Source organism: Leguminivora glycinivorella, chromosome 9 (genome assembly GCF_023078275.1).
Source record: "Leguminivora glycinivorella isolate SPB_JAAS2020 chromosome 9, LegGlyc_1.1, whole genome shotgun sequence".
In the NCBI taxonomy this organism is placed as follows: Eukaryota; Metazoa; Arthropoda; class Insecta; order Lepidoptera; family Tortricidae; genus Leguminivora; species Leguminivora glycinivorella.
In genome coordinates, this window is record NC_062979.1 from 13,712,464 (window position 1) to 13,856,642 (window position 144,179).

Here is a 144,179-nt window from a genome sequence, read left to right on the forward strand (position 1 = left end):
AAGGGGGTCTATCTTTTACTTACTAGGTATAAACATTTTTATGATAATACCGTAATAAGAATGTAGCCGCTGGTGATTATTAAGTAGCAATTAGCAATAAGTACACGTCCACAAATGGCATGTAAAATCCGCCTACTTGAAATAAATTTATGTATAAATGTTAAAAGTATTTCATTATTAATGACTAAAAAGTATAAAATAAATTAATAGTTTAAAAAACACTATAAAACACGCTTTTATAAATGCACGTAAAAGCCAAAAATAAATTATGGATCGTTCAAGTTGTCTCTATTTGTGAGCTGAAGTTTAAAAACTATGTGCTTTTAATTATAATATTTGATTGTAAAAGCGTGGGGCGCTGGAACAGGAAAGACTTTCTTGTAAACAAATACTAATCCGAACTTCCTGGCGAATGAAGTTGCATAAGAACATAACGTTTACATATGCCGCCTAAGGGTTACCAAAAAGAACCAAAGATATCTCGTCCACGAACAAGAACTCTGCATCCTGTCACTGTAGACACTTTCCCCTTTTGTACTTTGATTACCGGAAAAAAGCGGCGTTCTAAGTGTCGGTGACTGTCGACTCTCCTCGCTACTAGCGCATATTTTGTCTGAGTTCGACAAACTGGTACCTACTTTGAACACTGACTTTTAATTGATTTGACTGTTTAATGTAGAACCTACTAGTCATGCTGCAACTCCAGTTAGCGCGTCAATCTGTGTAACCTCCTTCCCGTAGCATAGCATAATTTGATTTATCAGCAAGTTATACAAAAAGTCTTTCCTGTTCCAGCGCCCCACGCTTTTACAATCAAATATTATAATTAAAAGCACATAGTTTTTAAACTTCAGCTCACAAATAGAGACAACTTGAACGATCCATAATTTATTTTTGGCTTTTACGTGCATTTATAAAAGCGTGTTTTATAGTGTTTTTTAAACTATTAATTTTTTGGTTTTAATGTTATGTCAATTTTTGGAATGCATTTATCAAGGAGATCTTTCAAAGTGTTTTCGAATGAATTATAATTATCATTTACGGTTTTATTTATATTAATAATTGTATCCCATTTAATTTGTTGAAGTTCGTTTTTAGGGTTCCGTAGTCATTAAAATTACTTATATTTTTATCATTAAATAATCTTTTCCGTATAACCCAAGGTTGTGTACTTAATGAAACTGTTGGTGTACTTATCAAGACACCCTTGTGGTCTGAGAAGCCTAATTCGTTTACATTCACTTTCCAGCCCGTAGTTTTAAAATTTGTAAACAATAAATCTATACAAGTAGAGCTTGAATGCGTTACCCTTGTGGGATCCTGAACTCTTTGGTGGAAATTATGCGATAGCATCAAGTTACATATTCTATGTTTTTCACTACTATCTGAAAGAAAATTTATATTTAGGTCACCTCCAATTATTACACGTTTTTTCTTGTCTTTACATGCAATTATACTTAATAATTGATTTAGGCGAGTAAAGAAAGTTTCTGTTTCCCGTTTACAATTTGGCCAGTAAATATTAATTATTAGCAGATTGTGTTTTGGCAATTCAACTGCACACACCTCGAAAATCATTTCTAAAGATAATGATGTAATATCAGGCCTCTCAAAATATTCAATACCACGCTTTAACATTATGAATACACCGCCGCCTTCATGATGTTCGCGGCAAAAGAACGAGCATATGTTATAGTTAGTAATGTTTACTAAGTCTTTTTTTATTTTATTTAACCATGACTCAGAAACACATATGACGTGGGTTTGTGGATAATCTTCTGTAAATGCCTCTAATATATGAATTTTATTCCATACGCTTTGCATATTTTGGTACAAAATGCCGAAGTTAGGCTCGAAAAAATGTTTTTCTTGTAGCGTCTTCATTTGGAGGTTGAGTTGTCGTACTTGACGTCGATGCCAGCGGAGCCGATGAGTGAGTAGGTATTGTCTGTAGCGACTGTAGCTCGGGTACTTTTTGTCGGTCGTTCATTTTGTGCACTTGTGAGCAGGTTACGGTGTCCTCGGCGGGTTGCTTCATGACGTGGGTGCTTCCGGTTTCTTCAATGTACGGTTTTCCATTTATAAATAAACGGTCATTTCTAATTGTTGCGTGACAGCCTTCTCTTCTTGCTTTTTGTAGGATTCGTCGTAGTTCCTGCTTTTTCTTCAGGTCCGCAGGGCTGAGGAATTCAGTTACGCTAAGGCCCGCTTCTTTGAAGGTTTCACTGTTTTCCAATATATATTTTTTTACCCTTTTACATATAAATTCAATTTTGACTGGTCTAGTTCTTCCTTTTTTGCCGATAAATGATATTGTATCTATATATCCCGCTACGTTAAAGTATAAGAGGTCGTAGCAAATGTTGGAAATTTTTTCTATGATGTCATTTTCGCTTTCCCAGTAGTTTTCTGCTAGGCCGTGTAAGACTAACACCTTTTCAGATGAGTTCATAGTTTTCTCATTACTTGTAATTTTGTTTAATTCCTGAATCTGGGTTCGTAGGGTTTCATTTTCAGTTTGTAGCGCATAACATTTTTGGTTCAGTGTTTCAATTTTAAAATTTATGTCGATTATATTTTGTTTAAGTTCTGTCTGTTCCGTAGATATCTTTTTAAAGTTCAACTCAAAGTTTGATTTTATATCAGATATGGCAATTTGCATTTGTGTTTGTATAGACGTCTGTAATATTGATACGAGGTGTTTATTGTTTTCCTCCATCATAAGTCTAAATTTTGTTAGTGATATTTGGTCATCAGGTTGCTTATCTTCGCTGGAGGGTGTCAATGTATATGAGTATTTGGAACCTTGTAGAGATTCCTGCCGGAATGTATGCCCCTGGGGGGACAGAGTAGAGTCACTGTCGCTTAGAGATTCTGGTTTATTTTGGGGGACCGGTCTTTTCCTTATAGTAACGTTAGAGTTATCTGCTATAGCAGGTTCGTCGGCGTATGTTGAAGAGAACTCGTTCTGCTGTAAGTTCATTCGCACTGGAGTATTTGCGTTATTTCCCTTAGGCTCCTTCGATCGGCATTGTGGACATTTCCAATTTCGTTTCCGTTCAGGAGACATGACGTTATCGAATAATTTAACTGGGACCCTGACACAGTCCAGATCATAGCACAAGCGACAAGATGAGCACGTTAGGTATCTCTTCTCTCCTATTTCCACACGACAACCTTCACATATTAGCGCCATCTTGCGGTTTTGTTCAGAACTAGGATGAGACTACTTGAGGTTAATGCGCTTACTTAGTTGTTGGTTCGTCACTATGATAACAGATGGCGCTGTTCTCAATACTCAGTATATCGATGAGTTGCAATTTTGATCTTAAAATATATTATTTATAGTTTGATGTTACACAGAGTTTGATAACTGGAGATATTGTTTTTATCACTAAATGGTTGATTTCACTATGATTCCGTACCACAAGATCACTTTTCACTAAGTTTTTGCCTCGTACGCGAATGATTATGAGTAGATTATGGGTAGATTTTTATTTATTGATATTCGCTTACGTAGTCCGAATCTTGAGCGGATACCACTTGTGCACGACAAACATAATTAATCTTTAATAGCACTTAGTTCGATTATTAGTAACACTTTCTTTTTTTAATTAAATATTCTTCACGGAGTCAATGTTTACTCGGCTACTACTAGCGCCCTCTCCCATTTTATTTTCCGTTAGGGATTTAGGTTAGGGATAGGGATACGGATAGGGATACGGATAGGGATACGGATAGGGATACGGATACGGATACGGATACGGATACGGATACGGATACGGATACGGATACGGATAGGGATAGGGATACGGATAGGGATAGGGATAGGGATAGGGATAGATATAGGGATAGGGATAGGGATAGGGATAGGGATAGGGATAGGGATAGGGATAGGGATAGGGATAGGGATAGGGATAGGGATAGGGATAGGGATAGGGATAGGGATAGGGATAGGGATAGGGATAGGGATAGGGATAGGGATAGGGATAGGGATAGGGATAGGGATAGGGATAGGGATAGGGATAGGGATAGGGATAGGGATTGGGATTGGGATTGGGATTGGGATTGGGATTGGGATTGGGATTGGGATTGGGTTGGGATTGGGATTGGGATTGGGATTGGGATTGGGATTGGGATTGGGATTGGGATTGGGATTGGGATTGGGATTGGGATTGGGATTGGGATTGGGATTGGGATAGGGATAGGGATTGGGATTGGGATTGGGATTGGGATTGGGATTGGGATTGGGATTGGGATTGAAATTGGGATTGGAATATGGATAGGGATAGGGATAGGGATAGGGATAGGGATAGGGATAGGGATAGGGATAGGGATAGGGATAGGGATAGGGATAGGGATAGGGATAGGGATAGGGATAGGGATAGGGATAGGGATAGGGATAGGGATAGGGATAGGGATAGGGATAGGGATAGGGATAGGGATAGGGATAGGGATAGGGAGGGATAGGGATAGGGATAGGGATAGGGATAGGGATAGGGATAGGGATTGGGATTGGGATTGGGATTGGGATTGGGATTGGGATTGGGATTGGGATTGGGATTGGGATTGGGATTGGGATTGGGATTGGGTTGGGATTGGGATTGGGATTGGGATTGGGATTAGGATTGGGATTGGGATTGGGTTGGGATTGGGTTGGGATTGGGATTGGGATTGGGATTGGGATTGGGATTGGGATTGGGATTGGGATTGGGATTGGGATTGGGATTGGGATTGGGATTGGGATTGGGATTGGGATTGGGATTGGGATTGGGATTGGGATTGGGATTGGGATTGGGATTGGGATTGGGATTGGGATAGGGATAGGGATAGGGATAGGGATAGGGGATGGGGACGGGGATAGGGATAGGGGAGAGACGGGGGCAGGGACGGGACGGGGACGGGGTTGGGGACTTGTAGTATAGGGTTGGGGTATAGAGCTATCTCTATAGGACCCCTCCCTATGGACGGGGATAAGAATAGGGATTGAGGTCGGAATAATCGGTCGGCAATCGATTTCTAGGCAGTGTAAAATGCAGGTGGCTCAGTGGGAAGGGATTAGTATTTAAGTAGGCATCGGCGAGTATCCTGCATCCGTAATAACTATTACATTCAATGTGCTGTAAGAAGATCGTTGTTTGCTTGCCTTTTATATGTTTACGTTTGCAATAAGTATAAGCAAAATTGAAAAAAATTGTAAGCGATAATGCAAGGAAGTACTTTTTACCCTACCGACCATAGCGTCGAGATACTGGTTATGTGGGTTGTATGAAGTTTCCCCAGTATAAATATTTATTATAGGTAAAATACATACATATTCGTACCTACTACCTACGCTGTGGTCGCTGTGTAACAATTCTAAAATCATTGCAAGAATTTCTTTTAAAACAATAGTAATATGTGTAAGGTACAGTCAGCCAAAAAGCAGTGTAAGGTTCTTGGCTGACCGTACAGCAAATAGATCAGTTACAATGGCCCCCCAGTCGAAAATTGCCCCGCTTTACCTTAATCGAAATAATCGCGGACAGATGTACCTACAAAGAAACCTACGGATCCAAATGAAAATCTTATTTTTGTAAACGTTTCAATCAATCAATCAATCAAAATATTCTTTATTCAAATAGGCTTACAATAAGCACTTTTAAATTGTCAACAGTGTACAATATTCATCTTATTCTAAATATCAGAGCAATTTATTGGTGCAATAAACAATATTGTTTTAAAACTACATTGATTTAATAAAATGATATCAATCTAAATTGTATAAAAAAATACTAGTATAAAAACTTCTAGAATAAATTCTAAATGTCAAAAAAATTGTATAAAAATACATTGAATTATCAATAATTATCATCATTAATAAGCTATATAATTAATGGTTTTCAACAATACTTGTATCCCACGGTGTTTCATCATTCATGTAGTCTTGTGTGCTGTAGTAGGCTTTAGAGATCAGCATACGCTTTACATAATGTTTAAATCGATTAAAAGACAGTTCAGTGATGGCATTAGGAAGTTTGTTATAAAATCTTACACAATTACCCATGAATGATTTTTTAATTTTATGGAGCCGAGTGAAGGGCACTGCAAGCTTATGCTTATTTCTAGTGTTTATATTATGTACATCACAGTTTTTCTTAAATTTATAAATGTTTTTATGTACATACACAATATTCTCATAAATATATTGACAATGCACTGTCATTATATTAATGTCCTTAAACTTATCTCTAAGTGAGTCTCTATGGTTCATTTTGTATATTGCTCGAATAGCCCTCTTCTGCAGAACAAATATGGTATTTATCTCTGAAGCACTGCCCCATAGTAAAATACCATATGACATAATGCTGTGAAAGTAACTAAAATAAACTAATCGAGCTGTTTCCACGTCTGTTAACTGACGGATCTTGCTCACTGCAAATGCTGCAGAGCTCAGTCTATTCGAGAGGGTAGCAATATGGGGACCCCACTGAAGTTTAGAATCTAAAGTTATGCCAAGAAAAACTGTACTATCTACCAGTTCCAATTCCTCATCCTTCACAACGACACTTGCTTGTTCATTTTTAGCATTACTCGTTACAAACTTAATACATTTAGTCTTTTTCTCATTTAACAATAAGTTATTAACACTAAACCAATTAACTACTTCGGAAATAGCATTGTTTACATTTTCACAAGTTTGTTGCTGACGTTTGACTTTGAAAATAAGGGAAGTATCATCTGCAAACAATACTATATCATGGTGGGTCTTTACAAGATATGGCAGGTCATTATGTAGATAAGGAACAGGAAAGGCCCCAATATTGATCCCTGCGGTACACCCATAGAGACTAGTGACCCCGGTGAGCGCTGTCCATTCACGTCGACCCTTTGTATTCTATCGTGTAAGTAAGATTTGACTAAATTCAGTGCCGATCCTCGCACTCCATAGTAGTGCAATTTCCTGATCAGTGTTTCATGACAGACGCAATCGAAAGCCTTAGATAAATCACAGAAGATACCCAAGGCATCCTGTGACTCCTCCCAGGCATCGAAAATCTGTTTGATTAGCTCAACACCAGCGTCGGTTGTTGAGCGACCCCGTGTAAAACCAAATTGTTTATTGTGCATTAGATTATTGATGTTAAAATGTTGCAATAGCTGAAATAACACTAACTTTTCAAAAATTTTGCTGAATGTCGGTAACACTGATATCGGTCTAAAATTAGTGGGGTCGGATGTGCTACCAGATTTAAATAATGGAATGACTTTACTGTGTTTCATAAGATCAGGAAACTCACCACAATCAACACTGTTATTAAAGATAACTACCAAGTCAGGCGCTACAATTTCTATTAAAGATTTAACACCATGGACAGAGACTCCCCAGAGGTCACAAGTTTTTTTAACATTAATTGATTGAAATGCCTTAATTATATCTGAGGTACTAACATGTTCAAATACAAGGTCTCTACTACATTCTGTGACATTATCTTCTAACAATGTAACGGCAGATGAGGGTGATGAATTTAAGTGCCTAGTTGTGGAAACTGGTATATCAGTGAAGAACTTTTCAAATTCTGTTGCTACTTCTAAATTGGAATCTACAATTTTGCCATCAATTTTTAATTTCAGTTCATTTGTTCTTTGCTTTGACCGACCAGTCTCCACGTTAATTACTTTCCACGTTGCTTTAATTATATCGGAACTACTTTTAATTTTCTTGCTTAAATAATTACGTTTAGCGGTATGACAATCTAATTTAAACTGTTTCGAAAATTGTTTGACATGTTCTTTAAATTCATCACTCGTATTAAACCGCCGTTCCTCATACAAGGCATACAATGCACGTCTTCGTTGATGTAACTCTGCAGTTGCCCACTCACTAAAAACTGATGCATCACTAACCGTGACCGTTTTTGTTGTAAATATCGTATTATAATTTTCCATATATGTGTGAAAGAATGAATTATACATATCATTAGGACTCATGTTTGGAGACAGAACGGGTAGCGCCTGAACTAAACTCTGTTTCATTCTTTCCACGCGGTCCGAGGTTACTGGTACAAAAGTTATCTGTTTTTTCAAGGTATTTTTCCTAGCAGCTTCAAATACCATTAATTGACCTAAATGGTCGGACTCTAAATTGCTGATTACATTTTTTGTAATAGGAAAAATATCTGTGAAAATATTATCTATACAGGTTGCACTAGTAGCAGTCACTCTAGTAGGCTCCATAAAAATGTGGTTCAGATTACATGATTTGAAAACATTCAACAGCCTACAACTTAATGTCGAATTTTCTAAAATATTTACATTAAAGTCGCCGCAAATAAGTAATTTCTTGCTGGAAGGCGATATTTTCAGTAGCACAGATTCCATTATGCTTTCAAATAATTCAAAATTACTTAATGGCGGCCTATACACGCACACAACAATAAATTGCTCCAATTCTACTGCACTTAGTTCTATAGTCCGTTCAACAGACATGGACACAATATCCTTGCGTTCCTTAAATTTTAACTGATTATTTATTATAATTAACGACCCACCATGTATGGAACTATGCCTGGTGAACGAACTTCCTACCTGGTGATTAATAAATTGAGGCATTAATTCATTATTTTTTAACCAGTGTTCAGTAATACATAAAATATCTATATAAAAATCCTTCATAAAAAGTTCAATTTGTAAATCTTTACCTCTAATACATTGAATATTTTGATGCACCAGGTGGATATACTTCCCTTGCTTACAGTTTTTTTCCTTATATTTACTTAAGTCTAGATTGCCAGAGACAGAATCTTTTGTCTTAAAAGCTAGTTTAAATCATTGGTTATGACTGGAACCAATTCCAAGTTCATACTTTGCTGCTCAATAGGAGCAGAATTGTCTGCCAAATTTTTGGCAGAAATGTCAAGTAAATAGGATAGCGATAATGCTATTTGTCTTTTGTAATAATTTGAAAGGTAACAATTACCTTTAGTCAAAAATACCATAGGCATATGGTATTTACTAACAAATTTGTTAGTGTCAATTATGCTAACCTTACTACTATATGTACAAAGATTATATAAAGCTATATTTAACTTATGTCTAGTGTTATTTTCTGCCTCTGACATTTGGGAACAGTAGGGGAATGTGAAAAATAATTTTATGCACTGCCATTGAGTTTAACTGTTCAAAGTATTTGACCAAATTATTTTTGTTCACATTGCCCCTATTTCCCATAAAGATAAGCAGTGTCGTCTGAGAATGAATATCACTGTCATTTAAAATTTGTTTTAAAATATTTTCAAAACTACTATGAGGCAAACAATGGTTGATTGTACTAAGTCCCTTTAAGTAAAAGTTTAGAAATGAGCTCATATCGCTTCCAATTTCATCACAGTACATAATAACACCTCCTCTTCCCCCCGGACCGCCATACGGTGTAAACGTGCCTACAAATCTGTATAACATTTATTTAAAAATTAAAATAAAATTTAGCTACATTTAAATCGATTGAAATATTCGGAGAGCATAAACACGAAGGAGTAAAGCCGCTACCACGCCGGGAACGAGCTGCGCCTCGTACTTCATTCATCAAGAACGGAACTACTACGCGCGAGTCGCACGACGCGTATACGCCGCCGACGTCAGCGCTCATTCACTAGCCGCAGGTACGTGCTAGACAGAGACCGCGCTACTCCGTGAGCTCCGCTCCACTGTGACGTACGACACTCGCGCGCGCGCAGAACCAGTTAACGACTAACCTTCGCTTCGCTTCTGCTACCCTAGTACCATGGCGACGCCGACACCGCGCATCGGATTAGACCCAGAGATGTCGTTCGAGGAAACGACACTTGATACTGAAACGCCGCCAAACTACGAGTATGTAAACACAGATCGTTTGCTAAGACATACGAGTACTATCCAAACAAATATTCAGCCTATGACGATAACGAGCGAGCAATTCAACGAGTTCAAGGACGAAATGAGAAAACTAATTACTTACTTTAATGTTTCTCAACAAAGAGAAATAGCCGGCATTAAAACGACTTTAAGCCAGATTCAGCAGTCCAATCAAAATATAGAAAGCTCTATTAATTCGCTGCAAATACAAAATGAGGAGTTTAGAAACCAAATTTCACAGTTAGAAAGTCACATGAAAGATGATAGAGAGTACATTCTGTTTCTAGAAAATAAATTAGAGGAGATGCAGACAGGATGCCGAAAAACGAATTTTGAGATCAAAAATGTACCTAAAAAAGATAACGAAACAAAACAGGACCTAATTGAAATGGTAACTTGCCTGTCTGAGACTATCGACTGTAAAATTAGCAAGTCAGATATTAAAGATATATACAGGGTGCGCGGAAAAAGGACCGAAGTTAAAAATACGCCCATTGTTATTGAAACAAACTCTGTGTTGATTAAGTCTGACTTTTGCAAGATGGCAAAGTCTTATAATATTAAAAATAAAACGAAACTATGCGCGAAACATCTGGGATTCAAAACACAAGAAGACACTCCCGTATTCTTATCGGAACACCTGACACCAAAAGCCTCGCGCCTACACTTTCTGGCTCGGGACCTAGCCAGATCGAAGCACTACAAGTTCTGCTGGACCTCATACGGCAAGGTCTACGTGCGGAAAGACGAACAAGCTCCAGTCATATTGATTAGAAGCGAAGAGCAGGTTCACCGGCTCCTACAGGAAGACTGACTAGAGATAAGTAATGAGAATTGTTTTATATACTTAGCCGGAATAGAATCACTCTCGGAAATATTATATTTTGTAGCATGTATACATTTTATAATAATTATGTTTAACAATTTACAAATAATAACTAAACTTGTTAAATATGCTTCGAATATCCCTCACACAAGTAAAAATACACACATAACTAACCTCATACTCTTATCCTCTTTTTACACACCACTCATACACATACTCACATTGACTCACATAAACTCTAATATTATTAATTACTATACAATCGATCGCCGGTGTAGCCGCAATAAAAATAATCACATCTCAACAAAAAACACGCGACCCTCTATCATTATGACGCGCTACCGTCCAGGACATTATGGATAGCACACTTCAAACCGTGAACGAAATAGACAGCTTGGAGATAGCGCGCTCTTTACAATGTGATATAGGAGATCTAAATAAATACTTTAAAATTAAAAATAGTGACTTTACGATGGTATCTCAAAATATTAGGAGTATATACACAAATTTTGATGACTTTATGGCTACATTATGTGTTCTGCCCTTTGATACTGATGTTATAATCTTGACAGAATGCAGACTTAATGTAAACAAACCTATACCGCAACTGCCAAACTATAACTCGTATCACACGGAGTGTCAATTAAACCAAAATGACGGAGTGGTTATTTACGTGAAAAATAATATAAAACATAAAATTAAGGAAATAAATCTGTCACAAGGATCATGTTTACAGCTAGACATCTTAAATAACATTATTTTAGGCATATATAGATCTCCGTCTCAGCAAAATGCAGAAAGTTTTGTAAACTCACTTGGTGCTCACTTGGACACACTTAAAATGATAAATTCTAATAATAAAACTATAATAATAACAGGTGATATCAATATTAATATAGCGCTAAAGCCCTTTGAGCCGTCAACGGAACGAAAGAATCGAACTCACTATCTAAATACATTATCATCATATGGTATATTATCAGGTCATACAATACCTACTAGGGAGAAAAACTGTCTTGACCACTTCATGTTACAGTTAAATAAGACAAAACTGACAGCCTCGATAGCCATACTTAACACGTCCGTAACTGATCATCTCACAACATTTTTATGTATCTCAAAGCTAAAAATTAACACTTTTATAAATAAGACAAAGACAGTTATTAATTTCGATGAAGCACTAGAAAGTCTTAAATCTAAAAGTACTGAAGAACTGATGTTTTGTGATGATCCTAACATTATTATTGAAACACTTATAAGTAAGCTGACTCATTCAATAGAAGAAAATACTGTGACCACAAATATATCAAAAAGACACCGCATTATTAAGCCATGGATAACACAAGGCATGCTTCGCTGCATTAACAATCGAAATAGATTACAAAAACAAGTTAAAACTGATCCTTACAATGAAATAAAGAAAATAACATATATTAGATATAGAAATTATTGTAACAAGCTTTTAAAGAAACTAAAAAGAAATTACGAAAAGGAGTTGATTGCCAAAAATACGAAAAACAAAAAAGAATTATGGAAAAACATTAAAAATATCACATATTCTAACAAAAGTAACACTTCAAATTCAAAATTGTTTAACTTAAAATCATCACAAATATCCTCTGCAGATTTTATTAACGACTATTTCGTAAACATTGGTATGGAACTTGCTGAACAGACTCATCCTTTAGACGGTGAACAAAACACTTACTTGCAAAACTTACCATCTCAGCCGAACTCATTTGTTCTACTTGATGTTGACTATAAAGAAGTATATAGCACACTTATGAATCTAAAATCTGATAGTGCTCCTGGGTGGGACAATATCCCTACAAAGTTCTTAAAAATGGCAAATGCAGAAATAGTACCTGTGTTAACGCATTTTATTAACCTTTGTTTCGAGAAAGGAATATTTCCTGCTCCACTTAAACAAGCAGTTATCACACCAGTTTACAAGGGAGGGAACAGAGACGATATTAGTAATTATAGACCAATATCGGTGCTCCCTGCAATCTCCAAAATCGTTGAAAAATTGCTTAATTCCAGACTAGTAGCTTACCTAAACCATTTAAATATATTATCAGACTCTCAATTTGGTTTTAGGCAAAATAAATCAACCGAAGATGCGGTAGCAACGTTAACTTCACTAGTAGTAGAGCAATTAGATAACCGGCAAAAATGTATGTCTGTATTCCTAGACTTGAAAAAAGCTTTCGATACCGTCTCTGTTCCCATCCTTGTACACAAACTAGAAAAAATTGGAATAAGAGGAACACCGCTTCTTTTACTAAAAGACTACCTATCTCACAGGAAACAAAATGTAAAACTGGGAAAATGTATAGGGGGGCTTAAGGAAATCACTCACGGTGTACCGCAGGGAAGCGTTCTTGGCCCTACCTTATTTCTGGTTTACATAAATGACCTCTGCGATATGAAAATTACAAACGCTAAAATCTTCTCATATGCCGACGATACTGCAGTCGTTTTTACAGGAGCGACCTGGGATAAAGTTAAAATTCACGCTGAGGAAGGATTAAGACAAATACAGAAATGGTTGCATAATAACATACTTACCCTTAACACTACTAAAACAAGCTATGTTTGCTTTAGTATTTCCAACAACACACAACCCAGCAGTGATTATAATATTAAAATACACGTTTGTGATGATACACCGACCCCAGATGTTTATACTCGTAGCTGTAGCTGCCCAAATATTAAAAAAGTTGAACAAGCTAAATATCTCGGGGTTCTCATGGATCAGCGATTGTCTTGGTACCCACAACTTGAATATGTATCCTCACGAATAAGGAAATTAATCTGGATTTTTAAAACTCTAAGACACGTGGTGCCAGGACGAGTAGATGCAGCCAGTGGTCCCGCGAAAGATCTTCTAAAAGAAATATATATTGCTTTGGTACAATCTGTCATAATTTACTGTATATCTATTTGGGGAGGCGCGGCAAAAACACGTTTCTTGCAACTAGAACGTGCACAGCGCAGCCTTCTAAAGGTCATGTATTTTAAGAAAATAAGATTTCCAACTGAAAGACTATATAGTATGACAAATCTTCTTTCCATAAGAAGACTGTTTATTCTTCACATAGTCCTAAAAAAACATAAGCACTTACCATATAATGACTCATGTACACATAGAAGACTAACGTATAAAGTTGCTACTGTACCTCAATATAAAAGTAAATTTGCAAAACGACACTATGAAGCACTCTCTTCTAACTTATATAATGTATTAAACAAAAACCTAAATATATATAGTAAACACTACTATGAGTGTAAAAATATTATACCGGCTTGGCTTATGACACAAACATATGAGGAAACTGAAGAATTACTTACCCTACTAACATATCCAGTTTAAAATATACACACACACACACACACACACACACACACACACACACACACACACACACACACACACACACACACACACACACACACACACACGAGGGATTTTGCCTGATTTTATATTGACCTGCTTTGAAGTATGGATTTTGAATGCTCTTGTATATTTCTGGCTCAGTAATTCTAAGTACCTAGTTTTAAATTTCATAGTTTAGAAACATTGTTTAAGAGGCTATTACATTTAAATACTTTAGTAGCACAATATTTGATAACAATCTTTAGAAATGGAAGAGCGGTACCTCCTGGCACAAGCTATAATAAAGCTTAAAAGGAGGTTCCAATCACTAGCTTTAAGATGAACATTGTGAAAGAAAATAAATATTTTTTGATTTTTGATTTTTTGATTTTGTGTGGTGGTATCATTGGCTAAATCTGTAGTGACCAAAGGGATTTCAATTGCTGCGGTAACCAACTGGGAGTCAGGCCGGACCAGTTCCTCGAACAAGGTCTGAGTGTGTGCCGCAGCTGCTTGGTTTTGGGCCTCCCGTAGCTCGTAGATTTGTTCGTGGGCGTCGTGCAGTGCTCTCTCCAATGAGTCGATGTCTTTCAGGGCCTGTTCATATGCAGCGTTGCACTCCATAAACCTGTCAACCGTCTCCTGAAGCCGGGCCCGCTCTGAATTTACATTATTGTAATCACTCTCTAATGTACACAGTTCCTTTTTCAACTTATCGTTCCTATCAATTACTAATAAAAGCTCTTTCTCACTGTCTTCTCTTTCACTGAGCAATTGAGCACTAAATTCCTTGGATTGTTTTAATTCCAGCAAGGTAAGTTGGAGCTTATCACACTTTTCAGGCTCCTGCTGGAGAGCCGCTGCTGCGGCTGCTGCAGCTGCTCTGCGTGTTTGCATTGTAGATGGGTTTTTAATGTACTAAACACTAAATAAAGCAAGAAATTGCTTACTCAAGCTCAGCGGTTGCAGGTAGGTACTTACATGAAATAATGACGCTTAACTATGTCTACACTTGTTCTAGCCTTGTACACACGTTAACACTGAATTGAAAAACACAATTAACAATAACTAGTGACAATACGACCTAGAAAGTGTACAAAGGCGAACAGATATTTCAAATTTATAACCTATAACGGCTACAAACCTGAGACATCAAAGACACTGGTAAACGTCACTAAAACACTTCACTTATTATATTTATACAAAACTTAATGTTAAATCTACTTAGTTTACACTTAAAATAGTAATTATTACACAAAATATCCTTAAAAAATAATTATTTTAAAGGGACCTAGCAAAATCAGCTGCTTATCGTTTGACAGCCGGGGTTGCCATCCAATAAGAATACTTTTATTACGCGGGCGAAGCCGCGGGTAAAAGCTAGTACATTTATATAAAAAAAGCGCAAAAGTGAATAATCAAGAACAAATGCGGGTAGTTCGAGAAACTCGCGCGGCTAGAAGATGTTGATGCAATTCCTCGCCAGTCTACCCGTAACCACGAACATAATGTGATGTTCGAAACGTCGGGCCAAATATAAATGTAAGTGTTTACGCGATTAAGTCCCGTTTTGTTCTAAAATTATGAGTGCAAATCGTGTTAGTCTAAATCAATATATATTTTTTTCGGTTTGTTAGGCAGTAATTAATCATATAAGACATACTTTAAAAAAGGGTCAAGTAGCCTATTAAGACTTAATAATAATAAGATGGACTAGCTCATTTGGAAACTGCATGCAACGTTAGTCGATGGTTATGGGTTCGAATCTCAGTAGGTAACCGCATTGATTTGTGAGATGAGTGCAGATATTTGTTTGAGTTATGGATATATTAGATATTTTCTATTTATTTGAAAATGTCCTTATTAATACTTACCCGACTACGGCAAAGCAAAAGTATTAGCTATATTAGATATTATAATTATGTTATGTATATCCTCGTAAGTACCCGAGTATGTATGTATGTAAACACTTTATTGTACATAAGACAAGTTAGGACATAGAAATACAGTATACTTAGTCATGGTGTACAAAGGCGAACTTATATAATATATATAGATATACATACACACACACACACATATATATATATACAGAGTGGGGCCTGTAACAAAGGCGAAGAATTGATCTGTAGGCTATTCTCCTTATACTGATCAACATTTGTTCAGTGACTTTTAAAAATTATGAAGTCTTTAAATTTTTAATTTTTCATACAAAATAAATATTAGCTTCAATGTACGCCATTATTGTTGTCATTGACGTTGTCTGTCACACTTTAGACTTAACAGAATTCGCAATACATTACCTCTTAGAAAAAACTTTCAAGGGTGATAAAAATCAAAATACAAGTTATTTTTAAAAGTCGCCGAACAAATGTTGATCAGTATAAGGAGAATAGCCTAGAGTTCAATTCTTCGCCTTTGTTACAGGCCCCACTCTGTATATATTATAAGTTCGCCGTTGTACACCATAACTATACTGTATTTCCAGTACACAAGTCATTGGATAGCCATAACTTATGCAAATTCCTCTTGAGTGATGCTACCGAGTATGTTTATCCATTCCCTCATAACGTTAACACTTTCGCTACCAAGAACCCGACTGTCGGGTACACCGCTCGTAGAAGCGTAGCCGATTACATGGGTTTCCTCGTATGTAGCGAAAATGTCGTAGCGCCGCGTAGAGCCCGGTTTCGAAAGTGTTAAGAGGGGTGCAGCGACGTACGCGGTCTAAAGGCGGGCGCTTGCGGACCAGTGAGGGGTACACCCGGCATCATACTTCATACTTAAAGGGCATACCTGCGCCTATGACCTTCGATTTGAATCCATTGATATTATGGTAATTTCTAAAATATTAACAGCATCGTCTTTAAGCAAAATAGTATCTCATACTTACATCACAGCTTCCAGGCCCAAAAACTGGTGTTTTGGCCATAACTTTTTTTTTAATTACTTTAAAATTATAATCTCTCTTGAAGTTTTAGGAAAGTCAAAGGTAGATTCAAACATGTCGATTTCATGCTTGTAAGACCCTTCACTAAAATCAAACTAAGAAAAAAGGCAAAGAGTTCATTTAAATTGTTTATATGTACCTATTATAGAAAAACTTTCTTTAAAATTCTTTAGTAAAAGTTGCGCAGTGCAGACTCGTGACAAGTGCGTAAAATTCAAACATTTACACTGCGAGTAGGAGCTTTTAAGGGCTCTTTCACGTGTCAAAACTTACCAAATATAATAGGTATTTCCGATTAATCATTATGGATACATGAGGAACCGAATAATTATAGCCAGGCATTTCTGAGGTCAAAAGAAAGTAATATACAATACATATATGGGGAAAGTTGGCAAAGAACAATTTTTAAACCCTCCCGGAAGTGAATATTAAGACACTGCACCTACTTAATATTTCTGGTTTAGCCCATTGGTTGACTGGTAGAGATTGCCTTGAGGCATTAAGTCCGCCATTTGTACCTTATTTTGTTGTACAATAAAGTATAAATAAATAAATAATATTTGAGATTTATCCGGAAAATATTATTAAAAACATTTTTAATGGAGTTATACTCACTGGGTAAAATACTTTCGATAATTCAGTTTAAAATGTTATATTATCAAAATATTTACAAAATAATCGCTTAGTTGTATTTAATTACACCCAGTATATATTATTTAACCATTTGCCAGGCCGCACTTTGTGAAAAGTTTAGCCAAGAAATCCTTACGATACTGAAATAAGTCGCCTTTCTCGGAAGTTCAATTTAATTGGAATTTTAATTCAGCTTAGGTTGAAATTCTTTAGTATGTCAATCGCAACAACTACGAGGACTTGCATCATTATAAATATATTCCGATTCACAACAACTTCCCCGTATTGTAACATAAACGAGCTGGCCCAGAAAAATCAAGCACTCGACCGTCCTTTTAATCTCGACTAGTCGGCAAAACGAAAGAGAAAAGCAGGGGGCCTACCGCGAAACACTTTCGGCATCTTGCTTCCCTGTATTACTTGAGTACGTTTTTATTAATATGACAGAGAGGCTCCCGTTTGAACATGGTTCGCGGTAGGCCTTCAGGCTATTCTTCCGGCAAACGGAATGCAACCGCTTTAGGTTCGGGAAATTCGAAATTAACATAAGTGGTTTTCGTTCCATTGCGGCGTTGACCGGGACCCGCGTCACCCTTAATTAAATTAAAACATCGCTGATGAGACTACTATTTTTCGCGCAGTTGAAATTTGTCACTGTTTTTGTTGACTGACCGGAAAGAAAAGAGTATTGACTTTGAAAACATATTTTTGACACTATATTAAAAAATATATTATAAAGACTAGTTATAATGTAACCTCTACAGCTGGGCATTGGGCACTGGCCCCCTGAGAGGGGCATGGATTATTATTCCTTGCTGCGGCTCAATGCGGATTTCAGGACATCTTTGAATTTCTTCACATGTTTCCTCACGATGTTTTCCTTCATCGAAACTATCAAAATCTATTTTCGCAGATGTATGCAGATCTACTCAAGATGTTTTCCTTCATATTTCGTACAGGGTAATAAAATACTGACTTTGTCTATGGAAGCATATATATGGTAGGGTTTGCTTTTGAGCAAATAATGATTATCGCCAGGGAGGCGTTCGATTTCCGAACAGGGGCTGTCGCACCGTACGGTCCCTTGGCGGTACCTGTTTCAGAAACTTGGTAGTCTATAATGAGAATTTAAACAGTTTTAGACTCTAGAGATTTAATTTGAGATTAGTCATACTAGTGAGACAAGACGATTCCATTGAATATTCGTTTAAGTACATTATTTACCCTAGGCTAGGCCACTGTAGAACTATGTCATAGTGACGTTATAAATCTGATTGTAAGAAAATCTCTTACTGCTTGTCATTTTGACATGGTTGTGGAGTGAACTAGAGCTCCAATTGGTTGAATGTACGGTCAACCAATTTGAATCCTAGGCCACTCTAGAACCATGTCTCATTTAAACCATGTTCTATTTGCCATAAGAAGTCACATTGACGTTTACTGTGCAAAGGTTCTACAGTGGCCTAGGATTCAAATTGGTTGACTGTACTTATACTTAAAGTGAAGAGATGGTGTTCAAGAAGAAGAAATAAAATATTAATCCGCGGAAGTGCATAATCTTTTTCTATTAATTTTATACTTACTTAAGTGTTTTAAATGCGTATTTAGTTTATCCGATAGGCTCTGTTCTGTTCTGAGGTATAAATCTATCTCTTGTCTGCCTCTAATCAATAAGTAGTTATTCTTTAAAAGTTGTATAATATACAAATATTATTTTTAAAGTATATCTATAATTTTATTTCAAGTAGAGAATGTTAAGGCGTAGGTAAAAATAAAAAGTTATATAAAAAACCTACGAATTTATTTATCGTACTAAATAACTTATATACACTTTAAAGTATTAGCGTCTTAAGGTACATTTTGTAGTCTTATTTCATTATTCCTCTTTTTCTTCACTTGTTGCATTCTTCTGGGGTTGTTCTATGACCACCGTTTTAACCCTCCTCCTGGCGTGGCGACCACCTCTGAATCTAGCCGGTTCTTCATCGCCCTCTTGTGATACCTATAATAAAATGTAACAAAAGTACGGGTTCAAATCCCGGTAACAAAATTAGGGCATTATCGCGAAAAAAGATTCAAAAACTTAGTATGTAAAATAGGTAAATTTAATGTTTTTCCTGCACACAATCACGAGCCCTTTCTAACCGACTATGCAGAAAAAAGGGTCCCACATTATTTTTTCTACTTTGTTATCATTTTTCAAACACTTTGTGCAGCGGTTACAAAGTGAAAAGTATGCAAAATAATAGAAAATTGTGTCTGTCTTAGATCGGAAGGGCTCGTTATTCTGAGTAGGAAAAACGTAAAATTACCCTAACTACCTTAGAAAAAATATGAAAAAAATGATCATTAATTTTTTGTTTCGTCTCGCATTGTAACACCGTGTAGGTATGATTCGCACTGGTACGTCATACAAATTATTAGCTATGTACAAAATACTACAACAACAGATAAGATTGATTACATTGATTTTTGACGACCCTAAATGGACGAAAGGATTATTGCCATGTATGAGAAAGGGACAACACGATTCGACCTATCACGGCTGTCAAACTTCGGTTTTCTAAGAAGTGTCTTTTCTGATATTATTACTATGACTGAATTCTGTAACTCCATTGATAGCATGCGTTCAATGACGCATTTATTGCACAAACCAATCGCGTTTTTGACACTTTTGAGTTTACTTTTAAGGTATCTACCAACGCAGCTGAATTAAGGCTGAATAAAGTGTTAGATGTGGTTAAAGGTATAAAATAATTGATAACCATATTTTCGCATGAATTTCATTAATGCATCATTCATAGGTTAGTGTGTTAGCGTCAACGCTCGAAAATCAACGTAAATAATTTCCGAATTTTCTGGACAGCGAGCCCTACTCTATATATGTCTGTCACCGCATGTGCATAATATAGGGTTATCACCACAGTTGATAATTGCCGAAATTGGTATTTTTCATTTACCTTTTATTTATGGTTTTAATTCTAAACTTTACTAGGGAAGTAGGCTGAATGAACGCATCAGTGATCGACAGCCCGCCTGTATCCGGCCAGGGTGCGTATCAGAATGGCACAAACGCTCACGAAACGAAACGCTCGTAGATATCTATCTCTATCGCTCTTACGCATTGGCGCGACAGAGCCAGACTACCTTTCGCGGCGTTTTGTTTTCGTTTCGCGTCGTAGAAATGCCAGGCGTCCCTACACTACATCTACATCTACATCTACAACCTTTACTAAAATACTAATCTACTCTGTACCATTAGACTTATATTGACCATGATTATACGCCAGGATTATAATATACTAGCTTTTGCCCGCGGCTTCGCTCGCGTTAGAAAGAGACAAAAAGTAGCCTATGTCACTCTCCGTCACTTAAACTATCTTCACGTCAATTCGTTAACACACACACTTTCCCATTTATATTATTAGTATGGATAGACACAGACCATAATGTGAGTGTCAGTGATATGATGCTGATTAGGAACTCGACAAAAATCTAATTAAGTCTAATTTAACTAACCGTAAATGAGTCTTACCTTACCCTGTATCACTCATATAAAACTATATTTCCGGGAAAAGGAAGTCGTTTTGATCCCTCATCCGTCCAGTGTTATTACGGTTGTAATTTTTAAACTGAGTATTTCTTTCAAATTTGGTAACCTATCGATGTTTCGAAAATCCTTTGTCCGATTATCACTTGTCCGAAAACGGTTGACAGAATTTTTATAATCCAAATACATTGTTTACCATATTTTTAAAATGTCGCTAGTTTGCTATGCCACATTATCGTTTTCCCGAAACTCTATAACCAGAAAAACGGTTGCCAACTTTATTATTTGACAATCAATTTGTTAATCACCTTTTCATAAATCCGATGCTACGTGACATCGAAATGTCATTTTCCCTAATATCATTTTATAGAAACTCAATAACCAGAAGAACGGTTGCCAATTTTATCATTTGACAACCGTTTCGTTAACCACCTTTTCATAAATCCGATGCTACGCGACATCGAAATGTCATTTTCCCTAATATAATTTTATAGAAACTTAAAAAAAAAATTGGTTAGGTTAGAAATGCGACCCCCACGGAAACAAACTTGCTATGAAAAGTGGGTTAGGTTGGATTAGAACTGTGACCATACAGAAACAAACCCTTACCATAAGAGTGGGTTAGGTTAGGTTAGAACTGCGACCATACAGAAACAAACTTGTGCTAGAGAAGTGGGTTAGGTTAGGTTAGAACTGCGACCCTCACAAAAACAAACATTAGCAAGAAAAGTGGGTTAGGTTAGGTTAGAACTGCGACCATTCAGACACAAACTTGTGCTAGAAAAGTGGGTTATGTTAGGTTAGAACTGCGACCATACAGAAATAAACTTGTGCTAGAAAAGTGGGTTAGGTTAGGTTAGAACTGCGACCATACAGAAGCAAACATTTGCTAAAAAAGTGGGTTAGGTTAGAACTGCGATCCTCACGGAAACGACATTTGCAAGAAAAGTGGGTTAGGTTAGGTTAGAACTGCGACCTTACAGAAACAAACTTGTGCTAGAAAAGTGGGTTAGGTTAGAACTGCGACCATCACAGAAACCAACATTTGTAAGAAAGTGGGTTAAGTTAGGTTAGAACTGCGACCCTACAGAAACAAACCTTTGCCACAAACTCTTATGGCAAGGACTCATAGGTCAAGTAAGAACTGCGACCGTGAGGGTCGGTCGAGAACAAACTTTTGTTAGAAAATTAAGGATTTATTGAACTTTTGATATAGCGGCTTAATAATATTTCGAATTATAAAACTATACGCCATACAAAATTGCTGTCAAATGATACTTAGGAATTTTAATAAGTGTTAATTCGAATTTCGAACTTTTGATATCTTAGCGGATAATAATATTTCGGAATAAAACTTTACGCGACAAAAAGTAGTTGTCAAATGATTCTTAGGAATTTTAATAAGTGTTGATTCGAATCATAAGCGAAACAAAATTACAGCGAAATAAGAATCGGGAAAATAATAATAGGGGAAAAGTACTTTCGGGCAAACAAAACTTAGGCCAATTAATAAAATGGGAAGCGTTTTCGGGCTACTAATAATCGACATTACAATTTTCGACTTTTTGATAGGTAACCTTCAAATTTTGATAAGAGAAAGCGATTCGAAAGTGCGTAAAAATAAAAGGGATAGACGCTAGACCGTGTGGATCACGCCACCTGCGCCAGAGTGCCTAGGAATCTGAGTTAGCCTAGACTTTATAGGACGTCATTTAAAACGGACAAAAACAATTTAAGGGTTAAGTCTAATTTAACTAACCGTAAATGAGTCTTACCCTGTATCACTCATATAAAACTATATTTCCGGGAAAAGGAAGTCGTTTTGATCCCTCATCCGTCCAGTGTTATTCCTATTTATCATCCATCCATTTAGTAGTAGTATAATTAAAAAAAAACTCTAGCTTTTTATAATATGAATGTTTTCGTTACCTGAACCTTTTTTCTAGCCGGAACATTGTTTTCCAGGAACTTGTTGACAGCGCCCAGCGTGTTTATGGGTATCTATAAAAACATTGGACATTATAAAATGTTTGTGAGAAAGTTTTTCAAATGCTCAGTACTTTAATAGCTAGTTATTCATTAATACATTATAATATATGTCAGTACTGAAAAGGATCGGAGGTCGCGGGTTCGAACCCCGGCTCGTACCTGGCTAGTCGATACCCTTTTAATTTTTTCTCCTATTTGTGCAATTTCCAGGTTTCCACTGATAAGGAGGTGTCTACCTACATTTATTATAATTATTAGGAATGTTGGTTTGTAAACTCGACTGTACTTTCACTTTACTTGATGGGTTTCATATGTTAAATCTTAATTACAACGTTTAATAATCATACCTTTTCATTAATGCTGAAATAATTAGATCCAATTTACTCATTGATGTTTATTAATTTGCGAACTCGTACATCTGCCATTGGAGTCAGTTACAAAACAAATTGGAGTAAGATAAACTGTGAGAAGTTTATAAGAAGATGATATTCTTAATGAATTATTTTGGAAGAAAATCATTTATTTATAGTATTTTATGCAACTGGCGTTTAAGTGAGGTCAAAAAAGACGAGTGGCGAAGTAATAAAGACGCCACGAGCATTTTTTTACTCAGTTATTGCATATAATACTTTAATCGATGGAATCAGGCGTTACTTTGCGGAAATCCATGTTAATCGTAAACTAGAACTTTCCTTTGCTAATCCGCGAATAGATAACGTGCAAGTCAATCAGTGCTAACCTGTTATAATTACTTGTCAGTTGCGGGACTTCGGACCGTCAACATCAGCTCCTGAGGATGCCTCGTAGAGAGGCGAAACACGTGTCGAGTTTTGTATTTTTGGTGGTGGGTTGTTATATTTATTTGCGTATTTATTTTTATTTTTGCGGTGGGAGGGTGGGAAAATTAATTGCATGTAAAAAATACGCAAGTAATTATAACAGGTTAGCACTGATTGACTTGCACGTTATCTATTCGCGGATTAGCAAAGGAAAGTTCTAGTTTACGATATAATACTTTTTCTACGACCATGCACTTAGTTTTTAATAGTTCTCTAGAATAACCTTCGTGATATTCGCATTGTTTCCTGTATTTTGACTTGTCGGCCTCCTGGGAGTAGATAAAGAGTAAATTATTAATTTAAAGGTTCCTGGATTTTACGTAAAATAACCCCATCTCTGTTCGTGCGAAAGTTACTACTTATTTAATGTTTGACATCAACTAATTTTATAGATTAAAATAGCTAACGTATTGATATTATGTAGTTAGTTTATTCTATAGATAAAGCGGATTCATACTTACAGTACTTACATTGTCATCCAATACGTAACAGCACTATCAGCAACCTATCCCGTTAATAAAGGCAGTTACATAATCAGAATATATTGCCGGTTACATAAGTATCAACCTGTATTTCCGCTAAATACCGCAACCAGGGACCCCAAAACACACCGTAGCAGATGTCCTGGATTCATGTACCAACACCAACACTCAAAGTAAACCACTAACTATCTCTACTCTAAAGTTTTAGTTCCAAGAACAATCAATTCCAAAACTACCTCCTTGTCAAAGACATACACGCTGTAATATGAGGAAACAGAATAATTTTAACAGCGTATTCCTCATCATATTAGATTTCGCCTACTTTCAGAGTTTTAAGCATTTAATAAAATCAATTACTTGTTATTTCTCAGAACAAAACGCCATTTTGATGGCGATGATGTCGTTATCGGACATAACCTAACTATCCTCGTTGATAGATATCAAAAACTAACTATAATAGTGACTCATTGCGAAATAGTCCATTACGATACTAGTGCGTAAAAAAGGAAGTTCGAAACGAGTGGTGATAAATTAAAACACGACCGAATAGTGTTTTAAATCGACACGAGTTACGAATTTCCTTTTTGCACGTGTATCGTACGACGTTTTTCTTTCGTCTGTGTCGAGAGATGGCCGTCTATGAATTGTGACTACACATTTTACTTTGACAAAAATTCTGGAGTATTATTGTTACTGTCGAAGTAAAATGTGTAATTACAGTGCATAGACTGCCATCTCTTGACACAGGCTTAAAACTTTTGAACCTAAGTTTTGACAATTTGGCCCATATTGTTAAAATGTCAAATATTAATATTAGCTCCATCAAATACTTATGTAACTCCGTATAGACAGATAAAGTCTAAGAAAAAAACGTACCTCAAAACCATACAGAAAAAGGTACGGTGAGCTAGATGGCGATACACCTTTGGGGTACGCTCGGCTAGATGGCGCTAATATTAATATTTGACATTTTAACACATATCAAGCTAAGAATATGGGCCAAATTGTCAAAGCAGAGGTTCAAAAGTTCTAAGCCTGTGTCGAGAGATGGCAGTCTACGCACTGTGATTACACATTTTACTTTGACAGTGATTCTCTTAATACTCGATCCTCTTTGGCTCCATCTAGCTGAGCGTACCCCAAAGGTGGCATTACGCCATCAAGGCAACCGTACCTTTTTCTGTATGGTGCTGAGATACGTTTTTTTCTTAGACTTTGTCTATACGGAGTTATATATGTCTTTAATGGATACTATAAGGTCATCACTAGTCGCGTCCCATCCCTACGCATCGCTGTCAAAGATGGCGTCAGATGGACTCATAGCGACACTATATATAGAATGTCACTAAGCTTGTATTTAGAGATTCCGTTCAATAAACTGTATAATTAATAGTGGTATCCTGGTGTTTTTACTCTAATAATACTTACTAATAATAGTACTAACTCTATTCTGAGTGCTATAGCTGACAGGCTTGACTGTCCCATAATATTCGGACTAGTCAAACTTGTCAAGACTATTTTAGAATATAAGTTTTAATTTAATGTACCTGTATTTTTAGATTTTACTAACAGCTAATTATAAGACTGTATTTTTACTAACAAAATATGGGTCTTTTGTAATCTGATAAATGAATTGAATATACTCGATTCTCTTTGCTCTTTATGTACTTTACCACTTCGCCACAGAGCGAGTAGATACTTAACGAATGAAGTGAATGCAAATTTGATTTATTTTATTTGTTAGCCTGTGTCTCAAGTCAAAACAAGTCTTACGAAAGACGGCAAGATCGTGTCGCCATCTCCTTTGAAGTCTGCCGCCGCGCCATACTACGAATGCCAGTCCAAAAGAAAAGCAAAATAACGTGAAGCAAACATCTTTTTCAAACCTCATAATTTGCAGTAATATTTTTTTTACTGAAATATGATTTTTCTGTCCTGCAGCCGGCATTGTTTTATACTACGTCGGTGGCAGACAAGCATACGGTCCGCCTGATGGAAAGCGGTCACCGTAACCTATGGACGCCTGTAACTCAAGGAGTGTCACAATTCCAGGCCGGTGCGCTAAACGAAGTTACCACTTCCGGCTCCGTCGAACAGAAAAACTATAGTTGTACCTATAGACACTTTAACCAATAAATCAGAATGCCTCAGATCACATGTTTCTTGACTTTGGCCGACATGTAGGTACAGTCAACCAATTGGCACCCTAGGCCACTCTACAACCATGTCAAAATGACAAACAATAAGAGATTTATAATTTTAGAACAAAACGGGACTTAATCGCGTAAACACTTACATTTATATTAGGCCCGACGTAAAAACCGCCAAATTAATAAGTCTGCGGTAGCTGAACATCTGCTACAGTCGGGACCAAACCACTGGATCGAGCTCCATAGTCCCAAAATTCTATCAACGGAACGTCTGTTCTACAGCAGAAAAGTACGTGAAGCGATTGAAATTAGGAAGCATCGAAATTTCAACCAAAATGAGGGACAGGGAATTTCTTCTTCGTGGAATCCAGTGATTAGCAAATGTAAGCGTGAAAAAACACCGAGGGACACACCGGCTGATGTCGTGAGTGTTGTGTGTAGGCAAAGTGACAACCCTAGCGCAAAAGTGAATAATCAAGAACAAGTGCGGGTAGTTCGAGAAACTCGCGCGGCTAGAAGATGTTGATGCAATTCCTCGCCAGTCTACCCGTGACCACGAACATAATGTGATGTTCGAAACGTCGGGCCTAATATAAATGTAAGTGTTTACGCGATTAAGTCCCGTTTTGTTCTAAAATTATGAGTGCAAATCGTGTTAGTCTAAATCAATATATAATAAGAGATTTCTTCTTACAATCTGATTTATAACGTCACTATGACATAGTTCTACAGTGGCCTAGGGTTCCAATTGGTTGACTGTACATTGGATCTGACACATTTCTTACTTTACTGGGATGGTATGTAATCTACTTTTACTCCGAAGGGGAATGGATGAAAATCTCAAAAGTGCCTGATTATTTTTATGGTGAAAGGAATATATAACCACCATTTTCAGTTACAGATTCATCGATCGCGCCAAACATTTTATAAATAACCACAAAAGTAAAATTTTGAACAAAAAACCCCCCACCGCGATAATAGTGGACCGATTTTCATGAAACATAGCTAAGAACACTCCCGACTAATTCAGCTTTCAAACAAAAAAAAAACGAAATCTAAATCGGTTCATCCGTTCGGGAGCTGCGATGCTATAGACAGACACGCACACAAACAGACAGACACGTCAAACTCATAACACCCCGTCGTTTTTGCGTCGGGGGTTAAAAATAAAAGCATTTTGTTTTAAAGCACTTTACGGCCTACGCCGGCTGTTAACACATTTCGGGGCAACTGGCCCTCAACCACATTTGACAGACACATCATCGTCACGCAGCAGAAGACGTCAATGGATCATCCCATACAATAAAATTTAACGATTGCTTTAGCGGTGACAGACGGTTTGATGCAACCGGCTCTTAGTCTCAATAATTTAAGGCTTCTTAAATCTGTGCCGTGATGTCATGTCATCATGGCTGCCATGAAACATGTTTTTATTTTTATAAAATGTATGACGCGACTAAAAAGTCTGTAACTTTTTTCTGAAAGTAGATATCAGACCAGGGAATACTGAAATCAAATAATTTTCATGAAACATTTTTTGACTTGTTTTTCCCGGCTTTGCCGCCAGTGGGCTTGTCGATCGCTTTTTAACCGCCTTCCAAATCTCAAAGGAAGGGGTTTTCAATTCGTCTGTTTTTTTTTAATGTTTGTTCCTCGATATCTCCGTCGTTACTGGACCGATTTTGAATTTTTTTTTATTGAATGTATATGCATACAGATTGGTCCCATTTTTCTCAGAACCCAGTTCTGATGATGGGATCCTGGAGAAATCGAAGGAACTCCTCAAATTTGAAAGGCATACATATGGTGATTTTTGTGTTTTTAAAGTAACAGCATGCATTTACGTACGGAACAGTGACATTTGGTGCAGTGGAACTCCTGATGATGGTCAGAATGGAACTCCTCAAATCTGAACGGCACACTTATAGTGACTTTAGTTTTTTTATAAGTACAACATGCACTTACGTCCAGAACAGTGACATTTGGTGCAGTGGAACTGCTGATGATGGTCAGAACGGAACTCCTCAAATCTGAACGGCACACTTATAGTGGCTTTGGTATTTTTATAAGAACAGCATGCACTTACGTCCAGAACAGTGACATTTGGTGCAGTGGAACTACTGATGAAGAGTGAGCCACCCCTGGTTAGAGTTCCATTCTGATAATCATTCTCATCTGTAAGTACTTCAGAATCATCCAGATTTCAAAATTGGTTCAGAAATGACGGAGATATCGAATAACAAACATTAAAAAATATACAGACGAATTGATAACATAATCCAACATTTGAAAGTATTTATCACCAGAACCCCAAAAGGAAGGCGGTTTTTTTTTCTTAAAAAATATTGTTAGTGCATTGTATCTTTTTCAGTTTATAGAATACTAGCTTTACGATGTATTATGCACTTGAAAATATAATTGTAAGGAGAATACTGGTAGTTGATGCGCTGATTTCTAAAGAGACTAAATTATTAGCGAAATAATGAAATTATAAGCCAAACAAGATGCATGCAGGAACTTCAAACAGAATCGTCGACCGCTCCAACTTAACACTACGATGGTTCGGAAATCTAATTTGCAAGGCGTTTATTTAAGCTGTCCGTGGACGACACAGTCGAAAGACGTCTATAGACGCCGTATACGCAACAAACGCCAACAGACCAACGCTAAAAAAAACCACACTAACCACACCAGTACAAAAAAAAAACAAGTAATGACATAATTTATTATGTAGATAACTAATTGTTTTTTTTTTATATAATAATAGTAGTTATGCAAGCTTCAATTTTGTTCTCTGTGTTGTAGGGTCTCTCACACTAATTCATTCATTTATTATGTATGAAAACGATGTAATTTTTTTTTTGAGAATTTAACTAGAAGTGATATACAGGGTGGTTCCTGACAACGAACCTACCGACATGTCGAATTTAACGGGAAAAAAAAGGTGTATAATACAAAACTAATGCATTTTGCATTGAACGAAACAATAATTATTTGTGCTTTTCTATAGTTTTACTTGGTTCTACTAATTGTGTACCTATAAACATAGTATAGGTACTATAGGCAAAGTATCACATTATCCATAGGAGTAACATTACCTATGCAATAAACACATTGAGCATAAGGTACGTCGGGGCAAATCTCGACTGTGGGGCAAATGTAACTGTCCATTTTTTCCATGTTTTACATTGTTTGCATTATTAAATAGAGTGCCCACCGGTTATAAATGGTAGGCGTGTTCAGTGGATTCATGTAAAACTGAACATCATAGTGTCCTCCTCCTTGCGTTATCCCGGCATTTGCCACGGCTCATGGGAGCCCGGGATCCGCTTTGACAACCAATCCCAAGATCTGGCGTAGGCACCAGTTTTTACGAAAGCGACTGCCATCTGACCTTCCAACCCGAAGGGTAAACTGAACATCATAGTGTAATAATGAAAAAAATGGATTAGTTACAATTGCCCCCCCCCCCCTTCCAGATTTGTCCCGCTGTACCTTACTCATCCAATGTAAAATAATATCACCCCTTTGATGCTTATAACTCCGTATGAGGGTTTAATTATTGAAATTGTTTATGCAATTATACCAGTATTAATTGATACCTGTACGATATTACTTTTTCATTTACGCTATCTAATTAAAATGTAAACAAATAAATGGCGAAGGACAAAGAATTTTACCACCCCAATTCCTCCCGTGGGTGTTGTAGAAGTCGACTGTTATGTGGAATTTCGGTTCAATCATGGTGTGGACGATGGGATAGCAACCTGTCACTAAAATATCATAATTTCGTTTTTTTTTTTTTCAATTCTTCCAACCTTATTTGAGCAGTTTTATGTCTTCTACCTATCCTTTCTGGAAAAAAGAGCCGTGAATTTATGTATATATGCGATTAAAATGTAAGTAAGTAATAATATCTACGCAAAGTGAGAAAGCGGCAAACGTGCAAGTTAGTAACGTGTGAAAGGAAAATGAATGATAGTGAACTTACAGCGAAGATATCGTCAATGAATTTGGATGCGTCCGGTGTCTGTATGGACACTTGGGTCTGTTTAGATGAATCTGATGAAAGACCGTCATGCTTCGGTGACTCTGGGGAAATTAATATTAGAGTCAGTTATGAAAGAATAAAATAATTTACATTCAATGTAAATTGAAATAGATATCGTACACGAAAGAAAAAACGACGAGTCCCACCGGTGGGCTTTGTCGTTTTTTCTTTCGTGTACGATATCTATTTCAATTTATAATTTATATATAGTGGTGTGACTACTTGAAAAGAACAAATCAAAAAATATTCAATAAAATAATTTGATTTGTTCCCTAGTTGTACGAGTACATTCAATGTACCTAAAAATACGATACATGATGGCCAAAAATACGTTGACATTTTTTTTTAGTTTTACAAAATAGCAAAGTTATCAATCATTAAATAAAAAAAAGTTTTTGTAGCAACTACTTGTAGTATAATTAATATTGGCACGTATTTAACCGGGCGACTAAATAACCATAGAAATGGGTATCAAAAATAATAGTTTGGCGACTAAAATGGGGCCTCATAATATTTCAATATGAGGTAGCATTTTAATGTCATTATGGCTACGGTTTATTCAGACGCGAGTACCAACTATTTATTTGGCAACTGAATTATTATATTGGAAACAATTTAAGATATACAGTTTAATAGGAAAACGGCTGTCTATTAATATAAAATATACAGTTCTTTTAAAATATTTATATAGCAAATTAACATAAAAAGTTCATTTAAAATGTATACATCGGCACTCATCGCCTGAGCTGTCATTTTAATAAAAAAAAGGATTCTTATAAAATAGAACGGTCGACAAAATATTATACTTATGGGTAAGAAATTAGGTGTTTGGGGGTGCTGGCAACTTCGAATACAATTAATTTAAATTTTCGTGACGTTTACTCTATCGAATCTAAGGCTGGCCTTACGCAGTCTTAACATCACTCTGAAAGATTATTTTTTGGCAGGAAAACCTTACTCAGAATATGCTTTGGCATAAATCGTTCCGCAGATTTTATAATATCGAATCTTATGCTGGCATAATGTTCATGAGCAAAATAATCTTCTAAATTAAGAGTACTTCTGTAATTTTAGGCGGTAAAAAGTTGTCCATCTTCTTCCTATTTCTGTTTTGAGTGTGTTGCGAGTCATGTGTGTTAGGGGTGCATGCCTCTGGGACTGTATTTCATTTCCTTTGTGCTATCGTTGTTTTGTTCATACAAAGTACCTAAGAATTACGCCATATTTAGAAAATTTGGTAGGACTTATATTCTACCTCTACTAAAAATAATTCTGCTCTTGTAATATTATACTATACGATTATCATGGCATTTTTTTTGAATACCACGTCAGTGGCAAACGAGCATACGATCGGCCTGATGGAAAGCGGTCACCGTAACCTATGGACGCTTGCAACTTAAAGGGTTTCACATGCACGTTACCAACCCATTAGAAGCTTATACACTCCTTTTTGCTGTGTACTTATTATAAAATGATTTGATACGCCTTCCCTCACTTGCAACTCGCTCGAAAATAGATGTGAGATATTTAAATACTACCCGTGGTTTACGGGTCGCAAATACGATGTTTGAATAGAATAAACATTTATTCGTGAACACAGGCAAGACAAAATACACATAATAACCACAAGACAGAAAGAAATGAAGTGCCACGAAATGGCCTTACCTCAGCGTGTTGCTGGTGACTTCCAGCGCTGATCTTCCGATGAGACCATCGTTTCCATAAAGAAACGATTTTATATGTGTTTTAAAAAAAAAACTACTTCCCAATATTTTTTTTAGTTGCCTCCGCAATTTAAATACTACTTTAAACGGTGAGCTAAGTATAATTATTTAGGTGCTAACATCTATATGACTACAAATATTAAAAATCTTACGCTTTACAATACTAGGTGCCAATTATTATTTTAGTCGCCAAAGTATTGTCTAATGTTCCTCGGCAATATTTTTGTCGCTTGAAATTTGCTGCCGTTTTTTCAATAATAATGATGATTTGAGGCTCATATATTTTTTTTGTCGCCAGAATATTAAAACACAGCCAAATTATATTATTGTATGCCCGACATAACTTCCCGTTTAATATTTTAGTTGCCCGGTTAATTATATGCCATTAATATTTGGATTGATACAAATATTGCACATGATAATTATCAACTATAATAAAATTGTGAACCGTTAAACATGTTTTGTCGACGTATTCTTACGCTTTTTTATAAGATGTTAACAAATTAGTCAAGGTGAATATTACAATATTTTTTTTGTTGTATGAAAAGAAAAAAAAAATCATATGAAAAGTTGTTTTTTTCTAGTGGAACTTAATTGTTTTAATGTTAATTAACGTCCCATAAAATATCCGTGACTAATTTATTAACACCTTATAATTATGTAGGTGTATGAAGTATCTAGAAATAAACATATTAATTACAGAAAACAAACATTAAAGAAAGTAAATATTTTTTATCCTGCCCATTTATTTGGCCGAAGATAACTCCCATAAATACCATCTGATATTAAGAGAATATCATTTATCATCTTAAGAAGTCAGTTAAATCCATGCCGGTTTCCGTCCCAGGGATTACTCGTAAAAAATAACCCGCAATAAATGCTGTAAGATAAAAATATCATCAAAATTACGAGCGGAAAGAGCCGCTGGGGATTCTTGCTCTGCCCCTTATATTGCCTTATCGTGGACAAGATGCTGCTATAAATACTTTTTACTAAAAATTTGAAAACGATAAGCTTCTTGCTTCAATTTAAACAAAAATCCATGAAAAAAATTAAACATGCCAAATCATGTAACTCACGTAAAATTGTCGAAGGTCTGCGTCGGGATACCAGCGGCATCGCGCGTGCTCAATGAAAATGCTCCTCGTTACGGAGCGAAACATGTCGAGTGACCTTCAGCAATTTTACGTGAGTTACCCGATTTTACATATTTAATCTGTCAGTGTCTCACGGTAGTTTTATTATTGAAATTGCTAATCCGTGAAAAATCATTGTCAGCAGAATTTCATCACATTTTAAATATTAAAATATAAAAAACGCTTTACATTTTACATTTGCTGCATAGTATTTTTCTCTTTGGCAGCGTGCAAATCGAGGTCATATTTAAACAGGCTATTGTTGACATTTATTTCAAAATCCAATTAAAAATTGTGAATATTCTGATAATTCAAATAAATGGTCGATTGCCAATTCAACTAAGAACCTTCTGGGCGGCGTACCTAAGGCATAAATAATGTGAGAACACTATTTTCTATCCTTTATTACCTTAGCTTTTCTAAAAAATACATATAAAAATACACTGATTATATTCAATAGTAACCCGCACCTGCGCCGCCTTGCACCGACGCGGACTTTTGTACGGACACGCTGGTACTCCCGGCCGTGTTACCCAGGAAATTCCCCACCGCTTTCAAAGTTGAAATTGGAATCTGTAAACATTAATTTGACTAGTTAAAACACAAAAATACACATATAATAAGTTTTTTTGCAAAAATTTCATTTTTGGGACAAGCTTTTATCGCCGACTGTACCTTTCTTTCAACAGTCATCTGCTGCTTTCTGAGGCGTTTCTAAAAACCCCTTGATGGGGATACGACGTTTCATAATAGAGTTCCTATGACTACCTTTCTGCTCCATCATCAGATCAGCTCCATGATACCATAATATTGCGTTGTCACATGATTTACATATGTGTGCAGATCAATCAGAAACCGGGAAGTGGGTAAAATTTAGCTTCTACGTTTTGACCCAAACTAACATACTAACAAGGCAAGTTAAATAAAAGCTTGTGAAAAGAAAGATCCCCGAAAGCAGAGATACATTCTGTAATTAATAATACCTATGTTCCTTTTGTTACGACAATTTCCTTAAACGGGAGCTAAAAGGACATGTTACACTTAACCAAAATTGTACGTCCTACTAAGCACATATAAAGGACCTTTTTCGGATATGTCGGAGTAATGAAGCGAGAAGGGATTAGGTATGTAATCTGTTTGCTCATTATACTCGATTTACCGTGAATGTACTGGCCCGTTTTTGTTAATATGAAAAAATTATAATTTCCTAAATGTTCATGACTTCATGTCATTAAAAGATAACGACGTGATCATGTAGCTAATTAGAGGTTTCTCTTAAACGTTGCAGAAATAAATTAAGGTTGAAGAAAAGTATGACTTACATTGAATATGTCAGCAAAGAATTGTGGATTCCTTTGGAAATTGACTTGTTTGGTGTAGGAGACTTGTTGACCGCCGTGGGCAGTGGCATCAGCAGCAGCACTGGCATAGTTGTCTACTCCAACGTCAACCCTCTTCTCAATCGCAGGAGGAGGCACCGCAGCGCCACCTATGTATCCGTGGACGAACACCTTGTTATGAAAACGATGAGGCTTCTTGTGGTAGATACGCTTTTCTACAATCACCGGTTGTTCATGGTAAACATGCTTCTCAACTACTACTGGAGGCTGCTCAACGTGTACCTGTAAACAATCTCCATTCAAATTACGTCAGTCTATTTTTATAATCATTTTAGTGGTTTCGACAAATATTACATGTTTGATTGTCCGTGTCAATAATATAATATTTGAGCATTTGAAGTATCTTAACAAACCCGCTGTGGATAGTCAAACAAGCGGTTCCACTTTAATTATGAAAAGTATTGTTAGCACAGTCGGTGTTTCTAATGGAATTATTATTTAACGTGAATTTGTTTTTCTTTCTACTTCATTTTGTAGAAGTAGAAAATAGTAATGAAAATGATCGTGTTCGGAGTTCAAGCTGTCTGGAAGCTTCTGGTGCAATTATCTTTCATCCTTTATAAAAAACAAACCTGAGGCATTTGCATAAAACCAGACTGTTGCGGAAAGTGAAAGACGGGCTGTCTGAACTCTGGAACTCTAAACAAAGATCTGAACATTCCATTAAAATTAAATATTGATCTAGCATTACTGCGGTAGAAATCTGGTTCTCCGAAGTTACTCACTTCCTTGACTTTGGTATTGGATTTTACAATGGTATTGGTTAAAGGTACAACGGGCGACGCGGCGTTGAAATCGTATTCCGCGTGCACTTTTTTGTCGACTTGATTGACGGGTTGTTCCACAGCTCCGGACAGGCCGAATGACTTGCTGCTTGAGTAGGTAAAGCCTGATGATCCAGCAGCACCGGATTCACCGCCCTGTAATGTAAAATATGACAAATTAACAGGCTAGTTTTTATTAGAAATTACATTTAAACAAGTAAGCTAACGATTCTAATAAAGTAAAAGTACCAGTGCTTGACAGTGTCCCAGTAGTCCGTGTCAATAAATGTGATAAAAGGATATCATCTATGGGGTATTAGCGTGTCGAGTACTAATACTATTGCCTTATTAATATATAATCTGAAATAAACACTTCATAAAGTGTGCCCTAAGACCTCTAATTTTGTATTCGCTATTGGCAATTAGAGTGCCAAAAAATAAAAATTTGATTTCTCAACAATGTTACGGCTAACTATCTCTAGTATCCGGTAATAACTCTTACCATGACCAATATGGGCTTGTTTATATGTTCTTGTAATGACGTGTAAGGAGTGCTTACCAAGCCCGCAGCAGCGTTTCGATTTCCCGCAGAGGCTCCAGCGAAACCAACGCCTCCAGATCTCTCTGCATCAGCGCCCCCGGCCAGTCCCGCGGCCGCTTTCACGTTGCCACCGGCGGTAGCACCCGCGAATAATCCACCTGTATTTAGTTACACGTTATTATCCAGTGGTAGGCAAACTTTTGTCATTGGGGGCCAAAACATACAATACAGGAATAAACTCCTTTTACCAAAAACTAATTTAGAAATGTGTAAAAATAGTCCCCAATATAAATGCATTTTGATATTTAATAAAATTCCTAATACAATCAAATTAGAACCTAGAAATGAATTATTTAAAAGCAAATTTAAAAAATTACTAATTGATAAATGCTATTACTCGATTAAGGATTTCCTTAATGACAATAGTTTGGATAGCATACCATAATCTTTCAAATAATATTAGAATATTAAATGAATTGCATTTATTGAATGTAATCAAATTAAATCATTAAATTAATTGTTATTATATGTATAAAAATACCTAAAATTTAGCTTTTAGTCTAGTTTTAAGTTTCTGTTGCATGCCCTTCCAGGGTGTCATGGCCTTACTTGTACCTTATTATGTAACATCCTAATTTTATTGTACATGACTACAACAAATAAATGAAATGAACATAAAGGAATTTTTAGAGGCGAGCCAGATTAACACCAGAAATGCATTTTTACTAAATACAGTGCTGGCCATATGACACACTATTTTCATGGACTAGTGGCGGGTCGAATACAATTATAATCCGGCCGGACATAAAAAAACACGTAAAAATGTTGCCATCGAAGTCTATATAAATATTATGTTTTTTGAAGCACATCAGCCGGCCTAGTCGAAATGACAATCGTTGACTCTAGATCTAGACGCCGATCAAAACGCAGTCTGGCTCTGTCGCGCCAATTCGGAAGAGTGAAAGAGATACTTACTAGCTATCTCTACGATATCGATATTATCGTACGCGTTTGTACATTGATAGGTACGTACCATGTTGACAGCACATAATTGGCTGAGGGGAGGCTAAAGGTGATTTGACAAAGGGTCTATTTAGACAGCAAGCGAACTCGTATGCGATTTAAGTTACATTGCGGGCTGTAGACGTTACATAAAATTATGTACCTACGCAATGTAGTGAAACATGTATAATGGCCGTAATGGGCCATAATGATTCAACAATTAGAGCCTGTGACAGTACAAGATTGATCTAGGATACAGTTAATGTAAGCCATGTAAGATTAGAAGCCACTTCAGGTTGGCCTTGGCCTTCATGATAAAGTCATTTTATATGAATTATTTTAATTACTAACATACACATAACTATTCTAAAATTATAACATTGATAACAATCATTGCATTATGTCAAAAATATTTTTTTTTGTTGAAATGTACCGAAACTTTATCAAGTAAAATTTGGCCTCAGAAATCTTCTTCTTCTTCTTTTTCTGGCCTCAGAAATGCGTGGTACCTAAAAATATTCCTTATTTCACACCGTGTATGTTTACATCCCGACACAAGTAAATTGCTTACAAGTGGTTACCCGTAACGTAATCACATTAAAAGTCTGCGTTTTTATTCCCGCCATTATTACCGAGGTGACTCTTAATTATGTCGCTAGTACCTAACGCTATTGTCTTAGATTCTAGGTCAGTAATTGAAATTGCTTTGATACTATTTATTCTTTTCTCTAAAAAACTGTTTATTTTTCTTAGATATGTGCAGTTTTGAAGAATTTTGCTTGCTAAATATTTTTTTGCCATAGCTTGTGAAGACTCAACATATTTTAGAAAGAGTGTCGAGGAAATTGTATTTTATCTTCGAGAACTATTTATAAAGTAACTTGATAAAAATGTATTTTTGATTCCTCGTGTATTTTATTTTAAACTAGCTTTTGCTCGCGGCTTCGTTTGCGTCAAATTCGAAAATTGCGGAATGCTCCATACAAACTCCCCCCCCTCATTTTAGGGAAGTGGGGGGTTAGAAAGAGACAAAAAGTAGCCTATGTCACTCCCTATCCCTTCAACTATCTCCACTTAAAAAATCACGTCAATTCGTCGCTCCGTTTTGGCGTGAAAGACGGACAAACAAACAGACACACACACTTTCTCATTTATAATATTAGTATGGATTCCTTTAAGTGCTACTTTTTATTTGATTTGCATTAACAGTAGGTAAATCTTTTCCTCAACCAATTAAAAAGTTTTATGCGATGCTTTCAATGCAAAAGAAATCTAAACAAGTTATGATTCATGGTCTTTTCGCTTCAAATGCAAATTTTATTCGTATTCTAAATATGGCACTAATAATGAATTTTGTTTTTTTTTCCACCTATTTATTAACCTACATTTTGCAATGTGTTTTTTGTCACTCTTTGAATCTGTCAACAAATATAGATTAAAATTACTCATAACGGACATCTAAAAACATGTGCCTACTTTTTAAGAAATGGTTTTTTTTATGATTCCTGTCTTTATAAAAAAAGTTAAATAGGAATGAATACAGTGTAATTGAATAGTGATTTAGTATCCATGTTATTACAGACTTTAATAATTTATTTATTTAATCGTATGGCAAATTATATCTAAAAGCAATCAGGGTGTAGCCTTGAGGTTTCTAAGCCAGGCAACCAGGTCCGGTGTCACGATATTCAGATCTTCAGCAGGCCCGGGTTATAAGTGGGCAGCGTTGGAAGATGTGTTCAGCCGGTCTATCATGCTTACAATTTTATCACTTATCCACGCGGATAAGACAACTGTCACTCTTACACTGACATACTTGCCAAAGCGTGACGGATGCTTTATCCACGTGGATAAGTGATAAAATTGGAAGCATGATATGGCGGCAGTAGTCTGTTCTTCCTCTCCGCATTCGCAGAGTGGTGAAGCCGTCCAACACTATTTGTGTGTAGCTGATTTGCAGCGGCCAATTTAATAATAAATACACTTTTGGTATTAGGTCCCTATTGTATTCACCTGCTAAACAAATAGGTAAGCGAAGCACATAATTTATGAGAACCGGATTGCGAAGTATAAATGTTCATTAATAAATCTCTGCAATTAATCTAAGCGGTGCACGTTCATTTGTAAACGGCATTCACTTCCCATTAGCTTAAATACCTAGGGTATTTTCTAGACTATCTTTATTTATAATATTTTTATAAGCACTTTTCATTATGGTTTTTAGACGTCACGCGAACTCGCATCTCGCATGCGATTTTATAGATTTACATGTTTTACATCATATATGTGAAACATGGAAAATATTTTTATTACTTGAAATTGTCCTGGTATACCGTAACATTAATCTGATGTACATTTGAATAGAGTGTACCAGTGTAGAGACCTAGAGACCAGAGTAGAGTGATTAAGTAGAATAGGTATCTTGTAAGAGAAAATCAAAAGTTAGTAAATACTTAATACCAACGAAAGTCTTAAAGATCGTTGAGGTGACTATTGCTTAAAAATAGAATATTTTTATTTTTCTGCCTTATGTTGACTTTTCTTGGAATAAGTTCATTCACTTATTAGATCCACTTTGGAGAAAATATGTAATTCATTTCGCGGACTTAACATCAAATCGAAGTGACAATTTAATCTTAGTAGACGAGGTAATATAAAGTAATTTTGGTACAGGGATTTATATTCAACTGCTCTTATTGGGCTTGCAGCGAGGCGAGGCATGCGGCGTACAGCCAACCAATTGGAACCCTAGGCCACTGTAGAACTATGTCATAGTGACGTTATAAATCAGATTGTAAGAACTCTCTTACTGCTTTTCATTTTGACATGGTTGTAGAGTGGCCTAGGGTTCCAATTGGTTGACTGTACAATGTCAAACAGTTGAAGATCATTACAAGCGTCCTGAGTCGAAGCTGAATAGGGTGAACGCACGCTCGTCCGCCCCGCGGGACGCCCCGCCTAACGGCTCAGCCACGACAATGGTCTAAGCGCGACAGCGGCGAGCGGCGGCCATACAATGGAGCGAGACACAGCGATGGGACTTTTCATTCGCACGTATGGCTGCCGCTCACCGATGCCGCGCTTAGACCAATGTCGTGGCTGGGCCATAACGCTCCACTCCGAGCGCTCACTCAGGCCTTACAGGCTTAGGTACTTCTTATTAAAACTCAATACGGGAATTTATCGCGAGATAATTTAGAACTAACTTTTGATGTTTCGAGGAGTGCGTTGTCCCCGTGGTCTCAAAGAAGTATGACTAAAGTTGACATTAATTATTCTCATTGACAACGGGGACAACGTCGTCCTCAAAACGTTGTAGGTTAGTGTCAAAACGTAATTTTCTGGGGTTAAGTTGCATATCACAGGTAATGTGTAAAATACGTGAAAGGTTAAAACAGCACCGGTAGCATGGTCGCGCGATAAACGATAAAACATCAGGCCGTCCATATCGCACTTATGTACAAATACTGCGAAATGGACGGCCTGATTGTTGAAGTTACAAATCAACACTAATAGGCATAGTATAATTAGTAAACACTAATTACATCGCTCATCTATTCTTACATAAACAGAACAGATTAAACCAAATTTAGTTCAAATTAGTTCCACAAATTCCTGATTCCAACTTTAATACAGGTCAACAATTAGCTCTGGATACGATATGTCGCGGGTTCATATACGAGTAGGTTAGTTTCTCCTATTTTGAGCTAACTTCATTCGTATATCAAAATTCGAATCGAATCCTCTATAATTAGAAACAAATCATTATTTTGTTAATCTAAACACGCGATGCTATTTCGCAAATGCCATTTCCCATCCCCATGGCGCCCTCTATTACTTTATTGTGATTGTCAGGCGAGTATGTGAGCAGTGACATTTACACTAATTAAAGACACCCTGCAGCTTAAACAAAGGATACTATAGACTAGACAGCCAAATAATAATACCACTACCGGACGAGATGGTCACATACAAATTATAATAAGAGTGACAGAGAGCAAAATGTTATTTTTTGTCTTTGTCATAGTTTCACTTTTCCGCCGTTGCCACAAACGAGTTTGTGGCAAACAATAAGGACGTGACTTGTCAAGCTTATTATCCGCCCAAATTACCTAGGTAGTGTATGGTAAACTGTCAGCCATTTTTAAAGTGATTCTTAAATTCGCTCCATTATTCTATATCTGTCCCTTACGGGTGTACCCTTGTGTCAAGTCTATAGTATCCTTCGTCTGAGCCCTGCAGGCATGATGCTTGCAATTTTATCACTTATCAACGTGGATAAGACACTTGTCACTCTCACACTTACATGATATCATTTATCACACACTTTATCCACGTAGATAAGTGATAAAATTGCAAGCATCATGCCTGCAGGGCTCAGACGAAGGATACTATAGACTTGACACAAGGGTACACCCGTAAGGGACAGATATAGAATAATGGAGCGAATTTAAGAATCACTTTAAAAATGGCTGACAGTTTACCATACACAACCTAGGTAATTTGGGCGGATAATAAGCTTGACAAGTCACGTCCTTATTGTTTGCCACAAACTCGTTTGTGGCAACGGCGGAAAAGTGAAACTATGACAAAGACAAAAAATAACATTTTGCTCTCTGTCACTCTTATTATAATTTGTATGTGACCATCTCGTCCGGTAGTGGTATTATTATTTGGCTGTCTAGTCTATAGTATCCTTTGTTTAAGCTGCAGGGTGTCTTTAATTAGTGTAAATGTCACTGCTCACATACTCGCCTGACAATCACAATAAAGTAATAGAGGGCGCCATGGGGATGGGAAATGGCATTTGCGAAATAGCATCGCGTGTTTAGATTAACAAAATAATGATTTGTTTCTAATTATAGAGGATTCGATTCGAATTTTGATATACGAATGAAGTTAGCTCAAAATAGGAGAAACTAACCTACTCGTATATGAACCCGCGACATATCGTATCCAGAGCTAATTGTTGACCTGTATTAAAGTTGGAATCAGGAATTTGTGGAACTAATTTGAACTAAATTTGGTTTAATCAGTTCTGTTTATGTAAGAATAGATGAGCGATGTAATTAGTGTTTACTAATTATACTATGCCTATTAGTGTTGATTTGTAATTTTGACGTTAATTTTAATAAAGTTTTGTAATGATAATGATATTCAATTAAGACTTCATGATATTTACCCTATCACTACATTTTATAAAACGAGTAAGAATGTGATAACTTTGAATTTATTTTGGAGAAACTTAATGTTAAAATAACATGCTATAAAATATAACCTCAAAAAAAACTTTATGTCACTCTCTGTTACTTAAGAACTTTTTTTGTTTTTACTATCGATTATTGAATCAATCAATATATACTTGGCTGACTGTAAAACTGTATTTCCTGTGCAAAACTCAATTCTCAAGATGATTTTTGAAATTCGAACTTTTGAATTTTAGTATAATTATGGTAAGTACTTTCAGATAATTATATTTTTAACATATATTATTTTTAATTTTTTCCAAAGTTCCACCCCACTTTTTTTTGGATTTGGATTTTTTTATGTGGTTTCCACTCATCGCGAGCTCTTTCAATCCTAACAGGAGAAAAAAATTCTCCTAAGGTTTTTTTCCCATTTTGTTACGCCGTGTCTTGCGTGGGCGACGGTCGCGCGACCGTTGCCGTCGCGTCTCATACTTCCATATCGATAAGGTTTGATTTCGTATGCGTCGCATCCCCGTCGCGCGACCATCGCGCGACCGTCGCCCACGCAAGCCACGGCGTTACCATTTTTTCATACATTTTGTATGGCGGTAACGGAAAGAAAGGTTTGAAAATCTATGGAAATCTTGGGACATTTTTTCTCTCCTATCATATCATGATCGAAAGACCTCGCGATTCTGAGTATGCACGTATGAATCGCGTAAAAAAATACCCATGTTAGAAAAAAAGTGGGGTGGTCAACTTTGAAAAACGTGGTCCACAAAATGCTTTGTATTGTATTGTATAAAAACGTATTTATCTGAAGTCATACTCTGTGGTGTGTTGGTATGATGATGTTACATTACCTCCACTTCCACCCTCGCTGGCTCCACCGCCGAGCCCCGCGACCGCCGCTTGCCCGTGAGGAGTGCCAGCTTCAGCAAAAAGCCCGCCAGCACCACCGTTACCTAAAAAAAAAAAAATTACTTATTTTATGATATAGGCAGCAAACGAGCAGACAAGCCTCCTGTCTACGTATCCGAATGCAAAAACGCTCACGAAACGCTCACGATAATATCTCTTTCGTAGCTCTCTATCTCTATTGCTCTTGCGTATTGGCGCGACAGAGCCAGACTACATTTCTGCGGCGTTTCAGTGGCGTTGCGCGTCGCAGAAATGCCATTCGGCTACGGGGTCTGATGGCAAGCAGTCATCGCCGCCCATTGACATAAGCAACAGCAGGGGAGCCACTTATGCGTTGCTTTTCTATAAGAACCCTAAATACCTGCTACTTGAATAATCTAACTACATACCTAAGAAGGTAGCTCATTCCACAACTTGTTGATTCGGAGCAAAAAACGAGCGAGAGGCCCGTTAAACTAAAAACTTGTGACAGACTTAAAAAACGAAAACTAACCCTATCCAAAAAATAAAAGTAAGCCTACCTGAAAGTCCTAAAACCCACTCTCTAAGCCCTGGCCCCTGGGCAAGGTGCCCATCACGCAGGCCGCATTGCCGCGCTGTATTGCAAGAGCAATTCCTTGCACGAAACAGAGGGTTTGCCTTCCTTAAAGACCGTTTCCCCAACTCTCTGAGAAGCCCACGTGCTCCTTTACCCCACCCCCAATGCCCCCCCAGGGCCACGGGCCCATTTCTTGAAGCTACAAGTTACAGTTTACAAGTGGTAGTGTGTCTAATTTAAATGACAAGTTGGAAATCTGTATACACACCTTAATGTACAGGAAATAAAGTTTTGTATACATATCTTTGTCACTTTGTCTGTATTCACAGCTGTGCTGTTGACTGTAACTTGTAATTTTCAGTTTTGAGAAATGGGCCCCAGATACAATGATACATATATAAACCCTGGGCTAAATTCCCCGAAGGAGCACAGACCACATAAAACTGATCAAATATTTATTAGTACCATTTTAGGGTAACTAAAACAACATTTTTATTATTTTCCGTTCCCTTTTATACCTTTGGAATTCTTGAAATAGTGAAATAGTACATTACGATACAAGTGCGTAAAAAAGGAAATTCGAAACAAGTGGCGATAAATTAAAACACGACCGGAAGGAGTGTTTTAAATCGACACGAGTTAGGAATTTCCTTTTCGCACGTGTATCGTACGACGTTTTTCAGTACAGATGGCCCTCCGAAGTTTCGACCTGGCATATAATGAACCACTCCTCGCACTAGTGCGTAAAAAAAACTCCATCTGTACTGAAAAACATATTTCGTTCCTATGAAAAGTGTAAAGAAAAACAAACAAAAATGATACTACAGTAATTTAATAAATCGAACATCGTTCATAAAAATATTATCAATATTAAAAGTTAGCGGTTTTATTACGTGCTAAGGAGTCGTTTAAAACTATTTCTACGGCTGTCTATAATTCGTTTTCATGGAAAATAAAGTCGCTAACCGTTTTATAGTTTAATCACCGAAACCTTCTAAAATGTAGTTATTATAGACTAAATTAAATTTTATATTATAAAGTGTAATCTAAATTATATAAATAATTTCTAATAAAACCAATTTTAGGTGAAATTTTATATTTTTGCGGTTCTTATTATTTAATTTAATGTAGGAATTTAGAGGGTTTTACTAATAAAATTTATAATTTCTAGGTTTACACTCATTTGAAACGGCGAAATAATTTAAATGGATTTGCATCGCAAGAATTTGTGTATTTTGCCCAATTAACCTACTTGCTTTCACATAATAGATCTTCCGTCTCACATTAAACATTTCATTGAAAAATTCTGTTCCTCGAGAAGTTTTTCCATCCCATTTGACTTTCTCATCTCTCATTTAAGTACTTTAAGATTAGCTGGAAGATATCCTTTATAGGGACAAGTTCGCCTATGTACCTACCTCTATTCCTGTTGTTCACAATAGAGTGATTACTACAACTACTGAGTTGGCATGCAAATGACAATTATTTATCATATTCAAAATAATGAAACACATTAAGTACGATACAATAACGGAAAAAAACAAAACCCGAAACGACTGCGAAAACACGACCGAAGGGAGTGATTTAAACAGACACGAGTTACGAATTTCTTTTGCACGTGTATTGTACAAAGTTTTAAAGTACGGCTACAATTTTAAAGGCTTTTAGAAGTTTCGATATAGACAAACTACTTTTTGCCCGCAGCTTCGCTCGTTTTAGAAAGAGACACAATACATAGTAGCCTATGTCAATCTCCATCCCTTCAACAATCTCCACTTAAAAAAATCACGTCAATTCGTCGCTCCGTTTTGCCGTGAAAAACGGACAAACAAACAGACACACACACTTTCCCATTTATAATTTTAAGTAAGTATGGATAAAGTAGGCCTACTACCTTGAAAAAAAAAGCGGCATGTAACATTATTTCAAAATAACTCCATATTTGGAGAATTATTCTTCAAACAATTATGGCGCGCTATCAAAGCATGAGCGCGCTTTTACCTTATTCGTGCTGAGTAAGAAGAATTGATCAAAACGCGACACGAACGACCGACGACCTTAATTTGAACTCTTGATAAGGTTTATGAATAATCAATATTCGTGATCCTAATAACAGGTACACAGCGATTGTAAAAATAAGATGCCAACATAATATACGAATAGGTAGGTACTTAGGTAGGTTTCGGCATTATAAAAAAACATTTATAAACGAACATGTTATCAGCATGGCTATTATAGGTTGCTTCTTGAAGGGGATAAATATATAAAAGAAGAAACTGACTGACTGACTGACAATATACGTACCACCAAGAAATTTTCTCTACATACTTAAATCTTAACACTGTAATATTTACTACATCGACACCAACGGACATTTTAGGCTCACGTAAATATTTGTTTAAACAAGGTTTCAATTCGGCTTAATTTGAGGAGTCATCATCATGATCAACATCATCATGTCATCCCTTTATAATTAGTTTTTTAGTTTTAGGAGTTTATTATTTAAACTAAAATGTATGTAAAAACATATTGCCTTCATTTATCTTTTGTCCGTAGCCCGCATGAATGCGAAGTGCGCTCAATAACAGAGCTAATTCAAGTGCCCAAGTTTACATGATTAAGAGAAGTAATTACGTACCTAATAGTCCTCCCAGGCCAGCTGCCGCGTGGTAACCGCCGAAGTTCACTCCCACTTTCCCATCTTTGAATGTAATGAATTGGGGAGCCTGCAAAGAAACAATGAGGTGTGTATAACATAGTATAGTATAGACATACAGTTAGGTTTGAATGCCACATTTTATGGACAGTCTTAATACAGTTGTCTACGAAAACGTACATGTAAGTATTTCATTTAATCGGCTCCACATAACATGGCGACCGTGACAGGACCTTTGAGTAGAGAAAGTTTGATGTTGAGGTGAATGTTTACGGTTATAGGTTTATAGGTTTATAGGTTTGAATGCCACATTTTATGGACAGTCTTAATACAGTCGTCTACGAAAACGTACATGTAAGTATTTCATTTAATCGGCTCCACATAACATGGCGGCCGTAACAGGACCTTTGAGTAGAGAAAGTTTGATGTTGAGGTGAATGTTTACGGTTATAGGTTTATAGGTTTATAGGTTTGAATGCCACATTTTATGGACAGTCTTAATACAGTCGTCTACGAAAACGTACATGTAAGTATTTCATTTAATCGGCTCCACATAACATGGCGGCCGTAACAGGACCTTTGAGTAGAGAAAGTTTGATGTTGAGGTGAATGTTTACGGGCGTGATAAATACTGTGTGATATAGATTGTGTCACAAGGGAGCAAAATATCATATTTACGTCAAGATCGCAGGCACGAATTCTGAACGAAGCAAAGGATTCTACAATAGAATCCAGATCTTAGTGAAGGATTCAAGTGTAAACGATTAAGGAGGAAATAATGTATCACACACTGCATTTACTGCTTTTCACATCACCTATGAGGATATGTAGTGTACAACATTATTACGACATAAGTAGGTATATTTTTAAACCAAAAAAATATATGCAAAAATGTAAGAACATATGTTACTATACTAGCTTTTGCCCGCGACTTCGCTCGCGTTAAATTCTAAAATTGCAGGGTACTCCATACAAACTTCTACCCCCCATTATAAGGAAGTGGGGGATTAGAAAGAGATAAAAATTAGCCTATGTCACTCTTTATCTTTTCAACTATCTCCACATAAAAAAATCACGTCAATTCGTCGCTCCGTTTTGCCGTGAAAGACGAACAAACAAACAGACACACACACACGTTCCCATTTATAATATTAGAAGGGATTTACTTGAAAAGTGTTATTTTGCTATTTCATAGCAGTGAGAAACGCCACATTGCTCCCTCCAAGCGGGGCCCAATATTTCATTCGAGTCGGAAAGTTTGGTGTTGAGACGAAAAGGAACTTGACAAATATTAGTGTAATAAAATATAATAGTTAGATGTTTGACATCGATGTGTTAATTTCAAATTTTGATTGTTTAGCGAAGTGTGTCTAATGTGCTAATATAATTTCTACTTCTGGTCTAGAGCTAAATAAAGAATCAAATATTTGTTTAAGAAATAAACTTGATTGACAACTATTGTAGATATTTACATTAAAATGCGCTGGAGACATAAATACATAGCTCTTTGTACGTGTGTACGGATTTCAATCTAGAAATCGAAGATTCAAACCCCGGCTTGCTATTGATTTTTTCGGAACGAATTTACGACATCTTTTGTTATTAGCATAGTAACGGTCTATGGGATGCAAGGTCAGATTTCATAACAAATGACTACGTATTTATGAAAATTCTTGAAATATGTTTCTGAGCGGACCCAACCACCCATGATCCGTGGCAGTAAGCCAAGACCGCATAAAATATTATTTATTCGTAAATTAAAATATGCATAGCGACTGCTCCCAAATGTCATCAAAACATGTCGATTAACCACAGTTAGCTAAAACGAGCCATAGACACAATTCAGGTTCATTACCGGTTGAAATGGTAACTGCACCATTGAAATGACTCACTGGACGGGCACGCGGTACGTGGCATAATTAGCTTTTGATTTAGAAGCGCAATTGAATTGAACGATGCGAGTGAAATACGTCTATGGACTGCTAGCTTTGTATAGGCTAGAATGTAATTAGAAATTACGTATGTGGTAACAACCCACGAATTTTACAGTTAAATCAGGGTTTTAAAATACTGCATGAGGTACCTATCCTATAGGTACTTTCAAAGGGTTTGTATGGCTTCAAAGGATTGCATTCTCCAGCCCCTAGAATACAAGAATACACAATACGCTAGCGGTTAGGTACGGATCCAAGTACACAAACGATTACGATAATATCGTTTTCGTAATTCGTATTGGCGCGAGTCTGACTGCATTTGAGCAGTTCCCGAATACTTTGTACATAGCCACGTCAGCAAATTTTATTTGATCAATCAATCAATCAATTATTTATTCGTGATAACTACAAAATGATCCTATTTTGTTACCAATATTTAGTAATATAAGTCGACTTTCGTAAGATATGTACAGAATAATTGTCATAATTAAGAAAATATCGATACTCGAGAACCTTAATGACGAAATAAAACTTACTAAAATCTCAATTCAGAAAAAAAATCATGGTAACAAAATAGGAATAATAAAAACAAATTTAACTTTTTCCTTAATTTTTGTACAAACTTTTCCAGAACTGCTGATTTGGATTTTGGATCGGCATCAAGCGTCAACGAATGTCATTTCGGGCCCATTTCTCGAAGCTACACGTTACAATTTACAAGACGAGGTCAATGTCTAATATGTCTGACAAAAGGAAAGGCATGGAAAGATTTGCGAAGTCCGGCGTGGCTTCCGTAGCTCAATTGGTAAGAGCATTGCACGGATTGCAAAAATGGTGCGGGTTCAAGTCCCGCCGGAAGCGTAAATTTTTCAATTTTTTCCTTTAATATAAAAATGTTTAGAATCGTTAGCAGACGTTTCTGCTTAATAAAAATTAATTTAGTATGGGTTAGCACATTGTTACTGGTGAATTCTCAATATAACTTGAGACTCCAGTGCCGTTACAAGATGTAATAGTCTGTCGGTAGATGGCGCTAGACGTCACCCCAAGACGTGTGTACAAAAGGAAAGGCATGGAAAGATTTGCGAAGTCCGGCGTGGCTTCCGTAGCTCAATTGGTAAGAGCATTGCACGGATTGCAAAAATGGTGCGGGTTCAAGTCCCGCCGGAAGCGTAAATTTTTCCATTTTTTCCTTTAATATAAAAATGTCTAATATGACAAATTGAAAAGAGACTTCCACTTGTAACTTTGGTCGTCAAGTAGCGTCAAACATTGCCATTTCGGCTAGGTATAAGCATTACACGTTGTGTATTAAATTATAAGAACCCTAGAAAATTATGACTTTAAACTTTCAGCTGTCTACGTAGTTACAATATTTACAACTGTTGTAAAATAATGTTCTTTTAACTAGTTTAAATCACAAAATTTTCAACAAGAACGTCATATTGTTCAAAGTTCAGAGACGTTCACTGAACTTTGGGGATACACAACGAATTTTTATCAACTGCAGAAGGTGCAAAACCGTTTTTATACTAGTAATGTAAATATTCGTTATTTCAAATTGAAAATAGTGACAGTATAGCAAAGAGAGCAGATTACCTTTAACAAAATCTTATAGTCAGCGTTAAGTATACAATTGGCACGCTGACAAAATATATAACATCAGGAAGTAATAATAGTCAATGGTCATGATACACAGTTCTTAACAATTATATTTATTTTTTAATAACTCAATAGTAATCGACTAGAATTAAGACTATAGTTTTTTAGAGAACTCAACTTTAATGAACCTGAACATTCTGAATAACCTCCCCTTCGAATTAACGGAAATGAAATACAACGCGGCCCATAATATACTATGTACCCATAATACTTAACATGAAAAATGATAATTTTGATCCGAAAATACCTTTCTTTTGATGAACAATAGATAATATTTATATTCTAGACGTGACCCAATTAAATACTGTAACAATTCAAGTCTTCCGTGAACGCTGGGGTCAGTAATTTACAATACAGCGAAGGAACTCTGTTGTGCACAATATAACTTTAGCGTTTTACGGCTCAGCCACGACATTGGTCTAAGCGCGACAGCGGTGAGCGGCGGCCATACATTGGAGCGAGACACAGCGATGGGACTTTTCAGTCGCACGTATGGCTGCCGCTCACCGCTGTCGCGCTTAGACCAATGTCGTGGCTGGGCCGTTACAGCTAGGAAGTCAGGCGTTTCTGAGTCACAGTTTGACGGGATGAAGGACACGTTCGTTTTAAAGCGATTAGCAGTAGCGGATTTGGCTGCGATAAAAGTTTAGTTTAGTTAAAAATAGCCAAATGCATTTACGATAACATCGTTATCGTGGCTAGTTACTTCTATCGCTCTTCCGTATTGGCGCGACAGAGCCAGACCACAGTATAATATAGAGTACTATCGTGGCCAGACCATAGATTTAGAATTATTAAACTAGATTGTGGAATCACATTTTTTGCCATACTAAATTGAATCTTATCACTGAGACAAAGGTAATCGTATCAGACTAGCGAAAACGGTCCACATGAGAGGGCATTGTTTGGGCTGGTGTCCCTCTCGCACGTGTGGCCAGTGTTAATGAGGTTACCATAGTAGTAGTATTTTTATCTGTATATTATCTGACTTTATAACTTCTTATATTATTTTAGTGTTATATTCAAACTAGGGTTTCGATATATTTCAAAGAATTGGAAAATAATTATAATGTAATTATGTTGATGCCAATAAATCAAAGATTTGTATAATTAAAAAATATGTTTAAATGGGTATTAGTAGATTTGGTAGTAACTTTGAAAATTGACTGGTATCCCCAATGTATGACAGTGATGACGTCACTGAATAATGTTGACATTGTCAGTAAGTGCGAGAGGGACACCAGCCCAAACAATGACCTCTCATGTAGACACACTTTTTGACCTAACTACTCATTCTGGTTTAACTGTAATTCTGTGGGCCAGACTGCATTTCGATCGGCGTCATGGCGTCAACGATTGTCAGGACAGCAGGGTGCGCCAGCCTACTTATGAGAATCGCGAGACGTCAGCAGGCAGGCAATTATGGTCGCGCGATAAATGATAAAACATCGGGCCGTCCCTATTGCACTTACAATAGTGTGATAGAGACGGCCAGGACTATGGCTATATACACACTAAGTGCTAATGCATCATTCACCATCACAATTATGAAATAAAACCATCGCAATTTTGCTTACTATCAACACAATACAGCAATTAACATAAATCTTTAATGGTTGTGAGAGCCCTTTGATAATGAAACAAATATGTCACACTTGATAAAGATGCAACTTTTCAAAAGTAACTGTGAATTATTTTTCATTCATAATTCCAATATTTCTCATAATATTTTATTCAATGCCTAACACGCAACCACGATTTATAATTACTCGCAGTTTATTCCTTGATATCACATGACAGTGGGTGATAATACTGATAATTACGTAATGACTTGCAAGTTTCTAGCTACTCCGTTGAATATTAATAATTGTCTGATGTCAAAGTGACTAAGAGCAATAAGGGCGATTTATGACAAAAGGCTATTATTACATATACTCTGTCAAACAAGTCTGTCAGTAAATAAGAATAAATAAAACTATATGCATCCTTTTCTTTATGGTGCTAGAGAAAAGGATACCTACAGTTTTCTTTATTCTTATTTACTGACAAACTTGTTTGACAGAGTATATTACACGTGCATGCGGTCAATTCCGCGTATAGTTTTGACGAGATTGTACACAAGTTACTGTTTCCTACATTTTGTTCTTTACGCGCAGATTCGTTCGTCTTTATCTCAATCTCAAAGGTGACAGCGGCCATTTTATGATGGAGTGAGACACAGCCATCGGATCTTCCGTTCGCACCTCAGCAATTCCCGTCAACTTTGTACAATGCCACGTCAGCAAATTTTAATTGATCCTATTTTGTTACCAACATTTAGTAATATAATTCGACTTTCGTAAGATATATACAGGATAATTGTTATAATTAAGAAAATATAGATACTAGAACCTTAATGACGAAATAAAACTTAATAAAATCTCAATTCATCAACAAAATCTTGGTAACAAAATAGGAATTAATAAAAACAAATTTAACTTTTCCCTTAATTTTTGTACAAAGTTGACGGGAATTGCTGACCTATGGCTGCCGGTTCCTATATAGACTAATATCGTCAATCACCGCACACTGCCTCGTAGTGCCCGCGCACTACGAGTGCCCGCGATTAACACTTTCGCTACCAAGAACCCGACTGTCGGGCACACCGCTCGTAGAAGCGTAGCCGATTACATGGGTTTCCCCGTATGTAGCGAAAATGTCGTAGCGCCGCGTAGAGCCCGGTTTCGAAAGTGTTAAAACCCTCGCTGCGTCGGGAGGCCCCAAGGGAGTCCTCCCACGCACTGCCATGACATCCGGCGAAATCTTATAAAAAAAAACAGGCCAGCATGAAAATTGATACATTTTAAATTCCCGGTACATCACACAATCAAGTCTTATAATTGTGAATCATGAGTAAAACCCAGGAAATACAAATTAATCTATACTAATTAAATAAATGTATGTGAGACTTTGAATTGCGGTAAACATAATTATGTGAGTGTGTTTAGTAAAACGTCCCAATTTGTCGGTGACCATTAAGGCGAGATTTACTTGTATCTTTATAAAAAATTAACTGACAAAGCGGCTTTATAGCAATCAACAAAGTGGGACGTTTTCCCGTGCACACTCACATATTTTTTCACATATATATAATACGTATTTACTTACGTTAGGTACGGTAACTCTGTCAAAGTAAAGCACGTCTGATATTAACAAAATAAATTTATGTTACTTTGTACTGTTTTGCATAGCAGAGTGTCTACTAATTATATACAATAACAGGTTAAAAAAATATTGTCGCAAGTCGTTTAAGTTTTTTCATCATCGTACAAGTTCATTATAAGCCAGTGGCGACTAAGAGCCAATTTACACGGCGCGCGAATTCGCTTGCGATTATAATTACATTGTTGGCTTTGTTGGCGGATTGTTGAGGTTACATACAATCAACGCACCAAACAAATACCGCAATGTAATGAAATTCGGATGCTATGTAGTTCTCGCACCGTGTAAAGCAGCCTTAACTGTAGGCTTCGGGCGAACTCGGTTCCGACCAGCAATGCTCCGAAGTTATTAGAGTTGACACAACTAGATGTGCCTTTACGTGGTTGTTCACGTAGATAAGACATAGATAAGATTTACCTACTTGAATTCGTAAAAGCGGTAGTGTCAAACAAAAAAAGAAAGAACATGATTCATACTTTAATCGCTGTCAAATATTACTATTTAGGCGAATGCTGACAAGATACCCCTCAAGATTGAACAAAATGGTGTACTCGTGTGTCGGCCAAGACTCATTTTGGGTCAACGCGCTAACAAAGTAGGTACCTACTTAAGTATTTTATTCTTTCGTATAGCTATAGCCTTACTTCAAAGTCAACTCTAGTACTTACTGGAGGCGATTACAAACGATTGCATTATAAAGACGCGTTGTCTAATGATCATTATCTTGATGCCTTTGTTCAAGTAACGTGCAAAAAATATACGTTCATATTCTCTCTGGCAACACTTAAACCTAGTCATTAGCTGAAATTACGAGATTCGACGGCTGAGCGTAAAAAACGTGCTAATGATTAAGAATCCTTAAACGATCGGATTTCAAAATTTTAGAAAATGTCGATGAGTGATTATCTCAGCACGGATTTGAGCGATGGATGTTGTAACTACTAAGGAGCATTAGCACGTTCCAGGGTCAACGAACCCCTGGGTTAAAAGGTAAAACCTGTGTTAACTTAAGTCCGGTTTTAGGGTTAACTCCGCGTTAGTTGTCTAACCCGCCAGGGTTAACACATGCCAATGTGTAAATTGTGTAAGTGGTCCAACCAAAAATGGACACACTCTCAAAATCTTGTTAAAAATGTTTTGTTTCTTGTTTGCAAATAAGAATTTTGTTGAAAATTAAATACCTAAGGTTTTCCTCTGATCGCCGCGGGTGTCAATCACACACTATTTTTTTAATAAAATTGTAAATGTAAATTATTCAAATATTTTTTTTTGATAAAATTAAATGCTAATTATGAACGGAAACAAAACCGCAAATAAACTGAATGAAATCGTTGAAATTCGAGCTTATAAATGCCCAATGACAATGCAGTGGTGAAGGAAATATTTTTAATACTTACTCATCATCAATTAAAACGATTCAACTTATATGGATTTTTGTAACTCGAATAGATTCCTGCATAGCTTACTATTTATAGTTTTATAAAAAAACCAGTGTATTTACCAAGGATGATTTATATAGGATTTATAAGCTTCACACTAAGAATCGTACGTCATTTTTTTAGCTCCACCTATTAAATACTATCATAATACTCGTACAATGATGATGCCTACAAATTTATGTGTAAAATGTGTATTGTCATGCTATCATGATATTAAAATAAAGAAATATGTATTTTTTTTCTTATAAAAAACAAAAACACGCAAAAATATTTGGGGCAAATATGATTTTGGCCACTTCTAGGCTGCAAAACAGCGCCATCTAGTTTTAAGCCTAAAAGGCCCATACATTTTAGGGTACGCTTTATTTTGTGGGTTTTGTCAGTCCCGTATTAAATCGTCGTTGGTGTTTAATAAATGATTGCATGTCACAGCATCCTATATTTTGCCTTTCTGTTATTACCACGTTATTTCGGTAATGTCATGGCCTGGTGGCATTCATAATCTTTCATGCATACACAAAATAATTACTTACACGAAGGTCTCGCTCGTTACACAAAGGGATATTGCCTAAGTAATTATAATGTTTCCTGTATAATCGGATGTCCGAATATTAACCAGTCATAGACTAATAATAGTAAGTATTTTATGCAACCGGTGTTTAAGAGAAGTCAAAAAAGTTACTAGTCTATACAAAAAAAGACGAGTGACGTAGGTAACATTTTGTGGCGAAGCGGAAAATTGTTTATTTACAAAGACGTCACGAATATTTTTTGATTCAGTTAAACAACGATGCATAAAATAATATTATTATCTTGCCCAGCGCATCGGCATTGCTGTTCAGCGCGGCAATGCCGCTAGCCTTCTGGGCACCCTACCGGCCGGCTCCGACTTAGGTACTATTTTTTATTTACAGCGTTTTATTTTATATGTAGATTCAGTTTAGGTATAGTTTAATTTATTCGTTCATGTTTTTTTTGTTAGTTTAATTGATAAACTTGTTACTAATTGTCTTGACACCTATAAGGCAGGGTTTTAAAGATCTGTGCACGACGCTGTAAATGTCAAATAAATGCAAGTATATTCTCCACAATTACATTCTTAAATAATAAATATTATAATTAATATCTTATCCAGAGTTAATTTCTGATGTATTAAAGTTTGAATCGAGCCGTATAGCATTAAATGGTCCAATTAATGCCAATAGTATATAAATCTTACAATTCTTACACGTTAAATATACCTTAGTGTTCTTATACTACATAATTAATTTTATGGCTATGACGCATTTCCCGTTCTAGTAGCTACTATAATGCAACAAGCCTCTTTAACTCATATTACAATGCTGTTAAAGTCAGATTTGGTAGAAACCATCGGTTGCCGGAAGTCACATCTGAATTAGTTATACATTGCATTATTTAGATAAAGCTTCTATCTTAGTTGCGGGAAAACCGTATGCAAGTCGCTAGAATTATTTATAGAAGAAGAGAATTAAAAATAAATCAATACGATTCATATAAAGACTGGTCCGGTCAATTCGGTGACCGTATATTTGAGTGACCCTGCCTGCTAAGTGCGTTTTCACATTATCCAATCCGATATCGGATGTAGGAAGGATTTCAAAAATCAAACATGGCAGCTTAAATATATGGGATTTCGGTCCTACATCCGATATCGGATCGGATATTGTGAAAACGGACCGCCTAAGTCTGCTAAGGCATTTACATGTTTGATGAACATAGATATTTTTTCCTGAGTCATGGGTGTTTTCTCTGCATTTAAGTAGGTATGCATAGAGCAGCAACGCTCAATTTCCACTTCAAGACTATTAAAAAGTATTTAGAGTACGTAATTTGACAGTTCTAAAGACAAGCGAATACAGAGTGATTTAGGATTAAGCCTACGCATTTAGTAAGGTTTCTAAGCAACTACTTAAAAATATCAACATGTGATCACTAGGTATACTATGCACAGTATGCACGCAGCATACGGCTTAAACCGTAGCGTACACTAATCGTGACTAATCTTAATATTTGAGGAAAAATTGTGAGCATGTTAATTTGTTTTTTTTTTTTGTTTTTTTTTTCAATGTTTGCCTGAATTTGACAGGTGACATGTAAACCTAAAAATAATTAAAACGTAAGCACGTACCCAATTATTGTTCTGTCCGTTTGAATATTGATAGCTGTCTCATTTACATTGCTTGTTGTTAACAATGGTAAATTATTGATTCGTTCAGTCGTTTAGACCTTTTAAATAGGTTACAAATAAACTGTGATGTGAAAAGATATGTAAATGGCAAAGAACTTACTCTATTATTTCAGTGTAACAGCAGTGTAACGCTAACGGAAAGGGTATAATTATTATGTATCGGTCAAATTTATATTTCCTAAATTTTTTTAGTCGTTAGATTTTTTATGTTTTAGACTGGTAATGTGTTAGCTGAAATACCTATGCCAAAAAATCGAAGGGGCAATAAGGGCATAATTTTATTTTGTTGTCGATTTCACTTTTTATTTCTGGAATTTTTTGCACTTTTTCTACTCAGAATCATGAGCTCTTTCGATTCTACTAGGAGATAAAAAAATGTCCCAAAATTTCCATACATTTTTATGTCTTCCTCTGAGTTACGATCAAACAAGTTGTATGAGAAATTGTAACTCAGTTTAAAAAAAAAATGTGAGACTTTTTTTCTCCTGTAGAATTGAAAGAGCTCATAATTCTGAGTAGAAAAAGTACTAAAATTCCCACATTTGGAAGAAAAAGTAAAACAGATAAGAAATTTAAAATATGCCCATAAAGAATGATTGTCAAAATAAAATGTGTAGCTGCAGTCCATATAGATCTAGGACACACTGTTAAAACATTTGAACCTTAAATTTTTTTTATAATTATGTGTTAGGAATGTAATTTTTTTTATTTATTTGTTCAATAATAAATTAATTACGAGTAAATACATTTATACTAATGCCATCTAACCGAGCATCAACCTAAAGTGTGTGTGGCACCATCGAAACAAGCATTTTTTTTTCTTGATGACGTGGTCGAGGTACTTTTTTTCTTAGACTTAAGTACTTATCATAAAGAGTTATAGAATGTCTTTGCGTAGGTACTACTTATGCCAACGACCGATTTTATGACGTTATGTCCCTGCGTACATTAAAATGTTAACTCACGATGAATATAATAATGTTTAAATTCTAAACATGAATGACATTGTAAACATGGAGTACCAAAACACATTATGCATTATTCATTTTTATTGAGTGGCTATGGCTATTACGAACAAGATGGCTCGTCATTACTTTTTGACAAGGAAAAAATATGTATATCCGTATCCGCCAAAAAAATTTGTTTTTTACTAGTGATTTTCAAAGACTAGTTACGTTTTGTGCCAGTCTTGTCATACGATTAGTCTGTAGTTATATTATATATTGGTATTGGTCCGAAACATGATAAAAAAAACCGGCCAAGTGCGAGTCGGACTCGCCCACCGAGGGTTCCGTACCTACAAAACTATTAGGTACTTTTACGTTACTCACATAAGTCTAAAGACTGGGCTAGGCTAGAAGTATAGGTTCTCTAATGAGCATAATTGTGTTTAGCGCCACCTCTCGACGAATTCGCGAACTAATTAGCACAGCTTGCGTGAGGTCTTTTATAATGTTAACCAAATTCAACATTTTTTATTTTATTTTAAAGTAGGTGTTTTATGTAAAATTTCGTAGCTATAAATTTTAACACCTTTATTCATAAACGTACACTAAAGTTATCCAGCCGATAAAGTTCGTTTATCCCTTTCTATCACACCAATACGTCGGAAAGGGACAACCGAACTTTATCGGCTTGATAACTTAGTGTACGTTTATGAATAACGGGGTGAGTATTACCGTACTGTAAAAATGTAATGTATAGTTGTATACGGATTAATGAATTTAATATAGATAGGTAATTATTGATATGTGGCAAAACGAAGAAAATTGTTTACACCTTCGCAATAAGTATCTAATGATATTTTTTTAATTTACCATGTTACTTCACGTACCTACTTAGGTACTATAAATAAATATACTCGTGTTATTAACATATTTATAGCATAATACAAAGGCATAATATTTAACATAAATAACCATTTAAATGAAATAAAATAAAAATTAAATTAACTTAAATAAAAATAAAGTTAAACTAAAGTAAATCTAAAAACGGCCCCTGTGGCATAGTACCGAAGACGCTGGCAGCATTTCCTCGCTGGATTGACAAGCTAATACGCTGAGCGAGGAAGCTGCCAGCTCTTCGGTCGCCGGTGGCGTCTCTTAGTCTCTTCGATAAGTCCTTGAAGAGACTCAGAGCGCCAGGGCCCCACGGACCAAGGGTCTCGACGCCGAATGGAATAAAAATATATTCGGCGCCGAGACCGCTGTATTTTCCTACCTTTATTTTCTCGGCCGCCTCTGCTGCTGCCGCTGCCCTCACAGAGGTTCGGTGGAGATGAGACGGGGCCAGTGTGTCAACGCAAGTTGCGTCCCAAACCAGCACCCGTCCCATATTCCACGGAACCAACGACATCCCATCCGGTCTCTTACCGTCCGTCCTAGATATGCCGGTCGGCTCTAAAAGGGCCGGCACATTGACTGACGCAAGAGACCGGCGGATCACATCGTTGAGGGCAGCATGCCTCGAGAAGCGGCCAGCGCTTCGTTGGCAGGAAAGGTACTTATTTTAAAAACTCTGAAAATGTCTATTGAGTTTCTGTCGCAGACCACCATGTGGCTTCTGCATATTCTGCGCTGTGATAGAGTTGCCATAGTAGGTATGTATACCTATATTGTATAATAGGCAATAAGAGGCAAAAAACATATTGTGCTAAAATATTTAAAATACCTACAGTCATTTCCGAAACGTGTGAATTCATGTCAATACTTTCTTTTATCAGTATTACACGGAGTAGGTAAACGTTTCGTGGCAGCGGCAGCGCACACTGCAGAGAGCGCACGTGGACACCGGCGCGGCGCCACAGAATATATAATAGCACAAGTAAAGAAGGCCCACTGCTTTGATGTTTCCGAAATGCCGCCTTTTTAAATACCTACAACATTCTTACAAAGAAACGAGCCGCACGTGCGCGGCGTCCGGTGATAGGGTTATATACCAATGGATCCAAACGAATTAATACTCACATTAAATGTTATATTATTATATTCAAGTCTTGAGTACTTTCTAGGTATATACGCTGTATTTATATATTTTTGTTCAAGGTTCCAACATCACAAGCCTTATTGAACTTTTCCGTGGGACTTAATCAGTAGTAGATCTGTATAAGAATATCTTTTGGTATTTATTTTATTCAATATGTCTATTTAATTAAGTATTATTAGCCATTCCAACCTCGCGACGTAAAGTAACAATAGAAAGTGCGAACGTGCATTCCGTGAGAATGTGCGCCACCCCTGAGTAGGCCGCGAACTCGCGGCCACAGCTCGCGGCCGCCAGGATATACTTGTAGCGCGGCGATAGGATAGCGGACTGAGCCGTCCCTGGCGGCGCCAGCGGACGCGTCTGTGTGCGTGAGCTAGGTATGCATACAACTACAACTGCTGTAGGCACCGCCCCCCCTCAGCGCGTCCTCTGCGGCGCGGCGATAATCACCTAGCCCTAAGGCCCTGGTTTCTCTGGCCCGTCACACGCGCCCGGCGGTGTTTGGAATGTTTGGATGTGAGCCGCATGTGCCGCTGTGCCACACGCTGTCGGTCGCGGGTGCGTGGGTTTTCTGACCCTTGGTCACCCGTCGTCGGCGACGGAACTCAGAAGCTCTGGTAGACTGATTTTTGAACTGTTGTGTTGTGCTCTGATCAAAATGAATGCAAAAATACTTACATTGTAATTCTTAGAGGAAGAAGATTATACGCGACTTAATCCGTTACCATATAAATATTGATATTACCCAAAAAAGAGACAGTCAAACGATATTTTTGTATGAAACCGGCAAAAAGAAAGTGAAATTTTTAACTTGGTACTCAAACACTTTCATTGTAGTAAAGAAAAATTTACATCATATATTCGATTAAGTATATCGAAAACAGTTCACAGAAGTACAATTCATCCATTGAATTACTATGTACTAACATACTAGAAATTACACCCCAAACAAAGTCTGTGCTCCGGCCGGCAGCGCGCGGCGCATGCGTGGGGAGGTACCGTGTCATAGAGTAAGACTTGACCAATGACCACCTAGACGCGACACTCTTAGTGTAGACCTTTTTTTATACTTTTTGTAAAATACGTCCCTTATTCATAAACGCACACTAAAGTTATCAAGCCGATAAAGTTCGTTTGTCCCTTTTCGGCGTATTGGTGTGATAGAAAGGGACAAACGAACTTTATCGGCTTGATAACTTTAATGAACGTTTATGAATAAGGGGGTAAGTAGTTTAATTTTAGCACTATCATACATTGTGCTATGTTTAAGTTCTACTAAGTGAAACAAAAATACATTATTGATTTTTTTCATATACCTACTTTAATTGCCCTTGAAGAAAATCATAGGTTATTATTGTATGAAAATATCGATTACAACTCGTGTTAGAACTGTGTAGTATTCATAAGTATAACGTGAAATAAATTTAACATTTCTCTTTTATATATTACAAACAGAATATAATCACAATTACTATACTTCATTACCTACATGTCAAGTCTGTGCGATTATGATGCGATTAATCTATGATTTCGTTCAACAAAATGGCAGCGATAGCTTCGCGTTTGAGGAGCGCGTCCCTTCATTGAAATAATTACTTAAATAAAGATCGATTAACATAGCGTGTAACCGATGAAATGTGACACGTCAGTTTTATTCGATTTTCTCGTAGAGTCATTCGGGGTAACGGAACGCAGTGGGTAAACGTACGCAGTAGCCCGATCTCCGACAGCGGGGAAGGGGAGCGAGGCGTATGTTGGCAAAATTAGGTGGCGCTTGTGTCGCCGTTCAGGAGCCACGTGCCACTCCGGCACAAAATGAGTACTCGGTGCGACAGGTCGCCGAACGTCTGTGGTGCAATAATTTCGTTCCATATTTGTTACCGGGAAAAGTGTGTTGTAGTTGAATGGATAATTATCTGGAAGTAAGTTTACTTTCTTTCTATTGTATATTTATTGTACTTATTATGAGATCATATATATTTTCTTTAATGTAATTAACCCGTGTGGTGTGTCAGTTGATTTTAGAAAGTTCCCGATTGGGGTAAGAGTGCGACTTTAAAAGTACGCATGTGTACTTTAACTCACGACGCGTACTCGTGCCCCAACGCGTAGGATAATAACAAAAAGTTGTTTAGTTTTTTTTATTATTTCAGAAAAGAGGAGAGGTGAAGTTTGACACTAAGCCTGGAGCATTAGGAACCAACAAAAAATGCAATGCAACTATTAAAAAGAAACAAAATAAAAAGATTATGAATAAAAAGAGTAAGTTAATAAAATGCCCCATTTGTGACGAAAATATTCAACTAAAGATAATAAATAATTCATGTTCAAAGTTAGTTATTAGTAAATGTTCTAGAGGCGTAAAATAAAAATTATTTTAAAATTTAATGAGGCTGTTGAATTAAAAATAATTATTTTGATCTCTGTTCTAGTACAGTTAAACTTCGACGAACATAGTAATTCATCAATCAGCTTTCTTAATGCTATTAATGCGTAAGATGTTGAATAGTATGTTCAGTTGTTCACAACAAATGATAATAAATGTTGATTATTGCCAACCTTTATTTTATTCGAGTACCCACCTCTCTAGAAACCTGAATGCGTACGTTTACCCCTTGCGCGTAGTTTTACCCTAATGCGTGCGTAATTTTACCCACATATCGGGTCAAGAGGACGCATTGGGTCTTTTTTGCTTTAAACGTATGTACCGAGCAAGCTAATGAACATTGATGGTAAATTTGCCTAATTAATGAAAATGTACTTATATCCGACCAATTTTATACTTAAATAAGTCAAATATCTTATTTGGTATAGATTTTAGGGGCCATCAAAAATAAAGTGCGTGCTCTTGACCCGAATGACTCTATGGCTTAAACAGCATCTTGTTGCGCAGGAAGGCATTTTTACATTTTATTTGTGTGCAGGCAGAAACATAAGTCCAATGGACTTATGTTTGTAGCGCAAACGTTTTGCTCGCAGTGTCCTCTCTAGTATTACTTCAATGAGTTCATCATTATCTTTAGTGAAGTCAGTCATTTTCCATATCAAGACGCCACCCGCCGTCCGTTGCTATTGTACAAAACGAATACAGACCGTCGCGTGCGGCGTGTGACCTTCCCCGTCTTGCCCGTCGAACCACCCGCCACCGGCGACGTTTCAAAGAAACCACCCTCAAACATTTCCAAACAAAACATTCGAACGTCGTCAGTCGCGGACCCGCGTAAAAAACCACAACACGTTCTATGAACATTGGTCAAGTGCGAGTCGGTTTTCGACTTTTCCATACAAAGAACTCATGAGCGCCTGAACGACTGTGATGGCAAAGTTAACTTTTCGCACTTTCAAGACTTTACGTATATATCTCGGAAACGATAAGAGATAGAGCAAAATGGACTTCAGATTTGGGCTGTCGTTGCCACAAATTCTATGTTTTCGTCAACAGTGACCTTTTTTTGGACCGATTTAAACAAAATTTTGCTCAGTCCACTTACAAACGGTCTTAAGCGCCTCCTTTTTAGTAGGAACTTAAGTCATTTTGGCAAATGAAAAAAAAAATTTAACAATTTCTAGAAAGAAAAAGACAGAAATGAATTTCTTTCTACCTGTCCATCACGCTTACAAAATTTTTAGACGTTTAGTAACTGCTTGCAGCGTCAGTGAGTGAAAATCTTAATTTGAGTTTTTTTCTCGTAAGTCCGACTTACGCTTGACTGTAGATTTCTAATAGGTTTTCCTGTAATCTACAGGTAGAGGGCTATCTCGTGTATTTTTTTGAAAATTTTACGCTAAGTAGTTTCGGAGATAAGGGGGGGGGGAATGGTCATTTTTTGTCTATTTTCTTAAATTACTTCTAAAGTACCAAAATTAAAAATTAAAAAAAAAATATATTTCAAATGCTCATAAAATGCTCTTTCATTTGATATGTAACACAATATAGTTTTAATAACTTTGATTTTTAATTTTCAAGTTTACCCCCCAAAAGTGACCCCTATGATTAAATTTCATTTAATTAAATTACATGTCCGTCTTTGGACCACAGGTTTACATATGTGTACCAAATTTCAAGTAAATCGATCCAGTAGTTTTGGAGAAATCGGCTGTAACAGAGGGACAGACAGACACACGAGTGATCCTATAAGGGTTCCGTTTTTCCTCTTTGAGGTACGGAACCCTAAAAATCAAACAATAATGGTTAAGTAGGTAAGTTTTGTTTTTAAAAACGTTGTACTACACGCTTAATATTGTTTTATGTGGATGCATGAACAAATTTTTATAAAGATGTTTCAGAACTAAATTATTAATGTTAATGTATTCATTATGAGATGTAATAGCATTGGGGTCATCAATGTCCTCAAACAATTCATTGAACTGGCTCAAAGTTTTTTTCTCCAACTGCTTTAAATTATATCTCTTAAAGGAATTTCGAACTTTTAAATCCCTTAAATACTTTTTCAAGTTAGTGAAGTTGAAAATCTAAAATTGGAATCTTCGAAAGAATTTTCTTGTTTCAAATAGCTTTCGATACCAAGGAAGTCGGTTAAAAAAACTTTTATGGTTCTGTTTAAACTTACTCTCATCTTGATACTTAAGGAAATATCGAGAGAGGTAAGAGCGTGCGACTTTCAATCCGAAGGTCGCGGGTTCGAACCCCGGCTCGTACCAATGAGTTTTTCGGAACATATGTGCGAAATGTCATTTGATATTTGCCAGTCGCTTTTCGGTGAAGGAAAACATCGTGAGGAAACCGGACTAATTCCAATAAGGCCTAGTTACCCTTTGAGTTGGAAGGTCAGATGGCAGTCGTTTTCGTAAAACTAGTGCCTACGCCAAATCTTGGGATTAGTTGTCAAAGAGGACCCCAGGCTCGCGTGAGCCGTGGCAAATGCCGGGATAACGCAAGGATGACGACGACTTAAGGAAATGTCTAAATTATCTATTAACCTTGCAATCTTATCGTTTGACAGTCGAGTAGGATTCGCCTTCAAACTTTTCACTGAGGATGATTTATTTTAGAAGAAGATGCTCATTGTTGTTGCTGGCTAAGAGCTAAGCCTGCAGACACACTACATGTTAATATTTAATTAAGTTGATTAATATGTCTAATTATGTGTAATAATATTGAAGTAATTATAATTATTGCCTGTTTTGCAACATTTAGTTAAACACAAATTTAATTATTTACAATCTTGGACACCCCACACCATTTCATAACCTTTGTATCATAACGAATTTGATTATGAAAAAAAACAAAATGTCAGAATTGCATAAGTTACGATTATTAAATGTCAACCAAAATTTGCCAACAGTTTACCGAATGTGCAGGATTAATTCTGGTCACGTATCCCTAATCACTCTGTAAGCAACTATATATATGGAATTATTGTAGTTTCAAAGAGTGTGGTACTTAAGTAGTTCTAGAAAACATTATGTAACCACACCTGGGGTGGCGCATCCTTTTCCCAGGGAGATGTAGTACCTACCCGGGCCACAGAATACACAGACTTTATGAAGCGATTACAAAGAGCGCGTTACCAAACATATGTAGGGGATACCGAGGCGAGTTGTAACAGTGGCGAGTTGTGACAACGTCGATTTTTTGGAACTTCTTAATTAAATCATCAAGTTTGTGCTTGCTTCGCTAAAACTTAAACAAACTTGAACTAAAACACCGGCACTGTCCGGTCTGGCCTAGCGCGTAGTGACCCTGTCTGCTACGCCGCGGTCCTGGGTTCGAATCCCGGTAAGGGCATTTATTTGTGCGATGAACGCAGATATTTGTTTCTGAGTCATGGATGTTTTCTATGTGTATTTGTATATTATATATATCGTTGTCTGAGTACCTGCAACACCAGCCTTCTTGAGCTTACCGTGGGACTCAGTCTATTTGTGTAAGAATGTCCTATACTTAATATTTTATTTATTTATTGTATGTAGTCAGTGAGCTTGTTAGTAGTTAATAAAATATAGTTCTCAATAATCGACGTTGTTTTAAGTCTCCTCTGTCTCAACTTACCTTGGTATCTCCTACATTTTTACTGATAAAATAAAATATCACGATTCGAGCAACGCATTACGCATCGAGTAGCATAGACACCATTACACACATGACATACTGTTGTGTGAAAATTTTGGAATATTAAATAAATGCGTGCTATCAGGGTGGAACCTCGGCTTCTATACTATGTGTGTAATGGTGTGTCTATGCTACTCGATGCGTAATGCGTTGCTCGAATCGTGATATTTTATTTTATCAGTAAAAATGTAGGAGATACCAAGGTAAGTTGAGACAGAGGAGACTTAAAACAATGTGTCCAAGTTACTCCAGTTACTGGTTCAAGCGGGCGCGTTTCCATACAAAATGATTACGGTAAAACACAATTATTTATGATGAAGTTCAGTTAGCTGAATGTTCCGTCTAGTAGTTGAGGTAATCTGTGTACCCAAAGCACCTATGCAATCATATAACGTCTTTAAACATGAGTTACGGGTGTTGCAGAAACATGAAAATATTACTCAATATAAGGCAACGTTCGATGCAGTGAATGCATCATTTTCCGAGCATGTAAAATTTGTTTGGCTAACGCCTCTCGCAAAGTGCATTTTAAATACGGTAAATAATATACGCAGAGTCGAAATTCAGAAAAGTTTAAAATATATTTATGAGTTTATAAGAGCTACTTATAAGTTACTACTACTTACTAGTTTATAAGAGCTTACTATAAGAGCCTGCTCCACCCATAATACTATGTATAGCCATACCGATATCTTTCATCAAAAGTATACTAGTTATTTTGTCCTCCATAGATTCCTCACTTCAGGCAACTCTCTCCAAAACTCTCAACATCCATCTTGATACAAGGTCGTGGGCCCAAGCGGTTCTTCCTGTAAGGCTTGGTGGTCTGGGTGTCCGCACTTCGACCAGTTCGGCTCTACCCGCTTTCCTGGCTTCTGTATACGGCTCGCTGTCTCTCGTCGGTATTATTTTAAACCGTACTCAGATACCTGATGATGAGATAGCGAGTCTGAAGGAGGCCAGGGAGGCCTGGGTGGCTAGCCGAATGGCACAATCGCTCACGAAACGCTCACGAAACGAAGCGCTAGTAGATATCTATCTCTATCGCGCTTGCGTATTGGCGCGACAGAGCCAGCGGCGTATCGCTTTCGTTTGGCGTCGGAGAAATGCCATTCGGCTACGGGGCCTGGTGTGAATCATGTCCAAGTGCGGACATCCCGGTCGCCCGTCACAGCCAGCGGGCTTGGGACTCTCCCCTCCTAAAAGCAGCCCATGATACACTACTGGTTGAGAGTCCGGACGATTTTGAACGTGCCCGAATCCTCGCCGTCTCAGTTCCCGAGTCCGGCCACTGGCTTCGGGCACTTCCATCGCGACAGATTGGCACTGTTTTGGACCCAAGTAGCTTGAGAATAGCTATATGCTTAAGGCTTGGGTCCAAAATATGTATCCCTCACAAGTGCTCCTGCGGCAAAAATGTCGATGAGCTGGGCCGACATGGACTTTCATGCAGCAAAAGCGCCGGTCGCCTGTTTCGCCATGGCACCATTAATGATTTGGTCCGTCGCTCGCTTGCCACTGCCTCTGTGCCTGCAGTTCTCGAACCCACAGGTATGGTAAGGGACGATGGCAAGCGTCCCGACGGGGCCACTTTGGTGCCGTGGAAACTAGGCAGAGCCCTGGTATGGGACGCTACTTGCGTAGATACCTTCGCGCAGTCCCATATCCAGGCGACCCGCACTCAGGCCTGTGGTGCGGCTGACCAGGCCCAGATTCTCAAGCGCCGCAAATACTCGTCCTTGCTTAAGGACTACGAGTTTGCGGCGCTTGCTATGGAGACACTGGGTCCTTGGTCGGCCGACATGAAAGCCTTTGTGGGAGCTCTGTCGGCTCGGCTTATCGACTCTACTGGAGACCCTAGAGCTGGCGCGTATTTCTCGCAACGTATCGCACTGGCGATACAGCGAGGAAATGCCGCCAGCATAATGGGCACCATGCCGCAGGCGGATTTGTTAGATGTTTTTTCTTTTTATAATTGGGTTCTTTTATTTTTATTATTATTTTCTAATTATTTCTTTAGTATTATTTATTATAAGCTTATTTTTAAGTAGTGATTTAGTTATAATTTAGTTTTATTTTATTTGTAAGATTTTAATTTAAGTGTTTTTATAAGTATGTTTTAATGGTTATTAATAAAGATTATTGTTATGTAAACACGATTAGAAGTACTTTATAATTAAGTTTTTGCATGCATTTGTATCAAAAAATAATAATTTTGTAACGTTTTGTACTAAAGTAACTTATGTTACACTAAGCTTAAATTTATAACTTTGTACATACTTTTACACATAAGTGTTACCTATTAGTGAAAACTTCATTGGCTTATGATCCACCTAAATGTACGATTTACAATGTATTATATAATGCTGTTTGTTTTCCTTAATAAAGAAAAAAAAAATAAAAAAATAAAAATAGCGATACATCCGATCATCAATGGTCATGATGAAAATATTTACACTGTGACAAAAGCTAGAAAATTAGAACAATTTTTTTTTCCCCGATATAAACGAAATTGGCTGCTGACGTTGTTTTACGTTTAGTAGTATTTATAATAATGAAAATATCCAATCATAGTAAGTACTCGTATTTTAATGCGTATAGTAGGGAAAATCAGGTTGTCTCCCTTTTTTCTCTCTCAATTCTTCATTTAAGTTCATAACACAATGCCATCCCGTCACAAGCAACCCGTACCTAAATCACCAATCCAGTGCAGTGCAAACACAAATTTAATCTCAATACATCATTTAGCATATTGGAAAGTCAAACAGATATTTTGTGCTAATATTCGGCAGGCGTTGCGAGAACTCCAGCTGGCTTACTAAGTATTTTGAACGTATCGCAGCTGGTATTTTCGCGACGCGTTTTCATTCAAACGTAACTCTATAGATATATAATTATCTAAAAATATGTATAACTTGGCAGGTAATGGTATACAAAATTATGACTTACCGTTAAAACTTGTGAAGCTATTGACAGCAGCAAAATTGTTGTTCTTGAGAACGCCATCTTGCCTGTAATAAAAAAAATACATTTTGTGATTTAAATAAGCAGGTAAAAACTTAGGTCTTTATAAAACTCAGTTCATAAATTAAACCTCAGCTTCGATGAAATTATAAGTATTATGATGTTTACTTAACCCGTACCACCCCGTATCACCCCGTATCATGGAACACACGCAGAGGCAACAGCCGCCAGGGTGTAAAGACTATTTGAGAGTTAATGGAATCTAAAATGAACTGGGCTATTGGATGAAAGTGATGGACTAAATACAGAGCTATGGGATAAAAAACCGGACGCCTGCCTAATAAAACGGTATCCTAATTATAGATAGTAAAATTTGACGAAGTTCATTTCTGGCCATCAAATTATGTCATCTCTGTTATGACACCGTATTTAGTTAAGTACACTTGATTACAACATCGTAACGTGACGTCACTGTCACTTTCACTGGTCTTGATGTCGCTTGCATCATTTTATCTGTGCCATAAACTTACAATTTACTAGACTGTAATATATCATACAGTCATATTCATCTACGCATTCTATTTTAAAGCAGGTGGTTCTTTTTTTTTCTAGGGAAAATGACAATCATCTTATCATCAAAATAGGCCAATTCTACCAGCCAGCTTCGGGCAGTTAGTTAAAATTTATATGAAACTAGCTTTTGCCCGCGGCTTTTCTCGCGTTAGAAGGAGACAAAAATTAGCCTATGTAACTCTCCATCCCTTCAACTATCTCAACTTAAAAAATCACGTCAATTCGTTGCTCCGTTTTGCCGTGAAAAACGGACAAACAAACAGACACATGCACTTTCTCATGATGGATTTCTTTGCCCTCTTGTGGAATAAATGCAACTTTACTTTGTTAACATTCATTCATATTACCTTGTAAAGTAATATTACATGAGATAATCTTTTATTAACACTATCATTATTTGAAAAATTCAAAATTTATAGTAGGTAGATTTCGATGTAGTTATTGACCTAGACACTCTAGACAGCCTCTATTTTATATTATCCCCAGTTATAGACCACACTCTGTATATCCGTATTGACACTATCGATGTAAAAAACTTGTGGCAGTGCTTACATTTCTAAATGTACAAACAATTTAAATCCTAGTCCACTATAGAACCTTTTCACAGTAAACTGACTTCTGTGACAAATAAGCCACGGCGTCAATAAGATAGGGTTCTAGAGTTGTCTAGGATTCCAAATAGTTGACCGAAATAATTCGACTAGGGTTGTTCACCGATTACGCATTTTGTTATTTTTCTAAACAAGTAGATATACAGGATGTTTCAATGAACGTAATACAAAATAAGTGATTCCGGCTCTATTAACGACGAAGAATATTATGCACGTATTCAGGTCTTAAAATTCTACGTAATTAAATTTTGCTAATTTTCTAAGAAAATAAATAAATCCAATTCTTGAAGTGTGGTCACTCATTGTGACGTCATGGCATGTCTTGCTATACGTCAGTTATCAAGTTGTTGATTATTGATACAGGTAACATGTCAGAATGCATTTTATTCATAAAATGTCAGTCTAGATAAACAAAAAGATGAGTTTATACTACAAAACTAGGTTCGAACTGACCAAAATAACAGGATTTAGGAAAACAATGATATTAATGATTATTAACTAGTTTAACAACACGCGACCTACCATAGTGTTTTAGCAATAGGAAGACGAATTTGAAAAACATGTTTTGTATTACGTTCATTGAAACACCCTGTATAGATAGTATCTTTATTCTCCCCCACAAAATACATGGCTTTATACAAAAGACATAAGTAGAGTTGACAAAAAAGAAGTAGGTACTACCGTCAAACTGAATAAATGATACGACGGGTAGGCGGAGGGCGTCTCCTGAATTACGTACTCAATTTCACGTGGCATCTACTGCGTATTGTGCTCGATTTAACTTGTCATTTATTTGAGTCATAAATAACTTGGATGTGGAAGAAAACGCGGTAATAGCTAAAAATAAGATATTAGGTAAGGTGGTACATGCCTACTTACCTGCATGCATCCTTGTACTAGCAAGTTGAGATCCCCCCCCCCCCCCCTCCCTCTAAAAAATTAAATTCAAATGTTTGATGGCTGCACATCTTAAATACATGCTTGGGAGTCTTGGGACCAAGGACCAATCCTGCTAAAGGAAATCTCTTGTTACCTCACGCGCGTGCATTTTATCCACAATAGAGCAAAGACATTTCATACAAAATTTTAACTTGATGCTGAACGCTGGGTTGACGTTTAAATGATGATCTTTAATCATAAATATCAAAAAATATGAATTTAATTTGGTGAGTTCATGTTTTACAGTTACTATATTTCTCGTGTTGGTTGGTGGTGAAAATTTTGTGTTCCCCTTGAAATTTGTTAAAGGATTCGCTACGCTGGCGTTTCAATGTTGGAACCTTTCGTTTACTCTGGTATCGCACGTGCGTTTAGTCAACAACTTTGACAGATTGTAAACACATAACTATTCTCTCTTCTTTGAGTTTTTATTTGAATACATTTATAATTTATAACCCCACTCATAATTAAAATTTAAATAATTTACATGGTACAACTCACAAATGAATTAGCTCTGAAATACCTCTTATATATATAAGAATATTTTAATTAGCACGAACAATATTCATAAGCCTACTTTAGCATGCAAACAAGTTTGTATGGCTAATTTTAGACCAACATTCTGTAAAAGTAGGTAAGGAACATGAACCTTTATTCAGGATCGTCAAACCTGTCTTTATTGGTAAAAAACTGAAGAAAAATGCTTTCTACATATACTTGGAGCTAAGTATGATCTGATGCAAGTTTTCATTTGTTTCCTTGTATGCTGGCTGATAGAAATTAATCGCGTATTACTATGTATGTTTTAAATAACCTCCGACGTTTCACGACAGCATTGTCCCTGTGGTCTCGGGACAGACGATTAGGATGTTTGCAATTTTACATATGTGTAAAAATCGTGAAAGTAATAATCAGTGATAGAAATTAGTTTTAAATTATGATTTTGCATGATATCGAATCTATGTACTTAGTACCTATTGTTAGTATTAACTTAGTCTCTTAAAATAGCCTGTGTAAAAGCCTATGTATAAAATAGGTAATGAAATTAAAGTTTATTTATAGTTATACTAGTTTTGCACTTGAAGTTTTTGCACACAACCGCTCTGACATTAAGAGCAAACCCAGAAGCAATGTAAAACCGGTCTAACCAGGGGCCCCTCTACATATTTCACTAAAGTGTATAAAACTCCACTTATCCAGCATGAATTAAGTTTAAGAGTTTAGTAGCGAAAATACTAAAATGGAAAGGAGCCCCCCTTTCAACTTGGAAATTTTAATTAAATATACAAGTGATATTAACTAGATTTGTCGAAAAAATAATGTCCATTAAGAACAACTCAGTCAAAAGATATTTCAAAAAAATCTTTAAAATCGAGGTGCCGCTCTCGACTCTTTCCTCCTTCAAAACTTGATTAAGTTTTGAAGGAGGAAAGAGTCGAGAGCGGCGATTGATTAATCGGAACGAAATTTGAGAATCTGAATAACAATGAAATAATCTATGTCGGACCGTTTAGCTTTTTTGGTTAATTGTTACCTACCAATCTTAAGTATCACACCATTAAAAAGCAGAATATCAAAAAAATCAAAACGGTCCGACACAGATAAAAATGATAACAATCTGTGTTGAAAAAATCATTGCTCTATCTTCAAAAACCAGGAAGGAAATAGTCGAGAGCGTTTGTATGGAGAATTGACCCCTACCGTATCGTCTTAAATATAGCCTCTCTGAGTTTAAGACGTTTTAGAATCACGTTACTACGTAAGGGCATTTTCAAAAATTGGGACCCAAAATTAGTGAAAGTTGTTAACAAAAATTAACACGATGTTAGTTTTGTGACGACAATTAAGCATAAAATTTCAATAAACATATTGCTTTTGTGTTAATTACATAAAATATTGTTGTGTTAGAACATGAAAAAAGTTGGTTATACAAATTTTATTCTTAATTGCCGTCACAAAACTGACATCGAGTTAATTTTTGACATTTTTGTTAACAACTGTCACTAATTTTAGGTCCCAATTTCTGAAAATGCTTGTATACGTACATAAATGTGCATAAACATACATAAACTTAAAAGAAATATAAAACGGTACAAGTGCTGAAAAAAGGTAAATTTGAACGTATAACTTACGACTAATACACGCACATGGCCCTTTGAAGTAGAGAATTCCTTCTGGCATTAAGTTCGCCTTTTGTACATTTTTTTACTGTGCAATAAAGTTTCAATAAATAAAAGGTAGATACGATACATATAATATCACATTTTCCTGTTTACCTGTTCCAAATTACACCTTTCGAAGATAAACGCAATTTACCTTAATCACATAAAAGTAAATATAGGTATGCGGATTATGTGGGATTTAAATCGGAAGAGATTAAGCTAAATATAGACTGCTATTTATGTTTTTACCCAAAGGAAACATTTCTACCCTTCTAATGATACTAATGAACCCTGTTCAAACATAATATTAATATGTATATACGGGATGATTCAGGAGATGTGATCAAACCTGCGCACTTAAGACGAAACAGGTGGGGTCAATTCTCCTTACAAAACCCTCTCGACTATTTCCTCCCTGGTTTTTGAAGATAGAGCAATGATTCTTTCAACAAAGATTATTATTATTTTTATCTGTGTTATTATTTTTTTGATATTCTTATTTTTTAAAATTTCCAAAAACGGCCTTATTGATTATGACGCAAAAAAAAGGTGTGGTATTAAAAATTGGTAACAATTCGCCAAAAAACTAAACGGTCCAACACAGATTATTTCATTGTAATTCAGATTCTTAAATTTCGCTACGCTTGATTAAGTTTTGAAGGAGGATTTTGTCGAGAGCGGAACCCCGATTTTAAAGATTTTTTAAATTTAATGCTAAGTGTCCATAATTATAGATGATGAAATTTGTCCTTAAAAAAGGATAAAACAAACTAGTTAGATGCGCGATTAATTTGTAGAAATATATTTTTTTATAGAAAGTTTTTTCTGATCAGAACCGGCTTAAAAAAAACCGGTATTTTTGATATAGAAAAACGTTTAGAATTATTATAGTCTCTATGTAGGAATCATGTATCATCGTACTGCCCCGTTAAAAAAAAATAAACCAAAGAACGAGAACGAACGTTAAAATACTGGTTTTATTAATATGGATTTAAGTAAATACCGGTAGTCTAGAGGTAGACTCTTCCAGTTAGTTCTATTGAGTTATCCTTTATTTTTAACTCATAAAAAAGTCGTTTGAGTTATTTATTCACAACCGTAATTATTTATGTGATATTCTTTAGGTCGGCAATTTAAAAAAAAATGTACAAAAATTAAGGAAAAAGTTAAATTTGTTTTTTTATTCCTATTTTGTTACCAAATTTTTTTGATGAATTGAGATTTTAGTAACTTTTATTTCGTCATTATTTTCTTCTAGTATCTATATTTTCTTAACTATAACAAGTATCCTGTATATATATCTTACCAAAGTCGACTGATATTACTAAATGTTGGTAACAAAATAGCATCGATTAAAATTTGCTGACGTGGCTATGTAGAAACTTTTTGAGAACTGCTGAGGTATCTCCTCAATGTTCTTCGTTAAAATATATGTATCTGCTATTTTCAGTCAAAGGGGTAGGTACTACATATTAACGGTTGTCAATAAGATGCGATTTCCATCATAGCAGCTTAGATATTAAGCCAATGTGACCAAAAACCGATGTGGTCCCTTTAGATATTTAAGGTCAGACATCAGAATGTATGTGTACGTTTTTACAAATTGTTTAAGTATAACTAATTTATTTCAATTTTGTTTCTTAAAAAAGCTGTTCAATATTCATGAATTTCCTTACACATGTAGGTAAGAAAATGCATATTATAATCTAAGTGAAGAGGTGTGCACTGTACAGGAATCTGTTCTCCGTATGCACCCACAAAGCTAAATAATAAGATCCAGGTTATGTGCAGAACGGCTTTGAATATTAATTTGCTATCATTACCTAGTAGCTATTGTCAAGGCAGTGAAGTAACAATACATTTAGGTTTAATTACAGAATGCCATCAGGTTACGTATTACGTAGCCAAATGCGGAAACGCTCAGGATAATATATCTGTTTCGTAGCTACTCCATCATTATTAATTCATGACTTCCATTTTGTATATTTTTTAATTTTGACGACTAGTATTAATAACGTTTTGACAGTTGCATTTTTTTTTGTATCGTACTATAATAAGTGGATGCCTTTTTATTATGTAAAAAACCCACCAACCATAATTTGTTTTAATTTATAAGTTTTGTATTACTGTTGTAATGTGTGTTTGACTGAATGATACTGATACTTTAAAAACCTGTTATCATACGTATTCTGGCAAATAAAGACATATATTGATTTAAACTAACACGATCTTCACTAATATAATTAAATTAAAACGGGACTTAATCGCGTAAAACTTACGTTTTATATAAAACGTAAGTTTTACGCGATTAAGTCCCGTTTTAATTTAATAATATAAATAAAGACATTCTATTCTATTCTATTCTATTCTATTCTGTTCTGTTCTGTTCTGTTCTGTTCTGTTCTGTTCTGTTCTGTTCTGTTCTGTTCTGTTCTGTTCTGTTCTGTTCTGTTCTGTTCTGTTCTGTTCTGTTCTGTTCTGTTCTGTTCTGTTCTGTTCTATTCTATTCTATTCTATTCTATTCCATTCCATTATATTATATTATATTATATTCTATTCTATTCTATTCTATTCTATTCTATTCTATTCTATTCTATTCTATTCTATTCTATTCTATTCTATTCTATCGCTCTAGCGTATTGGCGACAGAGCCAGACTGCATTTCTGTCGGCGGCTGGCGTTGACGATTGACATTCGGCTACGCCGGCAGTACTGAAATACCACAAATTTTTCATAGAACTTTCCCAAATCGACATTTACCGACCATCGTGATAAGATTTAGGTTTTACCAAAGCAATATCGGTAAAAGCTCGAATTAAACTACACATATTTTCTCACTTCGGGCTTTTACCAATCAGCGTCAGTAAAACCTAGGATTTACCGGTAAAACTTCGGGCTTTTACAGTGACATATACATAAGAAACATCCGTGACTCAGAAACAAACATCTGTGCTTATCACAAAAATAAATAGCCTTACCGGGCTTCAGACCCACGGTCGTGTCTTAGCAAGCAGGGTTACTAGGTACCCTACAGGTAGTGTCATAGATCCGTTTCTCGAAAGGTACAAGCCTTGTATTACAAGTGCGCGGACTGTCCAATCGTATGGGTTCTCATGGTAACACACTTATAATACAAGGCTTGTACCTTTCGTGAAACGGGCCACAGGGGACCGATTTTTGAATTTCTAACGCACGAATTCGCTGTTCGGCAGTCTGTGGAAAACGGCGTAAAGTAATTTTTGAAAAATGGTGGCTATGACCACTCGTTTTCGCTTCTGTTAGTAGAATTTAAATCGCTAGTAGTGGCGATATTATTGACCGAAATTCACGAAATCGAATGATCGACATTCAAAAATCGGCCCTCTGATCGGTCATCAAAGGTAACCTACATACATATATAACGTAATTAATACTGCAGAAGTTACTGGCTGCGTAGCGAAAGCGATATAGTATTGCTTCATGAAATGTAATGTAATATATTATGATGGTATTTCGCATAGTATAATGTTTACTATATGCAAGGATAATTTATATAGAATTTACAATATACTAAAAATCGTAACTAAACTGATGACGCCTACAATTTTTTTTTAAATGTGTATTGACGTGATATAATATTAAAATAAAAAAGCATGTCATTTGTTCTTATAAAAAAATAAAAATACGCAGAAAAATTTGGAGAAAATATAATTTTGGCCACTTCTAGCCTTTTAGTTTTAGTTTTAAGCCTCAAAGGCCCGTAGATTTCTGGGGTACGCTTTTTTGTATGGGCTGTCGGAAATCACCAAACCGCACCACAATTAGTAATTAAATACATGTCTAATTAATTAATTGAGTAATGAGTAATTAAGTTCCAGATAATAACAATAAGGATGCTTATTTTTAACCCCCGACGCAAAAACGACGGGGTGATATAAATTTGACGTGTCTGTCTGTCTTTCTGATTGTCTGTCTATGTGTGTGTCTGTCTGTGGCATCATAGCTCCCGAACGGATGAACCGATTTTCATTTAGTTTTTTTTAATTTGAAAGCTGAATTAATCGGGAGTGTGCTTAGCCATGTTTCATGAAAATCGGTCCACCATGTCGGGGATTTTTTTTCCAAAATTTTAATTTGTGGTTTGGTTATAGTAATTGTGCGACATGGGGCGGACGAGAGTAAATTTAGTCGCGACGACTTACCGGCGTGATTTAGTCTCGAGTTTGTAATATTCTTACGTTCCGCGTAACACAAAATGTTTTTCATCACACTTGCAAAAAAAAAATATGTTAATCACGGTAATCGAAATTTCATACCTCCCTAGGAAGAACGGTTTTCTACAACTCTCGCTCTGACTGCGTGAAATTGCACATTTAGGGCCGGTTGCATCAAACTGTCTGTCACCGATAAAGCGTTCGTTAAATTTTATTGTATCGGAAGTTCCATAGACGTCTGCTGTGTAACGATAGATGTGTCTTATAAATTTAAATAGATATCATACACGAAAGAAAATATAGATAGAAAATATGGATAGATGTGTCTGTCAAATGTGGTTGATGCAACTGTCCCCTTATGGTGGGAGTGTTAGCCAATTTGGCTACAGATGCAAAAAGAACATGTAATTGTACATATTTAGAAGCTCTGTAAGTGTTTAAGCTTCAGATTGAAAAGTAGAAACATATGCACGATCATATAAGTAAATTCTAAGTAAAATTAAGTATTAAATACCTAGCAATTTTCTTAAACTGAGCGTATAAAGGTAATGTTTATTTAATCACCAAACATGTACTCTCTATTATTTTAAATTGTAGTGAATTAATTTTGATACCCACATGTATTAAAACCAATCTGCCGTGTCACGCCTATCTCATGTAACTCGAAAAACATAGTTTTGAGTAAAATCAGTTTAAAGTTTTTTTTGGTAATTCGATCTGCATTCAATACTGGTGTGGAAATATAAAGAAAAAACTACACAGTTACATTGTAGTAAGTGTAATGCTGATGTAGATGCACAAAAAAAAACATATTTTTTGGATATATTTAAAATTATAGGCTATATAGTAGTTAGGCACGACAGGCTCCCCATACAAAGTCTGTTTTGCGACGTCTTGTAACTCAAGTTACAGTAGTTGGGCACGACACGTTAACTAAAATATTTTTCTCAGTTGGCTTAGATACAAGTTTATTGTTGTAGTAATGTTGTAATTCAATCAATTAATAATTATACATCGTGTTTTTTTCGTTTCCCGTTAAATTCAACACATAGTTAGGCCCATTAACAGAAAACACGCAGTATATAAAAAATAAATTCTTTTTCGTTTTCATACATAATAAATTAATTAATTCGTGTTAATTGTCTGACGGCACATGTCAAAACAAATAACATTAGAAAGTGGTAAATGTTGAACCACTCGTGTTCAGTAATTTAATTATTTTTTGTGAATAAGAGTTAACACAGCAGTTTCTTAAAAAATGTATTTGACCTAATAAACAAACCTTCCCTTAAAGTTGTCGGAATTCAATAAAAGCACGTTGTATATAGTATTTGAATGATAACTATATAGGTATGTAATCTAGATCACATCTAGATCTAGCCTTTATATGATGTTAAATTTATATTTATTACGTTCTTATAAATTACGGCATAAACTTAACAAAGGATTGTACTACTGACCTAAATTGTAGATAAACAATGCACCTTTTTTGTTAGCAGGTTGACCCAAATCTTTTGTTATCTATCCGTACTATTGTTTAGCGAAATATGGGTCAGTGACCTCCTTATTACTACTGGCCTAGTAACCCACATTCAACAATACAATGGGATGGATAGATAATAAAGAAAGGAGCAATGACTCGTAAGCTGTTGCGTTATCTGTTAAACAAAAGCCTTTGTTTCTATTATTCACGTGGCTAAGTCCCTTTTAAACGGCACGCGCTAAAGTCTCAGTGTAGTTAAAAAACAACTACCGTATAGCAATAAGGTTCAAATTTATGGAACAGTTCGCAGTATGCAGGTAACTTTTTTCGAAGATGATGACAAAACGTGTTATCTCCGAAATGACTTTTTATGGATTTGAACCTTATTACTATCATGATAGTTGCTTTTTTACCCCCGACGCAAAAATAATGTATGTCTGTCTGTCTGTCTGTCTGTCTGTCTGTCTGTCTGTCTGTCTGTCTGTCTGTCTGTTTGTCTCTGTGTGTGTGTGTCTGTCTGTGGCATCGTAGCGCTCGAACGGATGAACCGATTTTGATTTAGTTTTTTTTTGTCTGAAAGCTGAGTTAGTCGGGAGTGTTCTTAGCCATGTTTCATGAAAATCGGTCCACTAGGTCGCGGTCGGGGGTTTTTTCAAAATTTTAATTTTGTGGTTAGGTTATTAACTACACTGAGACTAAAACCGCGTGCCGTTTACGGTAGCTAGCTTCTTATCATATCGATAATATATTTGTCAATATTTAATTTTTTCAATCACTTTATTTTGCCACAAAAACTTCTATGTCTGCCTATAATATAAGGCAAAGTCTTCTATGACTGCCTATAATATAAGACTAAGTCTATCGTGCCTAAGTACTGTAACTGAGTTCCAAATTGCTCGATGCGTAAAAGGCGTGTCGTGGCTATCTACTGTAACTGTTAGTTACGGGAGATAGCCACAGCTCACTAGGGCAAAAACAGAGTTACACGAGTTTAGTGACAAGCTCGTATGAGGAATTGGTAAGAGATTTATGATTTTTTTTTCACTTGGTAGGTAAAGACTTTCATAAAAACACGAATTAAACTTGTTACGCGTATATCATGTAACTCAAGTTACATGACATAGGTATGACACGGCAGCAATACATTTCTTTATACTTAAAACTAAAACTTATAATTTATGTAACTTCTTACCTTCTTGATTCAAACACTATTCACTTAACACAATATACACACAATTTTTTTTTAAACAAAGGCAGTTCGATCGTCGCGTGCGTCAAGGTGGGGTTTGCGGATAAAACTACTTGTGTGCGCGCGAGTAGCCAGTCCCGTTCACTCCGGTCAGGCTTTGTCCAATGTTCATCAGAGCCTGTACTATGAATCTAAAGTTTTAGAATACGTTACTCGCTAGCGAAAACGTCACGGAAAATGACCCTCATTGTATGGAAAATAACCTAACCACAAAATTAAAATTTTGAAAAAACCCCTGACCGCGACATAGTAGACCGATTTTCATGAAACATGGCTAAGAACACTCCCGACTAACTCAGCTTTAAAAAAAAAACTAAATCGAAATCGGTTCATCCGTTCGGGAGCTACGATGGCACAGACAGACACGTCAAACTTATAACACCCCGTCGTTTTTGCGTCGGGGGTTAAAAAAAGTGCCATCAAACGATAACTTACCAAAAATACAGATAAGGTAGTACCTGCGTCTATGATGGCCCTTCGTTTTTTTTTGTTTTCTCATATTCTAATTATAAACTTTTTTTCTCATGTTTTGATATCTAACGAACATGGACATTGGGCACATAATTTAAGCAAAGTATGAATATTTGAAAGTCGGAAAGCCGAACCGGGCAATCTGAAGAGCCAATGCCTTATTTTCCGTGACTACTATCGAGAAACGTAGTCGTATTTTAAAAGTCGAAAACCAATAGTAGAGGGTTCGAAAGACCGGTTGCTTTCGCACTAATATTGGTATTAATTAATATTAAAATTCGACGAAAATATTCTACGTGTCCTAGTTTTAAGAGGAAAGTCCGCGACTATTTATAATTTTGATTACTTTTGGGTTACGCATCTAACGCAATCTATAGGAAACACGCGAGCAAGCTAGTCATACTATACAGAATAGATGTAGTGCGAAAAGATTTGCCTTCGTAATTGTTACGGAAATGTACGAACGTCTGATTTAAACTTTTCACGTTTTTTTTAGTCCCGTTTGCAATTTTAAATTCGTACGAACGTGTCATGCTATTTCAGTCAGTCTCTGTACAAGATGTACTGACATTGACTGAACTAGCATGACAAATATGAACGTTTCTGGAAAAATACGAAGGAAACCCGTTCCGCACTACATCTGTAAATCGTTTATGATCCTTATACTAGTAGTATGTATAAACAAATCGTCACTACTTTGAAAAATCTCATATCTCTCGCTGCTCCTCAAAGTTAAAATGCAGTAAGTCTATATGTATTCTATAAATACTTACTACAATTTTCTTTACATTGACAGACGAAGATACAAGTTTTTTTTAAATTAGTGACGAAATGTTTCCAACTTGGGGTTTACACAGGTTTAACAGCCTATATTTTTCTAATCGATGTTGTACTTATTACACTTAAATACTTACTTAGCGATCGATCAAATCCTGGCACTAGAACAAGGCGGCAAATTTGAAATACGGAACCCTAAAATGTAGGGTTATCCGGCCATGTCTTCATACAACGAAAGCCATCCTAAAATTCCTAAACGGTGATGTTGGAGGAATTGTCGGCACAAATACTTAGGTACCACTGTTTGACGTCACACTTTATAAAAATATCTTTAGGTACCTATCCAGTTACAAGGTCCGTATAATATAGGTACAGTTAATTTGGTTGGAAGGAAAATCCCGCTATTAAGGCCTCCTTTAACCGGTTTATTTTCAGACAAAAAGCCGTGTGTTATTAAAGTTATTATTAAATGACATGGGTTGTGGATATGAGTCTTTTTAACCGACTTCAAAAAAGGAGGAGGTTCTCAATTCGACTGAATGTGTTTTTTTTTTTTATTATTTTTTTTTTGTATGTATGTTACTCGATATCTCCGAGAATCGTGGACCGATTTTCAAAATTTTTTTTTTGATCGAACGGGTATAACCCCGTGATGGTCCCATTGGCACCAAGTCGGGGTCTGATGATGGGATCTTGGAGAAATCGAGGGAACTCTTCAAATGTTATAGGCACATGTAATGTTTTTAGTGTATTTTTCAAAGGTACACCATTATTTACGCCTGATGGTAATAATTTTATGTGGCTGAGCTGATGATGGAAGGTCAACTCCTCAATGGTTAGGAGTTAAAGGATAATTCTTTCACTACTGTACGTATATTCGGACTGATACATATAATATCACTAGGAACCACTAAAAATCAACAAATAAATTAACTTTTTAACAAAAAATAAAACCGCCTTCAAAAAAAGCCTGTTACAAAACACGGAGACACTAAAAAGCCAAAAATAATAAACCTTCGAATTCAGATTTCTTATCGGATTGCAATAATCTAAACATCCAAATTATAAACAAATCAATTATTTTTGGAGTCAGGGCCAGCCTGCGTATGGTTGGGTGGGGCAAACAGGAAATAGCAAGGCGACGAACAGGTCTGGTACCGACTACAAAAATAATTGATTTGTTTATAATTTGGATGTTTAGATTATTGCAATCCGATAAGAAATCTGAATTCGAAGGTTTATTATTTTTGGCTTTTTAGTTTCTCCGTGTTTTGTAACAGGCTTTTTTTGTTAGAAAGGGTACTGACGTAATTGTTGGCAAAAAAATGGTTCTTGTTTGTTGTAAGACTTTGAGAAGACTATGTATTTTTATATTCACACTATATTTAACTGCGCTGAATGTAAAAAATGTATATGAGTAGTTATTAATTAGGTACCCTGTATTAAAGGAAAAAAGATTAATTATTTTTACAAATCAAAATACAGTAAATGATCAAATAATTGCTAAAATATATGTACTAAATAGAGATCTAACATACTTGTTTAGTGTTTATCGATAATACTTAAATTTTGAAACGTAAAAGATCCCAGGCCCCGTAGCCGAATGGCATTTCTCCGACGCCAAACGAAAGCGATACGCCGCTGGCTCTGTCGCGCCAATACGCAAGCGCGATAGAGATAGATATCTACTAGCGCTTCGTTTCGTGAGCGATTGTGCCATTCGGCTAGCCACCCTGGGCACGTAGACGAATGGCACAAACGCTCACGAAACGAAACGCTCGTAGATATCTATCTCTCGTGCATATTTATTGGCGCGACAGAGCCATACCTACCTTTCGCGGCGTTTCGTTCTCGTTTCGCGTCGCAGAAATGCCACGGGGCCTGGTGCCATAGCCGAATGGCATTTATGCGACGCGAAACGAAGACGAAACGCCGCGAAAGGTAGTCTGGCTCTGTCGCACCAATACGCAAGAGCGATAGAGATAGTTATCCACGAGCGTTTCGTTTCGGGAGCGTTTCGTGAGCGTTTGTTATGATGAAGTGGTGTATCGGAAAAACACACGTTCTCTTACTTAATTGTTTCTGACCTTCGTAGAATGTTCCATTATTATATGATACCTTCATTTACCTTTTATTTATACCGACAATTATTTAGTTTTTACAACATAACAACTTAACAATTATACGGTACGTACTTACCTATTTATCCTCATAAAAACATATCATGCGTATCTCTTTTTAGGGTTCCACACCTAAAAGGTACAAAAGGAACCCTTATGGTGCCGCTCCGTCTGTCACATTACTAAATATCTCGAGAGTTCTCTTATCTCTCTTATGCTATCGATTTTTTGTTGGTCACTTATATAATCTTAAGCTTATGCCCGCGACTTCACTCGCATTAAATTAAAAGTGGGGAATGTTACATACATACTTCTCCCCCCCCCCCCCCCATTTTAGGAAAGTGGGGGGTTATAAAGAGACAAAAAGTAGCCTATGTCGCTCTCCACCCCTTCAACTATCTCCACTTAAAAAATCACGTCAATTCGTCGCTTCGTTTTGCCGTGAAAGACGGACAAACAAACAGACACACACTTTCCCATTTATAATATTAGTATGGATTCTGTCATCAGCAGATATAATAGAGGTATAGTCGAAGTTAACTACTGATGTAAGTTATGGTGGATATTCCAGAACTACTACTTATCATACAAACTCAAGTTAGAGATACTTTCGATGCCAAGCTTTTGGCATCATTTTGCGTAAGTATAATCATCACCTAATCTTACAACTCGTCACTACTTTAAAAAAAACTTGTATCTTCGTCTGTCAATGAAAAGAAAATTGTAGTAAGTATGTATGGAATGCATATAGACTTACTGCGTTTTAACTTTGAGGAACACCGTGAGATACGAGATTTTTTAAAAGTAGTGACGAACTGCTGCGATCGATCCTAAACATTCGCTCGAGCATGTCGCCAGTGTGCGCGCGGAATATTTTATAATTCGTTTACGTAAATAAAGTACCGTACCGGGATTTCCGCGCCTTAATCGAGATTTGATGTTACGGTGTAATATTAGGAAATTGATACTTATTGGAACGTTTACTTTTATCACTATAGATATTAAGGAAAATCCTTATTTCTGAAATCTAGTTTTGATGAGCAACCATTATGATGCCAATTATTCTTACCTGTCTGTTTATTACCTAAAGTTCAGTTAGTCGAGACTGATTAAGGGCCGGTTGCATCAAACCGTCTGTCACCGTGAAAGCGTTCGTTAAATTTTATTGTACAGGAAGTTCTATAGACGTCTGCTGCGTAACGATGATGTGTCTGTCAAATGTGGTTGATGCAACTGGCCCTAATTAATAAGACTGAGCACACGCTCATACTTATTCGGGGGGCGGGTCGTGTATGTCAAACAATTGAAGCTCATAGAAGTGTCCTGAGTCGACGGATGCATAGAATAGACGCACGCTCGCCCGCCCCGACCAAAGTTCCGCTCCAAGCGTCCACTCAGGCCCTTCATTAAGAATCAAATTTCAAAGACTCAATAGACGGTATAAAATCTAGCATGTGACTTTCATTACATTGTGGACTTTTATGGGCCGGCTAAATTTCTGTAACCTCAATAAAACGCAATTCTGGAATGTTTTTTTTTTTTTTTTTTATGGGATAGGAGGCAAACGAGCAGACAGGTCGCCTGATGTAACTAAAATCGCATGCGATTTTGTGGCTAGTAATTGTTCCCTTAGATATGTCTTACGCATGTCGCATGGCAAATGGCTTGTGGTCAAAACAACTGTATGTAGCGTTTGAAAGTGTGAATTACATACCTAATTATAAACAATAAGAAGTCGCTATACAATGCAACCATCAGTCTGCCGTAGACCTCATACGTCATACCTCACAATATAAAAGAAGAACCTGAATGACTGACTGACTGACTGGCAAATTTGGCACGTAGGTTCCTTAGAAGGTGAAGAGGATCACTAAGGCACTGGTCCCACCGCAAGCTAGTAAACTATGAGCTATCGGCTAGAAAAACGAACAAAAGATAAGCACTCCCGTGCAAATAAAAGAGACACGGCGATATTTATAGCTAACCGTTGGGCGAGTAACTATAAACATCGCCGTGTCTCTTTTATTTACACGGTAGTGATTATCTTTTGTTCGTTTTTATAGCCGATAGCTCATAGCTTACTAGATCGCGGTGGGACCAGCGCCTAAGAAAGGATTTTTCAAAATTCACCACTTAAGAGGGTGAAATGGGGGTCCAAAGTTTGTATGGGAAAACAAGATTAGATTAGTACGCGGGCAAAGCCGCGAGAAAAAGCTAGTACGTCATACCTCACATATACGTTATCGTGAAATCAGGGCATGTTCAAATATACCCTATAATTGGCAAGAGTATCCCAAGAGCACTCGTCCTTCGGGACTCGCCACAATATCTGGTTTTACCAACTAATTCGTACCCACTTCACGGGAGTGCAATCGAGATGTACGATCAGTAAATTAAGCTATGAGTGACTTTTATCAATAAGTACGGTTAGCGATTGAGTATATATGTCGCAGTAAGATAGATAAAGCCGTTATATAGTTATAAGGGCTACGTACCAAAACGCTTCAATTCCACCGAAATGTGTTATCTCATAATTACGATATTATTATTATTACCGAGAGTTGGTTGAGTGACGGTGTTTTGGACGCAGAACTATGTGACCAGCGCTATGATGTTTTTAGATTGGACAGGGACAGAGTGTTGAGCGGTAAAGCCGATGGTGGAGGGGTTATGATCTTGGTGCTTCGATCTTTGGGTGCTCGCGCTCGCCCCGAGTGGTTGCGCGCTGGCATGGAATGTTTATGGGTCACTATTCCAGCTAATTCGTTGCGATCGCATACTAACGACTCCACTTTACATTCTTGCCGCGATCTTCACCTGTGTTCAACTTACGCGCCTCCGGGCCATTCACTGGCAAGCAATATTACTAACTTAAACGATTTGTATGAAAAGGTTATCTCTGAATCCCCCAACGCGTATCTACTTGTAGTAGGTGACTTTAACTTGCCACACATTAAATGGAGTAGTGATGCGCTGCCAGTATTTGAAAGACGAGGAGCTGTAGAAGTTCAAAATGCGGCGTCCTTATTGATCGAGAGCCTTCTGTTTGCAAACTTAGAACAACAAAATTTCACACAAAATTGTAGTAGTAATACTTTAGATTTAGTTTTCGCTAATTTCTCGGCTGAAGTTTTAATTTCCGATCGTCCTTTAGTTACTGCTGATAAATACCATCCCCCTCTTGAAATAACTATAAGTGACATTTTTTGCGGCTCTTTGAAAGATACTCCTGTACCAAAATTTAAATTTCGTAAGGGTAATTACACACTTATTAATAACAGCCTCAATAACATTGATTGGCACTCGTATCTTTCCTCGGTTTCAGTGGAGCAAGGACTGACGAAGTTTTATAATGTGCTTAATGAGATAATTGCTAAGTATATTCCATTAGATACCCGCTTTAATAAACGTAAGTATCCTATTTGGTACAGCACTTGCCTAATTAAGGTTATTAAGGAAAAGAATAACATGCATTTGAAATGGAAAAAATATAACAATCCTTCGGATTACGATATTTTTTCACTATTACGTAAACGGCAAAAACAGTTACAAGAATTGTGTTGGAAACACTATCTGCACACAGTCCAAGAAGGGATAAAAAGCAATCCGAAGCAGCTCTGGTCTTTTGTAAAAGCTCGCCGAGGCGGTTCTGCATACCCTAAATCCTTTGAATACCAAGGCCAGACTTTAAGTGATAATACTCAGATTTGTGATGGCTTTAATAATTTCTTTTACTCCGTTTTTAGCTTGCCTCTTTCAGTTTACCCTGAAACGCATTTTGCGCCACCTTTTTGTAATAGTCATCAGACTGTCTCGACTATAAATATTTCACCTGTACAAATAGAAAATTTATTATCTAAATTAAATCCTAACGGTGGAGCTGGAAGCGATGGGATCCCCCGTTCTTTATAAAACAGTGTGCATCAAGCCTTAGTTATCCTTTAACTATTTTATTTAAAAAGTCTTTGTCAGAGGGTTTATTTCCTGAAAAATGGAAAGAGGCTTTAATTGTCCCTATTCACAAAAAAGGACCTAAATCCAAAATAACAAATTATCGCCCTATATCTATTTTAAACCAGTTCGCTAAATCTTTCGAGAAAATAATATTAAATAATGTTTACGATGTAATTAACAAAGGTATTCCTCCACAGCAACATGGGTTCCTCAAAAATCGGTCAACAATATCTAACTTGGTAGATTTTACAAATTTCGTAGTAAAAAATATGGACAAGAGAAAGCAGGTTGACGTGATCTATACAGATTTTGAAAAAGCTTTTGATAGAGTGGATCACGTCATCCTGCTACGCAAGCTCCACTGGCTGGGTCTCCGCGGTGATGTCTTTAGATGGGTCACGTCATACGTTTCGAACAGGAGGCAAGCGGTTGTCCTCGGTGGATGCCGGTCAAACTTTGTGAATGTCCCCTCTGGTGTTCCTCAGGGTTCGCATCTCGGTCCTTTGCTCTACAACGCTTATCTATTTGATATTTACTCAGTATTTCAATCATCGGGGTTCCTAATGTATGCTGATGACAAAAAAATATTTACTGAAGTTAGCAGTTTAAGCCATTGTCAACAGCTACAGAGGGATCTGGACCGTTTATTTCTGTATTACAACAACAACCGAATAACTGTTAACATATCAAAATGTGTCCAGATCTCCTTTACTCGCAGCCCTAGTCCAATCAAATATCAATATAGTATTGGAGGTGAAGCTATAGAACGAGTAAGCTCGGTAAGGGACCTTGGTGTGATCCTTGATTCAAAACTAACGTATGTTCAACATATAGACGATATTGTGAACCGCGCTTATAAGAATTTGGGTTTTGTATTTCGTGTTTGTGGTGAATTTGAAGATGTTGGCAGCATCAAAGTTGTATACTATGCATATGTTCGAAGCGTCCTTGAATATGCTAGTAGCGTTTGGTCTCCCCAATACGTAATACACAGAGATAAAATAGAGAAAATTCAACGCTCCTTTTTGCGATACCTGGGCTTTCGTACCAAACAATGGGATACCGATTATGAGTCTAGGTGTATTCGTCACCGCTTATTGAGCCTACAGAATAGAAGAATCTTATTAGACATCTCTTTACTGTATGACATAATCTCAGGGCGCATTGACAGTTCCCATTTGCTCTCGGAGATCAAGTTTTCAGTGCCGTCAATTAGAACTCGTAATTCTGTGCGTTCCCTGTTTAGTCTACCCAGAGTTCACACCAACTATGCTCAAAATTCTCCCATCAATCGTATTTTAAAACTTTATAATAAACAGTTTAATAGTATAGACCTGTTTGACTGCACTAAATCAACCTTAAAAACACGTATTCGGTCATTTTTACTGAATGCTAAAAACTGCGACAATTGACAAATAAAACACACATATGAACATAACAGATAGACACAACCGCACATGCACATACACTACATACACTTTACACACGCACACGCGCACACACTCACACACATTACATTATGCAAGCCATACCTACATTAATGTACTTTAGTATTGCCTAAGTGCCTACTTCATAAGCAGCACCGCTTTGTGTTTTTGTTTTTTTTTTGTCTTCATTCCTTATACCTACTAAATTTGTATTTTTCTTTTGTTACCACTTATAGCTTTTGCATGTTTTTTGTTAGTACTTGTGGACATCTGTTATTGGCTATGTTAATGGTTCCTTGTGTCTTAAATTTATTTTTTGTATTGCTGTTGATGACCCAAATAAATAAAATAAAAATAAAATAAAATAACCCTAGGAATATAATTATACGACGTAACATAGTTAAACGAAAGCGATTAATTGCTATCTTACTAGGAATATCACTATAATACTAAACTAGTTTAGTCATATAGTTATATGACTGGATTCAGTTTAGTGAAATGATTGTAGGCAGGAGTGCGGCGGTGCGGCGGAGGTATAGTTATAACCCTAGGGATATAATTATATGCCGTAACATAGCTAAACGAAAGCGATTCCTTACCATCTTACTAGGAATATAATTATAATACGTTACTAGTTTAGTTATATAATTATATCACTGGATTAAACTTAGTCTAGGGATATAATTATAATACGTCTCTAGTTAAGTAATATTACTGGATTAAATATAACTATAATATATTACTGGATTAAGTTCAGTAGTATAATTGGATGGTGATAAGCAATAATGTGTCAACCCACAAAAACTAAAAAAATGAGATTTTAATGCCATGTTATAGCTGGATTTTTAAACTTCTATTTGCAAAAATGACCTTTTCATTTTGAAAATTTTCACTATCCCAAAAGTAAGAAAATAGGTTAACACAAATCCTTTATCGTGTGTTGCCTGTTTTGCATTAATGTGTCAAGAACCTTAACTTATTATAGTAATTGGCAGAAGACATATTTAAATTACAATAATGTGTTATGAGGGTTGACTCAACGATTTTTTTACACTTGACTCATTCTTGCAAAACGCAAAAAATGACATAGTTACCCACTATGAGACTTGAATGATTATTGCAAAATGATATTTTATTCGTTGTTTTATGCTACGACCCGTGTTATAAAACATAAGTCATTATTGTTAAATTATATTCGGGTCATAAATTGTTCGTTTTTGGTGTAAGTACCATGACACTATATTGTAAAATATAACTGTTCATATTAATTTATGTTTGAATAAGTTATGACTTAGTCCATTAGTATATTTTTGCACATGAATGGTAAATTCAGTACGAAATTGAACATTTTTAAGTCATGAATATATATATTCGTTATTATAATTTGCAAACATTTTTTACAAGTACGTGTTTATATAAAAATCTAATATAAGCTACTATTTTTTTATAATTACTAATTACATTAAGACGTGTTAATGTATTCATAAAAATATTGTTTGATTTTTGAATACTTACTGAATGGTAGTTTATTATTTTGTTAAAGATATTTTATGTTTTGTTCTTGTACAAGTCATGAGTTATTCATAATTTAAATGACTTAGTCTATTTCTTAGCGTAAAAAAATATTTTGTTGTATATTTTAGATAAGTAGTTTATTTTTTTTTAAAGATGATTATTTGGTTTTTGTAACGATTTTTTGTTGAAAAAGCACAGATAATTTAAATATGTGTCTAGAAATGATCATTACTCTAATAGTTAATTTATAGTATTTTATTCAACAGGCGTTTAAAGGAGGTCAAGAAATATGAGTGGCGTACTTTCCACGAGTATTTTGGAGTCAGTTAAACACCATTGCATACAATACTTTTACAACGACCATGCACTTAGTTTTTAATAGTTTTTTTAAATAATTCTCGCGAAATTCACACTGTTTCCTGTATTGCAAAGGTTTGCACTGTCAGCTCAGCTGCCCAAAGCCTTCCCGCGCACGCACGCAGTATCGTTAATGCAATGCGTTGCCATGATTACAGAACCAAACAATGCGTTTTCAGTTTTTTCGATACGCACAATCCTGTAAATGACGAATAACAGTTCGGGAGTAGAAAAATCATTAAAAGGTTTGATTAAGAAATAATGTATTGATTCCTACATACCTAATAACGTAAGTGACCATGACTGATATGTTACTTAACACTTATAAAGTTAAAAATATGCATAGGTAGAGTATTTTACAACAACAATTTATGTGCTTTAACATGTTTATTTAAGACTCATAGATATTTTTAAACAATTAGCAAAAGTGGGTTAAGTATCATAACACAGTCTTGAAAAAGTTTGACGTCGTCGAACAATTCGCAATAAAAGAAAAGGGCATTATTTCGTCAAATTGAAGTTTGTTTTGAAATTAAGCTACAATAATCACTACTACTGAACGTATTATAGCTGAAAAACACAACAATCTATATAAAAACATTTTTTTTTAAGAGAAACACAAAAAAATTAGAAAAAATCTTTAGACGCCATTTGCTCAAAATGGTTGGCGTGTGGCTTGACACATTGTTGCTTATCAGCATCCAATTGTAGCAGTGTAGTGCGGGGGTGCAGTGGAGACGGGGGCGGGGGCTTACCCGCTACCACAAGGCAGTCGTTCGGCATCAGTTGTCGTTCATGTCACGGTTGCGTTTTCGTGCATAATTATTTATTGAATTTTCGAACTATTTTTATAGTTCTAAGTATACCAAAAAAATTCAAAAACACCCTTATGTCGCGACTCTATCCGTCCGTCTGTGTGTTTTGAGAGAATAAGCACATTGAATTGGAAATAATTAACAAATTCTTGCCCTAAACAATTCTTCACTGTGGTTTGTTTACGTTATATACGGAAATAAATAGTACCATGGTTTCAAGCAATGTTGCAAATTACACTATTTGCGTTAAATATCATGTTTATCTTGTCAGATTAAATTAAAACTGCCATCGCACAAATCCAAATGCAGATACAATTCAAAAAATGAATAAATCGGATATTTTGAAAAGAAACGCGAGCACCGGTTCCTAAATTTTTGTCCCGGTTCTTTAGCCACCATTAAATTACCGGGATTTCCCGGGAAATCATGAACCGGGAAATACCAGGAGCATGCCCTAACTGTTACGTTTTAACTAATATAGCTTGGATTCGTTTGTTTAGTAACCACATTGTGTACTATGTTCGGATCGATACAAAATAAACTTTGTTCTAACTTCAGTGACGGTGTTGTTATTCCAAATCGTCCCGCTATACGTATTATAAAACACTGATTTAAACTTTCACGATTTTTACACATATTTAAAATTGCAAACGGGACTTAATACATAGTAATACGCGATTAAGTCCCGTTTGCAATTTTAAATACCGTATTATAATTATATTCCTAGTAAGATGGTTCTGAATCGCTCCCTTATATCCCTAGGGTTATAACTATACCTCCGCCGCACCGCTGCACTCCTGCCTACAATCATTTCACTAAACTGAATCCAGTCATATAACTATATGACTAAACTAGTTTAGTATTATAGTGATATTCCTAGTAAGATAGCAATTAATCGCTTTCGTTTAACTATGTTACGACGTATAATTATATTCCTAGGGTTATAACTATATAACGGCTTTATCTATCTTACTGCGACATATATATTCTAGTAACACCAAAATAGTTGACACAATTTAAATACCTATTGCGGATTTTTAATCTAACAGCTTGTATATGCATTCAACCAATTTGACTCCTAGGCCACTGTAGAACCTTTTCGCAGTAAGCGTCATAATGTATTCTATGGCAAATAAAACAAGTCAATACGACAGAGTTCTACAGTGACTAAGGATCCCAATAGATCAGAAATGGTCGCAGTGAAGGCGCTATGAAGCCTTTACATAGCCCCTAATAGGGTGTTTCATTTTTCCAAAATTTTGATTTATCTTTGACTTCGCTTTTCTTCTTGTTTCTACGCCTATACAGAGCCCATATACTAAAAATCAGGGAAATCGGACAATATTTAGAGGTCGCACACTATGGCAACTTTTGTCTGAAGAAGTTAGTATGGGTGCAGGAAAGGCTAGAAACAAAACTTATGTAACTTTTTGTAGTAGGTGGTTTAAAAGTGATTTTAATGAAAAGTTTTTATATTGAAGCAAGTTCTTTAAAAAACCCCCCCTAACCAAGAAGAAGAAGAAGAAGAAGAATGATTTAAATTGCTTAGCTGTATGAAAAATAAGCTTCAGACAAATTTTTTATTTTTTATTTTATATGGTGGTAGCTCCTATTTATAATAATAAAGTTAAGTACCTACCTAATCCATATATGTGACGAAAGTATTGTTGGGAGTTTGGAGATCTGGACGTTAGCCATGTACGATGTAAACATCGGTTAGGTTTGATTCCAATTTTAGCCAACTCGGTGGCTTGATTTGTGATTTTTCTTGGCATATTTTTCAGTGCTTAACAAATACATCTTCCATTTCTTTTATTGGGAACGCTATAAAAATAAATATATATTTAAATCTCTCGTAAGATGCTTGCGATTCGCTCAGTCAATAGGATTTACTGTACAATCGACACAATGCCGTTGCTGTGTTTCTCATTTTGTCTAGCTTCACTAAGGGAAACTATTTTAGTACTGACAAAGACTCCATCGCCGCGCGTCTTGGCTCTCCTTGCATTAAATAAATACCCCGTGAACCGAACTGAACCCACACAGAAACCAAATCTAACTATCGACAGGGCAACCAAGTTCTACGCTGTGAGCTTGGAGCTTCCCCTGGAATGACTGTCGACTCGATATGCAATTGTTTTGTAAATAACCTTGTTATTTGCAGAGCCACGGAGCTTGGCTTATTTCTCTGCAATTTATTTGAGCTTTTGAGCTTTATTTAGATCAGATTAGAAAACGTCAAGTCTCGTAGTCTCCTATTGTATTAGTTTTAACATTTATTACTTTTAAGCAAGGACGATATAATACGGGACAGACAAAGCCCATACAGAAAAGCGTACCCCTGAAATGTATGGGACTTTAAGGCTTAAAACTAGATGGCGCTGTTTCGTAGCCTGGAAGTGGCCAAAATGATATTTGACCCAAATATTTAGCGTGTTTTTATTTTTATAAGAACAAATGACATGCTTCTTTATTTTAATATCATGGTATCACGTCAATACACATTTTGAAAACAATAAATTTGTAGGCATCATCAGTGTAGTTATGATAGTATTTAATAGGTGGCGCTAAAAAATCGAGGTACGATTCTTAGTATGAATGAAGATTGTAAATCCATCATAGACTAAATATAAGAAGATCATACCATCCCATACATTAAAATGCGACTTTCTAATAACGCGCATACACTACACCACACATAGATGGGGCCACAAAAAAAATGTAGCTTTCGACTATACTTGTAGATAGCGTTAAGTGTCACTTTTGATATAGATTTATGGCTCGAAAGTGACACTCAAGGGCAACAAGTCATTTTTTGTGGCGTCATCTATGTGTGGTGTAGTGTATGCGCGTTCTTAGTATGATCTTCTTATATTTAATCTATGATCCTATATAAATCATCCTTGCTTTTATGATTACACAAGCCATGTTACTGTTAGGTAGTAGGAATAAAGACAAAACGTATCTTCGCTTGTTGGTTAACACACCGTAATCAAAACTTTTATCGGTATCGCTTAAGTTTGTGTCGAAAACGACAGAAATGTTCGAACTTTCTTCCATACGACAGTAGTTCTTATCTACCAACCTATCTTGTTCTTTGTTTATTATTGTTGTCGGTGTAACGTTTTAATTTAATGGCAGGGTTGTTATGTGAAACATAAGTGGGGGAACTTTTATATGAATTGCTTTTTTTTTATGAAATAGGCTGCAAACGAGCAGACGAGCCGCCTAATGGGAAGCGGCCATCGCCGCCCATGGACATAAGCAACATCAGGGGAGCCACTTATGCGTTGCCGACCTTTGAACCCTAAATACCTGGCTTCTTGAAGAACCCCATATCTTAGCGCAAGGGGAACAACTCAGAGGTAGCTCATTCCACAACTTGCACGTTCTGGGCAAAAACGAGCGAGAGACCCGTTTGTTCTTGGTTTGCCACGTGTCGAGAAAGTGAGGATGAACTTTGTTTATTTGGCGGGAGGTGCGGTGATAAAAGCGCGACGGTGGCACCAAGTCAAAGAGTTCATCAGAACATTCCCCGTTGTACAGACGGTAGAACAAGCTCAGAAAGCCAACATCTCTCCGATGGCTAAGAGGATCTAAACCGGCTGTGAGATCGGAATCGCCAACAATACGAACTGCCCGACGTTGGATAGAGTCAAGTGGAAGAAGTTGGTATTTCGGTGCTCCAGACTCTGGTCTGGATCACCGAAATACTGGTCTGTGGTCTGGTCTGTGGTATGGATCTGTTCTCATCTCTGGATGAGAACAGATCCATATGAGGTCGAACCTGTGCCATATATAGCAAAAGCCGGTGACCCGATGTGAAGTACTGTTTTGCTCTACTGTTTTGTTTTTAAAACGTCGGGACGAATTGTCAATTCATTATACGCGATTTAATCCGTTTCCATAATTTTATTTCATGAGTAACTATCGCGGAATCCGAAGATAATATTATGTTTTGTTTTACTTAATTTATAACCTAGAAAACACAATCCTACTAGTGAAGGTGGCACAAGACGGACGACTCTCAGGCGAGTCTTAAAGAAATTTGCAAATTTTAACTGAAGTTATTAATGAAGGCTTATAGGTATAATTACCTTTACCCCTGAACACACTAAGGTTTCTTAATTGACTAATTATGACGACAAAATTGTAACTGTAACTCAACAAAGCTGCCATAAAATTAAAACTTTATTACTGATCTTTCTTAGTAGGGTGTTCATGTCAATTCGTTTCACGAATAATCCTGACAATAACCAAAATTCCAACATCATAAAAGTTCCTACTTGGAGTAATTTCCCTCGTATTCAATTCCGCATTTTCCGAATACAAGCGTTTTGGCTTTTACGAATTTCAAGAGTTTGTCCAAAAAATGTTGAATGTATTTTGATATTGTCTTCGGTTACCGCGATAGTTACTCTTGAAATAAAACTATGGAAACGGATTAAATCGCGTATAATGAATTTAAAATTCATCCCGACGTTTCGAACTCTTTACAGCGTTCGTGGTCAACGGGTGACTGGGTAAAAATTACAATGTGCAAAAACTACCCACATACAAGAAATATTAACGAACCATGACCACAAATAATATAGATTTCTAAGGCAGGTTCACACACTATTAATAAAGCTAGTTATACAATATTCAAAAATTACCATTACTATGTTAAAAAATAATTAACCAATTAATCTACACAAAATTGACAAAGAACAAACTGCAAATGTCCAACACCATACAACACAAATGCCTCACAGCCTTCGTCGTGCTTGTTCCATTATCAGATGTACTGGATCCCAAGCCAAGCAAGCTATTAGATGTATTTAGATATTAAAACAACAGACCAATCCATAATTTAATTTGTGATTTCATAAGTAGTAAATTGTCTACTTCAGTTCGAAATCGGAGCTTCGGTAACTATTGAAATTAAACCCAGACTTACAGGCCAGTGCAAAACTACGCCGACATCAAAACGATATCTGAACGATGTGATTTAGATGTACGTCTTACTAGCACCAATACATTTACGGGCAAGCAAAAGCGAAGCACGATATCCCAATGACATCCTTCAGATGTCCTAATAGTTAATTCATAAAAATACAAAAGGTTATGGCATCCAGAAAGATTCGACCTCAGAATCTCGTGACTGCAAATCAAAAGATTTACAACTGCGCCACATTGTGAGTCACTCATAAGTCATACCACAAAATATATAATAGTACACTCATACGTAGGCTGGCGAAATTATGATACTTATTCTCACGTATACGTATTTGTATACTACCGTCTAAACCCGTGTTCCAAAAGTTCTGATTTTTTTAACAAGCACTCTATCTACATGTATCTAAAAGACAAAACTTGTTTGATATCAATACGTCTGTGTAAGTCAGAATCGGAATGTTAGAGGCAGACGGCCATTAGCCCAATTCGGTAGCTCTGCCACGGTTCCAGCGGCAAATGAAGCGACTTCGGTGCCATTCGAGAGATAATACACCCTTGTTCAGCCTAGTTTCAATGGTCTGGCTCTAGCAATTAGACTTGCGAGGCAGTTGGACCGTCTAGCCATGTACCTACCCACAAGTAATAGAACGTCCCCACCGTAAATAACTGGAAATTTTCATGAGAAAATTCTAATAAAACTTGCTATTGAGAATATTATCTTTAAGATTAAGATGTATTACGCAATGTTTGTTACACACATCACACTGGCGTTTATTATATAAATTGACCGGAAAGCTTGATCAAAGAACACCGAGAACTTTCCATGACAACATTCGCAATAATTTTAAAAACTCATCTTCGGTGCATTGCAAGGCAGTCCTTGAGCAACAAACAAGATAGTGGATTCTGCTAGGTTTCTTTATTCTTCCAGTTGATTAAGTGCTTGTTTTCTTTTATTTATTCTTTGAAATGGAACCGTGTTTATGTTACTCAAAACTATACGAGTAAATTATAACGTTCTGAGTTTTTTTTTCCATAGAGTACCTACATACCTACGTAGTGATCACAAAAAAGTATAAATAATATATACTAGTTTTTGGTATTCGGGACACGTTTTACTGACGTCGATATAAATTAATACATGTGCACATCGCAAAAACACCATAAAAATATTATGGCTACATTACTGTAAGTATAAATGCCCCGAGTTATCCCAAATATGTTCAAGAGGTTTATGACACGAGAAAAAACTCGCTTTATTGTTATTACTAAACATGTAAGAATCTATGTAAGTGCGCCTAACTGCAGCCAGTTACATCATAGACAAACAGATACCCATTCAATGATGAATTGCAAATTTTGTTGTGCCATTCCTATGCCGTTCTTTTGTATGCAAATTTTAACAGTACTCATGGTAATCAACGTTTTCCCTTTTATAAATACCTAAAAATTTTCGCTAACCTTGAGAACTCAGTGTTATCATAAGATTTACTCTTATACTCTCCAAAAGGCAGGTACCTTTAATCATATGTACCTACTTAGCTGCGGGGCACACTAATGGCGCGACAAAATATCATCGCGGCATAAATCACACGTCTTTTTCTGATTGTATTAATGACATATGGACGGGTAACCTATCTGGCGGCTAATAACATAATCACAACCCAATTATGTGCTAGCCCTGCTGGTTACATTGTTGTCTCTGCTGTCAAATAGATCAACTTAAAAACTAGGTAGTCATTGTCGAAATTGCCGACGGATTTGTCATGAAATTTTATGATTGCCAAAAATGATTTACAAACTTTTTACATGAGATCTCTATGATACCGCTAGGTTTACACAGTATTCACACACATTCGCAGTATTCACACTCATTGTTCATTCGGAGTGCAACAGAAAGCTGTCAAGGATTGTTTAGCTCATAAATATTTTTTTCACTCTTGGTTCACTGTGCTCGAACGTGTCACTTTGAGTGAAAGATGAAAGACGGCTTTCACACATAAGGGTTAGATGGTATAAGCAACAAGATCATGGAATACCGCCGCCAACTCCTAACTTTACTTAACAAGAATGATCACACTACTGAAATAGTTACAAGTTATCTTGGGGCACATTTGTCGCAAAACAGGCCCCGTAGCCGAATGGCATTTCTGCGACGCGGAACGCCACCGAAACGTCGCAGAAATGTAGTCTGGCTCTGTCGCGCCAATACGCAAGAGCGATAGAGATAGATAGCTAGGAAAGAGATATTATCGTGAGCGTTTGTGCATTCGGCTACGCACACAGAACCGGCTTTAATTAATTGCACTTGCAGTTGCACTAATACTAACCATTTACCATGCGACAAGTATTAGTGACAAGTCTTAAGCATAAGCCCTGCACTGAGAGAAATTTGCATTGTGAATTTAACAAGTTCGACTTGTTGCGGTTTATCCGTTTGAATCAGCCAAACGTATGTTTAAAACAATACGAGTATATTGTGTCAGGTTGTTTTTATAAAATCGACTTGTTGATTCAAATATATTGCCGATTCAAATGATAAGTAGCTTGTTGTTTGAACCAAAGAGCACGTAGGCGCTATTTTAACCAAAAAACTTGTTGAACGAACATGAAAACTGGTTGTATTTTCTCTCAGTGTGGAAATAAAGAATGACACGATGAGGGCGCTACGAGTCCATGTATAGATTACTCATATGAAAGATAATTTCGACCTCGGCAACTGTGACCTGGGTGGCCGAGCGGAGCGAAACAGGCATCTGCCGCGATTGCAGAGTACGCTGGTTTGATTCCAGCCTCAGGCACTAGAGTCCTTGGTCACTTTTTCTTTCATATGTGTAATTTATTTCGGTTTTAATTTATATATATATATAGTGGTGTGACTACTTTAAGATGAAATATTTTCAATAGATTATAATTCGACTTGTGTTAATTAGAAATGACACGATGGGCCAATCTGTAAATCGGTTGAATGGGCCACGTTAATGAGCATTTTTCAGAATTTGGGACCCCCCCCCCCCCAATTAGCGTAAGTTGTTAACAAAAATTAACTCATTGTCAGTTTTGTGACGATAATCAAGCATGATATTTTTATAAAAATATTGTTTTTGTGTTAATTACATAAACTGTAAGCGATAATCGACATCCAGAATGTGAGAAAAGTAAATTTTTAGACAGATTTTATGTTTAATTTTCGTCACAAAACGGACAGCGAGTTAATTTTTGTTACCAACTTACGCTAATTGGGGTGTCCCAAATTCTGAAAATGCCCCTATAGGCCCGTTCTTTCCTGCCGGCATAGCCGAAATGATCGTTGACGCTATACGCCAATTGAAATGCAATTTGGTTCTGTCGCGCCAATACGGAAGAGCGATAGAGATTGCTAACTACAATAACGATATTTATTTATTTATTTATTTTTATTTTTTAATCGTCGATAGTATCGTCAGCGCTTGTACGTTTGGCTACATAACATACCTTGTTCCGTCCTAGTGTATAGGTACAGATGTAGTGGATAGTATTTTACCATCATACTTATTTACCCGAAATCATTTAAATATATTTTGCCATTCTCTTCAATCAACCACGTTTTTTCTGTACGACTGATTAAAATATATGAGTACGTAAGTTTCCGTGAAAATTAAATAATGATAGTAAGCTTGATACGAGTGCAGCAACTAGGTGAGAATAATCTATTAGGGTAATAATATTATGTACCTTATATTATGCACTACTTCTAGTACAGCCTATTAACGTCTAAATATGAATTAAAAGCAAGCATGAACATGAATATAGCATAAAAGTAATAAAACGCAGGTTTCTTCATAGACACGAATACGTGACACGCATTTCGGCTCAAACAAAGGACACATGGAGTTAATGCGAGATTGTTACTCACTTCTCTGTACTACGTCTCCATTATGACACTATGGCGCAATCATGTTAATAGCAGGTTGCAAAATATTCCATCAATGCCCAGAGTATAATGACGGCGAGCTATTAAGTGGAATCTTTACGACGTGTCATGCAACCCGGTTCTAGAATATTTGTAATAATTTGCGACCCGCTAAGCTTAGCGCGGGTGGGCTTTTCGCGAAAAAAGATTCAAAAACTTTTTTTCTAAAATAGGTAAAGTTAATGATTTTCTTACTCAGAATCACAAGCCCTTTCGATTTTAGGCAGAGAAAAGGGTCTAAAATTTAATTTTTCCGCTTTGTTACCTGTTTTCAAACACTTTGTCCAGTGGGAACAAAGTGGAATGTATACAAAAATTATAGAAAATTTTAGGACCATTTTTTTGTTTCTTGTTGTTTGTCCTAGATCGAAAGGGCTCGTGATTCTGAGTAGGAAAAACATAAAATTTACCTACCTTGGAAAAAATATGGGGTTCTTTAAAAAAGGAGTGTAGGTACTAAGTTTCTAATGGGTCGGCAACGCGCATGTGACTCCCGTTGAGTTACAGGCGTCCATAGGTTACGGTGACCCCTTTCCATCAGGCGGACCGTACCTATACCCTGTTTGCCACCGACGTGGTATAAAGAAATATTTTTGGTTATTGTTCTCGCGAAAATGTCCGGGTAACACAAAACTACTTCCTGAGCCCTGGAATTTTTAGGGTTCCGTAGTCAACTAGGAACCCTTATAGTTTCGCCATGTCTGTCTGTCCGTCCGTCCGTCCGTCCGCGGATAATCTCAGTAACCGTTAGCACTAGAAAGCTGAAATTTGGTACCAATATGTATATCAATCACGCCAACAAAGTGCAAAAATAAAAAATGGAAAAACATGTTTTTTTAGGGTACCCCCCCTACATGTAAAGTGGGGGCTGATATTTTTTTTCATTCTAACCCCAACGTGTGATATATTGTTGGATAGGTATTTCAAAATTAATAAGGGTTTACTAAGATCGTTTTTTGATAATATTAATATTTTCGGAAATAATCGCTCCTAAAGGAAAAAAAAGTGCGTCCCCCCCCCTCTAACTTTTGAACCATATGTTTAAAAAATATGAAAAAAATCACAAATGTAGAACTTTATAAAGACTTTCTAGGAAAATTATTTTGAACTTGATAGGTTGAGTAGTTTTTGAGAAAAATACGGAAAACTACGGAACTCTACACTGAGCGTGGCCCGACACGCTCTTGGCCGGTTTTTTACTTTTTTTCTGAATCCGGAACCTTGTGTTACTCAATTAGAGTCCAAAAGAAATTTCGAAATAATATGTACTAAATTTTGTACACGAGGACTGAGGAAGTTAGTCAAAGTCAAAGTCAAAATATTCTTTATTCAAATAGGGCTAGGAATAAGCACTTTTTAGTCGTCATCAATGTTCCTACAATAAAATTATCATCTTATTCTAAATATTTGAGGAATCCAAATCCAGTTCAATCCAAATTATTTGTTTGTCAACACTTCGCCACATTGCATACAAATACAATATGGCTACAGAGAACATGTAGCTTGAATTTATAAACTAAGTCTTAACAATAGGTCTAAAATTATATAGTAAAAAATATGTATGGCAAGTTAAAAAGTAATAAAATTTCCCGAATCTGAGAGAACTTGCGCAGAATAATATGCTTTAGTTACTAAGAATTTGTACAGTATATTTTTTAATTTATTTACATTATTAATCTGTTAAATCTCTTTAGGTAACTTATTATAAATTTTTGGTACCATACCAAAAAGGCTTTTTGCAAATAATGCTGTATTATACATAGTCTAGAATATATTGGTGCAATAAAAAATACTGTTTTAAAACTACATTGCGAAGAAACCTTTCACGATAATCATTCAATTGAATGGTGAAAAACGCATAATATTTAGTAGTCGACGCGATGACATTGTTTCCTAATTTATAATATTACTCAATTATTATGAATAAAAGCTAATTAGAAATCTTGTCATTTTCAGAACAAAGCTAATTTAGCTTTCTAAATAAAATCTATAGTAACTATTATTCAATAATTATAATAATTGATATTAATTAGATTCAAAGTACGACTAACTCTGTTCCATTTAAATGTAATGTAATATGTTTCATAGCAGGTTAATCAATTAATAAATACTAGTGCCGTGAGACACAATTACGGCCTTGTTATATTGAGAAATTGTAATTTAGGACTAGTTTGTTCCAGGGTTAGTCAACTTATATTGTAAATGTACGAATTTTAAGCCAATATTTAATTGTACGAGTAAGGTGAAGGCCAATTTCAACCTTTCGAAATAATTTCCGTTTTAATTTCCTAAAGGGCCATGTAGGTTCATAGATGTAGTATAGAGAAGAAATAATATTCATTTTAAATAATTTTACTTGAGTTTTCACATTATTCGATCCGATATCGGGTGTAGAACCGATATCCCATGTATTTAAGCCGCCATCTTTGATGTTTGCCTTTGAAATCCTTCCGACATCCGCGATAACGGATCGGATTATATGAAAACGCACTAGCTGTTACTTACTACCTAGAACCAAAAGTTATATACCTAAGTTTACTTACGTTGACAATATTGAGTAACGTACCTATTCTAAAACGCCATAAGCCCATGTTAGAGGCTCAACTGAGCCTTTTTTTTTTCAAAGTTGTCCACCCCACTTTTTTTGTAACATGGGTATTTTTTACGCGATTAATTACTCAGAATCGCGAGGTATTTCGATCATAGGAGAAAAATACTGTTACACGACTTACAACGCAGACTACATTCAACGCAGATTATTATTATTTTTATCTGTGTCGGACCGTTTTGATTTTTTTTGCTATTTTTATTTTAAAGACGCTAGACCTAATCAAAAATTTCTAAAAACGGCCTTTTTCAATATGGCTCAAAAAAGGTGTAAAGATTGGTAACAATTAGCCAAAAAATCTAAACGGTCCGACACAGACTATTTCATTGTTATTCAGATTCTCAAATTTCGTTCCGTTTAAATAAGTTTTGAAGGAGGAAACAGTCGAGAGCGGAAGCTAGATTTTAAAGATTTTTTCGCAATATCTTTTAACTGTTCTTAATGATATAAATAATCTCTGTCTTTCGATAATACTAGTATATTTAACTGAAATTCCCAAATTGAAACGGGGACTCCTTTCCATTTTAGCATTTACGCTCCCGTAGCTTCTTAATTGTGTTCGTTTCATTCTGTTGATATTACAATAAACACATTCGTGATGCCATAGCGCCTATTAAATTTAATAGCAAATACTATTTTACATTACTTAAGAAAACTATCAGTAAAGCAAAATTATTTCACACGCTAAAGTACAATAGATGACACTTTTCTGTCACATAGATTGACAATGACAAAATTGAAAGTGCACTGTGTGCGGAGCCGAATGCGCAAACGCTCACGATAATATCTCTTTCGTAGCTATCTATCTCAATCGCTCTTGAGTATTGGCGCGACAGAGCCAGACTCAATTTCTGCGGCGTTTCGGTGGCGTTTCGCGGAGCAGAAATGCCATTCGGCTGCTTTTACCGGGGCGGGTGTTTAAGAAAAAACAATTGTAATTTTTTTAGAACTACATTATACGGGACTTAATCGCGTAAACACTTACATTAATACCCCGTTTAGTTATAAAACTACGAGTGCAAATCGTTTTAGTTTAAATGAATATAACAATTGTCGTAATTTTAACTTTGTTTTAACTAAGGAAGCTTAAGCAGCCAAGACATCCATATCACTTTAAATAGCGCCCCTTAAGAGTGATGGATACACAGGTGTGCTAACGTCATAAACTCCTGCCGGTCTAGCCAAAGTTACAGTTTAAATTGTAACGAATAGGAAAAATTAAATTAGTGACGCTTTTTTACCTAGTAGGATCGAAAGGGCTCGTGATTCTAAATAGGAAAAACATTAACTTTACTTATTTTGAAAAAAAAAAGTTTTGAATATGAAGAGCTGCTAGTTACGACACGCTTACGAAAGTGTAAGCGGTTAATGCTTTGGCTAGGTATCCTGTTGAGATACAAAGTATGTAGAACTTCATATAATAAATTAATAGTTTAAAAAACACTATAAAACACGCTTTTATAAATGCACGTAAAAGCCAAAAATAAATTATGGATCGTTCAAGTTGTCTCTATTTGTGAGCTGAAGTTTAAAAACTATGTGCTTTTAATTATAATATTTGATTGTAAAAGCGTGGGGCGCTGGAACAGGAAAGACTTTTTGTATAACTTGCTGATAAATCAAATTATGCTATGCTACGGGAAGGAGGTTACACAGATTGACGCGCTAACTGGAGTTGCAGCATGACTAGTAGGTTCTACATTAAACAGTCAAATCAATTAAAATTCAGTGTTCAAAGTAGGTACCAGTTTGTCGAACTCAGACAAAATATGCGCTAGTAGCGAGGAGAGGCGACAGTCACCGACACTTAGAACGCCGCTTTTTTCCGGTAATCAAAGTACAAAAGGGGAAAGTGTCTACAGTGACAGGATGCAGAGTTCTTGTTCGTGGACGAGATATCTTTGGTTCTCTTTGGTAACCCTTAGGCGGCATATATTATGTAAACGTTATGTTCTTATGCAACTTCATTCGCCAGGAAGTTCGGATTAGTATTTGTTTACAAGAAAGTCTTTCCTGTTCCAGCGCCCCACGCTTTTACAATCAAATATTATAATTAAAAGCACATAGTTTTTAAACTTCAGCTCACAAATAGAGACAACTTGAACGATCCATAATTTATTTTTGGCTTTTACGTGCATTTATAAAAGCGTGTTTTATAGTGTTTTTTAAACTATTAATTTATTTTATACTTTTTAGTCATTAATAATGAAATACTTTTAACATTTATACATAAATTTATTTCAAGTAGGCGGATTTTACATGCCATTTGTGGCTTAACGTGTACTCATTGCTAATTGCTACTTAATAATAACCAGCGGCTACCTTCTTATTACGGTATTATCATAAAAATGTTTATACCTAGTAAGTAAGTTATCCGTAAAAGATAGACCCCTTTATTTGCTCTTAAGGGTCACAGGAAAACCATTACCCAACTTATTTTAAATACAACGTTGATCTTTCTTTTATGTGGGGGGCTTCGCCCCCCGAGGCCCCCTTTTCTTTACTCTTAAGGATCACAAGAAAACTTTTTTTTTGTTTTTTTTTTTCGTGGGGAATGCGTTCACGCATACCGCCGGGTCTGAGGTGGTGGGCGACCCGGTCGGTTATGTGGGGCTCGAGGCTGTAAAGAGTCCCCCCTACCCACTAAACCCCACGGTGTCCTCTCACCGCTTTGTGTGCGGGGTCCCGGGAAGCTGTAAAGTGCATCCGCGGCCCCGCAGCGGCCATCCTGGATCAGAATCCCACGCAGGTCGGGCCATGAGCCGACCGGTCCTCACTGTGGGAGCGCTTCCTGGATACAAGGGTCGCACTCTCCAACTCGAGAGCCAGCGTATTGGGCGGGGGCGCTCTCATGCATCCCTCGCCCGCTGGCTGTCTTTAGGGTGGCAGGTTCCGCTCGTGAGCGGCACGTCTGCGACCTACGCATCACAAGAAAACCTTAACCCAACTTATTTTAAATACAACGTTGATTTTTCTTTTATGCGGGGGGCTTCGCCCCCCGAGCCCCCCTTTGTTTGCTCTGAAATGTCACAAGAAAACGCTATCCCAACTTATTTTAAATACGTTAATCTTTCTTTTATGCGGGGGGCTTCGCCCCCCGAGCCCCCCTTTGTTTGCTCTTACAGGTCACAAGAAAACGCTAACCCAACTGATCTTAAATACTACGTTGATCTTTCTTTCATGCGGGGGCTTCGCCCCCGAGCCCCCTTTGTTTGCTCTTAAAGGTCACAAGAAAACGCTAACCCAACTTATTCTAAATACTACGTTGATCTTTCTTTCATGCGGGGGCTTCGCCCCCGAGCCCCCTTTGTTTGCTCTTAAAGGTCACAAGAAAACGCTAAACCAATTTATTCTAAATACTACGTTGATCTTTCTTTCATGCGGGGGGCTTCGTCCCCCGAGCCCCCCTTTGTTTGCTCTTAAAGGTCACAAGAAAACGCTAAACCAATTTATTCTAAATACTACGTTGATCTTTCTTTCATGCGGGGGCTTCGCCCCCGAGCCCCCCCTTTGTTTGCTCTTAAAGCTCACAAGAAAACGCTAACCCAACTGATCTTAAATACTACGTTGATCTTTCTTTCATGCGGGGGGCTTCGCCCCCCGAGCCCCCCTTTGTTTGCTCTTAGTTTAATTCCTTTGTTTGAGTCCCCCCTACCCACTAAACCCCACGGTGTCCTCTCACCGCTTTGTGTGCGGGGTCCCGGGAAGCTGTAAAGTGCATCCGCGGCCCCGCAGCGGCCATCCTGGATCAGAATCCCTCGCAGGTCGGGCCATGAGCCGACCGGTCCTCACTGTGGGAGCGCTTCCTGGACACAAGGGTCGCACTCTCCAACTCGAGAGCCAGCGTATTGGGCGGGGGCGCTCTCATGCATCCCTCGCCCGCTGGCTGTCTTTAGGGTGGCAGGTTCCGCTCGTGAGCGGCACGTCTGCGACCTACGCATCACAAGAAAACCTTAACCCAACTAATTTTAAATACAACGTTGATCTTTCTTTTATGCGGGGGGCTTCACCCCCCGAGCCCCCTTTGTTTGCTCTGAAAGGTCACAAGAAAACGCTATCCCAACTTATTTTAAATACTACGTTAATCTTTCTTTTATGCGGGGGGCTTCGCCCCCCGAGCCCCCCTTTGTTTGCTCTTACAGGTCACAAGAAAACGCTAACCGAACTTATCTTAAATACTACGTTGATCTTTCTTTCATGCGGGGGCTTCGCCCCCGAGCCCCCTTTGTTTGCTCTTAAAGGTCACAAGAAAACGCTAACCCAACTTATTTTAAATACAACGTTGATCTTTCTTTTATGCGGGGGGCTTCACCCCCCGAGCCCCCCTTTGTTTGCTCTGAAATGTCACAAGAAAACGCTAACCCAACTTATTTTAAATACTACATTAATCTTTCTTTTATGCGGGGGCTTCGCCCCCCGAACCCCCCTTTGTTTGCTCTTAAAGCTCACAAGAAAACGCTAACCCAACTGATCTTAAATACTACGTTGATCTTTCTTTCATGCGGGGGGCTTCGCCCCCCGAGCCCCCCTTTGTTTGCTCTTAAAGGTCACAAGAAAACGCTAACCCAACTTATCTTAAATACTACGTTGATCTTTCTTTCATGCGGGGGGCTTCGCCCCCCGAGCCCCCTTTGTTTGCTCTTAAAGGTCACAAGAAAACGCTAACCCAACTTATTTTAAATACAACGTTGATCTTTCTTTTATGCGGGGGCTTCGCCCCCCGAGCCCCCCTTTGTTTACTCTGAAAGGTCACAAGAAAACGCTTACCCAATTTATTTAAATACTACGTTAATCTTTCTTTTATGTGGGGGGCTTCGCCCTCCGAGCCCGCCTTTGTTTGCTCTTAAAGGTCACAAGAAAACGCTAACCCAACTTATCTTAAATACAACGTTGATCTTTCTTTTATGCGCGGGGCTTCGCCCCCCGAGCTCCCCTTTGTTTGCTCTTAAAGGTCACAAGAAAACGCTAACCCAACTTATTCTAAATACTTCGTTGATCTTTCTTTCATGCGAGGGGCTTCGCCCCCCGAGGCCCCCTTTTCTTTACTCTTAAGGATCACAAGAAAACTTAACCCAACTTATTTTAAATACAACGTTGATCTTTCTTTTATGCGTGGGGCCTCGCCCCCTGAGCCCCCCTTTGTTTGCTCTGAAAGGTCACAAGAAAACGCTATCCCAACTTATTTTAAATACTACGTTAATCTTTCTTTTATGCGGGGGGCTTCGCCCCCCGAGCCCCCCTTTGTTTGCTCTTAAAGGTCACAAGAAAACGCTAACCGAACTTATCTTAAATACTACGTTGATCTTTCTTTCATGCGGTGGGCTTCGCCCCCGAGCCCCCTTTGTTTGCTCTGAAAGGTCACAAGAAAACGCTATCCCAACTTATTTTTAATACTACGTTAATCTTTCTTTTATGCGGGGGGCTTCGCCCCCGAGCCCCCTTTGTTTGCTCTTAAAGGTCACAAGAAAACGCTAACCCAACTTATCTTAAATACTACGTTGATCTTTCTTACATGCGAGGGCTTCGCCCCCGAGCCCCCTTTGTTTGCTCTGAAAGGTCACAAGAAAACGCTATCCCAACTTATTTTAAATACTACGTTAATGTTTCTTTTATGCGGGGGCTTCGCCCCCGAGCCCCCTTTGTTTGCTCTTAAAGGTCACAAGAAAACGCTAACCCAACTTATCTTAAATACTACGTTGATCTTTCTTTCATGCGGGGGGCTTCGCCCCCCGAGCCCCCCTTTGTTTGATCTGAAAGGTCACAAGAAAACGCTATCCCTACTTATTCTGAATACTACGTTGATCTTTCTTTCATGCGGGGGCTTCGCCCCCCGAGCCCCCCTTTTCTTTGCTCTTAAGGATCACAAGAAAACCTTAACCCAACTTATTTTAAATACAACGTTTATCTTTCTTTCTTGAAGGGGGCTTCGCCCCCCGAGCCCCCCTTTGCTCTGAAAGGTCACAAGAAAACGCTAACCCAACTTTTTTAAATACTACGTTGATCTTTCTGTCATGCTTCCCCCTCGAGCCCCCCCCCCCCCCCCCTTTTTCTGTTCTTATCTTCCGGCACCATCATCAGGCCTTGAAACCTAATCGTAGTCATAGTTCATTACAAGACTTTTCTAAGAAGCCCAAAAACAGTTATGATACGATGTTCCATCATGTAGTTCCAGTTCATATCTTCCGGCTCCATCATCAGACCTTGAAACCTAATCATAGTCAAAGTTCATTACAAGACTTTTCTAAGAAGCCCAAAAACAGCTATGATACGATGTTCCATCATGTAGTTCCAGTTCATATCTTCCGGCTCCATCATCAGACCTTGAAACCTAATCGTAGTCAAAGTTCATTACAAGACTTTTCTAAGAAGCCCAAAAACAGCTATGACACGATGTTCCATCATGTAGTTCCAGCTCATATCTTCCGGCTCCATCATCAGACCTTGAAACCTAATTGTAGTCAAAGTTCATTACAAGACTTTCCTAAGAAGCCCAAAAACAGCTATGATACGATGGTCCATCATGTAGTTCCAGTTCATATCTTCCGGCTCCATCATCAGACCTTGAAACCTAATCGTAGTCAAAGTTCATTACAAGACTTTTCTAAGAAACCCAAAAACAGCTATGATTCGATGTTCCATCATGTAGTTCCAGTTCATATCTTCCGGCTTCATCATCAGACCTTGAAACCTAATTGTAGTCAAAGTTCATTACAAGACTTTTCTAAGAAACCCAAAAACGGCTATGATACGATGTTCCATCATGTAGTTCCAGTTCATATCTTCCGACTCCATCATCAGATCAGCTCAAAAGTACCATATTATTGTATTGTCATCGGAACTACATATAGCTGCCAATTTTCATTACGCTACGATCCTTGGAAGATGGTTAAATTAGCCTCCGCAGATTCCATTACATAGTTAGTTACATACACGACGACCTAATAAAAGCGTGTTAAAAATGAGTGTCAGCATAAATTAACATAGGTAGGTAACATCGGAAGGGAGTGTAGGATTCTCGCTGGAGAAATGTGCGGTTAGTTGCAGTCGGAATGTATGTGAATTGAACGTGCGTCCAATGACTTGTATTACCAATAAAAATCAGCTATCAAAATTGAGTGTATATATTTTTAACCTGCTTACTTAATCATAAATTATCTATGCCATAAATATACATACAAATGATTGGTACTTATAGCTTTATATCGTAAGGCCCCGCGCACACGGGCAACTGTTGCCGGCGACTTTTTTGTCGCGGCCATGGCCTAGTATGAAAGTGCGCACACGTAGCGACGAAACTTTTCAAACAAATACGAAAGTCCCCGAGCAACTTTGTCGCCCGTGTGCGCGCACCCTAACTGTGCTATATTATAGGACATTTTTTACACAGCTTGACTGATCCCCAGTTTTTTTGTTGTATATCGTCGCTGCGCGTGCAAAATTCGCTATGTGATTTTTAACGATTTTTCGTTTTCAATGCCATTTTAAACCTTATTTCTGGATACATATGCTCCAAAAACAGCGTCGAGCTCATTTCAGTATTACAGGTTTTATCAAAAGTAGGTATGTGACGCCCATACATTGAATGTTCTTCCTATAATCGCTAACTGCAATAAATCACATAACTACATTATCTTCTTATAACAGCAGTTTTGGAATTGCGCCTGCTATGTGAATTATGACACATAGCTATATTTTTGGAAATATTGTATAATAAGATGTGTTAAATGTTTGTGCCCGATTTGTACAATCTCATACATAGCGATAATTTAGTACTATTTGTAGAAATCGTGAATGTTTCCAGATCGTGTGTTTTGCGTCACATAGCAGGCTTTTCTTATAAAAATCTCTTAAAACTTGTTTAAATGGTGTATGGTAGCTGGGTTTGTCGTCAAGTATAACCTCTATAAATGAGATAGAGTGTAGTTTCCCTTTTTATTGAAACAATGTAGTAAAAGCTTTGCTTAGTTTGGGGCTAAGTTGATCTGTGTAAGGTGTCCCCAATATTTGTGTCCCCAATATGTCTGAAAGTACTCACTCTGACCGAATAGTTTTTTTTTAATAGTAGTTAAAAATAAATCATTTCAAATAGATTTTTAAGAGTAACTGTCAGAAATTTATAGTGTTTAGTATACTGACAAATTTCGTGTAGGGTTCAGTGTGTGTAAACGTATATTACAAACCATCGAAATAAGATAAATTTATGCTAAGTAACTCAAAAAAATAGCAAGTGATTTATCATTGCCTTGAAGTGGCAAGACATCGTTTTGTATGAAATTTTGTGTGATAAGATCTACCTATCCTTTCTGGAAACATTTTACAATAAATTAATGAAAATGAAATGTTTAATAAATGAAAAAAAGCTGAATTGAGAAATCACATAAAGTTTTGAATGACAAAGATTTTTTATCTTTTTCGGATCAAAAGGGAAAAATGGAACTCTTATACAATTATGTACTTTCTTGTCTATCCGTTTATCTATTTGTCAATATTCTTTATTTCGGAAAAACCCTATACTCAAGTGTACTGTACCGTTCCTTGAAGCTGTAAAAAAACCTTATTTCTAAGTAAATACAACATAGGTTAATTGAGTTGAAAAAAAATCTACACTCTCAAGGAAGTCAAAATTAATAGGGTACTTCCGGTTGACCTAAACTATAAAATTTGGAAAATAAATCGTATTACACCATACATCAGTACATGATTATTAATATATAGTTGTGAGACAAAAATAGTAAAATGTACACGTAACCTTCGGTGTTCGAGCCAGACTAGCATTATCCGATTTTTTCAAGTTAAACATGCATAATGAAAACTTATTCAATACGTAAATGTTTACATAATACCACATTGAGCAACTTTGTAACTGAAATAACCTCCATTCATAAAAATTAATGGAATAAATATATTATTATAGTTGTAATATATTGGTGGTAAAGTAATATATTAATTAACTCGAGTTTTTTATTATAGTATTGTGTATTAAGCTTATAGTATTAAATCGTGGTTTTTCTGAAATAATTTATTCGAAAATGAATTGATAAATTACAAATAAACAACAACATAGTTAATTCAAATCATAATTATGATTAAATAACTATGTGACGATAAAGTGCACAAATTGTATTTTGTTCCTTAAGAATAAAATCTAGTTATGTGATTGTAAGACACATACCGGTTATTTACGACTCAAATTATAATCGCTATGTAACATATTTATGAAAAAATATTTTTTTAACCTTATAATAACTAAAATATAATTTCAAGTAATTTCTTAATGTATGCAAAAGTGAAAATACTTATGCCATAAAAATATTGATTTATTTATGTTAAATAATTGCCGAAATAAACAGTTTTTTGTGTCTCCTGTAAAGTAGGTTAAAAACACATAGCGAAATTTGCACGCGCAGCGACGATATGGTAAATTAACTTTGATGTAATTGTGTTTGATCATAAAATATATATACAAATACCAATACTATTATCAGAGTTATCCTATTATATAGACTGTCTTGAATCAAAAGGGTCTTGCCAGGAGTGCGAGTGGCAGTTTTTACTTACTTACTTTACTTTTATTAGTATAGGACGTCCTCTACGCAGGTAAAAAATCATTTCTATTATCTCGCCCAGAGTAAAATATGCGAACTATTTTTTCGCACATAAAATTATACCTCAGGAATGTTGGCGACACGTCAACTTTGCTCAGTATTTTAAACCAACACACCGTGCTTAATCCATTTATCACAAAAATTAAATTCCAGATTTGTATGGAACTGGAGAGAGCAATAATGTGCGCCGACTGGTCACGAACCCGGCTGGCGATCCGCCAAGCGTGTAGAAGACATGAATATGAGCACGAAACTAAATTGATATGCCAAAGGCAAAATTAATATCAACCTTTGAAATTATTTTTTCAAATATCTGTGTTTGTAGGAATATCAGAATCATTTCTTGCATAAAACATAAGTATACACATTTTACGAGTCTTGGAAAGTAGGCTGAGTATATTAATACATTCAGAACTGCCCATTGTAGTCATCATCCTCCTTGCGTTATGCCGGCATTTTGCCACGGCTCATGGGAGCCTGGAGTCCGCTTTGACAACTAATCCTAAGATTTGGCGTAGGCACTAGTTTTTACGAAAGCGACTGCAATCTGACCTTAAAACCCGAAGGGTAAATTAGACCTTATCGGAATTAGTCCGGTTTCCTCACGATGTTTTTCTTCACCGAAAAGCGCCTGGATCAAATGACGTTTCGCACATAAATTCCGAAAAACTCATTGACCAATGAGTTTTTCGGAATTTATGTGAGCCGGGGTTCGAACCCGCGACCTCCGGAACGAAAATCGCACGATTCGCACGTACTTACCGCTAGGCTACCAGCGCTGCTCATTGCAAGCTGCCATTGTAGTGTAACGGATAAATCGCTGAAAATCCTCATGCTGTGAGTTTTTACCGTAACTTTCAAATACTGTAACTCAATATTTTTAAGCCGCTTAGTACAGTCAACTGTAAAAATATTGGTGCACTTAAAAGTTTCTCAAAATTATGTCCCCTAGCTAATCTGTGGACAGGATAGTAAGACACATTTTTGGGCAACTTTTGTAAACCCATTATTTTTAGTTGATTTTAGCTCAAAATTGCGTAAAATCATCGACAATGTTTGTCGTGATTACTTATCGCCAAATCTACAAATGTTTAATCTCATCTTTACACTATATCTTAGCCTATTTGTAGATGACAAATGGTAGAACGCTGCTAGCCAAAGAATAATGTTTTCGGATGTTAGATCATGAAAGGAAAGAAAAAAAAAATAGAGGAAAACTTCAAAAGATACAACTCAAGTCCCTGCATTATTAAAGATACATGAATGTAATGTAATGGCGTCCTTAATACTTTTATTTACATTTAAACCAAAGACATACAAACTGTTTACGCAATTCTTCTTAGCTCAATGTAAAGCTGTTAGAAGCGGCACTGCACCTTTCTGACATTTGGCCTTGTGACTACCGTATCTAGGCTTGTATTCCACTACATGTGACGGTGTAAGTGTAGTTCTATTCTAAGTCCTAACTCTGGTTTGTCGTGTTAAGTACATCTATTGATTCTATAGGTAGCAATACTCTGGGAGGTAAATAACACAAAACAGCATGCAAACTTGTATAAATTATTGACTAAACTGAAAATATAATAGCATTCTGAAAAGCGATAAATCGTAATCTCATCCATTTGAATGAGACGGTGCCTGAAGGTTGAGTATCAGTTTTTCATCTTGGTACATGTTTTTAAAGTACCAGTTGTACAGTCATAATTAACGAAACACACTATTTCATTTTCCCCTCACTAGCTCGGAAACACGTGTTTTGTCCTTTAATACCAGCGGGTAAATACGCGTTTTATCCACTAGTGGGTAAAGTGATTTGACCTTGAATAAAGTCAAATTAACTGTTTTAAAATTGATAAAAGTAGGTGAATCTAGTAATAAAGATTATTTACCACCTGTGGAACTATTGGAAGCAGTAATAAACGCATTTTTTGCGTTGTAGTTTCCTCGCTATAGTGAGGGGAAAAGTTTGTGTTACACTCGGGTGCAAATGTATTTTACTTCTCGTGTGTTAAAAAACTCGCAAGTTCAGGATTCTATTCTCGAACCACTCGCTTCGCTCGTGGTTCAACTATAGAATCCTTTCACTTGCTCGTTTTTCAATTCCACACTCGGCGTTAAAATACAACTTTGCCCCCTTGTAAATATAACAAATAACTATTATGATGTCACATTGTAAATATTTCCAAACATTCACAAGTCATTTTTGATAGAAACAAACGGAAAACCTCTCGGCCTATTCGATTTTAAATATTTAATTTTCGATTGGCTGGAGTGCTCAGCTTTTAGAACCCAACAAAGCTTACAATATCTGTGTTGTGGTTTTTTTCAAACATTGACAAATATTGGTACGTAAGTAATTTTCTTTCAATGTTTTTACTGCTAGATATTTATAGGACAAAAAGTGGACCCTTTTAGGGTTCTATACCAAAAAGGTACAAAGAGAACCGTTATGCTACAGCTCACATTTGGGCCATTTTTTTTTTCAAAGTTGTCCACCTTACTTTTTTTGTAAGATGGGTATTTTTTACGCGATTAATACTCAAAATTGCGAGTTCTTTCGATCCTGATAGGAGATAAAAATGTCCCAAGATTTCCATACATTTTTTCGAAACTTCCAATCCGTTACCGCCATACAAAATGGCAAACGGAATAGGAAAAAACCTTGGGAATTTTTTTTTCTCCTATTAGGATTGAAAGAGCTCGCGATTCTGAATAGAAACCACATAAAAATTTCCAAGTCCAAAAAAAAGTTGGGTGGACAACTTCGAAAAAAAAAATGGCCCATTTATACCTTTTAGTAAAAGGAAATTAAAAGGCATAATTATGTTATTTATAATTGGTATACTTATCTATTTTACCGAGGAATCACTTCTCACGTAGCTAATATTATGCTGGCTGGCTATTTTTGTATACCTGGTCGATATCGATACACAATTTTTTTTGTTCGAAATTTGCTTGACATCTTTATTTTGCCCTCAGAAATGCGCAGATAATTTTTTTCGGTTTCCTCATGTTACACCGTGTATATTGTACAAATACATCAGTTCAAAATATTTGAACGTGTTTGATGTGTGACGTGACTATGCTTATGTTCAGAAATGTAGATTATCTTCAATAAATAAACCAGTTATTCCCTAAAGTAGAAACGTTCCTTGGTTCAACTCAAATAGATACAGATCTACACTGTGATGTGTCGAATATAACTGGCAATGAATAGAAGACGAGGCAAAGAAATTTTAAAGCACACATAATTTTAACAGTGTCTAACAGTCGTTCAACGATTTGAAAAAAAAATCTCATGTCTTGAAAGTGGACCGGTGTTGTTATTAAAAGTGATACGTTTCCACCCTAGTGAATACCTTCAACATTCTGTAAATATTTTATGCGTGATATTTATGCGTAGCGTGCAGTGTACCTTAAGTCCTTTTAAATATATTTATGCTTGAATTTCCATACAATGTTGGTTTCCCACTCCATAAATGACTTTCCTTTACCTAAATTGTGTTGCTTAACTTCAAACTCGCGTAAATCCATTGTACTTTAAGGTTGATAATGTATAATATATAATTATCATCTGAGAAAGAATCAATCTTATAGCGGAATAATGGATTTACCCGAGTTTGAAGTTAAGCGACACAATTACTTATTTAGATAGATAGATAGGTAGAAGCTTTATTTGAATGCTGCAATAACACACAATTACAAATGCAACACAGAATAACAAGATAAACTCAAACATGCAATTGACTTAAAATTACGTACAAAACATACAAAAAAAAATGCTTACCTACACTGTGTGCATTGCAGCAAAAACAAAAGGGTTCCGACTCAGCTAATATACGCTTAACCCTTTCGAGTGAGGCACTGATATTCTGCCGGTACTTAGAACACGTTACAGTTAAATAAAGAAATGTGTATAAATGAAGAAATAGGTTAAGGTAATTTGAAAGTTAGGTGAGAAAACAATATACGAGTATTTAATTACAGGTTCCACTAATAAAATTACAAAAGTGCTTTTAAAAATGCGTTGGTGGACCAGCGACAAGAGCGTGCGACTTTCAAGCCGGAGGTCGCGGGTTCGAACCCCGGCTCGTACCAATGAGTTTTTCAGAACTTATGTGCGAAATGTAATATTTGCCAGTCGCTTTTCGGTGAAGGAAAACATCGTGATAAAACCGGACTAATCCCAATAAAGCCTAGTTTACCCTTCGGGTTGGACGGTCAGATTTAAGTTGCTTAAAAAAAACTAGTGCCTACGCCAAATCTTGGGATTAGTTGTCAAAGGGGATCCCAGACACCCATGAGCCGTTGCAAATGCCGGGATAACGCAAGGAAAGTGATGATGAAAAGTGCGTCTAAAAAATACACGTCAGCAATTCCCGTTAAGTTTGTACATTTTGGTCACGTCTTCGATTTGGATAAAAATGTGTAGGCTGATAGAGTCCATGATGCTAAGCAAGATCCACTAGGTTTCTCATTGCTTCATCACACATTGATGACAAAAGCGAATTTCCGCCACAAAACCATACAAAACACAGGAAATATCTGTATACTATGGCCCCACGTGCCACCGATAGAGGCCTCGCCACGATATGAAAACGTGCCCAGAATCGGGTACAATACCCATCGTAAAGTTACAGCCATATCATACTACCTTAAGAGCGCTATGACAAAAAAAGGCGATATATTGTAAAATGTACAATATTTATCGGCAAAATTGTACACTTTACTCATACTAAAAGACAGTAAAAGTACTTGTTTCAGTTAGAAAATCTAATTAACTGTCGGTTCATTAAAAAACATATGGAAGAAAAAGCTTTTTCAATTAGTAATGATTTTTTTACTGATGCTCGTTTAGGAAAAACCGCGCGAAGCACAGATTTCGGAGCTCTTATTATGTACAATTTGATAAGCTCACTCTCATAAATGCGGTAAATTGAAGTTCCTAATATCTTGTACTTTAGGCCCATTAAACAATATTTATCATTTAATCCTTTGAAATTGAGAAATTGAAAGTAAAACGAACTCAATTTTGTCTTGAAAATACATCGAAACAAGTGATCATTTCTCCGAAAATCTACATGTTATCGAAGTTATTTTAGTATATAAATAATCTGCACAATGTGCTTAAATTGCTGTTATCCATTTGTCGTTATAATATTTTATCATGATTTTTTGCCAATTTTTTGAAAACTAGCCTTCCTGTCGCTATTTTACCGGCGACGGACGCCTGCGATTTCAGTGCCGCGCCGGAGCTCGAGGAGGTGAAACGTATGTCGCTTCGCTCTCCGAGTTTTCATTGCAAATGTCGAGAATATTTATCGTTGTGTGGGTCGGACGCCTTGTTTATACACGGGCTATCCTCGCATTGTGTGTGTGTAAACAGCGACCAACGAATTTGATCCTAGATCCGTAAATATTTGCTTTTGTAATATTTTGTTATGTTTGAATGTTAAAGTATTACAACATTATGATGATAAATATGTGAAAATTACAATACGGTCAAGATGATAAGACACATCAAGATGGTACTCGGGATCTGATGATGGAGCCAGAAGGTGGTCACCAGTACCAGTGAACCATGTAAGTAAACGACTTCGTGTTTAGGCTCGTTGGGTTCGTCTCAACAAGACCTTTGACAAGAGGTGGTACTCAGGGTCTGATAATGGAGCCAGATGGTGGTCACCAGTACCAATGAACCATATGACTAAACCACTTCGTATTTAGGCTCAATGGGATCGTCTCAATAAGACCTTTGACAAGAGGTGGTACTCGGGAACTGATGATGGAGCCAGAAGGTGGTCACCAGTACCAGTGAACCATGTAAGTAAACGACTTCGTGTTTAGGCTCGTTGTGTTCGTCTCAACAAGACCTTTGACAAGAGGTGGTACTCAGGGTCTGATGATGGAGACAGATGGTTGTCACCAGTACCAATGAACCATATGACTAAACCACTTTGTGTTTAGCCTTATCGGGTTCATCTCAATAAGACCTTTAACAAGAGGTGGTACTCAGGGTCTGATGATGGGGCCAGATGGTGGTCACCAGTACCAATGAACCATGGAACTAAACCACTTCGTATGTAGGCTCATTGAAATCGTCTCAACAAGACCTTCGACAAGAAGTGGTACTCAGGGTGTGATGATGGACCCAGGTGGTCACCAGTACCAGTGAATCATGTAAGTAAACGACTTCGTGTTTAGGCTCGTTGGGTTCGTTTCAACAAGACCTTTGACAAGAGGTGGTACTCAGGATCTGATGATGGAGACAGATGGTGGTTACCAGTACCAATGAACCATATGACTAAACCACATCGTCTTTAGGCTCATTGGGATCGTCTCAATAAGACCTTTGACAAGAGGTGGTACTCAGGGTCTGATGATGGAGCCAGATGGTGGTCACCACTACCAGTGATCCATGTAACTAAACCATTTAGTAATCAGGCTCATTGGGTTCTTACTTCTTCTTAATAAGACCTTTGACAAGAGGTGGTATTGAGGGTCTGATGTTGGAGCCAGATGGTGGTCACCGGTACCAATAAACCCATGTAACTGAACCACTTCGTTTTTTTATGTTATTCAAATATGCGAGTTGATTTTTGGTGACCACAATCTCTCTCCATCATCAGACCCTGAGTAACACCTCTTGTCAAAGATCTTGTCGAGACACCCAATGAGCCTAAACACGAAGTGGTTTAGTCATATGGTTCATTGGTACTGGTGACCACTATCTGTCTCCATCATCAGACCCTGAGTACCACTTCTTGTCAAAGGTCTTGTTGAGACGATTTCAATGAGCCTACATACGAAGTGGTTTAGTTCCATGGTTCATCGGTACTGGTGACCATCATCTGACTCCATCATCAGACCCTGAGTACCAGCTCTTGTCAAAGGTCTTATTGAGACGATCCCATTGAGCCTAAACACGAAGTGTTTTAGTCATATGGTTCATTGGTACTGGTGATCAACATCTGGCTCCATCATCAGACCCTGAGTACCACCTCTTGTCAAAGGTCTTGTTGAGCCGAACCCAATGAGCCCAAATACGAAGTGGTTTAGTCATATGGTTCATTGGTACTGGTGACCACCATCTGGCTCCATCATCAGACCCTGAGTACCACCTCTTGTCAAAGGTCTTGTTGAGACGAACCCAATGAGCCCAAATACGAAGTGGTTTAGTCATATGGTTCATTGGTACTGGTGACCACCATCTGGCTCCATCATCAGACCCTAAGTACCACCTCTTGTCAAAGGTCTTGTTGAGATGAACCCACCGAGCCTAAACACGAAGTGGTTTAGTTACATGGTTCATTGGTACAGGTGACCACCATCTGGCTCCATCATCAGACCCTGAGTACCACCTTGAAGTATTAGAATTATATTTGACTTATTTTATCATCATATTAATATATACTTTACTCTAATACTTATCATATAACAAAAGCAAACATTTGGGATGGGATCTACTTAAATATGATCACAGTTTATAATTAATACTTTAAATTTTTAAATAAATTTTAACGTAATTAATATTATTTTGCGCTATATTCTAGTCTTTTCGTACAAAATAATGTTTATTAGAAATCAAAAGTTTATATCGAGATAGTAGATTGTGGTTGTTATCAAAATTCCATAGGAAGGATCAAGATTGTTTTGTCCATTATTGTAGTGCGAGCGAGTGATAAGACGTGCTAGAAAGGGTCGGCATATTGGGCTCGCGCGGCGGGTAAAATACCTAATTTCGCCCGACGCCGAAATGTTATAACGCTCTTAACAATGAATTTGACATTTGAATCAAAATTCGAACAATGATGTGAGGGCATTTATCAAATAACCAGTGAAATGTAATTGAAACTTAACTTAGTAGTTCATGTGCTCTGCCTCCCCCTTTATGGGATACAGGCGTGATTATATGTATGTATATGTATGTATGTATGTAATTTTATATATATTGCGTTTATACAGTGTGTAAATCTAATACGGGCGAATCTCTTAACGTTAGTGATATAGGCCGTAAGAAATGTAGTTCAATAACTTTTACTTAGAATTGAAATTAAAATGTTGTTCATACATAATACTAATTTGGCCTATAATGTAATACACACTCGCGCTAACGCTCGTTGACAGTTACTTTTTAAAACTCACCAGAAAATTAAATATAGTTATGACTTTTACCGTGTTTTTTTGTTTTCCGTTAAATTCGACACGTCGTTAGGTTCATTATCAGGGACCATAAATTCGCAAAAAAAAAAACAAATAACATTAGGAATTGGTAAAGGCGATCACACACGTGTCAGTAAGAAGCTTAATTTTTTGAATAACTCGATAACCGTAAAAGTTAAGACGCTTGTTTCTTAGAGAAATTAATTGTATTTGATCTAAAGAACATTCCCTTAAAGTTAACGGAATTTAATAAAAACAGGATGTATAATTATGATGTTATAATTATGCTGAGATATTTTGGTTAAAATAATTATACCAAATGTTTACATTCGAACTCTTAAAATCCTATCAAGTTTCAATCTCCACATGCGGTAGTAAAGATCACGGTAATGACTAATTTCAACTTTACTCTCCATAACATCACAGCTTACACTCCATAATCATATTTTACAGGGTGTTTATACAACGTCAATATTTACGCCGCGCGAATTTTTATGTGGCCTGTTTAAAAATTACATTTTTCTACTCCCGTGTTGTTATTCGTCATTTACAGTGTCGTGCATAGATCGATAAAACCCTACATAAAAGATGCCCGCCCCCGCCCGGCGCCCCGCGCACCCACGCATACGATATAGCTCTTAAAGCATTGTTAGGAAGCCTTTAAGGGATATAGCGGGGCCGCGGGGCGCCGGCCGGGGGCTGGCGGCGGCGGCGCGGGGGAGTGCGAGCGACAGGGTGAGTGCAGGAACAGAGAGGAGGCCGACGCGTCAGAATACGGGAAATAGTGCAAATTTTACGAAAGTTATTCTAGAAAACTATTAAAATGTAAGTGCATGGTCGTAGAAAAGTATTGTATGCAACGGTGTTTAAGGGGCTGACAACACCCAATTGCGTAAAATTGATGTTACTTGCGCAGTTTTTTAAGACAAACTATTAGTCTTAGTAAGGCAAGTAAATTATATGTTATTATTCATTATATTTCAAAGAACATAGCCGTACTCGATACACGATTTAATGAAATCGGCTCGATAGAAAAAAATTGCAAAGATTGGTCTCGAGTTCGTCATTAAACGGTTGTGTGTCGTTCAATTATTCACTTAGTTGTCTTTAATAAATATTATAATAACACATATATACATACATATCTAAAACACTAACGAAACATTTTGCACAAATAATGCATCTTTCTATTTTATTTTAATATTTTTCCGCACTTTTCGTACCTATCCGCCCTCTTTTAGTGACATCGCGCTCTCACTTACTCCCATACGATTAGACAGTGTACGCTAGCGTCAAGGCCATTGGGTGCTGTCAGCGTCTTAACTGAGTCAAAAAATACTCGTGGCATCTTTATTAACAATTTTCGGCTTCGCATCAAATTGTTACTCACGCCACTCATCTTTTTTGACCTCACTTAAACGCCAGTTGCATAAAATACTATTATCTACACAGCCAAATGACGAAAAGACGAAAACGTTTGGAGACAATAAGTTAATAGTTATTTGTTATACAAGGGGGCAAAGTTGTATTTTAACGCCGAGTGTGGAATTGAAAAACGAGCAAGTGAAAGGATACTATAGTTGAACCACGAGCGAAGCGAGTGGTTCGAGAATAGAATCCTGAACTTAGCGAGTTTTTCAATACACGAGAAGTAAAACACATTTGCACCCGTGTATAACACAAAACTTTTCCCCTCACTACAGCGAGGAAACTACAACGCAAAAAATGCGTTTATCACTGCTTCCAGTAGTTCTACAGGTGGCAAATCATCTTCATTACTAAATTCACCTACTTTTGTCAATTTTAAAGCAGTTTATTTGACTATATTCAAGGTCAAATTACTTTACCCACTAGTGGATAAAATGCGTTTTTACCCGCTGGCATTAAAGGATAAAACACGTGTTTCCGAGCTAGTGAGGGGAAAAATACTTTTCGGTTCGTTTTGGTAAAGGAAAACATCTTAAGAGAATTGAATTTGTAAATTCTAATCAGGCATAGTTTCCCCTCTGAGTTTTTGGTGTTTGAGTCGTTGACAAGACACTCTGTATTTACATTTCCATGCAAGCTTTGTCTTGCTTCATTTTAATACTCACAATAAAGTTTGCAATTACAAGTGTCTTAGATAAGGCATATCTTTAGTGCTGTCATAAAGTAGACAATCCTTCATATTATGTACTAGCGACCCGCCCCGGCTTCGCACGGGTACTATACCTACATGTAAACCTTCCTCTAGAATCACTCTATGTATTAAAAAAACCCGCATCAAAATTCGTTGCGTAGTTTTAAAGATTTAAGCATACATAGGGACATAGGGACAGAGAAAGCGACTTTGTTTTATACTATGTAGTGATTTACAAATGTTGCCGTAAGAGTGTTTAAAAAATAAGACCTATGTTTTATTTGCGTAAAAGTTCGTTTTTGGTTTAAACCAAGGATGATTTACATAGGATTTACAATCTTCATACTAAGAATCGTACCTCATATTTTTAGCGCCACCTATTATACTATCATAACTACACTGATGGTGATGATGCCTACAAATTCATTTTTTTCATAATGTGTATTGACAGGATATCATGATATTAAAATAAAGAAGCATGTCAATATTTGGGGAAAATATGATTTTGGCCACTCCCAGGCTGCGAAACAGTGCCATCTACACTGAGAGAAAAAACAACCAATTTTCATGTTCGTTCAACATGTTTTTTTGTTAAAATAGCGCCTACGTGTTCTTTGGTTCAAACAGCAAGTTAGATTTTGTTAAGTGTAGGTAACTAGTACATTCTACAAGTTTCATTTTATTTGAATCAATTTTTTTTTGAATCAACAAGTCGATTTTATAAAAGCAACATGACTCATATTGTTTTAAACATATGTTTGGCTGATTCAATCAAATACCTTTTAACAAGTTTGACCTTGTTGTTCGAACAAATTCGACTTGTATTATTAACATTGTGATTTATTCCGTTTATTAAAATACTTTTCTTTCAAACGGATAAACCCGCAACAAGTCGAACTTGTTAAATTCACAATGAAAATTTCTCTCAGAGTAGTTTTAAGCCTAAAAGGCCCATACATTTCAGACGTACGCTATTTTGTATGGGCTTTGTATGTCTCGTATTATGTCGTCCTTGGTTCAAACCAATATTTTAATCTACAAACACATTAACAGATTCTAGTATTAATAATACCATGCCCTAATGCGGTAATTTATCATCAGACTCCACAGGGTGTAATTAACTAATCTCGCATCCAGAATAAGAAAGAGTAAACTGTCATTTGCGAGCGTACATTTATTTCAAGAAATTACTACATAAATCATAAACTCCTTTAAAAAAATATCACCTAGGAAAGAACATTTTTCTTCCCAGCTAGGAGAAATTAAAGAAGTCACACTTCTTTCTTACTGATAGGAAAAGTGCAATTTTCTGTTACAAAACGAATTTGTGTACGTTTTCACATACTTTTTGGTTTAAATAATATTCTGGAACAATAAGTTCCTAAAATAGAATCCTGAGCATAGTGAAGTCTTAAATTATTTTTTTTAATAATTCGATAACCGTTAGGACGCTAGTTTCTTAAAGAAATTAATTTGTATTTGACATAAAGAACCTCCCTTAAAGTTAAACGGAATTCATAGACTAGAGCCAATTCCGCGTCGATAGGTTTGGGGAAACCCTTAGGGCCTGGCCACATGGGCGCGTTGCGGCGACGCACCGCAAAAATTCTGCGTTGCGTTGCCGCGCCGCCAGTTTTTGCGGCAGGAAATCTGCGGCGCGGCACCGCGACGCAAGAACTCGCGGTGCGTCGACGCACCGCAAAAACTCGCGGCGCGGCACCGCAACGCAGAATTTTTGCGGCGCGTCGCCGCGCCGCCAAAACTGGCGGTGCGTCGCCGCGCCTCGATAACTATACACAGTGCAGAACTTCACGATCAGTCTTTATCCAGACATGGATCCCATTACGCGCATTCTGCTCTTGCTCGTATTACGGAGGCGCTTAAAAAAAAGGAGACGAAAAGAAGATGCTGGGTCAACCCATATATATATATAAAATGAATAATGACGGAACTCATTTTGAGAGGAAATATGCGGCATTAAAGACAAGTGAAGTGAAGTTCAAAGAATATTTCAGAATGACAATAGCAAGTTTCGAAGAACTGGTCTTTAAAATCTCACCTCGAATAAAAAAACAATATATATTTAGAAAACCTGTCGGACCTCTGGAGATGCTGAGATTAACTAAATATGCCGAATACCGAATATTTACCGAATATTCGGCCCATCTCTAATGTGGACAAAGGACGAAAGGACAGCCTTATAGACAGCAGGCAGGCAATTATGGTCGCGCGATAAATGATAAAAATATCAGGCCGTCCCTATCGCACTATTTGTAAGTGCGATATCCGACTAGGGACGGCCCGATGTTTTATCATTTATCGCGCGACCATGATTGCCCTGCAACTTCTTATTGCTATCGGTGTCGAGTACTTATCCAAGTTAGGTATCTATTTTAAATATGACGGTGTAATTGTGTGCAGTACAGTACCTACAAAAAAAATGGTACAGAAATTAAAAATAATTACAGTACGCTGAACCAAAATAATATATTACTTACAATACTATATATCATATCATTTTCCTCAGAGCATTTTCCTGTCTTTGTGTATACTACCTACGGTTGGCAACCCTACGGCCGTTTTCACATTATCCGATCCGATATCGGATATAGGAAGGATGTAAAATGTAAGATTTATGCGCTTCTAGGTTTTTATTTATGTATTTAATAGATCATTATTACTAAAAAACTATATAAAACGCAAAAATTGCGGATTTAATGCAGATGGCACTCTCCTAGAACAGTTTTTGTCCGAGGCACCACCGAACTGCCGATATCGGCAGGACGCTTCCGACATTTTTGGCATGCCGGACCCCCCGCCAGCTGTCGGCCGATAATATTTGTGTGTGTGCGTATATAATGTAGGTATACGTTTGTAGTGTAGTGTGCGTGACAAAAATGGCGTCTATTAAACAGCTGCTGTTAATAATGAATTTCTGTTGAAAACAAAAAGATTGTAATTCATCGGTCCGAATTGCGGATACTAATTTTTTCATCTTTTAGTAGATATAGTCAAATGTAAAATTATAAGTATTTATTTTACTTGCCGCTCTTGAGTATTTTTATGCTCGTTATTTTAATTTTACAATAAAATATTTGAAATATAGTGCTTATAATTATTAAATATAAAACTTTTTAAAAATATTTTTTGATACAAAATCATACTTCATTGATTTGGAACAATGCGTTTTATCGGACCGACATCCGACACTATCGGAAGCGTTTATCGGATGTAGGATGTCGGTCCGACACCCGATATCGGATCGGATAATGTGAAAACGGCCTACACCGCTCAATGTGGCATTTGCACGATACAGCAACGTGCCGCGGCGGCCGGCCGTGTCGCAGTTGTTAGCTAAGCTACCCTTGTGTGCGTGCGTGATGACACGATTCGCTGGTTGTTCTTTTAGGTATTTAAGTACTTTTAGGTGTTTAAGTACTTTTAGGTATTTAAGACGCTACAGGAGCGAAAATGGAAAGGAAAGGGAGCCCTTTCAATTTGGGAATTTTAGTTAAATATACTAGTGTTATTAACTAGATTTATCGAAAAAAATTGTCCATTCAGAACAACTCAGTTAAAAGATATTGCGAAAAAATTCTTTAAAATCGAGGTTCCGCTCTCGACTGTTTCCTCCTTCAAAATTTAATGAATCGTAAGTGCGTTTTCACATTATCCGATCCGATATCGGATGTAGGACCGATATCCCATACATTACAGGCGCCATCTTGTATTTTTTCCATTGAAATCCTTATGACATCCGATATCGGATCGGATAATGTGAAAACGGCCTAACGGAACGGAATTTAATTACTAACAAAAATAATTGATTAGTCTATAATTTGGATGTTTAGATTATTGCAATACATTAAGACGCTACGGGAGCGAAAATGCTAAAATGGAAAAGAGTCCCCCTTTCAATTTGGGAATTTTAGTTAAATATACTAGTTTTATTAACTAGATTTATCGAAAAAAAAATTTGCATTAAGAACAACTCAGTTAAAAGATATTGCGAAAAAATCTTTGAAATCGAGGTTCCGCTCTCTTTTCCTCCTTCAAAACTTATTTAAACGGAACGAAATTTGAGAATCTGAATAATTTAAAATGAAATAATCTGTGTCGGACCGTTTAGATTTTTTGGACAATTGTTACCGATCTTGAGTATCCCTTTTTCGAGCCATATTGAAAAATGCCGTTTTTAGAAATTTTTGATTGGATCTAGCATCTTTTAAAATAAGAATAGCAAAAAATATCAAAACGGTCCGACTCAGAAAAAATAATAATAATCTGTGTCGAAAAAATCATTGCTCTATCTTCAAAAACCAAGGAGGAAATAGTCGAGAGCGTTTGTATGGAGAACTGACCTGTATCGTATCGTCTTAAGAAATCTGATTTCAAAGGTTTAGGTAGGAAATCAAAAATCAAAATCAAAATCAAAATAATTTATTCAGCAAATAGGCCACAGGGGCACTTTTACACGTCACATGTACATAGGTATTTAAAAAAAATATTTAAAATTGAGTTGAAATTACAATTGATACTATTATATACTAATTCTAAGTTCTAACTAAAGTTAACTCTATACAATTAGTTAGAGATGTAGAAGGTCTCTAAATGTCGAATTACAACCAAGAACTACACTAAATTTTAATATAAAAAGTACAAATACAAAAAAAAAAGTCTAAAATTACTTTAGAGGTGCAAATGACTCTAAATGTCACAACTAAAAATAAAATGTATATCTACTTAATCTAATTCTCCTTAGAGATGTATATGGTCTCCATGAGTCAAAATCATATATTTAAAATATTCACTAAAAGAAAGGAAACAAACGACAACCGAACAAAGTGTCCTAATTTAATAAAAATTAGAATTAAAGTTACTAAGTTATAACAGCCCCAGTAAGCTTAAACAGACCGGTCTTCACAGACGGCACCCGTTCACGAGTATGACGCGTATCTCAGCCATCGCCTCCCTCAACCTTTATTCGGGAAGGTCTAATCATCAATATTATTGCAATGTAAAATTATTTTTTTCTTTTTTCTCCGTGTTTTCTAACGCGCTTATTTTTAGGAAGCGGTTTTTTTTCATGGTTTGTTTAAGGTACACACCGACATGTTGTAAACATTTTTTAGTTTTTCGTAAGTTAGTCGTTAACGGTAGTCTACAGCTAAAATTGATCTACGACAGAAATGATCTGTACATATTAAAGTAAGTAGGGAAGAAAACCGCCATGCTGAAGTGTATTTGTGCATGCCACGTCTGGTCTGTCGCATGCATGGTGAGACGACTTGGACGCCTTTATGAGTGACTGCATGGCCGGAAAAATAACACCAGAGGGAGTTGAGGAAATAAAGGGGAGAGGCCTTTGCCCAGCAGTAGGGCACTATAACGGGCTAATTAAAAAAATCTGTACCAGTTTAATTTTAATCTATTTTTAAGAAAATTTCCTACTAAAATGTAGATTCTAGCGAAAAAACGTACCTAGGTTTTTCCAGTTAAACATTATTTTTAGCTGCAAGCCACTATTTACGATTTAATCGATTTAAATAAAACTTGCCTACTAAATTATCCATTTGCATATTGTATCGTAGTAAAAACACGTACGAAAACGACGTACGTTTTTCTGTTTTACTTTTTTAAAGGCACAGGTCACACGTTTTTCATCAAATTTATATCGTACCGTTTTGGTTTTTTGGCTAATTGTTACCAATCTTGAGTATCACTTTTTTTGCGCCATAATGAAAAAGGCAGTTTTTGGAAATTTTTGATTGACTCGAGCGTCTTTAAAAATAAAAATATCAAAACGTTCCAACACAGATAAGATTAATAATTAATAACAATCTGACTGGGAACAAATCAAATAATTTATTGAAAATTTTTTTGATTTGTTATTCCTAATAAAAAAGATTACAATTCGTACATATTATGACATTAAAGACTCACTTAAAGATAGTCAAAAAAACGTTTACCTATTTTGAAAGTACCTTCGTTTTTTTTGTTTGTTATACAATGTATTTGAGAGTGATATGTATTTTTAAAATTATTTTATTTAATATTATTTAATAACCTAACAATAAAATTAAAATTTTGAAAAAACTCCTGACCGCGACATAGTAGACCGATTTTCATAAAACTTGGCTAAGAACACTCCCGACTAACTCAACTTTCAGACAAAAAAACTAAATTTAAATCGGTTCATCCGTTCGGGAACTACGATACCACAGACACACACACACACACAGACAGACAAACAGGCAAATAGACAGACAGACACGTCAAACTTATAACACCCCTTCGTTTTTACGTCGGGGGTTAAAAATAGTCTTTCGCTATATCGTAATGCTGCAAATGGATTCATATAGGAGGTGCAAGCACTAATTGTTGCCTTGGGCCTTGTCGTTTTTTCTTTCATGTATGATGTCTATTTCAATTTATAGGATAATCTGTGTTGAAAAAATCAGTCTACCTTCAAAAACCAGGGAGCAAATAGTCGAGAGCGTTGGTATGGAAATTGAACCGTTCTGTATCGTCTTAAAAATATAATCGATTGTCGATTTAGCCCCGCTCCCCAGCTGCCAGCTTGCGGACCTGAGGTTGACTATGATAAGAGAAGCATCTTAGCAGGTTGCCTCAAGGGCCTACTCCAAAATCCTGCCAGATTTCCGTCCATAGTCCATAATAGTGCGTAATTTTATTTTCACGAATTTATCGGATTCGGTTCGGACGTAGTTCGAAAGCGCTCTATTTTTAACGTAGGTACCTATCGTCATATTCAGATAGAACGAATATTTTCTTTACCTATGTATTTACAAATTGTCAAATCTTTTGGGAATTACATAAAAGTCATAAAATTATTTCTTTAATTAAATTTAAAAAAACCCCCGACCCCGACATAGTGGACCGATTTTCATGAAACATTGCTAATAACACTCCCGACTAACTCAGCTTTCAGACAAAAAAAACAATCTAAATCGGTTCATCCGTTTGGGAGCTACGATGCCACAGACAGACACACACACAGACAGACAGACAGACAGACAGACAGACAGACAGACAGACATATTGCGGAAATATAAATTAGAGAGGCACTCCATTGTCAATAAACCCTTAATTGCATGATTTTACTTTTTTTAACAATTTACAGATATATGACACCATGGTAGTATATAATTATGCTGAGCACTGGAAAAATAATGAAAAAAATCTATCACCATTTTTTTAATATGAAACAACGTAACTAAAAAAGATGATTTTTAATAGCATATTGAAAAATTCGAATATTGCTTAGTATTTTATCGTGAAAAACTGTACTAAATCTACTATTGATTCAATTTTCGTGATGCTTGGAAAAAAATCCATCACCAAGTAAAGAAGGGTTAAATATAAACGACACGAAGTTTTTTAATTCGAACACAACAGTTCACAATTGCGAGCAGCGGCAACGCACCGCCAGTTTTGGCGGCGCGGCGACGCGCCGCAAAAATTCTGCGTTGCGGTGCCGCGCCGCGAGTTTTTGCGGTGCGTCGACGCACCGCGAGTTCTTGCGTCGCGGTGCCGCGCCGCAGATTTCCTGCCGCAAAAACTGGCGGCGCGGCAACGCAACGCAGAATTTTTGCGGTGCGTCGCCGCAACGCGCCCATGTGGCCAGGCCCTTACTATTTCAGCCAAGGACCATAATAATACGGGACAGACAAAAGCCCATACAAAAAATGTACCCCTGAAATGTATGGGCCTTTTAGGGTTAAAACTAGATGGCGCTGCCTGGGAGTGGCCAAAATCATATTTTCTCCAAATATTTTTGCGTGTTTTTATTTTTTAACCCCCAACACAAAAACGACGGGGTGTTATAAGTTTGACGTGTCTGTCTGTCTGTTTGTTTGTTTGTCTGTCTGTCTGTGTGTGTGGCTGTCTGTGGCATTTAGTTTTTTGTCTGAAAGCTGAGTTAGTCGGGAGTGTTCTTAAGCCATGTTTCATGAAAATCGGTCTACTATGTCGCGGTCGGAGGTTTTTTCAAAATTTTAATTTTGTGGTTAGGTTATTAATAAGATTAAATGACCATTTTTTTTATTTTAAAATCATAATATCACGTCAATACACATTTAAAAAAAATTGTAGGAATCATCGCTCTCGCTATGTATTTTTACAAGCTTTTTTATTTTTTTAACTTGCCTTGTTAGTATGTTAATTTGGGTCAAAACCTAGAAGCTAAATTTGACCCACTTCGCGGTTTCCGATTGCTCTGAAATTTTGCACATATATGTAAATCACGTGACAATGCAATATTATGCTATCATGGAGCTGATCTGATGATGGAGCAGAAAAGTGGTCATAAGGAACTCTATTATGAAACGTCGTATCGTATCCCCATCGAGTAAGGGATTTTTAGACAAGCCTCGGAAAGCATCAGATGTCTGATGAAAGAAAGGTACAGTCGGCGATAAAAGCCTGTTCCAAAAATGAAATTTTTGCAAAAAAAACTTATTAAAGAATCTTGACGCAGCAAAATCATTGCGTGCTCGCGGCGAACACGCCACGTGCTCGTTTCGCTCTCAACCCGCTCTGTAAATCGCGTGTAGAACCCTAAATCGTGTAAACTATAATCTAAACGTATGCAGCATCTGATCTATAGGCTATTATACATGTACACCCATTAGCTTGAGTGCATGCAGCTGGTTTTATGACGTAATGCGGTACAGAGACATCTCTACCACAGTCTCTACCACCAAATGTATGTACAGTCACTATCAAATATATGTGAGCTGACAAAGCTGTCACAAATATCAGAACACACCTCCATTGTCAGGACGGAAGTGCGTGTTTAGATATTTGTGAGAGCTTTGGCAGCTTCGATATATCTGATCGCTACTATGATTCTAGCTTTGCACCCTGTTTGGGGACGGAACTATGTTAAGTATGTTCCTAAATTGTGTTTTATTTCTTTGTCATCTGTGACACGATGATGACTCGTTAGAGAGAAAAGCGTCTATTAAAAATAAGAAGTTTTTTTTTTATTCACTTTCAAATAGAACACTCCTACTCCGAAAAGTTGCAGAGACTGAATCATGAGTCCCATATGAATCATCACCAGTATCGTTTAAAATTATTTTGTAGATAAATAACACATGTTTCAACGTAAAGGCTCATTTAGATGTAAACTAACTACACTCACACAACACACTTGACAAGTTGATTTATCAATGTTGTGCTGAATTGAAACAAATTGATTTATCAACATTGATAAATTAAATGCATGCCAAATTAAATGTAACCTAACTAATCTCACAATCACTTACGCTCATATCACTATCCTAGCCAGCTAGCAATTGTAACGTAGACTAGGTACCAGCAGCGGCTGGTCCATACGAGCCGATTCCCACCGGCTTGCCTAAAATTGATTACTAGTAATGTACCTTATGTAAAAGGTAGCTTTCTTTTTGCTCAGTGTTACCTAGCAGAAATTTTTACCAGCCGCCACTGCTAGGTACGCAGTCCGCAATTTTACTAAAATCGCATGCAAGTTCCCATCTAACTGCCCTTAACTCCTAATGAATAGGCCATAAAGGCATTAATTCGGCGGTAATTAGATCAGCGGTAAACACTTTACCTGTGTTGGAGGAGATTACCTCTAACCGTCGCCCCAACCTTAGTCATTAATCACGACGTCGCGAGTCAACGCGTGTCGCTAATCTTGGGAGCTCAATTAAGATAGGGGATAGTAAATTCTCCATATAATGTGGATCTCTTTTTCCTCTGGGTATTCTGTGTTTTAACCATATACCAAAGACATAATGTAACTCCGTATAGACAGCTAAAGTCTAAGAAAAAAAAACGTACCTACCTCAAAACCATACAGAAAAAGGTACGGTGACCTAGAATTTGAAATGGCGATACACCTTTGGGAGACGCTCGGCTAGATGGCGCTAATATTAGTATTTGACATTTTAACACATATCAGGCTAATAATATGGACCAAATTGTCAAAACTGAGGTTCAAAAGTTTTAAGCCTGTGTCGAGAGATGGCAGCTGCACTGTGATTACACATTTTACTTTGACAGTAACTCTCTATAATTCTCGATCCTCTTTGCATATACTTAGAAATTTCACTGTTCTGTTCAAGGATTTACTGTCGCTGCCAACATGAAATACTAACGGAAAAAAGTTTGCACGTCATAATAATCGTATTTTTTTAAAACATTAATTAAGTGCATGGGTAATTTTTGCAGAATCATCGAGTATTCATATTTTGGAACAACATAACCATAAGAGTTTTGAATGATTCACGGTTATTTTCATTAAACTTATATTGACCGGGATATAGACCGTGATTACCTTTTTGATTGAAAGTGAACGCAGCCGACGCGCGCGAAGGAGGGTAGATCGCGCGCTGTCTATGCAACTTTAACATCCACCCGCCTTCGTCAGTTTTCCGTGATCATGATGCATGCAACTGCGTCGAAATATCGGGAGCTCGACAAAAATCAAAAAGGTAATCACGGTCTATATCCCGGTCAATATAAGTCCAACATAACCATATTATTGTCCTCATAGGTGATTTGAAAAACTGGTGGCCTAGCGCTAAGAGCGTGTGACTTACGATCCGGAGGTCGCGGGTTCGAACCCCGGCTCGTACCAATGAGTTTTTCGAAACTTATGTGCGAAATGTCATTTGATATTTGCCAGTCGCAGTTTCGGTGAAGGAAAACATTCGGGTTGGAGCAGTCGCTTTCGTAAAAACTAGTGCCTGCGCCAAATCTTGGGATTAGTTGTCAAAGCGGACCCCAGGCTCCCACGAGCCGTGGCAAATGCCGGGATAACGCAAGGAGGATGATGAGGTGATTTGAAAAACTGTGTTACATGGAGGCAAAATAATTTCAACTTTGTTCGTTAACACTTGAATACCTCACTACGCTCAGGATTTTGTGATATAATCCATTGCTTCTTTCAGGATTCAATAGTCTTCTGCCATGAATATAGGTACCACTTTGCTCCAAGGGAGGAAAATGATACGTTTGTATGAAGAGGCTATTTCACACAGCCTGTTCCCTTTCGTCTTAATGGGGACTTAATACTACTTAAGCCTACGAGAGTCGCGCGTCTGACGCGTTTGGTTCCGATAACCTTGATGAACGACTTGCAGGTCCAGAGTTTGTAGAACAAATTAAAATAATGAATATTTTATTTTAATCCTAGTGGCATTAATTGCAGATGTTTCTACTTGTCAAAAAGTATAACTGCTGCATTCCCAATATGATCTTGTACCTCGGTTGCGTTTGAGAAGTGTGATGTTCCTACGGTAGATGTCGTTACAGATCCGTTGTTCTATATGGCAAAAAAATTTGATGACTCGGTTGAGGTTTTGGTGGCAGAGCGATCAATACAGATGTCGTGAATTCCAGTCTCGCCCAAGGCACTCTCTTCTTCCACATTTATTTTTTTACTAATCTTCCACATTTAAGTTTTTTTTCTAAGTCTAGTGGCATAGTTTTCAGACGTTTCTGCCTATCAAGAAGTTTTAACTATGAATATTATTGATTTTTAAGGAAACGCCGCCGCCAAGCTTGGCATCCTTCCAAATGGGTCATTTCTTGTTGTGTTATAAATAACTAAGGTTACTGTTACAATACACATACATTCTTTGTAGATAACGACGTTATCAGTATGTTATGCAAAATGATGGCGAGTTCGTTAATTCAAAAGGCATTTATATGAAAACGAAAGGACGTGAGCCGTGCATGGAAATGAAACAAGAAATTTAGAAAGAAAAAATTTAAAAGCATTTATTAGCACAAAATACATACCAATAACTATTTTAAACTAAAACTAGTTACAAAAAATTATAAGTTGCGCTAAATGGTCCTTAGTCAGCTAGGTGTCACGGTATGGGCCACAGTGGCACACTGCGCAACGCTGGTTTTCTGTAAGGCCTAGAAAATCCCCCTCCTACAATATACAACATTTTTTTAGTATTTTGGGCGTTTTGGTATAGCTGATGTTAACTGTATTGAGGCAAAGTGCATACCTGTATCATATTATTTAGTTGGACTTGTGCCGTCTGATACTTGACGCTTTCTTTCATGTTATTCCTGATGGTCTCCACGTTTTTAAATTATTCATCATGTATGAAAAAAACTATATTACCACACAGCTTCTATTAATAAGCTTTCAACGTATCAAATAAAAAAAAAAAAAAAAAAAAAAAAACACGGTGTTATATTGCTGTAGGATTTAATTTTATAGATTTTATTTACATAGGAAGAGATTATCTAAACCTTACCCCGGTCATATTTACGTTCCCCGAACAATGGGAATCAATTAAAAGATTAGATTATACAGGATCATTCGGAACGCAACATATATGTTTGTTTAAACTAGGAAACACGTCAAATTATTTTATTAAATATTTTTTATTTAAGTTGTAGTGTAACTAATTATAAACTGAAATAGGTACGATACACCGCACCGAGCCGGTGATCAAGCCCGCTCACAAACGCTCAGAACCCTAAATATTTTTTATTATAATTTCTAAACGTGAACTTCATTAAGGTCCACTTGCACCAACCACTTAACGCAGGGTTAGTGAGCTGTCATTTGTCAAATTCCATATAAAATGGTGGATTAACCCTCGGGTTGGCTGGGCTGAATGAACGCATCATGTGATCGACAGCCCGCCTGTTTCCGCCCAGGGTGCGTAACCGAATGGCACAAACGCTCACGAAACGAAACGCTAGTAGATATCTATCCCTATCGCTCTTGCGTATTGGCGCGACAGAGCCGGACTACGTTTCGTTTTCGTTTGGCGTCGGAGAAATGCCATTCGGCTACGGGGCCAGGCGTCCCTACACTACATCCACATATTATATACATCACCTAACAGTTGTATAACCCTCAAAACGAGAAAATCGTGATTTACTAACTTAATTTCAAATTTTAATGTCATTTGTTAAAATTGTCATTTTTAGCCCTTTCTAAGCGAAAAATCGAGATTTGCTAACTTAATTTCCAATTTTAATGACGTGTTAAATCTTATACTTTTAAACGAGCAATTCTTGTATATTTATTTATTTATTTATTTATATATATATTTATTTACACTGACGATCTCGGAAACCGCTCTAACGATTTCGCAGAAATTTGTGATGTGGGGGTTTTTGGGGGTGAAAAATCGGTGTAACTTATCCTTAGGTCCCGGAAAACGCGAATTTTCGAGTTTTCATGCGTTTTTCTTCGCGCGCCATCTCGTGTGCAGTAGTTGTACTGTTAAGACAGAATTCTTTCGGTCGATGTAAGTACTATTTATTTCAAACACTAGATGGCGACACAGGTCAAGGCTAAAACGAATAGAAAATACACTATTTGAGTTTTTGTGGCGAAATGCGCGCCATCTCGTGTGGAGTAGTTGTGTTGTTAAGGCTGAGAATTCTTTCGCTCGATGTAGGTACTATTCATTTTTGAACTAGATGGCGACACATGTCAAGGATACGAAACAGAACCGAGCGAAGCTCGGTTGCCCAGATATTTGACATTTATATGTTAACAATCGTATTGATCAGCTCGTACTTAAAGGGATAAAAAACGTAGTCTTTTGTGTAATAAGCTTTGGAAATGAGTTTACGCTTAACATAATTCCTGTACATAATTAATTAGTTAATTGATAATCCAGTAATTATGGTTTTTGCAAGTTCAGTATAAAATCTTACACAAACTTTGAATGAATAATTATTTTTCGTTGTATGGAGCCGAGTGAAGGGCACTGCGAGCTTATTATTTCTAATATTAACACTTATTATAAATGATACAAATTTTTCTGCGCAGTAGGTATGGCTAGCATATTATCTTTATTGATTGATGCGAGATTATCTCGCTGCGACATAAACTACCCGTCCTTATTTAATTAATACAATCCGAACAAGACGTGTCATTTATGGTAACAGTGCGTACCTTCCTTAGGTATTTCTAGGAAGAGCAGCCTTGTCTTTAAGGAGCTTTACTTGATAAAAAAAATACGGGGTTCAACCTGATGTACAGACAACTAAATAAACGCAATAAAGAGCTCGTGTTCATAAAGATTCTCAATAACATTTATTTTCGCATCAATTAACTAGCTTTTTCCCGTGACTTCATCAGCGTATGATTACAAAAACAAAGCGCCTGATAAACTAATCAAAGCAATTGTTCAATTTAAGCAATATGTGAACATCAATTAACAGGAGTCACATAAACTTTCAATTTTAGGGTCCCCCATATCTAGCGTCTCGCGAGCGTCGCGTCGGGCCAACTGTATGGGCAAAGCCTGACGCCGCGTCGACGCGTTTTTCATACAGTTGGCCCGACGCGACGCTCGCGAGACGCTAGATGTGGGGGGACCCTTAACCTTTTTTATGGATTATTTTCAAGATTAACACTGTTGTATCTCCTTCCCTAGGACTATCTAACTATCTTTATACCAAATCACTTAAATCTGTTCATCATTTTAAGCGTGAAAAGTAACAAACACACACTTACGCATTTATAAAATTTAGTACCTAATGGATCGTATGGATTAAGTGTAATAAGTAGGTAATTAGGTATATTATTTAATATTCATAATATGGATGATAAATACTTAAAAAAACAGAATGATGACGATACGCAAATCGACTTGTTTGTTTTGCAAAGGCGCGTAGATAGATTAATGAAAAAGAATATTAAAGTGAATCTTAAAAGCTTACTCCATTAAAATTATAAATCCCAATGCTTTAAAAGCAGTGGTTTTTTTTTCTATTGTTACAAAGGGAGAAGTTCGTATACTAGGTACCTTAATTAATACACAGGTAGGTACATCAAAGGTAAGTATAGACATATACTAGAAATATTGCATAATGGACTCATATAAATTCATTATTTTAAATCGCAATTTAACTCTAGATTTTATTAACATGTTTAGTATTTACTGAACCTAGAACATAATTTTTAAATTATTCCATGCATAATGTTAGCTTACGATATAGCTTACGATATGCATCCTCATTTTAAATCTTATCTCAGCACAGTACTTTATGAGCATACATATTTCTCGATATTTTGAAGATGCTACTTTGCTTGCTTTTATGATTTTTGAATAAAGTAGTTGACAACGTAAATACATTTTTCGAGTTTTCCGTTGGGATGTTAATATTTGTAGAAATTCCTATTTCGATCCCTCTTGCGAATTGAATCAAGCACTCCGTCTGCCGAAGGCAGGCAAACCGGGATCAACTTTATTTATTATTTACTCAAGACTTCCTTTACTAACTTTCTCTCAAACCTGTAGCGAAATTTAGAAAGTCTTTCGTGACTCCTTCAGAACCTCTGTATTATTTTACTTCAGCAAATAAAGACGTGCGAGCCAGAGGAGATGAACAAAAGTAAAAAAATAAACAAGGTGTATCCTTTAACACGAGGTAATAAATAAAACATAGAATACATAGATACTATATACTCCTGAAACTATGAATTTTCGTACAAAATTAAAAATTCATTTATCACGAAAAAGAAGTAGGTACCTTCTTTACTCCTTAGTAAACTAATAGGATAAAACATTACCTACCCGGTATTATCGAATAAGGAAATATAATAGGATATGTTTGCGCGGTACAACTGTCATATTGATCCCAAATCCCAAACAACGACAGAACTTGATACCACTTGTGTGTACTCGTATTTTAATCCTAAACAAACGATGTGCTTGATATATTAGAAAGGGGTTAGGAGAATAATCGGGTAGATCAGGAGCCGGATCCAGAACAGGAAATGTTTGAGATAAATACATAATACAGGTTTGATTTAGAAATAAGGTTTATGGGACGAATGATAATACGCACACATAAATACAAAACACAAATCACGAAACACAACCTATTCTAAAAACATACAAGTAAATAAGTACATTATTTACCTGCCCTTATTAGAGTTATTAGGGACACTTCTATTTCTACAATAATTATAGAAATATGGCCATTTTTAGGGTGCCATACTTTCTTATCGACCTTCCAGTCAGTTGTATTTTCTCAAATCGTTTTAGCGTAGTCGACTTGTGAATCGATTTATTTACCTACCTTATTTATGTACCTAACCTATCTGCGCTAATAACTGACTTTCTAGAGTAAAATAGGTAACTTTGCGCATACTCTGCAGGGTCACCGGCCCGACATTTATTTATCTCCTTAAACATAATGACGATGCCGTCTCAGTATAATATTTAATGTTGCTAAATTCGTAAGAACGAACATTCATTACTTTCCTTTAACGCCGTGTCTTGCGTGGGCGACGGTCGCGCGACCGTCGCCGTCGCGTCTCATACTACCATATCGATAAGGTTTGATTTCGTATGCAACGCATCGCCGTCGCGCGACCATCGCTCGACCGTCGCCCACGCAAGCCACGGCGTAAGACCTGACAATCTGCGATCTTTGAGGGACAGACAAAGAGGAAAACTAGCCACGACCAAATGCAGACTCACCAAGTCTACCAAAACTACTTATGTAAGGCACGTATTTAACCGGGCGACTAAATTACCATAGAAATGGGTATCAAAAATAATAGTTTGGCGACTAAAATGGGGCCTCAAATTATTTCAATATGAGGTAGCATTTTAATGTCATTACGGCTACGGTTTATTCAGACGCGAGTACCAACTATTTATTTGGCAACTGAATTATTATATTGGAAACAATTTAAGAGATACAGTTTAATGGGAAAACGGCTGTCTATTAATATAAAATATACAATTCGTTTAAAATATTTATATAGCAAATTAACATAAAAAGTACATTTAAAATTTATACATCGGCACTCATCACCTGAGCTATCATTTTAATAAAAAAAGGATTCTTATAAAATATAATGGTCGACAAAATATTATACTTATGGGTAAGAAATTAGGTGTTTGGGTGTGCTGGCAACTTCGTATCTATACAATGAATTTAACTTTTCATGACGTTTACTCTATCGAATCTAAGGCCGGCCTTACGCAGTCTTAACATCACTCTGAAAGATTCATTTTTTTGGCAGGAAAACCTTACTCAGAATATGCTTTGGCATAAATCGTTCCGCAGATTTTATCGAATCTTATGCTGGCATAATGTTAATGAGCAAACTAATCTTCTAAATTTAGAGTACTTCCGTAGATTTTTGTTTGCATAATATTTAGGCGGTAAAAAGTTGTCCATCTTCTTCCTATTTCTGTTATGATAGCGAGTCATGTGTGTTGGGGATGCAAGATACCTAACACTCCTCCTCGCTTCGCTCGTCGTCGTACCTAACGGTGCATCTGGGACTGTATTTCATTTCCTCTTTGCTATCGTTGTTTTGTTCACTCAAAATACCTAAGAATTATGCCATAGCAAATTTGGTACGACTTATATTCTACTAAAAAAATAACCTAACCCTAACCCACTTTTCTGCTAGCAGAAAATAATTCTGCTCTTGTAATATTATAGTATACGATTATCATGGTATTTTTTTTAAATACCGCGTCGGTGGCAAACAAGCATACGATCGGCCTGATGGAAAGTGGTCACCGTAACCTATGGACGCCTGCAACTCAAGGGGTATCATATGCGCGTTACCGCCCCATTAGAAGGTTATACACTCCTTTTTGCTGTGTACTTATTATAAAATGATATGTTACGCGTTCCCTTATAGAGATATTTAAATACTACTCATGGTTTACGGGTCGCAAATACGATGTTTGAATAGAATAGAATAAACATATATTCGTGAACACAGGCAAGACAAAATACACATAATAACAACAAGACAGAAAGGAATGAAGTGCCACGAAATGGCCTCATCTCAGCGTGTTGCTGGTGACTTCCAGCGCTGATCTTCCAATGAGACCATCGGTACGTAGCAACCTTCAACCCGTTTTCATAAAGAAACGATTTTATATGTGTTTAAAAAAAAACCTACTTCCCATTATTTTTTTAGTTGCCTCCGCAATTTAAATACTACTTTAAACGATGAGCTAAGTATAATTATTTAGGTGCTAACATCTAGATGACTACAAATATTAAAAATCTTACGCTTTACAATACTAGGTGCCAATTATTATTTTAGTCGCCAAAGTATTGTTTAATGTTCCTCGGCAATATTTTTGTCGCTTGAAATTTGCTGCCGTTTTTTCAATAATAATGATGCTTAATATTTGAGGCTCATATATTTTTTTTGTCGCCACAATATTAAAACACAGCCAAATTATATTATTGTATGCCCGACTTAACTTCCCGTTTAATATTTTAGTTGCCCGGTTAATTATATGCCCTTATGTAATAGGTCCAAAAATTTATAATTGTATTCCAAATGACATTCAATTTTTAGAAAATGATAATTGTTTTTATAAAAAATTGAAGAAATGGTTAATCAAAAATGCATTCTACGATGTACAAGAATTTGATGACATTTAAATATTAATGTAATTATGTATCCAACTGTTATTCTTATTATTTTTATAATTGTATGATTTCGTAATTTAATTTAAAAATTTAAAATTTGTGTATATGAACTGTAACTGTCGACGTGTAATGTATCTGTGCATTTACGAAATAAATGAATATGAATATGAATACTTAATACTGACAACACGGCCCGACCCCTTAGATCAAAAATAAACCTAAAAACGGTAGGGATTCAGATAAAGATCCACCAAATATTACATATCTACAATATACGAAGTGCTTATCTATTCTAAAACATAAAAACAGGCTCTGAACACGAAATAAGCTCTTAATCAGCTCGAACAGACTCCTCAGCCACCGTAATCAATTATTGGCCAAATCATAATGATACCATTTCTCTTTGGCGAAGAAAAACCCCAGATAATGACGAACGTGTTTCTTCGGATCCGCACAAAAGCGTTTGCGTTGGTACGTTGAAGGTTAGATAGATATGCTTCTTACACAATAATGATAGTCGTACATAGTAAGCAGCTATGGCCGCCTGCAACTGAGCATTGCTGACCCTTTAAATTGTACAAGGGGTGTAGAACGTATTGGAGACCCTTGCACAAACTTCGAAAATTTAAAAGCCTGTATGCTAGGACTATCGCATATACCATCTAAGATGGTCTAAGACCTTTCTCGTGCATAAGATTAACCGTAACTTTAATGAAATTCAGAAATAAATATAAATTAAACATCCCCATACGAACTTTATATGTCGCAACTGTAAAATGCAGCTGCTACATCCAGTCACCGGCATAAATATGTGATGAATTCTACTCCTTGTCACATTAACGTCTTGTTTGAAACGTCATACGAAATTGTCAAACGTATTTAAAGCGACAAGGTACAGAAATCATCACTTAGCGTGACTGTACAACACTCAGGGTAATTCGGATAAAGCTGATAACACCACTTTATCTTACCAACTTTTCAACGGTGTATATAAACTTAGTCGATATCTAAAATGCTACGAGAAGTAACACTACACGCTACATTTTTAAAGAAGCCTTACATCATTTACGGACTGACAATGACATTATAAAGACAGATTTTCTATTAGATATGTAAAACGACACACACAACTCACAACATAATGTGCCGAATTCACAGACGAAGTTATTTTTAAATAAAAAACATACCTCATTTATTCTAAGAAGCAATAAAACTAATAGACATCATATAATATGCATTAAATGCTTGATATACTCACGTAAATGTATTTTCACCACACCAACTGTTAAAGGCTTACTTTGCTATTCGAAAACAGATAGCAAAATTGCATTTTATCCACAAGAGTGCAAAGTAATTTCATACAAATTTTAACTTGATGTCTTAAGCTGGCTGTTAGAATTAACCTATAAATGATGATTTTGAATCATAAATATTGAATAAATTGATGGATTTGATTTAATTTGATGTTTTATAGTTAGTATTTAGTTCGTGTTGGTGTGGTGAAAAATTTTGTGTTTCACTCGGTGGCAAAGTTTATTTAACCTTCGTGCCTTGAAAACCTCGCAACGCTCAAGATTCCACTTTTTGAACCACTCGCTATGCTCGCGGTTCAATATTGGAATCTTTCGCTTGCTCGGGTATCAATATTGGCACGTGCGGTTAAACAACTACTTTGCCCCCTTGTAAAACAAATAACTATTTTCCTTTCCTGCTTATACTTTACGTGGAACGTGAAGTATTCAATCACTAAAGTAGGAAAGTCTTATATATAACCCTCTGGAAGGAACGTTCATCATTCTCAATAAAAAGCAAACATCCGCGTTGCTAATGAAGACATATTTTCCTGTGAGATATCACTTTACTGGGTCCACATTAGAGAATAAATCAAACATTCTCAATAACTAATACTATTGAAGAATAGAAGTGTGTAGAGTATATTATGTAATTGCGTCAGTAGCTAACTAATATAAGTAATATGTAGTATTATTGGAGTACCAATTTTGAGTATAGTATGAATTTTCTGAGATGAACGTTTCGCTTTTGCTGTAATCTTAATAAACAAAGGCATATGTTTCTATTATTCACGGCGGCTAGCTCCCGTTTCCACAGCACGTGCTAAAGTCTCAGTGTAGTTAAAAAGCAACTGTCATGATAGCAATAAGGTTCAAATTTATTAAACAGTTTGCAGTATGCAGGAACTTTTTTTGAAGATGACAAAACGTGTTATCTCCGAAAGGGCTTTTTATGGATTTGAACCTTATTACTATCATGATAATTGCTTTTTAACCGACTTCAAAAAAGGAGGAGGTTCTCAATTCGATTGAATGTTTTTTTTTTTTTTGTATGTATGTTACTCAATATCTCCGAGAATCCTGGATCGATTTTCAAAATTTTTTTTTTTGATCGAACGGGTATAACCCCGAGATGGTCCCATTGACACCAAGTCAGGGTCTGATGATGGTATCTTGGAGAAATCGAGGGAACTCTTCAAATGTTATAGGCACATGTAAGGTTTTTAGTGTATTTTTCAAAGGTACACCAGTATTTACGCCTGACGGTAGTAATTTTATGTGGCTGAGCTGATGATGGAAGGTCAACTCCTCAATGGTTAGGAGTTAAAGGATAATTCTTTTACTACTGTACATATATTCGGACTGATACATATAATATCACTAGG

The 144,179-nt window shown here is 36.6% G+C and overlaps 3 protein-coding genes across 4 annotated transcripts; 1 reads left to right on the forward strand and 2 right to left on the reverse strand.

Moving 5' to 3' along the window:
- Positions 1-1,324: 1,324 nt before the first annotated feature.
- LOC125229946 lies at positions 1,325-2,509 on the reverse strand. Its single transcript, XM_048134895.1, has 2 exons — positions 1,567-2,509; positions 1,325-1,385 (listed from the first exon to the last, which is right to left on the reverse strand). Exons 1-2 carry the CDS (start codon positions 1,882-1,884, stop codon positions 1,353-1,355), a joined length of 351 nt encoding a protein of 116 aa, XP_047990852.1. The 5' UTR covers positions 1,885-2,509; the 3' UTR covers positions 1,325-1,352.
- A 7,254-nt stretch (positions 2,510-9,763) lies between these two features.
- On the forward strand, positions 9,764-10,687 carry LOC125229856. Its single transcript, XM_048134794.1, has one exon. It carries the CDS (start codon positions 9,764-9,766, stop codon positions 10,685-10,687), a length of 924 nt encoding a protein of 307 aa, XP_047990751.1.
- Positions 10,688-19,445: 8,758 nt separating this feature from the next.
- LOC125229556 lies at positions 19,446-80,363 on the reverse strand. 2 transcript variants are annotated; one of them, XM_048134429.1, is made up of 11 exons: positions 80,214-80,363; positions 69,046-69,107; positions 46,576-46,663; positions 43,342-43,443; positions 36,306-36,445; positions 35,708-35,902; positions 34,905-35,204; positions 34,053-34,155; positions 30,663-30,763; positions 23,141-23,212; positions 19,446-19,663 (listed from the first exon to the last, which is right to left on the reverse strand). In XM_048134429.1, the coding sequence occupies exons 2-11, from the start codon at positions 69,100-69,102 to the stop codon at positions 19,538-19,540; spliced, it is 1,284 nt and encodes a 427-aa protein (XP_047990386.1). In that variant the 5' UTR covers positions 69,103-69,107; positions 80,214-80,363; the 3' UTR covers positions 19,446-19,537. The 2 variants fall into 2 exon arrangements, with proteins under 2 accessions (XP_047990386.1, XP_047990385.1); XM_048134428.1 differs by lacking the exon at positions 80,214-80,363 and adding an exon at positions 71,124-71,161.
- Between the last annotated feature and the right edge of the window lie 63,816 nt (positions 80,364-144,179).

What these genes read in the sequence shown, in the direction of transcription:
- LOC125229946 (XM_048134895.1), bottom strand. Translation starts at nt 1,884, where the DNA reads ATGAAGACGCTACAAGAAAAACATTTTTTCGAGCCTAACTTCGGCATT. An exon ending in CTTTAGAAATGATTTTCGAG is followed by an intron (nt 1,386 to 1,566) that starts GTGTGTGCAGTT and finishes ATTTTCTTTCAG; the next exon opens with ATAGTAGTGAAAAACATAGA.
- LOC125229856 (XM_048134794.1), top strand. Translation starts at nt 9,764, where the DNA reads ATGGCGACGCCGACACCGCGCATCGGATTAGACCCAGAGATGTCGTTC.
- LOC125229556 (XM_048134428.1), bottom strand. An exon ending in TAGCTTCACAAGTTTTAACG is followed by an intron (nt 46,664 to 69,045) that starts GTAAGTCATAAT and finishes GTTTCTTTGCAG; the next exon opens with GCTCCCCAATTCATTACATT. An exon ending in TGGCCTGGGAGGACTATTAG is followed by an intron (nt 43,444 to 46,575) that starts GTACGTAATTAC and finishes TTTTTTTTTTAG; the next exon opens with GTAACGGTGGTGCTGGCGGG.